A 144,179-nucleotide genomic window follows, 5' to 3' on the forward strand; every position below is an offset into this window, starting at 1 on the left:
CCCAGGGAATGAATCCACAGTCTAAAATAGATGGTGGAATTCAGCCCCACTCTGAATCTCCAAGTCCCAGCTTGGCAAGCTCCCCTTGGGGCCTTCTCAAACTGGGTGCCACCACTTCTAAGGGGCACTCAAGGAAGACTAGCAAAACTGAGGTGGGAATGGGGAGGAAGTTTTCTTTCTTATTTTTCCTTTGCACTTGCCAAAGCTGGGTCCAGGCTCTCAACATCCAGGACTACACACGAGATGGTACCAGAGACGAACATCACTCATATTCTGAGTGGTTGGGTGGTGACACTGATGCACAGAGAGATCGTGGTTGAGATTTGCAGACACAATTAGTGGTTTGGGATGTCCAACTGGAGCACCTTAAAGAATCCTGATTTGTCTGAAAGTACAGAACACTACTAGATGAAATTTTCTGTGAAATAGAACAAGTGCTTAATAGTAGGTATAAGACAACCTGAACCCAACTGTCCACTTGAAGAAAGAGTCAGAACAGCAATGCATGTTTCTTTAGACTCATTTTTTCAACATTTGCTATAGAGCTTGATGGTTACATCCTACCTCTTATAATAGGTATGCATTTCATTTAATTTTGCTCTGAAAGTTAATGGAATTTGGACAGCTGAGAGGTTTAAACTCAATCTCTGTTGTCTGAATTTAACTGTGGGAGATTTACCCACCTTGATCCTTCAAGATTCATTTTAGTTCTCAGGGGATTCTTTCTGAATTGAAATTTTGCCTGATATTGAATATCTACTACTTTCCAGCTTTTCTCAATTTCTTCTCTGCCTCTCAGCATCTGCATGAGTCAATTCCACATTAAAACCTTTCTCTTAGCATTTTCTTGGAATGGCTTTAAGCTGGTTATTATATATCTATTGATAGATGTGTCCTCAGACACCATAGTGATGGGTGGCACTGTAATACTGTAAGATAAGTAGATAGATAATTAACTAGAAAATAACATCAGAGAAGTAACTATTAGTCTGTATCTTCACAAAAACACTTGTCATCACCGATAGCCCCCAACCCAAACCCCTCCAGCACATCATTGACAATCTACAACCTATATTGGAACATGACGCTTCACTATCACAGGCCTTAAGTGACAGGCCTGTTCTTTCCTACAAACAACCACCCAACCACAGGCCATGCCACAGAAATACTAGTCATGGAACCTTTCCTTGCAACAAACCCCATTGCCAACTCTGTCCACATATTTACAGTAAAGACACCATCACTGGACCGAGCCAGGTCAGTCACATGATCAGGGGCTCATATTCATGCACTTCCACTAATGTGATCTATGCCATCATGTTCCAGCAATGCCCCTCTGCCATGGGCATTGGACAAACTGGACAATCACTTTGCCAGAGAATGAATGGGCGTAAATCCGACATTAGGCATCAGAATACTTATAAAGCAGTAAGTGAGCATTTCATCTTGGTAGGACACGCTATTGAAACTCCAAGGGAGTTTTGCCTGAGTCATGGCTCGGTAAAAACTGATGAAGCTCAGAATCTGGCCCTGTCTTAGTAAAGAGTCTCTTGCAAAGGGGCAAGGTTTGTGCTGAAACAGCATGTGTGAACCTGTGTTTGTGAGCTGAGGGAGCGAGCGAACATATGTGAATGAGTAGGCCGCCATCAGGCAGAAACGAGTGTGCAAAGGAACTGTGCTGATTAGCTGTGTGTGTGATGGAGGGAGTGCACAGAGCAAAAGAGAGAAAGAAGAGGGGGAGTTATTTGTGTGAGTGGGGGAGGGGTACTGAGTATGTTTGAGTCACTATATGGATGAGGGGAAGTGAGGGCTCCATCCCACACTTTGCCGTCAGTGGCATAGCTCCCAGATCAGGAGGGGTGGGTTTACGTCCTGAGCGAGGTTTGGAATATAAAGTTTTAATCATGTAAAATTCAAGACTTGTGCCTCAGACCCTAAGCGGAACCACTTGCTAGTCTTTTTTATTGTACTCAAATAAAACCAGTGTTATGGAATTTAACCACAATCTCTTGGCAATCATTCACTCCCATCAGCAGGGCACTTTAGCAATACATACATTTCTACAGCAGAGGAAGCTTTTAAGAAGGACATTGCTAAGAAAAACACTCAAGCATTGCTTTACAGCTCTATAAATGAACAGTGTGAATGGCAGGTTGGCTGAGCAACTGTACTAGAAATTTACACCTAAGGATTACCAGGAGTCATGGATTGCCATTCAGGATACAAACTATGCCTGGAGAGATTAAGAGCAGATCATCAGACCTGTATGTTTTGCCATTTTAATGTTTATTATTTGGGATTAAGTAGCAGAGGTTAGCTTGGAACTGATAACTCCTATACTAGCTTTGTTCTGAGGTCCCTAGACTAGACCCTGCCTGCTGTAATTATCACACCACGTGTTCAGGTACGGGCAATGTCACCTTTTCCAGGTGTAATGTTTCCCTCTATATAATTAGTTCCCTAAAATGACACAAGTCATTGTGTTATGATGTCACCTCCTCCTCTCCCTCAAGCCAGGCTTTAAATAATGGCGTGTTAATTAATGCTAAATTGACATGAATTAGAACATCCACTTCAGGACCCAATGAAAGTGCAGTGATTGATGCCATGGAAGCAAACAGCAAATGGATGAATAATCATTTCTTGCTTCTTCAGCAGTGTGATCAGACATCTGCCTCTGCCCCATTGGAGTCACTGTCACTTGACCAGTTGAGGTGCCACTTTCTGAATCTCAGAGGAGCATGTGTGTTGCTTACCCTGTGCTAAAGTGCCTGTGCTTTTAACAAGCCTTTTCTCTGTGAAGAACCTCAGCGGCTGGACTAGATAAAGCTGCATCTCTAAGAGGAACAAGTTCATCTGGGTACCAGCGGTTGCCATTTAATAGGTTTTCCTTGCATGAATGTGGGGATGTTTTACATGCTGTGTTGTTCCTTGACTTGCTGAGAGGCTCTTAAGCATTGATGTTCTACGAAGTGAAAAATTCCAAACTTGTTCTGGGTTCTAGTCAAAGTGCCACATTCTCTGATAAGTTAGTGTTGACAATTTTGATGCAAAGGAATGGAAACGTTCATTATGGGCTTTATCTCAAGGTGAGGCAGCACAAGCGGCACTTAACACAAAGGTATTACATTCGCTCTGTCTCCCTTTCATCCATCTCTGAACTGAAAAGGTCCAGTGCTTGAAGCATTGCAGATGGGCTGGCACATGCATATGGCACTGAGCTCTCAGAACACACATGCCCTCACACTCCCAGTTGGACCTTCATTTTTTCAGGTGCAAACCTGTGGGCTCCTGCATGTATTGTGGTGTCTTTTGCACAGATATGGTCTGTTTCCACAGATAGCTGAGTTTCCCTCGTTCTCTGTGAAAGCATCTCATAGTGACAAGTAAAGTACAGGAGACCAGCCCAAGGGCTCTCCAGCAGGACTTCAATTTTAGAGGGGGCTGGGATTCGGCTGCTGACTTTCTAATTGCACAAAACCAAAAAGCCTAGCCCCACCCCCTCCCAGAGGCTCCACCCTCCGCTCACTACCTACTCCTGTCTCGGTGGTTGTCTGGGCTGGGACGTGGGGTGGAAGTGCGGGAGGGGCGAGAGCTCAAACTGGCTGTGAAGGTTCTTGGGTAGAGCCAGAAATGGGGCTCAGGGTGCAGGAGGGGGCTCCAGGCTGGACTGAGGAATTTGAACTGTGGGAAGGGGCTGCTGGGTGCATGAAGGGGCTCTGGGTTAGAGGGTCTCAGGCCTGCAGCAGAGGGTTGGAGTGCAGGCGGGGGATGAGAGCTTCACGGGGGATACAGACTCCGGGGTGATACTGGGGGATGAAGGGCTTGGGGTGCAGGAGAGGGCTCTGGGACTGGGGGACCAGGGCTGGTGCAGCGGTTGGGCTGGGGGTTGTGCTTACTTTGAGCAGCTTCTGGTCATGGTACAGTGAGGCTAAAGCACTGGGCTGTGTCCTGGAAGCAGCCAGCAGGTGGGAAGGGGCAGGAGGTCCACAGGCACCACCGCGGCTTGGGGTGAGGGCAGTTGTGTGGAGCCCCAGGAGCCCTCCTCTCACCTAGGAGACAGGCCTGTTGGCTGCTTCTGGGCCCTTGTGCAGCACAAGGACAGGTGGGGACTGCCCTGCCTCAGCCCTGCAGCACCACCAGCCAGGCTTTTAGTGGACCTCTCAGCAGTGCTGGGGGGAGCCACTGGAGTCCCTTTTCAGCCAGCTGTGCTGGTCGAAAGCCAGACACTCTGTGCCCCTGGGCTGGGACTGGCTCACTCCCAGTTCCACATTTGCCTGGGTCACCCATTCCCTCTTCCCCAGGGATGTAACGGGGTGGCCATAATGCAGGATGAGGCTGTAGCTCCTCAGGTATCGAAAACTGTAGCGTGGTACAGATTAGAGATTCAGAGAGCAAGAGACCATGTCAGATCGTGTGTCCTTTCTCCCACAACGGTAGCACAGATTGTGTCCACGTAGGCATGTGTGCAATATGTCCCCATGGGGAGAGGTGTGCAGCGTGTCGCAGTGGGGCAATGTATCCCCAGGGTGAGCCCTGTGAAATGTGATGGCATGTGCAATACATCCCTGTGGGTGGGGGCAGGAGGCAGTCAATGTAAAGGAGTGGCAGGCACAGAAGTGTGCTGTGATGGAAGGCCAGGAGCGGTGGGCCTGCAAGCTACCCTTTCCTGCAGGAATGCCTACAAGAAGCTGAGGTCAGGCTGCATCTGTGGCTTGTGAAGATTAAGCAGTAACACGATTGAATAATGGTAAAGCTTTAAATAAAGGCATGAGGAAAGAGAAACCCCTCATCATCCTCACCAAGCTGCTGGGTTGAAACCCAGGTTATTCCTTGGAAGAGAATTATTTGAAATGTTTCATATTTCTTGCAAACTACTTTTCGAAACAAAGTACAGCGCAGTCTAATATCTCACTAGCAATTAGATATGACAGCATCTGTGCCCGCAAACACCACAATATTTTCTAAGCTCCTTACAAAAAAATAATGCCTCTGGTGATTCATGTTCACCTTTATCCTGCAGAAGTTCACCCCTGCTGTTGCTGTAGCCGTTATTGCCTCAGTAAAAAGTCTGCATGCTGCCAAGCTGTAGCTGTGATCTTCTTCTCTGTGTGTAATAAAATGGCAGCAGCAAGTAGAATGTCTGCTCTGTGACAAAGGAGAAAGAAGAAGAAGAATTGGCTTTAAATGAAAGGGATGTTGTGGACCTCCATGTGAAGGGGTCAGAGCTATTCCACTGGGGTTTGCTCATGATGTCTAAGTTTTTTGTTTTTCTCCATCTTTTTAGCTTGTTTTCATTTTCCATTAAATAGAATTGAGCTATAACACTCCCCCAGAAGCAAGCCACAACCAGCAGTCAGCAGTTTCAGCAGCCTTCAAAGTTGTTGTTGTTGTTTTTTTTTTTGAAACTTGTGCTTTTATAGATGAGAGTGACATTAGAGCAGAAATTGGGACAGCCAAGGACCTACCTGGGTTGAGCTGAGAGTTTCCAGGGCTCTCAGCATTGGTTCTTACAGCTGTGTAATTTTATCTGGAAAGCCTGGATGCTGGCAAAGCAGCTGAACCCCACGCCTGTCCGTAACACTATGTAAATAATCATTAGTAAACAGCACAGCTGTGGATGGTGCACCTGGACCTGCTGATTTTCTGCTACATCCCGGTGGCCAACCTGAGCATGAGAAGGGGCCAGAATTTACCAGTATACATTGCCAATGAGCCACAGTAATAGGTCAGCAGCCCCCATCAGCTCCCACCTCTTGCCAATCAGCACTTCTCTTTCCCACCCTGCGCCTCCTCCCCACAGTGATCAGCTGTTTCACAGCACGTAGGAGGCTCTAGAGAAGATGGGAGGAGAGGGGAGGTGTCAGGCTCAGAGGTGGGAGTATGAAGGGGCGGGACTTGGGGGATTACAGAATCACAGAACTGGAAGGAACCTGGAGATGTCGTCAAGTCCAGTTCCCTGCACTTATGACAAGGCCAAGCACCAGCCAGATCTGTGGTGTCCAGCCAGTTCTGAAGCAGTGATCACGATAGTGGCTAGCCACATTATTCTGAAAATATATTTATTGTTCAAGCCAGCTAGCCACCCCGCCAGCCAAACGGCCACATGTGACCAGTGTTTAGTGTGTTGGACTAGACCATAAGTGGGGGAGTGCGGGCAGGGCCTGGGTGAGAGCTGGTGGGAGAGCAGCAAGCACCACTAGCATTTTGGAAGGTTGGTGCCTGTAGCTCCAGCCCCCTATGGCACCTCGATGAGGAGCCACACATTAACTTCTCAGGAGCCACGTGCTGCTCTAGGGCCACAGCTTGGCCTCCCCTGAACTGGATGCAAACTCAGCACAGAAGGAACCGTCTCTGTCACATGTTTGTACAGTGCCTAGCCCAATGGGGTTTGCGTTATGACTAGGCACTACTACAATACAGATAATTACTCTATTCTCCCCTTGGCTTGGTACCCATAGGTTTTTACCTGGAGCTTGTTTGCACCAACAGATGTCCCCAAAGCCAGCAGGATGGCTATGTCAGCATCTCTCTCACTCTCTTGTCCCAGCACAAATAGCCTGACTAGTTTCTGTAGTCTGTGACTAATGTTCTTTCAGTGAGAGAGATGCTCAGGAAATGAGGCAGGGATCTTTAATAAGAATGAAGTGACCAGGAGGATGACGCAGCCACTGGAGTGGAGAGAGCATGGCTTTTCGAAGGCAAGAGACAGAGCACAGTTTCTGCTTCATTTCAACTGAAAGGGGAACTTCTTTGACTTCCTGTAGACAAAGTTGTAGGGGCTGAGTCTTCTCTCACTTGATTTGGTTTAAACCCATGTAACTCCATTGAATTGAGTGGAACTTCTCCTGATTTACACTGGTGAAGGGAAGAGGAAAACCAAGGCCCCTATGTATTTTAACCCTGCAGCCCTGCCACCACAGCTGAGTGTAGTGCTTATTTCTGAGAGTAACCTGACCGCTGTGCGAGTGCTCGCTGTGGTAAACACTACTTTTGGTGTTAAGTATTTGTGGGATTAAAGGCCGTACAGAGATTTGTGTTCTTACTGATCACATAGGCATTGAACAGAATCATCCCATGTGTAATGAGCAGCTGCAGGGAAACAATGATCAAAGAAGCTAACGTTTACAACAGAGCTTGTGGGACTGACATTACGGAAGAACAACTGCACTGCAGGTTGCTGGGCTGACTGGCCCATTCTCTGTGACGCAGCTCCTTTATTTGTGCACCAGCTACCGTGCCTCCCTTTCTTCTAGCCTGTTACTCTGCTCTTTGAAATTTTAAGAAGTTCTGACTTTTCTTGTTCCTCTTGTATTCTGTAAATATTCAGAGAGGTTCCATTCCTTCTGCAACTGTTACTGGGGCTTTTTCCCCACCACTCTTTTCTCCATCATTCGTTTCCTTGCAAGAACATTCAGAATTCCTCATGCCCTGTGCACTAGCTTGCAAAAGCAGCCACTACCTTAAAACCAGAGGGCCAGAGTTTGAACTCACTGACAACTGTGTAAATTTGGAGTAACTCCATTGACTTTAATGGATCTGCCCCACACACCAGGTCAGAATCAGGACCAGTTATTGCTAGCATCCATCTAAGCCTGAGTAACATATGGGCATATGTGGCTGCGGAAGGCCACTGTGGGAAAAAGCGACTACATGATAGACTTTGAGTATGTCTACAGAACAAGAGTGGTGTCTGGGTCAGCCTACCTGAGCTAGCTTTAATCCAGCTAGTGTGGGTGGTAACAGCAGCAATGACAAATATACCCAGTGCCTATGCCAGGCCGGTACTGCCTGCGCTGTGCTGTCTTTACTGCTGTTGTTCCCCAGGCTACCTGGATTCCAGCTAGTTCATATAGGCCAGCTTGTCCAGAGGCTCTCCTGTGCAGACATACCTTGGGCCGTTATATAGCAACTAACTTAAGCAAATTCATAACACGTAACATGTGAGCAGGCTCACTGAAGTCAGTGGATCTGTCCATAGGCTTCAGATTAGGCACATGCTCAAGTGAGTGCTGAACCAGGTCCACCGGCCATGGGCCCGCTCCAGGACTAGTTTTGAGCATGAGCTTTCGTGAGCACAGACTCACTTCATCAGATGCTGCAGCATCTGATGAAGTGAGTCTGTGCTCACGAAAGCTCATGCTCAAAACTTTTCTGTTAGTCTGTAAGGTGCCACAGGACCCTTCGTTGCTGTTACAGATCCAGACTAACACGGCTACCCCTCCAATCCAGGACTAGATGAATGAAAGAGACAGTGGGGTCATAGGAGTCTGTGAGCCTCTGAAACATAACTGTATTTAATGCAGTAACCTGCATATTTGCGTGGCTTGCGTTCAAACCTGGGCATGAGGCATGCTTGAGTTCTGATCCTTGCTCTGACATTGATTCCTTAGGGGCTTGTGACAAAACTTTACTGCCTCATTTTTCCCATCTGCAAAAGGGGGATAATATCCCTGAACCCCATTTTGCATGGGACTGAGAGGATTCCTTATTTAATGCTTGTATACCACCTTGCAGCTTAAAAGCGTTACACCGTTGTGGTGAGTATGCTGATCATATTGTTATTGGTAAGGTTGCATTCAAGAATGCATGTTACTTTGAAATGGTCAGTAGCTTTGAAAATCCCAATGGCCCCAGAGATACTAGTGTTCAAGATAGAACAGCTAGTCCTGCTGCAGGATTGGTTCCTAGCACAGTGTTTCTTACACTTTTTGAGACCACAGAACACCAAACAATAATATTTTTATGTGGAGCACCCATGAAAATTAAAAAAAAAAAAATTGTTGTCAGATTAAACAAAACCAAACAGCAACATATACAGCAAAAACAAAAAGAAGTAAGTTGATCGGGTAACATAGCAATGAAGAAGTAACATTGTGTCTGGTTTTAAAAACAGAAAACATAGTCTTATAGTAAAAATTTGAATTATTTTTCCAAATGCAGCACAGCTGCGAGTTGTTCACGGAACACCTGTGTTCTTCAGAACATAATTTAAGAAACACTGTCCTAGGACATATTTTATAACTGTTTTGTTCATAAATGTTACAAAGTCTTCTTTCTGCTAGCTCCTTTTATTAAAACCAGACCCCAAACTCTCACTTTTCCAAGGGTTTTTTGGATTTCTCTCCTGCTTTTAAATGCCAATGTGTTTATTTTTTCATGTTAAAAAAACTTGATTGTTTTACAGAAAACCTGGTTGGTTCATAAATTGATTAGACAGGTGATAAACATGTAAACGAGGCTGCAAATTCAAGAGCAAGGCAGAGGCTCCTGTCCGAAAAAGAACTCATTTTTCATTTGTGGCTACAGGGAAAACACAGGTTCCTCTTACAGTCTGCATCGATCAGTGTCTGCATCAAGGATGCCAATAAACTAAATCTGGCAACTTTACTTTCCAACGTCTTGATGAAAAAATGAATATTACCTGGTTCAGCTTTGGAGCAGCGACAGCAAATTTAATAGAATTTGTTGCAAAGAGTGTGTAATAGAATAACCTACTGAACCTCCCAGTATGGCTTGTATCACTCGGTTACTATTATTATTATGTATCATGCCCTAAAGGAGCTCCGTGCTGAACAAACACAGAGGAAAAAACTGTCCCTGCACCAAAGAGTTTTATCATCTGAAGGTTTGTCTCCACTGGAGCTGGGATGTAATGTGGAGTAGACGTACGTGTCCTAACTTTCCTTAAGCTGGCATGCTAAAAATAGCAGCGGAACTGCAGCTGGCAGGATGGACTCGCTGCCAGAGTACGCACTTAGAGGTCTTGGATGGGATTATACTTGTTGGCTGGTAACCTATAGTGCTGTCTGCGGTACGGTGACTTTGCTGATCTGTTTAATGCACTAGCTCACTGAAAGGTAGTCTGCATGTAGCCATTCCAGCTGGAAATAAAACCTCCAGCTCCGGGTTAGATGTACCCTAAAAGACAGCTGAAGCTGGGGAAGACAAGGTGGGGAAATGCTATTCTAAAGAGAGAAGTGAGTGTACTGGGAGTTCAGGAGGACACTGCATCATGAAGGTACTCCCTCCACAGATATGCAAGAGCCTAGAGAAGTGGCAGGTGAAGTGGATATTGGGAATAAACCAAGGCTGGGAACCATGTTCCCACTAATCTTTTTCATCCATGTTCAGACTAAATTTTCTATGTGCACTGAGGCACATGTGAATGTGCACCACCAGGAGAAACACAAACTCTTGCTGTAGGTGCTCTGCTCATTGGATGGGTAGCATTGAAGTCTCTACTGAGTGGCAGCACAAATGCTCAGCATATAGGGAACACTGGCTAGGAGTTAACGGGGCAGAGGAGCAAAGGAGTCAGGAACGGGGAGGGATTCAACATCAGAGTCAGGTGAAATGCAGTAGGTGGGTGGGGCATTAAGCCCCTGATTGAATAAGAGCTCAGGTGTTAGAATCATCCTTGGTTCTTAAGAGGAAGCAGTCAGATCATGCAATAGTGACAAGCCTAAACCCAGGTCACTGAGTGCTCAGGCAGTGCGCTAACCAGTGCACCATGCCGCTTCCATAACTAAGCCCTGCTTTCTTGTCATTTACCGTCCTCTACCCCAGGCCACAGGGCCGAGAGGAACTTCAGCATATTTTGCCAGCCATGTTGTGCAGTGAGACTCAGGTAAAAACCCATCAAGATGCTGTTGGATCATGCGGACAATTAATGGACCTGTAATTTTGAAAGGAAAACCTGTTTGCACTGGTCAGTCAAATCGATACTGCTCTCAGCTTGCTGGACCCTGAAGCACAGGAATTCTGTCTCTGTGTATGCTTGTGGCATTAGAGATAATCTCAGAGCTCTTGGGTTGATTGGTTTAATACAGGGGTCATGAGCCTTTTACTTCAACACCATGACTTTTGAGTGTTTTAATGCCTGTGTGAGTTTCCCTAAGCCCTCTAATTATGAACAGGGGATAAGCACACAGCGTACCAGCTTCTCCTTATGTGCCCTGACAACAGGTCTGGATTGGCTGGGTCCATGCCTGGGAGTAGAGAAGAGTGGAGTTTTCCAGGCAAATGCACTTTTTCTTTACCCCGTTGGCCTGCTGAGGGGGCAGCTGGGGGCTTGTGATGTCACCCGCTGAGAAACGAGCCAGGGTTCATTAAACACACACAACTTCCACCACGTGAGGCAGAGTGCAGAATGCCCACCCTGCGGGGCTGGTGTCACAACAGAAACCTTCTCTTCTTCTTGTCCTTTTGAGCCATTTCAGGCATGTGACAAGCATATGGTGTCTGAGGCCTACATGCCTTGTGTGTGTTACTGGTGGGTGCGTCCATCCTGGCCATGGGGACCAGAGAACATTGGGTGATTCTGCCATCTCCACAGTATGGTTTTTTAGCTTCTTGATGCAGCTGCATGGTGTGGGTGTGTGTGCGGACACACATGCGTGCATGCTCCCAGGCAGTTCCAGCAAAGACATGAAAGCTCCTTGAGGTCCCTGGTCAGAATTTGCCTTTTCCAACAGCCAGCTAAGGATACAAATCTAAGTAGCTTAGGGGATAAGAAATGATCCTGAGTGGGTGAAACTCAGTGTAGCTCCATAGGGAAAGCTCTGCTGATTTACACCAGCTACAATTCTGGCCCAGTGTCATTTTGTGCAACATTTCCAGTTGCATCTAAGGGATGCAGGAGCCTCAGGGCCCATTAGCTGCTTCTAAGAGATGAAAACTCATTTGAAGGCTTTACCCTTTAGCTCTAGTCACTTGTTACAGCCCAGTGGGGCTAGCGGAGGCTGATGCTTGTTACGCTTGACCCTTCCCTGGCCTGTGTGGAATGAGTTGCTTTGTCTAAGTCCAATTTCTAAAACAATGGACCAACATGAAAACCTCCTGCTGGTCCTTAGGGGTAAGCTAGAGGTACGTGGATAGGGGGTGGCAGGGAGAACCTTGCACTGCTGTCTGTGGTTAAACTCATACTGGGCAATAAAATCAGCAACTTCCCACTCACTATGGCTACGTCTACAGTAGCCTCAAACTTCGAAATGGCCACGCAAATGGCCATTTCAAAGTTTACTAATGAAGCGCTGAAATGCATATTCAGGTCTTCATTAGCATGCAGGCGGCCGCGGCACTTCGAAATTGACGCACCTCGCCGCCGCGCGGCTCATACCGACGGGGCTCCTTTTTGAAAGGACCCCGGCTACTTCGAAGTCCCCTTATTCCTATGAGCTGATGGGAATAAGGGGACTTCGAAGTAGGCAGCGTCCTTTCAAAAGGGAGCCCCGTCAGGACGAGACGCGCAGCGGCGAGGTGCATCAATTTCGAAGTGCCGCGGCCGCCCGCATGCTAATGAAGCGCTGAATATGCATTTCAGCGCTTCATTAGTAAACTTTGAAATGGCCATTTGCGTGGCCATTTTGAAGTTTGGGGCTAGTGTAGACACGGCCTATGAGTCACAGGCACACTGAAAACCAGAGCCAGGTAGGGTAATCCATGGCCCAGTCCATAGGGATACAAGGGCAGTGGAGTGCTGGGAGCTCCTGTTGAGCTCCTGCAGTTCTGTGCTCAGCAACTGTCAGGACTCGACTTGTGTTTTTGACATTGGTGGAAGACTTGTGCTTGAGGCCCAATCCTGGGAAGTGCTGAGCACCTCCTGAGGACCACATTGGGTTGAGGGAGCTCAGCAGCTACCTGGAGTTCCTTATCCTTCGCCAGGATTAACTCCTGTCAGTGACTTCAACTGAGGCACCAGGGCGTTATGCGGGGTTTGTGCCAGCATAACTCCACTGCCTTCAAGAGGGTTACAAAGCTATTGACCTAGAGTAACACTGAGGGGATTCATGTTCTATGTGTTATTTCTAATCACACGGACATGGTGTTTTCAGTTCTTTATAAATCTATTTCCTGGGCTTATTTAATAATAATAATAAGAATAGCAATAATAATAACAACAATAATAATAATATAAAAACCCAGCAATCCTGTGGTACGTAATTCCTCTATGGCTGCGTCTACACGTGCACGCTACTTCGAAGTAGCGGCAGTAACTTCGAAATAGCGCCCGTCACGTCTACACGTGTTGGGCTCTATTTCGAAGTTGAAATCGACGTTAGGCGGCGAGACGTCGAAGTCGCTAACCCCATGAGGGGATGGGAATAGTGCCCTACTTCGAAGTTCAACATCGAAGTAGGGACGTGTAGACGATCCGCGTCCCGCAACATCGAAATAGCGGGGTCCTCCATGGCGGCCATCAGCTGGAGGGGTTGAGAGATACTCTCTCTCCAGCCCTTGCGGGGCTCTGTGGTCACCGTGGGCAGCAGCCCTTAGCCCAGGGCTTCTGGCTGCTGCTGCTGCAACTGGGGGTCCGTGCTGCATATATAGGGTCTGCAACTAGTTGTTGGCTCTGTGTATCTTGCACTGTTTAATGAAAGTGTGTCTGGGAGGGGCCCTTTAAGGGAGTGACTTGCTGTTGAGTCCGCCCCGTGACCCTGTCTGCAGCTGTGCCTGGCTCCCTTATTTCGATGTGTGCTACTTTGCCGTGTAGACGTTCCCTCGCTGTGCCTATTTCGATGTTGGGCTGAGCAACGTCGAAGTTGAACATCGACGTTGCCAGCCCTGGAGGACGTGTAGACGTTATTCATCGAAATAGCCTATTTCGATATCGCAACATCGAAATAAACTATTTCGAAGTTGGGTGCACGTGTAGACGTAGCCTATGTGTGAATTTCCCTGCCTTTTCTTTGTTGCTCACTTTATTGGGATGGTTTTTAAACCATTCCAATTTGCTTTGTACTCTTTAAAAGCCAACAATTGCATAAAATGGTGAAAGCCCTGATGCCTGGCTTGCACAGTCACTCTTGGATTTTTGTTCTCCGGGGCACTTGCTGTTCAGTGCTCAGCAAAAAGGGATGAGATCTAGTCACGTTCCAACGGGAGCTCCTGTAAGGGCATCCACGTATGTATGCTGCATGTCTTGGGATTCTGCCTGGATTCAGTTAGACACTTGCTGATTAGGGGGTATAAAAGGAATACACAGTATATCCTTAGCTTACCCAATAACGTAAAGTGATAACTCATTAGAAACCTACAGATCATACTCATTTCTGAAGTTTAGTGATTGCTTTTCCAGGTACTGCACTGTGTATTGAATTGTGCCAGTTTTCCCTGTGTTGTGGATCCCTGCTTTACCTTCCAACATGTTGATATTTTGAATATATGTGTCTGTCATGCCAAGAGCCAGATACACGGCTACTCATTAGATACTTATATGTGCACCCAGCAAAGGTCTGGTGCTTGCAAATGAATACAATGGCTTTTGGTGGAGAGAGAAGCAGAAACCTGTGTTTGCCGTTGGTTTATTTTTGGAGTTTTGTAACTTGAAAAAATCTGAGAGCAGGAGCACAGTTTTTCTAGATGCTTTTGGGTGGGTTTGGAACTATTACCTAGACAAATTTCCAAGAATGTTCATTTTGAATTGCAGCCCTTTTTGCGATTCTCCCTGGGACCCTTTACTTGTTCATAATCATAAGGAGAAGAGTTAAATAAATCAAAGAGGCAGGTGCAGTTTTTGGTTTAAATGGCCATGTCACAAAAACCCCTTTGTCGAGGCTGGACAAATGCCGAGTGTTATTTCAGACAGTTGGATGAAATGCCCCACTGTCCCTCCTGAGCACACTAAATACATGCAGTGTTTGGAAAACGCCTTTGGAAGCCTGCATTTTCAGAAGCACTAACAGCATGCAAAATTGTTGCAGACTGCAACAGAGAGCAGTCAGAGGAAAGGAGCTGTCAGCGATTTCTTTAAATGGCCTCTGCCTTAAAGAGAAAGGGCATTCACCAGGGAAGGTCAGGTATGCTAAGCACAATGTACGCTAGAGGGCGCTGCTCTGAAGAGCAGAAAAGAAAACCTGTAACTCTGAGAACTCACGATTTATTTCTAGCTTGAATCACTGAGTATACAGCTTGGTTCTGGGGACTGTGGCTGTGAAATTCTGGGCCGCATCTGATGAAGTGGGTCTTTGCCCACAAAAAGTTATTCTCCAAAGAACAGTAACAGAGAGGAAGCCGTGCTAGTCTATACACTATCAAAAAAAAAAGCAGTCAAGTAGCACTTTAAAGACTAGCAAAATAGTTTATTAGGTGAGCTTTCGTGGGACAGACCCACTTCTTCAGACCATAGCCAGACCAGAACAGACTCAATATTTAAGGCACAGAGAACCAAAACCAGAAAGCAAGGAGGACAAATCAGAACAAGATAATCAAGGTGAGCAAATCAGAGAGTGGCGGGGTGGGGGGGGGAAGGTCAAGAATTAGATGGAGCCAAGTATGCAGACGAGCCCCTATAGTGACTCCAAAGAAAGTTAGTTTATAAGGTGCCAGAGCACTTGTTTTTTCTGGCCCTCATCTGTGCCGGTTTAAGCTTTTTATTTCCTCTTGTGTTTGCCAGATCATCACTAGAAAAAATGGTATTTTCCTGACCACATTACATGGGGTGAGGAAGACTCTCCATGCCCTCATGAACAGTTGTTTTCACCAGCACAAGGAGGTTTCCAGAATGCTGCCAGGCTAGAACAGGCAGACTGTTACACCCATTCTGCACCCACTTTGGCCTAGAGTCAATGGTTGTACTGCATGCTGGTGTAACCCACATACTGGCAGTGTGGTTCAGTGTCCCAGGAAGTGGCACTTACACAAAGAAAGACTGAGCCTCCTTGATAGCCAGCTGGCTCTTAGCTCAAACTTCTGAGACCTGTGCAATATGCTCCAGAGCCGCCCAGCTTCAGGTCTGCCTGTGGGGTTAAACTGGACCATGGACAGACTGGTCCATGCCATTGTATTCCCTGATGCCGAGATTTGGGGTAGGTTAAGAATAGAAAGAGTGGTCCATACTAACTTACTTACTCCTTTTAAAATCTGTTTTCTCCCCCACCTTGCTATTTCACCAGCCACTGCGCTTGTCCTCCAACCTACTTGCCAGACACAGCCATTTCCCTCATTTATACTTCTCATATTCTCTTAGCTGCTATTATCAGCCCAGTAACACTGTCCTGTATCTTCGGCATGGACCACTTCTGCACAATTTCCCTCCAAGTTTTCTTAATTTTTGGAGCAGCGTTTTAATTCTGGACAGATTCACTGGTGAGATGCGGCATCTTTCAATTAGACACAGGCTCCCTCTCTGCAGGTCAATGCTGGATCCTCTTTTGCAAGTGGAACCATATTTTTGCCCCCACCCCAACCCCACCCCACCAATAGTGTGAGTCTTTGAAAGCTTCAAGTTCATTACAGAGGCATGAGCCACAAGGGTTCAGGACCTGGCAGTGCACTGCATATGCTTCCTGCCGTGGAGAGGGTGTGGACAAGTGACGCAGGACGGATATTAGCCATACTGCGTAATGTGCTGCTGGAAGGCACACAGCTCCTATGGGGCTGAGTGCTGTGAAGGAGTCACTGCAGAACAGAATCTGAAATTTCCCCTGCCGTGAAAAGTTGGATGCCTGATCTGGAGTTCCACTCGAGTCCCATCTTCCTTTTTAAATTGCTCACTGAATTTCCAAGAAGAAAATCCAGCTCCTGCAACCTTTCCTTAGAACTCCTATTTTGTGGGCCCAGGTAGCAGCATTGTTAATTGCCTTCTTCTTCCCCCTTTACTTCAGTGTGAAGCTTGTCACATAGAAAAAAAGAGATGCTGATGTTCTCAGGCCTACAGCTTTCCCAGCACTGTGTGGTGATTCATGAAGGATGAAATTACAACCCAAAAGAATCTCCCTGGGCCCTAGAGTACACATCTGTGGCTTTTGGGTGGTGGGGCAGAGACTCCTTAGGTCAGAGTAACCAATGCACAACTGAATTTGGATTTTTAAGGAGGTGTCTGGGCTGAGATGTCATCCCTCAGAATCCAGGTATAGATTTTATTGGGGTCTTTCTTTGTTCCTCCTCCTTCTCTTTTACCCCATAGCCTGAAATAGTCCCATGAGAGCAGCGAATGCACCTGGAGATATGTTCCTGGCATTTTCTTTATGTTAGTTACTGCAAAGTGAAAATATTTTTTTCTTAAATGCTCTTAGTTTTAATTATCTGGTGCTACGTGAGCCCAGTGCCCATATATAGCTAATACTTGGCATATTATCAGTCTTTCTGCACTCCCTCCCATGCACGTCCACCCCAGATCAGTCCCCAGGAGGGCTGCAGTGGTGCCAGGTACAGAGCTCAGCAGAGAATCTCACCCTGTGTGCCAGTCTAGACTTATTTCCTTGTATCCTAGAGATGACTTTGTAAATAAAAAGGCTAGAGACAAAATTTTCACATCTGCATGCCTGAAGTTGGCACCTAAAGATCAATGTAAGTGCCTCTGTATTGGGTCTGAGATGCACCTGAACACCCAAAAATCCCATTGATACTAAATCCAATTAAGCAGCTGGCCCTTGGGATCTAAAGTCCCTCATGTGTGTCTGGATAGGCTTGTAGGATACTGAAAGGCAGAGCGGGGGAAAAGGTTCCTCATACCACTGGGAGGTCACAAATATTCCTCTGGCACAGAGGTGAACTTCGCCCTCACAGTATCCTTGTCTGGGATCCAAGCACTGGCAATGCAGGGTTTCTGATGTCTGCTGGCCTGGGTCCAACATTAGATGGACTATTCCTAAGGTTTGGAAATCTCCTCTCTCTTCAGCATTCGGCACAAACACAGGCTGTAAATCTCCTTTCCTAATGGTTTTGCACCAAGTCACTCCTCTGACTTCAGCGCTGTTACCCCTGATTTCCATCAGTGTGTGCCAGAGGAGTATCAGCCCTGTGCCCTTGGCCTGAAGGCACAGGGCATGTTGGACTGCTGTTGTGGGTGGAGTTAATCATGGTTTTGAACTAAGGGTTGAATTGGAATCATCTTCACTGGCCAAATTCATCCCTGGTGCAACAGTTCTGATGTAAAGGATTTACACTGAGGGATGGACTTGGTGTGCTGTGGTCTTAGTTATCATCACATCTTCTTTGAGTGGGTATGTGCTCAGGACATCAGCCAATCCTAGATACCACTGGGCATTACTTATGAGTAGGCTTGGAAAGATTAGATTATCAGCAAATGTCAATAAATGTTGATTCCACCACACACACACAAACTAATGAAAACCTAGGACAATGTATAGGTAGGCTCCCCGAGAATTTATTGGAGATGGATCTGAATCTATTTATGATGTACATTTTGGCATGGGATGTTGGATCATTTGGGTTTTAATGGTTAGAAAGCTTTACCTTTTTAGTCCCAATATCTGCTGTCATTAAATACTGTAATTGTTACCTGACCCCTGCCCTAATTTCTTGCAACTGTGAAAATACGATTAAATAAAAATGAAAAATAAAAGAAAAAAACAACTTAAAAAGAAACGTCAAGGAATTGCCCACATAAGTAGTCAAAGAACAAAATGCTGCCAGCCCTAATTATGTCCCTTCACTCTGATTTCTAGTCACATTTGAAAATAGGATGATTTATTTGCAGTTGGTTGAGCTGATGATTGTTGCAGAAAAATTGTATCACTGCATGGCTCCCCATCTGCTCCCCACCTCTCCTATCTGCACCTTCCCAACTCAGCGTGCATCTCCTGGAGATGTTTGGAGGGAATGCACACAGCTCTTAGCCTAGGGTTTCAGCAATGCCTGACAGAACTGGATGGCTCCAGCCCACTTAAATTCAGTGGCAGGTGGGTGTCCATCTCTCTTGGGCTCCTTTGCAAAGACCAAGCCTTCAAGAACTTAAGCAGGAACAACAGCAACCTGGAACATGAAGCATGATTATGTACAGGTGACCCAGAACCTCACTCACTGCACAGGCCATGCCGTACTCTTGCAAACATGCATGTGTTCTCAGAATGCAGTGCCGTTGGGAGATGTGGCTTTCACACAGTGGTGGCACTGGAGGACCAGGCTCCAATGGGCCTCCTATGCCCCACGGGGCAATGCAGAGAGACAGTGAATGCTGTTCTTGAAGCTCCAGGAAAGGCTGCTGGTGGAGGTCTGTGCCCCAAAGGGAACCCATGTGCGTGGGACCTATGAGTTCTATCTGTGGCAGCAGAACACGATTCACTGAGCTAGTGAATTCATTTAAATTAAACGGTTTGACTAAATGAACCTAATGGGAATGGTTATTTTCACTGATGACTCTGTTTGATTGAGCTAGGATTGTTCTCGTTTATTCAGTGAACTCTAGTCTGAATGCCCAAGTGCCCCTGGGAACAGAAGGGTTTGTTATGCCTACCCTAGAAGACACCCAACATTTCTCAAGTCCTTCAGGGCAGACTCTTGGGGATGTGGGGGGATCAGGACAGGGGGCTGTGGATGGGAGAGTGTGGAAGTCAGGGCTGGGGTGTGAGGAGGGCTCAGTTCAGGAGTCTGTGAGGAGGGGGCTCAGGGAAATGGGATGGGGGCGACTACCGGCTTCTCCCTAGGTTGGGGACAGGAGGCTGCAAACCTCATCTGCTGGCTTCTCCCCAGGGACAGATTGGGGTGCACACAGGCCTCTTGCTGGCACTCCCCTGGCCTGGCATGGGGACAGGGAGGGGTGCACAGGCTTGGGTGGTGGGGGCCATGCAGCCAGCCAATGGCTACTCACTGGGGTGCTTGCTGCCCCCCCATGGTTATTTGTGTTCCCCACGCTGTTGCTGTCTGTGGCCCATGTGTGACTATCTCTGTCTCTGCTCTCACACTGCTCTTTCTGTTTGATAGAAAATAGTCACATTCCAGGCACATCCATTACCCTGACACAACCAAACCCCAACCTGCCTTTAAGTTATGGCAAAAGGAAGCTGCCTACCAAATTAGGTGGTCCTGGCTTTTACCATTTCGGAGGAGTTATTGAGCAAACAGATGCACAGACAGACAGGCAGACAGAAGCACATTTCTAAAATGTATCAGAAGAGGATGCTGTTGAAATCCTGCTGGGTTCTGCATTAGGCCCTGGGAAGAGGGGCCCAGTTTAGGAAAAGGGGCTACATACCCAGCTCTCCTCTCATCCCCTTCTGCCCCCATGTGCTCCGAGACTCATCATCTTTCCTACCCACCACTTTGTTTGAAAGGAGACGCTGGCTGAACATTTGGTTACGTTCTGGCCTCTCTGGATGTGGCTGTCTCTCCTCTTATTCCTGCCAAAACTGGGACTGGGCATGCCAAACCACCCTAAGAAAAGCTGTTTTCATGGTGGTTTCACCCAGGACTGGCTTCACTTCTCATCTTGCCTGTCACCCTGGGATTTTCAGTCCCCCTTAGTGGGCTGCTGTGTTGCGTCTGTGGGAGGAAATCAGCACCCGTTTTCCAGCTGCAGTACGGTTGTACCAGCAGCTGTCTAATATGTAACCTTGCATATGCTGGTAGTAAAAAAACCCTCAGCCCTCTCTGCTGCAGTGTCTGGCAAGCAGCTACTTGTTTTCCTAGCATAGATTCCCTGAAGCAATTTGGCTAGTTTGAACCTGGCCTGATATTTCTGGTTTTCACCCCAAACGAGGTATTGGACATTGGAATTGTGTGATGAGTTTGCCACAAATCCAGAAGCCTTGTGAAATTCACTTAGTTACTGCTTTGGTTAAAACTCTGAAACTCCTGTGAAGGTTTGCGCTGGCCTACGAGACTTGCGAGGAAACCAGTAAGGAGATGAGGGCAGGTGATGGATGAATTTGCGTCCATTTTGGATCCCACTCGAGACTCCAGAACAGTGAAAATTATCCTGGGCCTGAAACCCTGGCAGTGCTATGGCTGAGTTGGCAGAGCGTACAGTACGCTTTGCTCAGCTGTTCTCATCACAGTCTTGGTCTTCCAAGGTGCTGAACCTTCCTGTGCAGTACTGAGAGCTCACAGCTTCCCACCTCCTCTAGGGAGAGGAGAGGGGCTCAGCGCTGGCCTGCTTTGTGCTCCAGATGAGCTGTCTGATGCACGGTCTTCCCAAACCCTCCATTCACATCTTCTCTTCTGGCAGGAGCTTGGGTTTGAGTGACTCCTCTTCTCCCCACCCTACGATGACCAAGTTCTACATCATCTATAAAAATTTCAGGAGAGGGACGCAATATTTTTGGTCTTTGAACGTCAAAGCAAAGCATCTGGAGTGCAGCTGGTTCACTGTCTGTCATTCTTCTCTCTATTAAATCCCTGTCCAAGCGTTGCCACGTTCATAGCTCCTGCGGAGAGAGAGAGAGAGAAATTAAGCATCTTTACCCATCTTTAAAGTCATTTTATTAAATGAAACTCGTATCAGGAGGCAATCCTGAAGCAGAGAGCTGTAATGTAAATGTGTTGATGTGATACATTCAATTTACCTGCATTCTACATTATCTCAGTTTGGGGACCCACACAGCTGATCTCATCTTTCAGCCATGTTTTCCAATAGCTACAAACATATTATAAAACCAGAGCTGACTGCCGATAACGTAAGGCCCTATGAATCAACCCCCTCGCCCTTGCCATGTTTAAAGTCGTTTTGGTTTGAGAGGATCTCTTGTGGGAGTTCAGCATTGCTCACAGGAGTCAGGGTTGTGGAATGAGCATCTCAGGAAAGACTGTTGACAGAGACAGAACAGGGTGCCCAACCCCTCCAGGCAGTCAGTGGGAAATGGGTGTGTTAAGTCACCTCCTTGCCTTCAGATAACGACACCACTGCCAACACTGAAGGTTGTACTTGGTTCCATCCTGCACGCCAGATCCTGAACTGGCATAAAAGGGTGTAGCCCAGTGAAAGCCAGCAGAGCTAGAAGGAGCTATCCCAGCTGAAGCTCTGGGCCTGTATTTCAGAAACAACTAGGGGGCCTGCAGAAGTGACCACCTTACAGAGAGAGTTTAGATACTGGCATCCTGCCAAGATACAGGCTGCTATTCCCACATCACTGGCAGTTACCTGGGGGTGAGGTATTGAGGCTGCGGTGTACAGAGACAGCCATAACCAGGTACAAGAAGGCCAAAGGAAATGAATGGCCAGTTTGCGTGGCTGCCCTGGTGAACATCTTTTGTGGATCCCTTGAAGTTTGGGGCTTTCTTTAAAATGCCCCCAAGTGGCTAGTGTGCTTCATGGTCTTCCGGGCCATCTTTCTGCAATACAGACTAAAGGGCTTATTAACCTTTAGTGGAATCAGATTAATCCAAAATGTGACAAGAACAGAGAAGAGGCAAATACTCAGAGTCCTCCCTGGCATTAGCCCCCACACATATGTTTGTCTGAACTCTCTATCAGCCAACAGACACATTAATGGACATTTCTGCTGAGCACGTGTGGATAGCTTTCAGTCTGCTTCCTCTGAGGCTCAATTTCCCTGAACTGTGTATCAAAGTAAATTCAGGCTCCATCCTTGGAGAGACATAAAAACAGACTTGGCCTGTGAGTAGACAATATAGGGCAGGGAGAGATTCTTTACTGGCTGAAGGGGTTTACTCACTCATCTCCCAAGGTCCCTGCCAGCCTTAGGGTTCTATGATATTATGATCTCCAGCTCCATCCCAGAATCTGCTCCCCCCAGCCAGTGCCCTCAGGCCCCATTCTGGGGCTCCTTCACATACCTCCATTGCATTTTCCAGTGTTACTTCCCAGGTTTGTTCTTTCTATTTGAACAAACTCTTCCTCTCTTCTTCCCTCCCAGCCCAGCTACCGACCCATTCACTCTTGTAGTGAAAACACACTGCCGGGTTGCCATGTTTTTTTGGCTCATAAAGCCAGGGCAGTGAATGTGCTTCGCAGTTTGGCACAAAGAGAAGTTGAGCAGAAGAAAGAGAAAAACTGCAGCACAAACACATCACTGCAGTAACAACAAAGGGAGAACACACAAATACAGGCCATGCGAACTGCTGTCAGCAGCGACATTCGCTTCTCCAGCCTCCCGATGGGAAATGCATCCTTTGAGATGCGGCATTTTTCTCACCAATAAGATAGTGAGTTCTTGTCAATCTTCTCATAATAAGCCATTTTCTGCAATTCACAGCAGGAAACAAAACTGTGCTAACAAAGATACCCATGTGTTCCTTTGAGTACACAGAAAGTATCTGCCCTATTAGAGTAAGACTGTGTGAGGAACCCCATTTTGCTGGAAGAGAAGCTAACCTCATTTTATAGCTGTCTTTACAGCAAGGGGTTGGCCTTCTGCCTTTTTATCTCAGTTTGGCTTAGTCTTTGCAGCTGTACAGTGCTCTGAGTTAATACATCATCAAATACAAGGACATAACCTTGATTCTTTGTGCACTATCAATACATTATTTGACACAGTCATGAAATGGAACAACCATTCCATTTGTGTAAGTCTGCATTAAAAATGAGCAGATCTCTGCATTTTAAATGCTGTCTGCAAAGTGTCTCCACCACCATGGTCATGAAGGGCCCCTTTTAAAATGGGAAATGTGTAGCCTATGGAAAGGATGCAAACGAGCAGTTCTGTGCTGCTGCCTGCCCTAGAGAGCCACACACGAGTGACACTTTTGAGAATGGGTTATTTGCAAGTGGCCTGCAAGCTGGTGGCAATTTGCGTGTTGCAATTTGTCTAAACCATTCTGTGTTCATGCTCCTAGTTAATTGCTTTGACAGATTACCAAAATCGGGGATTTTGAGTGAGACAGGCACACAGTGAGGTTTTTTTAATTTGTCAACTGATGGTGTTAAACACTTCCATGTCAGATAGGATACTGATTGCTCTCCTGGGATTGCTTCTTCATTTTGCTGAGCGCCTGTAGCCCGGGGTCAGCAACCTTTCCGAGGTGGAGTGCTGAAATATGACCTTTTGACCTCTATGTATAGTCCAAGTGCCAGTGATACCGGCTTGATGGTTGGGCACAACAGGGAGTGGCCAATGGCTCAATATCTGGATGGCGGTCAGTTTCAAGCGGAGTGCTGCAAGGCTCGGTTCTGGGGCCAGTGCTATTCCACATCTTTATTAATGACGTGGATGAGGGACTGGGTTGCACCCTCAGCAAGTTTGCAGATGGCACAAAACTAGTGGGAGAGGTAGATACGTTGGAGGGTAGAGAGAGAATTCAGAGGCACCTGGATAAATTGGAGGACTGGGCCAAAAGAAATCTGATGTGGTTCAATAAGGAGAAGTGCAGAGTCCTGCATTGTTATAGGCTGGGGACCAACTGGCTCAGCAGCAGTACGATGGAAAGGGACCTAGGGGTTATGGCGGATGAAAGGCTGGATATGAGTAAACAATGTGTCCTTGTAGCCAAGAAGGCTAACAGCATACCAGGGTGCATTAGGAGGAGCATTTCGAGCAGATCTAGAGAAGTAGTTGTTCCCCTCTATTCAGCACTGTTGAGGCCACATGTGGAATACTGTGTCCAGTTCTGGGCCCCCCAGTATAAAAAGGATGTGGATTTGCTGGAGCAGGTTCAGCGGAGGGCAACAAAAATGATTAAGGGTCTGGAACACAAGACCTATGAGGACAGGCTGAGGGATTTGGGCTTGTTTAGTTTACAGAAGAGAAGACCGAGGGGTGATTTAATATCAGTCTTCAACTTCCTGAAGGGGAGCTCTAAAGAGGAGGGTGAGAAACTGTTCTCAGTGGTGTCAGATGACAGAACAAGGAGTAATGGTCTGAAGTTGAAGAGGGAGAGGTGTAGGTTAGATATTAGGAAAAACTACTTCCCCAGGTGGGTGGTGAAGCACTGGAATGTATTGCCTAGAGAGGTGGTGGATTCTTCCTCCCTTGAGGTTTTTAAGTCCCGGCTGGACAAGGTCCTGGCTGGGATGACTTAGTGGGGGTTGATCCTGCCTGAAGCAGGGGGCTGGACTAGATGACCTCCTGAGGTCCCTTCCAGCCCTGTGATTCTGTGATTCTATGATAATAGTCTTTCTTACAACAACTTCATTAATAAATAAATCAAGATGCAGACCTTCACTGACTAGGTGGGGGTTGGTAGCATTGGCTGGCCTTTTGTTAATCCACAGGTGGTGTGGCTTTGCGCAAGCTCCCAGATCCAGTGGGGAGGAGGGACAGAACTGAGCTCCTTCCTGATGAAAATTGGCTCATGTGCCACTTTTGGCACCCATGCTGGGGCTTGCTGACCCCTGCTGTAGCCCTTTGTGAAGGAAGGATATTGGTCTGAGTGCCACCTCCCTTAAGGAAAAGAGCTTTCTTCTCTGGTTCTAGGCCTGCTATTGATCCCATGATCAATATAAAGCTGGCAGAAAATGATTCCTTCATTAATTTGTGTTTGTTAAATCCCTCCGGGGTAGTCAAAGTTTCAGAAGGCACATGGAGGGTCTATGTGTGCGTGACCTTCAAGACTCTAAGAACATTTAATCCAAAACCCAATACAACATACCTTTTTCCACACCCATTTCCCTTCAGCTGTTCATCATAAAAGTTGTCCCTATATTCAGTTTATTCCCTGTCCTGACTACAACCCTCCTGCTGAGTTTCTTGGCTGCGAGTGAATCTCAGAGCACTCTCTCATTCCTGCTCCTGTGTCACTTCTTCTCATCGATCCTATCAATCCTAAAAAATATCAAACCCCAAACCACCCATGTTCCATGTTAGATGTTTGTAGCAGCAGTAAGGTGCTGTGTGATGCAGCGCCAATGGGCACTGCTGGCCCAGGGGCAAGCTGAGAGGGAGACCCAGTTCTCCTTCCTGAAAGGGGTGTGGCCAAGAGCAGAGGGGTGGGGCTTGGGGCTGTCAGCATTGCCCAACCCGTGTTCCCCCTCATTCTCCCGCAGAGCAGTGCACAATGTCCACGGCATTTCAGAGGGGTCCGGAGCTTCTGCCACGGTGGAGCCAGCTCCGAGCCTCTTTGAAATGCCAGGCCTGGGGTAAGTGCCTCCTTTTCCCCCTCCTGTCAGCAGGCATGGCTTTGTGAGTGGAGATATAAACGACACATGGTGTGCTGACCCTACCTCCATTTATTTACTTTTCTGTGGTCCTAAACACCTTAGTATCAGTATTCCCTGTAAGCTGAGCACTTAGGTGGTCAACCAGGGACCCAGTTGATTGGCAAAATGTCTACAGCTGGCATTGTATGTTTCTACTAGTGGTACACATCCACATATGCCTCAGTGCACATAACAAAATTTATTCTGCATATGGATGTTAAAAAATAGAGGGGACATTACTTAGTATGTGAGCATTTTCACTTACTTTGAGAAGCTGTGCTGCCTTACACCAGGGTAGTGTTTGCCTCAGCATGACCACTAGGTCCATAGAATGCTACACAACACAGCAGCTGGAGATCTGATGTCAATTTTGCCTGATGGCTCTCCCTATCATGCGCTCTCAGTAGTTTCCAGCAGCGGGTTATTCAAAGATGTCTCAGTGACCTGGCTCGTATCTGACAACTCTCTGGCAGGACGGTTTGTAGTCACTCTGTCATGCCACCCCTGCTGAGCCTGAAAGCCTGTGTGAGAAATAGCTAGGCCAGCTCAACAGAGACTAGCTGTTCTCTGCACACGCTGCAATTGGAAGCTGCCCCAAGTGACACAGAAGTGGATATTTTCCAATACCATGTCACTATCCGCAAGAAGAGCTGAATTTTACCGAGCTAAAAATGTGGCACTCGGTGAATTAACAAACAGGCACATTCCCCAAACACTCGCTGGCCTGAAAGGGTCATTTTCTTACCCAGTCAGGGCATCTTCAAACAGTTTTGACCTCCTGCTCTTTGAGTCACAGCAGCACAAATAACTGTGATAAAGAACTGAGTTAGTACAACCTCACAGACTCAGTTGATGCTGTCCCTTCAGCCAGGGAGGGTTACCTGGGATGTGCTACATGTGCCCTCTACATCACATGGGCCTTGGAAGAGCAATGCTGGGCACTTGCTTCCCTGACCACTAAACACCTTGTCCCTGTTGAGGGAAAATGTGATTGTTTATAACTCTCAATTACTCGGGTCACAATGTGCCAAGTGAGATCAGGGCCCCGCTGACCCAATGTGGGACAGACACATAGCAGAAGACATGCCTGGCCTGGAGAGCACACAGTCTGAAAGGAGATGACAGGCAAAGGAAAGCAGCGTTACCTGCCTTTCACACAGGGGAAACCGAGGCCCAGAGAAGCTAAATGACTGGCCCAAGGTCACATGGGGATTCTGCTGCAGAGCACAGAAGTGAATCCGTATTCCTGAGTCCCAGTCCAGTGCCTCAACCACAGAACATCCTCCCTCAGTGCACTGGAAGAAAACACCTGTGGCTGTCAGTTCTCTTTGGAGGTGGAAGACGACTTCTGGATAAGAAATGGCCAGAGCCATCAGCCAAAATTCAGTGTGAACCCAGCCTGTTCTGCACTTTGCAAAGGTCGAGTCCATGTGCTGTGCTCTAGCTCATTACACTATCTATAGGTCCAAGTAGGGATGGTAATGTTTAACCAGAGAACTGATAGAGCCTGGAGCCAGGGGCAGGCAGTTGATCTGACCCCGTGGGGCCACTGCAGGCAGGGGTACTCCAGCTCAGCCACGGTAGTCCCTGTCTGTGGTGGCTGAAGTGGGCAGGTCAGCTGGACAGCCGGGAGTGGCTGGGGAGGGGACTGACCTCCCTGCTGTGCACAGGAGCTGCTCTGCACCAGCAGGATCAATAGCACATGTGAGACTGAACTCACAGAGAGTTTGGGCAGCTGTTCCGTATCCTGTCCATAAGTACTGCTTTCAGATCAATGTTATTCACAGTTTCATAGAACCATAGAAATGGAAGGAACCTCTAGAAGTCCAGTTCCCTGCACTTGTGGAAGGGCTAGGCACCATCTAGATCATCCCTGACAGATGTTTATCTAACCTGCTCTTAAACTTCCCCAGTGCTGGAGATTCCACACCCTCCCTAGGCAATTTATTCCAGTGCTTACCCGTCCTGTCAAGAATTTTTTCCTAATGTCCTATCTAAACCATCATAGCTGCCATTTGAGCCCATTGCTTCTTGTCCTATCCTCAGATATTGAAAACTATTTTTCTCTATTCTCCTCGTAACATCCTGTTAGATATTTGACAACTGCTATCATCTCCCCTCTCAGTCTTCTGTTTCCCAGACTAAAGAAACCCAGCTCTTGCAGTTTTCCCTCGTAGGTTTTCTAGACCTTTAATCACTTCTGTTGCTGTCCTCTGGACCTTCTCATCTCTGCCAGCCACTCAACTGGACTTCTCAGTGTGGACTATCATCAGAGAGCTGTTGTAGCCTCAAGGGGTCAGTCATTGCCACTAGAATATTGCCAGGATCATATCAAAAGGTGGCAAAGAACATTTGTAATGGGATCTGCCGAAAAAGAAGAAGAAGAAGAAGAAGAAATAATCCTCTCTTGGCTAATGCAAGACCAATGCTCCTTTTCAAAAGGAGGATTGAAGGGCAGGCTGAGCTACATGAATAAATATACCAAACCCATATGAATCCCACTGATCAAACTGTTAGATTGTTCCTCTTTGCCAAAGAGTTGCCACTGTTGTATATAAAGTAAACTCCCACTGCAGGTGCAGCAAGCTGAGGGGAAAGAGCTCCCCTGGGTACTTTGGCTTCTTCAGCTTGGCCCAGAGGAGCTACAGCATAGACTTGAAAAGGGTTGGTCCTTTTTGGAGCAGCACTCTGAAAGATTCGCTGCTTCTCCCACCCCCGACTCTGGATGAAGAGGAAGGAAACATGCGTTCTTGCCACTGAATGGATGGGGAATAAAAAGCTTTGCCAGCAGAAAAGACATGGAACTGCTATAGCAAAAGCACAGTTTTCAAAACTGTATTGTTGCAGCATGAGAGTGGAGTGGAGCTATTTGAAATGATTTGTTTCAAAATTTTCCAAATTTCTCAGTGTAGCTGCATCAGCAGCAGCCGGGGGCGCTGGGTGTGAGAGCCCTGCATTGGACTTCTTAAGATAAGCAAGAGCACAGTTTGCCAAGAGCCTGAAATGACAGTTTCCTAAGTGCCAGCTTTCTACTTCATCAAAGTAAATTACTCAGTTCGGAAGGATTTAAAGAGGGACTGTCATATTAGGGAGGACTTCCAAACATATCACTTAAAGCAAAAAGCCAGACACTTGGTTCTTCCTGAAAGGCTGTGCTCTCTGTTCTGAATGTAGGACACAATCATCTTTAACCAGAGGAACCCCCATCCCGTCTTAGAACCTGCAGGAAACTTATAAATTTGAAGTTGAGATGAAAAAAAATAGCAACAGACGAGTGTCACAAATGCACGAGTGAAGCTCCACCGCTCGATCAGGCAGAGAACAGGGGCATCAAGTCAGGTTCATTCCTTTCTCTCTCCTGCTCCCCCAGGTTCCGACTGCGAGATTTACTCCTGCTAGCCGGTGGCTATTGCTGACGCTGGAGTTGTACCAAGCCCTTCTCCCACATTTTTGTGTTCTGACACTAAATTAAACTCTGGCTGATGGTCTCGTTAAAGTGGGCTGGGGAGAGGTTTATTCTGGGTCTGCCAGCAAGGTGAGAGGAATGCCGCCCTGTGACCACACTACCGATGCGTGTGCACTCACTTCAGGCCTTGGAAGTGGCCAGGGAGACTGAGTGGGGGAGCACTTTGGGCTAGCCTGTGCCTTGGCTGAATGTAGGCATTTCACGTGTCGGAACTGGCACAGGAGGAGCCCCTGTGCATTGCTGCCCAGAGGACAAGGAGACCTGACTCTCTCTGGGTGCAGATCACCCTGGTGCAAAGGGTTCTGGTTCATACAAGGCCCATGCACCAATATTTTCTCAACAGGGTCACAGTCTAGCCCTAAGACTTCCCCTGCAGTATTCAGGCTGGACCCCAAGCCAGCAGAGCAGAGCGTGGTGCATGTTGTATCCATTATAGGCTGGTGTTCCTGGGCTGGACCTCTGGTGCACAGCTCCCTGCAGAGATGAGCAGTGGCATCGAGTGGTAATTCTAGCAGTAGCATGATCCTCCCTCAGCACTGAGCTGTTCCCCTCCCCCTTTGCACTGGTGTAGATGGCTGCACAAGCAGAAGGGCTAGGGGGCTCAGGGAGAGAAGATAGACAGGTTGAACCTCTCTAATCTGGAACTCTTTCATCTGGCAACACCGTAATTTGGCATGACTTTAGTTAGTTGGACAACCACTTTTCATGGGTGTGGCCAAATTTCCCATGGTCCCATAAAGTTTGTTTCCAGCCACCAGTCCTGTTTCTCAGTGTTCTGTGCTGTTGTTTAGCTCTAAGTTACCCCTAAACATCTTCTAAGAGCCCAGTAAGCAGTGGAAGCGTTGGTAATGTACTAGACAATATTGACCTCCCATGGTCTGGCAAATTGTCTTGTCTGGCACCAGTCAGGTCCCAAGGGTGCCGGACTAGAGAGGTTCAAACTGTAGCAGCTGCTCTGTCACTGCATGAGGAAGGGCAATTAGTGCTCTGCCTCATCCCCCTACTTTTGGATGTCCCTGCATCCTCTCAAGCTCATGTCCTATCAGGAGTTGGAGCTGGTCACAGATGGGCCTGAGAGAAAGAGAGAGGGGCCACAAAGCATTGGCAGCCCCTGAAATCTGCACCTGTAACCCCCTTCTTTCTCTATAGAGCCCCAAGTGCAGGAATCTCTGCTCAGCGCTTTTAGGAACCAGGAACTGAGCTGCAGGAATTTTGTTCACTGGCAAATTTATTCATGATTGTTAATTCCAGAAGTAAATCCCATGGCTCTGCCGTAGATTTGTTCGCAGCAAAATATGGATCCTGCCAGGAACTGAGGTCTAGAGCCCCACAGTTTAGTAAGGAAAGCACCCGCATCTCCATCCATATCTCAGGCCACGCCCTTCACTGTGGCCACTGTTGGCTGCTGGCCTCTGCCCAGCTCTCCTCCCGCCTTGTGATGGGGTCACTGGACCTCCAGCCCATGGTAGTGTGGCTTCCACAGCTGAGCCACCCATCCCAGTGCTGGGAGGACAGGCAGCCCAGTGCAGCCCTCAGCCTGCCTACTCCAGGCTCTGCCACCCACAAGAGCTGGCTGGGGGAGTCACAGTGCCCACAGTCTCATGCAGTGTCTGTTCCTAGTGTGGCATAGACACATCCTTTACAGGAACCTCTCAGGCCCAGACAGCCAGTACCGTAGGCAGGGGAAGGCACCGCGACTCTGACTGACCAGTGTGTGTGGCCGCTGTGGGGCTTGTCATGCCAATGGGCCCTTCTCTAGAGCATCCTTGTCTGTCAGCCACTGGAGGCCATTCTAGGGCCCGCTGAAGATGCTGCTGGTGCTTCTGTGGAGGGAGCAGAGAGATGCACTTCATAGGCCTCCAAATCAAAGGCATTGTGCCCACCGCTCTGTCTCTCACAGATGAAGTTGACCTAGAACACTTCAGGCAGATTCTCACCAACTCGATTGCCAAATGTGTGTCAGAAATGATTAGTGTGAGGGAAAGGAGAAGAACCTCCTTGGCTGACATTAGGGGACAGGTAAAGGAGAATGCGTCAAAAAACAGGGGCATGTCATTCATCCTTCTAGCCTGTGAGAGCAGTGAGGGGAGGTTCCCAGCAAAGCCACCCCCACTGTCTCTTCCTTGCCACATCTCACACATGCCACACATTCCCCTCTGCTCAGTTCTGTGGGGTTGGTGCTGTGTTTGCTTTGGTGAAGCTGTCAGAAGGCAGGGACTTTCCTGCAGTGCAAGGCTACTTCTAGTAAACAATGCACTTTTTGTGGCTAAAACCAGTGTAGCAAGAAAGGCACCGTCCCAAGGCCTCTGCTTCTCAAGCAAGAATGTCCCTATCAGACTGACTACCCCAGAGCAGAATCCATCCTGGGGCTCCAGCCACTTACTTCCGTGAGACCAGGATGGGCTTGGCCTCCAGCTCCGCTGCAGACAAAGTGGTTCCCATCAAGAAGCACATTCTCTGGGATCATTATGCTGGGGTGAATCAGAGAATCATAGAATGCTAGGGCTGGAAGGGGCCTCGGAGCTCATCGAGTCCATCCTCCTTCCCAAAGCAGGACCCGGCCTAACTAAATCACCCAGCCAGGGCTTTGTCAAATCAGAATTTAAAATATCTAGAGATGAAGATTCCACTACCTCGTTGGGTAACACATGCCAGTGCTTCATCACCCTCCTGGTCAAATAGTTTTCCTAATATCCAACCTAGACCTTCCCCACTGCAACTTGAGCCTCTCTCCTCATCCCCTGTAATATTAAAGAGACTTCCCACTAGGGAGGATAGCCAAGGGTACCCCATTCCTCCAGTGTCCCTGTTCTGAGCTAAAGCACTCCCTCACAGCTGAAAATTAATGGCTCCTTCAATGAAAGCTGCCCTGGTCATACTCCATCCCTTAGTGTCTGCAGTTAATTTAGTTTAGATATCAGAGCGGTAGCTATGGTAGTCTGTAGCCTCACAAATCACAAGCAGTCCTCTGGCACCTTGGAGACTAATACATTTATTAGGTCATGGGCTTTCATGGGTAAAACCCCTTCTTCAGATTTCGGTGTCCTAAATCTAAAGAAGTGGGTCTTGCCCATGAAAGCTCATGACCTAATGAATGTGTTAGTCTCAAAGGTGCTACAGGACTGCTTGTTATTAGTTTAGACATAAAATCCCATCTTTGATAGCCACAGTCACTGATATCCTCCCTGCTAGGCTCCCTCTCAGACCCAGAGGTTGCTGTCTCAAGCTCCTATTCTGGACCCTGCTGAGAAGTGCCAGGGGAACACTCCTCTCTGCAGGGAGATGCACTAGCCTCCGCAGAAAGGAGTCAGACCAAAGTGGAGTCTTGCTTCCCCTCATTGTCAGGGCAGTGACAGAGGCTGTTTCTGGCGTGGGTGCATGCACTCCATCCTCTCCCAGATGCTGAAATGGCGGCTGCCTTGTGTGCCTTTCAGGAGACTCAGGAGGAACCCTGCCTGTGATTTCCTTTGCAGACACTGCCATGCTATGGATTGATGGCAGCCAGACAATGGGCACTGTGTACCTTGCTTTGCCCTACAAATGTCATCATTATTGCAGTTGTTCCTGCTGCTGGCCCTTGTCTTCCTCTGATGTGGGCACTGCATTACTGCTCTTTTGTCATGATGTAGAGAGGGCAGCAATTTGCTTCACTATCCTCATCCTTTAGTTCCACTTCTGCAGCCTATGCTAAACAGTAATGCTGGAGCCCTCTCCTACGGTCTCACACCTCCACCTTCTGTCTGGCACCTTGTTCTGGATTCTGCCATAGCCATGCAGCTGTCCTGCCAGACCTGCCACCACCCCCTGGACTGGGCCAGGAACCCCACATTCTCCACTCATCCACTTTCTACCAGAGTCCTTCTCTTTCCCACCAACCATCCATCTCCCTTCTCTCTTACAATCAAGTTAAAAGAAAAAGAACCTAATTAAAATCTAAATAACAGACTTGTCCTTATCAGAGTGTTTCATCCTAGCCATTGTGCCTTTGACGCACTATCATTTAATATCACGTCTAATTATAAACTCACAAGAAAGCCAATCTATTTTTTGATAAGAAAGATGTATTGCAATAGATAATGTGCTTTGGAAACCTGTCGCTGCCAGCCTGATATATGCTATTCTTGGAATTAAACTTTTCCAGCTACAGGGTTTTTGGTGCCAGTGCCACTGAGACAATTACAGGTAACCTTTCATGTTAGCCACCGATCTGGAAGATACTTGTGCTTAAAGTTAAGCATGAATGTAAAGGTTTTCAGGAGTGGGCCTTGCGGTGGGAGAAAAAAAGATGGGTTTTTTTGCCTTGCGTTAGATACTGGTAGTGACCTGGGCTTATAACAGAAGGGACTGATCCCTAGAAAGATTTGGGGAATGATACAAAATGTCATGGACATTGATTCCCTTTTCTAAAAAAACTGAAATTCAAAAATGTGATGAATATTTTCTTGGAAACACATAGAGCTGGTTGAGCAATGGGGCACCTATATTGCATAAAAGTTCATTGTCTCCATTGTTTTCACTGAAAAAAAAGTTATTTGAAATATTTAACTTCTGCACACTCCAAGCAGCGGCTGCCCTAACACATGCCAGCTCTGCTACTGCACCTCATGCGTGGCTGTGGCACCTCTCCCTGCCACCTCTGAATTCATCTTCCTGGATGTGTGGCCACAACTCTGCCAGTGTGCCTGGTTCTTGGCATGTAGCACATCCCCTTAAATCCCAGCCTGCAGGTCTCCGCGTGTCACACTGCTTAGCCTAATTCAGAGCCTGAAGCTCAAATTTAGAGTCTCCAAGCCCATGTGCACCTCCACGCTGCTTACCCTCCTTTTGCATGGACTAAAAAGCCTCCCTTTGCTATATCTGACAATAAATTATTCTAACTGCTGAGAATGTTTTCATAGAATCATAGAATACTAGGACTGGAAGGGACCTCGAGAGGCCACACTCAAAGCAAGCAGACCTGTTGCACATTAAAGATGAACAATTTCATTTACTAGGTAAAGAGCTTTTGTGGGAAAGACCCACTTCTTCAGATCCTGGAGCAGAACGGAGTTCAGTGCTGTTTTGCAAAGACACAGGCTAAGACAGCCACCCCTCTGAGACTATATTCCTGGAATCTGTCCTTGCTCCAGTCCCCTTACCGGTAAAGAAAACACCACAGGGGTGAAAGTGAGAGCTGGCATTTAACATTATGCCAAGACCCTGGGCACAATAGGAGGGTGCTTTAGGTCCAGAGGAGATGAGTGCTAAGGAACCAGACCCCGCCAGGCAGCCCATTGTGGCTGCCACTGTATGTGGCCAGGAGACCTGGGCTGCAGCAGCTGCTGGGAGCTCCAGAGCTCCAGCAGTAACTTGAAGGGCCCAGGTCTTCCAGCTGCTGCTCTTGTAGCAGAATCAGGGAGACCCAAGTGCTTTTAAATTGCCATGCCCTGGGGCAGGTGTTCCTCTCGTGGGTTCCCCCCCTTCTCCCCGATGATGGCCCCACTCATAGGGTCTGGCTGCGCTTCCTCACCCTACCGGCTGAGAGGCCAGTCGGGGGTGGGAGCAAAAGGGACAGCAGTGCTTCAATGTTGGCCATGTACAGGCTGATAGCAACAGCTGCTTCTAACCAGTACGCTGAACTGGGCCCCCTTTCACCACTGGATGTAGATAGCACAACTAAAGATGGCGCAGTAGCTGTGTGACTGATCACGATGCACGTCCCAGCAGCCCTGAGACTCAGAATAGATGGACTAGTCTGGAGTTCATCCAACGGGTTATTTTTTGTCTGAAGGCCTGCACCCAGGGAATGCTCAAAGCATTGCCAAGATCTTTCACACACATTAGCATCCCTAGTAGCAAATAAACTGCTAAGCAATGGCCTAGCTGTAAAGGCAGAAGCCACCCCTGTGGTTCTGTTCTTCACGTTTTTGAGCACTGTCATCTGACAAAGGGGCTTCCTGGCCATGCTGGGAATTCACAACATGGATCCCGACCTGTGATTTTGAGGATGAGAAGAAGGAGAGCAGCTGATGTTGGCAGATGCATTAATCCTACTTTAACTTGATTCCTGGAGGAGGGGGAGAAGCGAGGCCTATGAATGGGAAGAAATTAATTCTGCTCCAGGTTCTACTTTTTCCTATGGTTCCTCTTGAAAGTTTGATGCAAATTGGTGTGAGAAATACCTGAAGTCAACAGAGATGCTTTCCAGTCCCAGAGTCAATGCATATTAATTTATGATAATTAATAAGTTCCACCTTATTCCCAAGGATGATTCTGTCTGAACTACCTATTGCTGTGCTATCCAACTAGGGAGGATCACTAAGCAATCTACAGCCACCAGGTAGCCAGTGAATATAGCCATCTCTGTCACAGAGAGCACAGGCACAGAACTGCACAATTTTCCCCACACTGCACAGAAGGTCAGGGCAGAACCTGGCATAGACCCAGGAGTTCTGGCTCTGAACACTACTGAGCATCACCTACAGCCCCCGGCTAAACCCCTTCCAGTGCATCATTGACAATCTAAACCCTGTCCTGGAAAATGATCCCTTGCTCACACAGACCTAGGGAGGCAGGCCAGTCCTCGCCTACGGGAAGCTCCCCAAGCTGAAGTAAATACCCACCAACAGCCCCATGCCATACCGCAGAAACACTAACCCAGGAACCTATCCCTCCCACCAACCCTGTTGCCGACTTTATCCACATATTTATACAAGAGACACCATCATGGGACCTAACCATGTCAGGGACACTGTCAGGGGCTTATACCCACCCACAGCCACTCACATAATATATGCCCTCCTGTGCCAGCAATGCCCCTCTGCCATGTGCACTGAATAGACTAGACAGTCTCTGCACCAAAGGATAAATGAACACAAATCAGACACCATGAATGGTAACACACACACACCTGTAGGGGGAACATTTTAATCTCCCTGGACATTGAATACTGGATTTAAAATTAGCTATTTTTCTACAAAAGAATTTTATCACCTGCTTACAGAGGGAGACATCTGAACTGGATTTCATTTACAAATGTAACACTATCAACTTAGGCTTGAATAAAGATCTCGACTGGTTATGCATTACAAGAGCAATTTCCCCACCTTTCATATTCAAATGCCTATCTCACATGCTATGAATGAGACACATCCAGCCTGGCTTAATTTGCGTCATTGACAAGTAACTTCTTTTGTGTTTTAATGTCCTATGTGCCCTGGATTCTGTAATTTACACTCCAGCTCATCTGATGAAGCAGTTTTACCCATAAACGCTCATGACCTCATAAGTTTGTTAGTCTCTACAGTGGTATAGGACTGTTTGTTCTTAACATGCCATGTGCCAACGGCTGAGGGAAGGGAGCACCTTTTAACCGCCATTGCCCCTGGATGCTCTGCACCGTGTGTCTGGCTTGTTCCTCAAGAATGGCTGCCACACACTCTCCCATTGGACAGCAGAGTCCCTTTTGCTAGTTCTGAACATCAGCGTGCTGTGTTGCCTAGACAACCAGAACACCTACACATGGCTATTTATTCTGAAAATTATTTACCATCTCTGCTGTTGTGAAACCTGAGGATGAGTGGGTGTCACATGAGATTCCCTCCTACAAGGTTATGGGACTTCAGGCTCCTGCCCCAAATGCCCCTTCCTGAGGGGAGACATTAGGCAATGGAGCAGTTTGCCTGGATGGCAAAATGTCATTTAAGGTACAGACTCCTGACCTGGCTGCACTCAATGTACTGTCAAATGCCCAGCTAACTGGGTTGGGGCCAGCCAGCCAGCCATTATTATCCCAGTCTTTGCATTCCAGCAGTGCATGGAGAAAGTTAGACACTGAGCACCTCCAGGAAGACCTGGCCTTTGCCCTTCTGACCTGTAATCTCCAGGGCAGGGTGGTGCCTGGGACAGATGCAAGGAATCTGTTTCTGGGATCCAAATGTTTATTTTTGTGCTCTTATGTTAATTTCTGCTAAACTCCTGGAAACAGCAAGCATGCATTTGCAATCCATCTCAGGGCTGCCTGCGTGCTCCTCCATCCACACTGGCACTGCTTTTGGCTGGTTTACCAGGAGCACCAGCGTGCTGGCTGTGCTGTTGTTCATACTAATACTAGCACGTCTTCCTCTCTGTTACTGTACTAATACTGGGATTTTGGCTGTGCTCAGACCTAGATAACAGCACTCTGCTGCATACGCTTTGGCAGTACAGCGGGTCAGCCAATGGCATGCTTGTGTGTAGTATGTAGACTAGTGACTATGAGCCTAGTGGTAGAATATTTTAAGATGCCTTGAAACAGAGCAGCAAGGAGCTGTGAGGCCAAATCTCAGCTAATGTAGCAAGATGGCTCTGTTGATGGCCACGGAGTTGTGCCGATTTATGTGAGCTGAAGATCTGGCCCAACAATTTCAGCTTGGCAGTGTTACCAATGAAGAAGGGGAACAGAGCCATTGAGTGTGTGGAATATTCCATATTCTTGTAGGCTGTGGATCCAAAGCCAGGGAGAGTTGGGATGGGTCATTGGGAAGCTGAAATGCAGCAGCTGAAGGGTGCCCACAATCAGATTGTGGCAGGAATGGGCTTTAATCACATTGTTCAGAGCTACTGACAAGATTGTTCCCATCCTGTTTTCCTCTTGTGAAACAGCCAGCGAGTGACTGTGGGTGTTTGTGTGCACATGCTATACTTTCTCCGATGGAAACCTTTTCAAGGAAGGCAGACTGTAACTCTCATTCCTTGCAAGGAGAAATTCCAAATCATATTAAAAAGTTAGACAAAGATCAAAACTGAGTCTGACATGCCATTAAAATGACAGCAGGGTGCTGAATATTCTTAAGGTGAAGCCGTGTTTAATGCTGTCATTGGAAAATTGAACTCCTTGCTTGTAATCAGCAGAGAGTGGGTGTTACCTTCTGAGCCACTGACATGTAGCATATGGGAAATGGTCCTTATGCTGGAATACAATTACTTTCACAGAACAGGTATGGTAAAAACCCAGGCTTTAAAAACCATGCTGCATGTTTCATGCCAGAGAACAAAGCCTGGCACAAATCCCATAAAAATTATCATGAGTAGAATAACAGATGTGAACTTTTCTAATAATAAAACAACTCTGGCTGATACCCCCCTTATGTGCCATGAGGTATATGCCATCTCAGGGGGGTTGCAGCTTAGTGCGGGGAACATGAGGAGCAGCCCTGTCCTGAAACCTCTACGTGTCTCAGGAATTATATTGCTTTATGGAAAACAAAGAGAAAAACTAACAAAACTGAACTGAGTGTTAGGGAAGGTTGCCACCCCTGGGGATGCTTAGAACAGGCATCTCCTCAGCATCAGGGAAACTCATAGGCATGAGACAAGAATTCTGTCTTCCCTGACCATTCCATCCTTGGCTTCTCTCCAGCAAAGGGGGCAGCTGGTGCCAGTTGTACAGTGGTTTTCATCTGATCTGGCCACATGTCTGCAAGGAGCTGGACAGAGCCGTTGAGCTTGCCTGACATACTCTGCCAAACTGCTTTGCTTGCTGCTGGATCAAAGTCAGCTCACACCAGTGACTCTGAGTGGGGGAGGCTGCATCCACCTTTTCGGAGTCTGCAGAATGGTTCAGTCACCCTGACACAGGCTGTGAAGGCCCATCGATGGTTTGGCAGCTATTGTTGTCTTTCCTTCTGTTGCACTGATACTTCAAAGGGCTGCTATAACCACACTGCTCCACCTGCTTTGGATCTCTGCTCTGTCTTCCCATTCTCCTCATGAGAGCCAAGCGTCTTGTCTCTCTTCCAAGCATTTTCATTATTCTGCCCATCCCTGTGATTGTAACGCCCCCTCTCTGTTTTCCCAGTGGTCTTAGAATCATAGAAATGTAAGGCTGAAGGGATCTTGAGAGGCCATCTAGTCCAGCTCCCTGCCCTGAGCCCAGGCCAAGTAAACCTAGATCCTCCCCGACAAGTATTTGTTCATCCTGTTCTTAAAAGCCACCAATGGCAGACCTCACAGCCTCCCTTCCAGGCCTGTTCCAGAGCTTAACTAGGCTTTTTGTTAGGATGGTGACAGCCTTAAATGCCCATAGAGAGCTCCATGTTGCATTTATACACGGCACACCCTCTTTGTGTCAATCTGCAAAGCCACAGGCCTGTCTTCTTTCACGCCTCTCCTCCTGCTATGACTCCAGCAAGAAATCTTTTGACCAGTGTTGGCTAGATGGGAGAGAGAGACATTATTTATCTTAGAGGACTATGAGCTAGTTTGAGCATTGGCCTGCTAAAATCAGGGTTGTGAGCTCAATCCTTGAGGGGGCCATTTAGTGATCTCGGGCAAATAGATTAAAAAAATATGAGAGGGATGGTGATAGGTCCTGCTGTGAGGGCAAGGGATGGGACTCAATGGCCTCTGAAGGACCCTTCCAATTCTGTAGGATAGGTATAGCTCCATGTATTATAATGCTAGGATGATTTGGCTTTTGCAATGGATAGTGGTAATTTTACAAAATAATTTTTGTTACCTATCACAGGCCCCATCTTTTATGTTTGTTACATTCATTGCAATTCTTCTGGAACTCAGCTGTAAGATTGCTAGAATAGGACCAGTGTTTTTCTACCTGATGACTGCATTGTCAAGGGAATCTCATTTCTTCATACATAGTGGCATGAGTGAGGTTCTTATTAGAGTCTCACAAAAATTTCCCCTTTAATTAGATTCCTAATTATTTGGACCATCAGGGGATGCTATTCTGTCAGCTACTGTTTTGTTTTCTAATGCAGGGGGAGGGTCTTTCTCAGATTTGCAGGTGCCTGAAAGGATAGCTAGTAAGTCTCCAAAAGGGGAGGCAACTAACCTCCATTTCTGGGGATGTAACAAAGCACAGAGGACACAACCATGTACTCAGAAGAGAATGTACTCAGATTTGTGCTTCTGTTTCAATTGTGGGGGCAAAGCATGAGGGTGGGGCAAAATTCATAACAATTTTTGGATGTGATTTTTCACGAAAAAAAATTAAAGCTGAACATTTTATGAAACCAAACCCTATTTCCTTGGGCTAAGTTAGGGAGAAAATGGAGCAAAGGTGTGTAAGGCAAAAGGCTGTGACATGAGTTGAAACCCAAAGAGAAGGGGAAATGAGGGGGAGGGGAGCATTCAGTTTTTCTGAAGAATAACTGGAAAATTTTCAAGAAGACAAAAGTTTTAAGTGAATTTTTGGGACCAGCTCTGGTTCCAAGCACAACGACTTCTCAGACGGAACTGGAAGAAGAGATTTAGAAAGTGTGGGCCTACGTGGAGTGCTCACTTTTAAACTGGTGGTGGAATGTGTCTCTGAGAGCCTGGGCCTGATTCTTCTCTTCCCTCATTCACTCAGGCAGCCTGGGGTGTAAAAGCGTTACCTGGATAATGGTAGAGATTTGCCTCTGCTTTGCACTGGCATAAATAACTGCGCAGGATGTCAGGCAGGAAAGGGTTAGTCCATCTATTCAGGAGTTTTAATGGTCAAAGTAATCAAGAAAGAGAAATGCTTACCAAGGGCTGTGTTACTGGTAATAGTAAATTCAAAGCTGGATATTTTTCTGAAAGCTCTTCTCTAGGAATTGTCCTGAGAAAGTTTGGGCCTTGTGTTAAATATAGATGAGGGCAGGCCAGATGATTACCTGGGTCCCTTTGAGCCTTAGAATCTCTGAACCAATGATTTGGCCCAATAGTTCTTAAGATTAAAGGATGTATGTGCGTGTGCATGTGTGTGTGTGTATTTCTCAGATATACTTCTGCTCTTGGCAAACTGTATGTTAGATTAGTGAAGAAAAACTGGAGGCAGGGAAAAGTTAAAACAGAAAACCTTGCCGCGTGGAATAACACTGGAGACAAAGCAGTGCTTAATATGGCAGAAAGTCTGAGGATTTTAAATCAGAACAAAATAAAAAAGTGACTTATGGTGACAGTTGAGTGCAATGCACAGCTATTCATTTTATGGACCAAGACTAATTAAAATTAAGTGCACCCCACTGCACTTTCTTTATTGGCTGTAACATAGCAGACTCTTTAATAAAAACAACCTAGATCACAAGGTATGCTGTAGGGATGTAAACTGTTAGTTAATGATTTGATATAAAGTGTATTGAATTGCTTAGCCAAGCAGGTCAGCCTGGTAAATGAACTCTGGAGATAGCTGCTCCATTTGAAGCACATGCAACCTGAATAATTACAATTGGACTGCACATGCAGAACAAGAGTACAGCCAGTCTTAGCCTGTTGTTGACAATAAATTTGCATTTCGTGCACTTTCTTCAGGAAAATAGAAAACTACTTAGAATATTGTCAGTTCCGTGGCCTGCTTTGCGTTAACTCTGTATACTTCTGTGATCATGCCAGATCAGACCACTCATTTTGTAGAGTCAGCAAGCTGTAGTTTCTCTGTTCTGCTGTCCTGTCTGGCTTTGTTTCATGTCAGAAAATTCAGCCCCATGGAGATGCAATGTACAAAGGAAACACAGACTCTTATTCCAGGCTCACATAATCCTGGAAACGATCAGAGAAGTGACCTTTCAGGGATATTTTCCTAGATGTTGTCGACAAGAGAAGTAGTGGGGCAAAAATGGTGATCCCATAAGGAAACTAAACTCATTGTTAATAGAATGGCGATTTGTTTTAAAGCTGTTCATTGGACCTGTACTTGTGTAAGTGGCCCACTGAAGCCTCATCATTTAGCTTAGTACTTTGGCTTGACTATCACTCGCATACCTGTTGGTATCCATATTTTGACTGAAGTCAGGTATGTAACCAACAGCTAGAATGTTGCTATGCTAGATTCAACACTGCGAATAGCACAGAGCCTAAAGAACAGCAACACTGGCTTTCTGCAGAAGAACAAGACTTAATTTCCTGTGGGCTAATTATGGATTTACTGGCCTGATTTGGGATTGGATTTAATTAGCACATAACGTCAAGTTTACTTTGGGAGCTTGTGAGAAGGCTTCAGGTAGGGAAACTGGATCCATCAATTTGCGTGGGTATTTATGAAAGAGAGCGAGAAAGAGAATTTTATCTTACGGATGCAACCTTGAAGTTTCAGAAAACTTAATTGGTTGTACATTGATGTATTTTCTGTCTCTGAGTTCAGAAAACTCTTGCTGCTAACATTCTAATTTAATTATCTCATCTTCTTACTCCCAGTGGGCAGGGGTTCCACATAAATAAATAGGAAGGAGACATAAGGAAAGGTTTCTTGTTTTAATTAGAAAAAAATGGATATGGAAAATCTGCTGTTGAGATGCAAAAATTAAAATATATGAGTTTATAGATAAACAACGTATTTAAAGGTAGGGAAGAGAATGAAAATGAATCCCATTATGGCTCTGTTAATGAAGGCTTCTGGTGCGAATGTGTACATTGCTCACTAATTATACAGAAAGCCGAGGGAGACATCTTACCAGCAAGAGGAATGTTTATTCTTCATAACAACAGAGGTTTCTCCAAATTTGCAATGTGTTTCAGGCAAGCAGCATGGATTACCCTTGAAGTTAGTATGGTTCTTCACAGGTCCAGGGGCTGTGCATACCATCCATTGCAGTATCTAGGCCTTAGGGGTAGATTTGTCTTTTGCCAGGATTAGTTTTTTATAGTTTAAAGTCATTAAACATGAGTCTCCTTCTCAACCTGGCCATGACAGGAGTTGCCTCTACTCCACTTGAGTTAACTTGACGTTTGTAAATAAAGGGATGGAAAGTTGGGAGCATGAATATCTGTTATGTACTGTTTGTATCTAGCCAAAAGGCAGTTCAGCTAAGAATGATCAGTTCAGAAATGCACAGACACTGAACATATTGCTAAAGTCTTCGCATGGTGGAAGGCGTTCTTAAGGCATTTGAAGCGTGAACATGGTATTGTTCCTACTTCATGCCCCTATTTAAAAAAAAATATTTAAGCCAAAATTTCAAACTAGACCTTGATTTTGGAGGCCTTGATTTACAATGTTACCCTTAATACAGCAAAAAGCAACTGGTATATTCCTGGGACACCAATAGAAGTCATATTTGTTATGTTTCTTCTGGTTGCCCTGTCAGATTTTTCTTCTAAATGTGCATAAACGTATCATGTTGCGCTAATAGAGACACAAACATTGCATTCTCATCTGTTACATAAATTATTTTCTTTCTCTTTTTCTAATACAGTCCGATGTCTGTCCACAGGTCAGGTTGCCCGATAGGAAGCCATGCTTGGATATTAATAGCCATGTTTCAACTAGCCATGGATTTCACCATCTGTGAATCTGTAGCCCAAGGCCAAGGGTTTAGGCTGTTGCAAAGGCCTTCTCACTGGCACAGAATGTCCCATAGTCCTTTGTGGAGTTTTAAAAATGGACAGCAACTGAGGATTCCTGGCCCTTTTTGGAACCATTTTTCCTCTCATCCTGAACGATCTCACGGGCAAATACAAACATATCATTCAAAAAGGCCACACAAAGCCACAGGCCAGTTAACGAGCCTTTTTTACAAAAGCTTGCAGTCCAAGCACTCTGCTACTGCAAAATCAGCCCCTTCTGTTGTAGATGGGAGCACCAGGAGTACAGCCCAGCAGACTCATTTGAAAAGGGGGAAAAGGTACCTCCGAGGAAGCAATTTGGATCACAGAGACAGCAGGCCCACCATGGTGCCTGAAGTAATTGTATGGGGCCCAACAGGGGAAGAGGAATCCATAGAAACCAGTACGTTCCCTGGGAATTATGATACCACCACTACTTCCACTTTACAAACCAGAATGACGACTGTGGAGGCAACCACCACCACCACCACCACTTCCACAACTGTACAGTCTAAGGGGTTCATGGCATCACCGGTCCCAGGGGTTAACACATACAAGAACAACCCTGGCAGGATTAGCACAACGGAACCCTACACCAGCCACAAGAGCAACGGGAAAGAAGCACGCCCACCTAAGATACCAGGAGAGACTTCAGGTATTTTCTGTCCGTTTATAGGGTTTTTTTTTTTAACTGTTGAACTGGGCTAAGTAAGAGGAAAGAGCCTATTGCAGGGGGCACAGCTGTGTCCTATATGATGAGCACCCGTGAGGAGTCTGTAGTGTGGGTGAATGCCACAATGTAAACAAGATGCAGTATGTAATGAAGGCTTCATACTGTGTTTGCTTTTGCAGATGGCAATCATCATTAAGAAAAGAACATTTGTAGTATAATGTCCAGGTTTCAAAACAATTATGCATTTTTCACTTAGGAAATGGCGGGGGTCGGGGTGGGGGGGGAACTCTTTTGCATAAAATGAAAACCAACCTGAATTCTGAATTCTGAAATGCAGATCAAACTTGTTTCGTGGGTTGCAAAACATTTATATCATCTTTCTTTTGTATTTCAATCTTCCTCTGCCTTCTTGGCTTTCCTGGGGACTGTGGCTATATTTCCTGGACAGCTCATAGGAAAAACTATCCCACAATATTTGTTGTCTGGCTTTGGAAACTGGGGTGTTTGTCCAACAAAATATGTTGCTGTTCATACATTTCTTTCTAGTCCTTTTCATACAATGAATCACTAATATACACACTGTGGCTGCTAGCTCTGAACTGCAAACAAATTCTATATGAAACATGCAAGTCTTAACAGTCTCTGAAAAATGAAATCTTAATCAATGTACTAATGAAGCAGTTTGACATATTGTTCAGTACAATATGCAAACAACATTGATTGTTATTGCTTCAACTTTGTTGACTGCAGAGAAAATAATAAGTTTGGTTTTCAGTATTTTTTCCCTAATTAAGGTACAGCTTTTCATTACACAGAAGCCTTGAGCAACAATTGCTGAAGTTAGTCTCATAATTGTTTTCTGCCTTACAATGGCATTTATTTCTCATGCAGACCATATTCAAAGGTTACATTAGTTCATTTTGATGGAGAATGCAGCTAAAGGAATTATAGACCTTTGTTTCAATGAGAGCTATCGATCCTGTCGTTTGTATTCTGGACTCTCCTCATTTGTCCTCTTCACATGTGTTGAGTGAGTTTGTGTTTGCAAAAATTTTCTCAGAGAGCTTGCTGTAAGTATCCATGTTGTGCAACATATGCATGGGTGTTGATGATAAATATGTCAGGGGCATCTCAGAACATCTTATTATTGTGATTCATTAACATGGAAGTCCGCAAATCTGCAGAATATCCATGACTATTTTTTTTACTAGAGTTATGGAATAAATCCTTCATTAAACTATTCATCGTGATGACATTGTCCAGTGTAAACTGGGCTCACCATCAGAATCTCCCATCTAATCTATGCAGGGGAGGGGAGAGCTTGTGAACTTGCACCATCTTACTGATAGAGTTGGTTTATGATCAGACTGCCATGTAAGTGTTAGATCTCAAGTTCTCCCTCTTCGCCTTAACAGCATGAACAGTATATAATACTGAAAATAAAAGCAACCCTTCAGAGCAGCACTTTGGATTACCTAGTGTCCCAAAGAAGCTAGTGAAGGGATCAGGCTTCAGGCGTAGTGTATTGATTAGTACTTAGCACTGGGACACAGCACCTAGCAAAAGGCAGTCGTGGTCCATGGCTTTAGTGCTAGCACAATACAGACAAAGGCCTTCTGTCAGGTCAGAATGTTGCAGAAAATTGAGAGGAATTTGGAGTTAAAAATGAACATTAGAGAAGGAAACGAGGTCTTTCATCCATCACCTTTGTGTGATGTATTTGCTAAGAGCATACAAAGAGCAGCAGGCCAACAGCCACCGTGGGCCCAGGGCAAAATGTGAGAGGGCCCAGCTTCATGCCCCCCAGAAGGGGCAGGTCCTTGGGCAGAAAGGATGGGACCAAGGACAGTCACCCTCACGCATCCCGCAGTGCAGCACTGGTCCCCCTTCCCCAGCCCTTGGAAGCCATGTGGAGCCACAGAGTGATGCTCCTGTGGCATTTCAAAGGGCCCGGAGCTCCCAGATGCCATCATTGCTACTGTGGCAGTGGTGGCGGCCATTCTGGGCCCCTTTGAAATGCCAAGCCCCTATGCACTGCCCTCTTCCCTCTTTCGTGGGTCTGACAAAGAGTTTGTTTATTTTCTGTATAAATCCACAAGCCACTCTCATAAACCAATTTAGTACAGCACTCGTTTACTGTCACGTTTGCCACCAACGCTAGCTGGTGCATGGTTATGAGTGGGGAAGCCATTTTCCATTTATTCCAAATGATATTTATTTATTACTAAAGTTAAACTGGGGGACAATATTATGTAGCTTGGCAAATTAATTCGCATCACATTGACGGTGAATGGTCCAACTAGTCAGACGCTTATCTGAGAAAAGATTATGTGATTTCATAATGCAGTCTCAGTCCTGATGAATTTCTCTAATAAACTTTCAGAAAAACGAGTCACTCCTTAACTTCAAGAAGTTATTCATGTCAGTGAAAGGAGCCCAGCCTACACAGCAGTTGAAATGTCAGCTTCAGCTGTCTTGGTTAGTGGCAGAATAGTAATCACATTCCCCAGCACAAGAAATCAAATCAGTTCACATGAAGACATTTGATGAAATGCTGAGGTTTACTTCCCAAACCCTGTGTTGTTTTCAAAGCTGATAGTCCCATCAACTCGTATTGTTATTAGCAGTGCTTACATCTGTAGCTAAATATGTTTGTACACACACTTCTAAAGTCAAAGGGAGTGCCTTCCACACATATTTGTTCTGAGCAAATTCCTATTTAGTGTTGTATATCAGATGGTATAACACTGTTCAAGTACTATGAAGGATTGTGCAGCTGCTGGGATATTAGAAGACTGAGTCAAAGGAGAGTCTTCCTCACCCTGGACAGATGACATAGGCTTTTTGTGCAAAATGTGACTCATCATTAATTATCCCAGTAATGTCAAGGTCCCTGCCAGCCAGTGGTACTGTATCTGGGACACAGCTTTGTGATCTGGGCACATTAGCTAGGTCAGTAACTCGTGCCTGAGTCATTACCTTTTCCACTAGTCTTTCCATCCGGTAGCTGACATTACAATGCTTCAGAATGATGGTTTTGCCCCAGGTTTACTGAATAGCTCTGAAGTTATATTGGCACTTGAGTAAGGATATCTGGCAGATATGTGTCAGTATTCGGGGATACATTGCAATGTGCTTCTACCTGAACTAGCAAGTGACCACTGATAATTGTCATTACACAAACTGTCTTCAGCAGGCTTCTTCCTGCCTGCCTCCTACACTGACACCAGCCTTCTGGCTTGATAGAAGCTCTGCCTCTTCCCTCACAGATGAGCTTCCTACTAATTAGCATCCTCTACACAGCATAAATCACCCCCATTTGCAGCTGAATTGGTTGTTTGGGCCCACCTGGCCTAATTCAACTTTCTCAAGACCAGTGTGGAGAGCACAGCCCATCGTAGGTGGACTCTGAGCCACAGGCTCAGAAAACTTAGCAGGTGATCAGCCCCAACTGGCAGTCAAGCTCCTGTTCCTTGCCCACACCTACCGAGGGTGACCATCCGTCCCGTACTGGGCGGGATGGTCCCAACCTATTTTCTAAAATTTTCTATTTTCTAAAAGGGATGAATTGTCCCTTATTTGGGCCTTCCCCTCCCCTGACCTTTTCCACCAGCAGCTGCACAGATGCAGCTGGTGGCAGAAGTCACTTCCCTGAGTCTTGGGAAGTGGAGGGAGCATGGGCAGATGTGGCTTCCCCAGGGGTCGGGGAGTGCTGGCAGCTGCTGCCTCCTTGCCAGCTCCCTGGGGCTTGACGGAGTCAGGAGGAGCCTCCCCTCCCGCCATCTCCCTGTCCCTTATTTGGGACAGGGAGATATGGTTGCTCTTTACCTACACCCACAAATGAACTCCTTTTGCTCCTCCTGCCTGTCACAGAACAGCTGCTCGGCAGAGTGCAGGAGGAGCTGGGAGTGTGGGAGAGGAACAGGGAGGAGGTGCATGTGGGAGGGGTGTGGGAAGAGGTGGCATGGGGATGGAACCAGAGCAGGAGGAGGTGGGGTAGGGCCTTGGGGGTAAGGATAGAGTAGGAGGGGATCTGTGGGGGGTTGAGCAACACCGAGGAAAATTAGAATCTGGCACCCTGGTCTGAGCACTAGCTTGAGGCATCTGAAATCAACAAAGGCTGGCCTGGAATTCTAACAGCTCTGCAGTCTGCATGGTGCCTGCCTCATTGCTGCACAGGACACCCTACAATAGGCTACACTTAAGGAGGAGGCAAGCCTAAGCACGTTCCAATGAAAGCAGACCCTTTGATCTTCATGGCTATTCATCACTTGTTCTCCAGCAAAGATCAATCAGATCTCAAGGACGAGCATGCATGGGCCTAGGCAGAACAATGCACTGTAATTTTTATTTTTCCCCTGGAATTTACTTACACCTTTTCAAGGCTACTCCTTCAGCTGTGTTGTCCTTGTCAAGGTGACACCTCGTACATCTCATATCATGTGCACATGCTGACAGTCACAATGCCTTGCTGTGGTCTGACTGAAGAGGGTCTTGCTGGGATTTTACCGTAGGTGGGCGTCTGAACAGCCTCCTAACCTCCGCGTCATGGTCCAGCTCAGCTGTGAGAGCTGACATGCTTCCAAAGGGAATCACAGGTGACGGGGCACTGCACAGACCTGCCAGCAGGAGAGCCAATGGGGCAGTTGCACAGGGGCCTGGCCTTTCAAAGGGGGATGGAGCTCAGTGGAGCTCCGGGCCCCGTTGAAGAACTGCTCTTCACGGCTGTGGGGATGTGGGGGTTGGGGGGGGGCAGGGGGCTGGATCCAGTGCCATGGTCCTGGCAGTGCTAAGGGCTGACTGCCCTGGTCACTGCCTCTTCCACCCTTGGCTATTCCATTTCAGCCCCCCTGGAACCGTGCATCTCCTGAACTGTATGATGGGGTTTAAATCTATGTTTGTCAGTCACTCAGGGCTGAGTCCCTGCCAAACTGAGTACCTCTGCCTCAGATGGCAAACCTGCTTGAGGCTACAGTCACCATGTTGTTCCTGGGCGATCCACAGGGGATGGCAATTCACAGTGGGCCTGCACAGCTCATCAGACTGTCACCTTGCCTGGCCTCCACATACTCTCTGCTGAGAGGATGGAAAGCCCAAGCCAGCCTCTCCCAGTGCTTCCATCCTGTCACAAGCCCTTGAAGGCCCACACTCAGTGAGTGCTTCAGAGACCTCTAGGAACCAGAACTCCAGAAAACTTTTAGCAGTAAACTCCCATTATGGAGTTTTTAGAATGTGCTGAGTTTTAATTAATTGGCCTCTTTTACTTAATAAATAAATGCAATAAAATACTTTCATCAACTAAAGGACCTTTGTGACCTTAGCATGTACACTCTAACTCAAATTAAACCTGAACTCTGAATGTCCCTTTGTTTTCTTTATCCATATCCAATATACCGGCTGCTGCAGAAGATTTTGAAGCGTTCCACTCACCCCTTTCTCACTTCCTTATAAACCCTAATAAGGGCTTGTGTAGCCCACTCACCTAGGAATGTGGGTCGCTGTCCCATGTAGACCAGTAAAAGAGAAAGAAGGCCTCTCCTCTACAGCCTTAGCTGAGAGCCAGCTGCCTTTTAGCTCAAAATAGAGGCTCATGTACAAAACTCCAGAGGTCCCAGGTCCCAATCTGCCTGTCAGTGGTTACACCTGCAGATTTTTTTTTTAAAGCAACACAAACAAACAGAATCAAATCTGTCTCAAGAGGGCTCATGGTTTAGGGGAGTAAGTGTTACCTCAGTATACTCGGGGGCACAAAAGGTTACAATTTTGACGGGGTGAGAGCAATACAAATGTTTGATGGGAATTTGTACATTGTGGGGAATGGATAAAATAACTAAGAGGGTATATGTATCCGCACACCGCTGGGGCCAGTTCTTCCTCCCAATTCCAGTGACGGCTGTGAGAAGGGGTGAATGGGGATGGCACATGTTTGGGGAAGGAAATATGGGCAAAATAAATATTATTCCATCATATAACCTTAACCCCCCTCCTATATGAGACAAATATCCTGTAGATACTTATTAATTCCACCTGCTGAGCTTCCCACTAGGACACCAAATTGTGTCCTAGGCACTGGCGGCTTGCTCTTCCTTCTTAAAATGTATGACAAATACCAACCATTGCTGTGCTGCAGCTGTGTTAAATCAGAAAAAACATTACAGTAGCTGTGGGGTCTGCCTGCATTCCCTGTCACTTGTGCCCAAAAAGGCAGCAACCAACTGTGTCTCTAAGCACTGACTAAAGTACCCTCTCTTTAATAGTGACATGCATATAAGGCCAGGCATTTTTCAAATTCCGCTGCTCTTAGCTATGCAAGGCTGGGGCAATGGAAGTATTCAGACTTTGCCTGGAAGTAGCATATGGTTAGATATTAAGACTATGTGACTTGTCTGTACTTTTTGTCTCTGGTTCAGTGAACATTGTACATCATTGTCTTGCAGTCTTGTTACATTAGTGTTACAATAAGCAGAATGGCTAAGTAAGGAGAATTCTGCTTTCATGGCTGGAACACTTTTGTTTTCTACAACAGACCAACAAAGTAAATGTTTCAATAGTTTTTACTTCCCAAAAAAGTGAACCGAAGAGAAAGTAGCTGTGGTAATGGAGGAGATGGGGGTAGAAGGCTGGGGATTGTACCATAGAACTGGAAACAAATAAACTTCACTGGACTGAATGCTATTTACCTCATGAAAATGTCCCTCTCCTCTGTTTCTCTTACACACTTGTGTGAACACAGACATGCAGACACAAACACACTCACAAGCACCCATAGATACTCAGACAGGTGAGTCCAGATCTAACCACAGTAACAGAGAAAGAAACAGCTCCTGTACTTTAAGGTAGTAGGGGATGAATGCTATGGAGAGATGTGACTCAACAAAGCTATTAAATATTAATACACTCTAGAAATCCTCTGAATGTAGTAGTTGTCACTACATCAGCCATTGAAGGTTCTGTACTGCTAGACTATGCCCTTCCTGCTCATATTAACAACAAAGGCTTTGGGAACCATCTTGATCTTTTCTTTGGGATTAAGAGTTGCTACATCCCAGGACATCAGATCCACCCATCCAGTCATTAATCCCCAGATGTGTTCTGCCCTCGCACTTAGATCTTTGTTAAAAGGTCTGTGTCCAATGTCACTGTCCATCATGAATTTATTATTGTATTGTTATTGTGTTTTAATATTTAAGGCAGCTCATGTGTTTGTTGAACATTAGCGGTAGCTCTGCCAGGGTATGTCTAAACTACAGCATTATTCTGGAGTTATTAGTTTAAAAGAATCTATTCTTCAATAACTCATCTACACAATAGGGAAGCCACCAAATAAGCTAAATTTATTCTGAAAGTGTGTCCACACATAATAAAGTCCAGGGGATTACAGCCCCTGGAAGCACTACTTCTAGGACTCTAATAAGAAATTCTGTATCTACACAGCAGCATTACTTCAAAATAAATTATTCTGGGATAACATTTTGATATAGTCCCTCTGCTCTGTCTACATGGCCAATATTTCAAAATATCTATTTTGAAGTAGGCACTATTCCTTTATGCAATGAGGTTTACCAAATTCAAAATAAGACATCTGCTATTTCATAATTATTTTGAAATAGCGATTGCCTTGTGTGGACAGTCACAAAGTTATTTTGAAATAGCTGCTGTTATTTTGAGATAAGTTTGCTGTGTAGACACACTGCCAGTGCACAAAATCTGCATATATAAGAGCATGGGGAACTGATTTTGGGTCCCATTTGGAAAATTTTTCATCATAAAGGTCTGAAAATCTCCTTAACAAAGCAACATAGTTTTGTCCTGGTGATAGCTGGTGGGACGTGGAGGGGGAAGTGGAGCTTGGTTTCCATAGTATTGACAGAGCCAGCTCTATAGCTTCTCCTTCTGTCCAGGTGTGTCTGAGCCCAGAGTGCAGATACATCTTAAGAACCCTGGCATGGAGGAAAGGCCCCTAAATCTGACATAGGGTAGATTAACTCAGCTGCAGCTCTAAATTACTAAATTAGCCCCCAGTAGCCATAGGTATCAAGGAAACAAACAAGAGGCATATAACCCCTCTAGCTCAGCTGACTGCCTTAGGTCCTGCGTGAATGGAGGAAGTCTCAGCCGGACCCAAGAACTGTGACTAATATATGAAATACAGCCACTAATGCACAGGTAACTGGTTCCCCTTTTGATCATTAAAAAGTCTTTCTATTCAATGAGTGCATTGCCAGAACAGAAAATGCATGGAGCCCTGACATGTACTCATGCTCCCTGATTTTCAGATTGTTAATTCTGATTAAATACCTAGCGTATTATTATTTCGGTGCACAGCGAAACCCAGAGGACTGTGTGGGAATTTACTTGAGTGCAGATATAGCAAGTAAAGAAAGAGTTATAGGGCATGTACCTATAACTGTTGGTTTGCAGACTTTCATACTTCGGAGGAAGAATTATGCTATGGAAACAATATTTCACTCTTTCTGTGTTAGGTGGACACCACTGATACATGCCTTGACACCAGCTCTGCAAACACTGACTTGCGCATTCAGTTATCACCCCATGGGCCATCCACATGTTGTTATGACTGATGCTTGTTCATAGTTTGGGAGTGCTGAGGGTCCAAGCCACCAACTCCTTTGAGGTTGGCACTACACAAACACAACAGAAAGATGGGCCCTGTCTTGCAGAGTTCTAAATCTGCGAGGGTCTGACTGTGACTATAGAATCTGCCTGGGTTTGTGAGTGCTGTGCACATTCCCTTCGTGCAATGCCTCTCAGGGTTGTCGAAACCAGGCTCCCTCTCACATCCTCTGCTTCAGTACCTTCGTCCTTTATCAGCAGTAAAGAAGTGCGCCTCTTGTCCTCTCAATCTCATTTGCACCATGTTCTGTTACTGTAGAGACCCTGCAGAATTGTGTGGGAAGGCTGAACTCCCAGAGACAAAACAGGTAAAATGCTGTGTTCAGTATATGGTTTGTTTTTCTTTAGAAACCAACCCTCTTAGGCAAAAATTCTCTCCCTCCAACACCTTACTGAATAAATAAATGCTGGAACTCAACAAGGTTTGTCTGTGAGCCACTAGCTGCAGAGCAAGCTCTTAAGGTAAACTTATGTAGAATAGAAAATATTCTCTTGGTAAGTAGGAAAAAGATTGAAAAAGCATATGTTTAATATACATAAAATATATAAATGAATAGCAAGATTAGTTGGCAATGGTGAATTTCGTTGTGCAAGGTTTTTTGTAGATTTGTTTTCCCACAGAGGGAAATAAAATCAGGTATGTTTATCTATGTGAAATCCCAATTTGTTCTGTACATGGAACTTTAGATATGTGTTGGCCCAGGCTTCGTTTGTGGCTCTGCTTTTCAAAACATACAGCACTGCTTTCTGGGAGCTGTTGTAATCATTTTACAGTGGTGCATGTAAAGAAAGAAAAGAATTAAAATTCCATAACGCTAACAGACACACAGGTTATGAGGGGGCTTTTAATGCAGGGCAGAATTGATGGTTTCTGCAAAACCTGGTGTCTTTTGAAAAATGCTGAATATCCTCTTTTCTTACTGGCTAGGCTAAGAGCAAAAGAAGTTTTTGTTTCTGAGTCTGGGCATGTCTGGCACTCACTGAGTTCTCTGAAGCTTTCATTTTATTATGATTAGAATAAAGTAATTAAACCTGTAAGTGCTTTCTAAGGCATAAAGCAGCATGTCTCTGTGTGCAGTCTGTGGCTCTGAATGGCCATATGAAATGCCATCAGTGTCTTAGGCCCGTTCCTAATGGGTGGGTGTCCACATCATGAAATCTGCAGCTGAGAGTGGGGAAAAACATCAAGCACTGACTGTCTGAACATCATCCTCCAGTTCTATCCAGTCTGTCAGGGCCCATGACTGAGGTTTATGGGCATCACCCCCTCCTCGGGGCTGTCTCCATCAGACATGACATGTAGCGGGGAGAACCTTGTTTGACATAAATATAAATGTGGAGCTACACATCTCATAGAGCTGGAAGGGACCTTGGGAGGTCATTGAATCCAGTCCCCTGCCCTCTTGGCAGGACCGAACACCATTCCCTTTTAATTAAAAAAAATAAAATCTATTTGCCGTAAATCACCCCCACAAGGATGGAGCTCACAACCTTGAACTTAGCAGGCTAATGCTCAAACTGTTGCACTATTCCCTCCTCTGGAGAGCTTTGGCTTCTATGTTTGTCAGCGGGAAGCCAGACCTCCACCCTGTCCCAACACTCAATTCACTAAGAATTTAAAATGCATACATAAGAACAAATACATATTCTGCTGCCCCGACAAGAAATGACCCCCATGTTCAAAAAGCCGGGTGCAAGATAGGGGGGTGCTTAATGAGCATTCGGGTGGCACATGCCCAAGGGTTCAAGGGAATTAATGAAAGCTAAAACATATTTAAAAGAAACCCCTGAGCCTTTGGAAGAGAACTGTGTCTTTGATCTGCCTTGCTAAGACATCGTGGTCTGCAGCAGACCTTGGAGCTCTGGCAGCAATACAGAGGAGAAATGAGGTTAGGCAAAATTTGCTGGGAGACAGTAAATTTACCTTATGAGGTGGCTGGTGTAAATTGTATTAACAGTGTAGGTGGCTTTTGCAACGATAATGAGTTACTGGTGTTTGCAGCTCTGTGCTCCTGGGATGCTGTGTGGGGCACCCAGCCTAATCACAGCCATGCTTACACAGACCAATGGGGGAATCATTTCGTTGTGCAAGGGGCTGGCAAGACTACTAGCTCCCCATCTGTTGTAATGCCCTGCAGTGAATTTCCCCCAGGAGTGTCTCTTTTGGGAGTGGTGCTATTTCCTCTACCTGCACTGTGCTGTAGCAATGCCTTGTCTCCCATCAGCTACACACAGTATGTTTGAAACCCAGCCCCTCCGGGTTGCAGTGATCCACACAAGCAGGCCCCTGAGATGTCAGTGAGGTCTGGGACTGTCAGCAAACCCCATCAGACTAATATTGTGGGCCCTTTTGATGTGGGACCCACCTTCCACCAATCTCCAGTACACAAAGCCACGGCAGATTGGAGTGAATGATTATTCTTCATCTTTTGAGGGGCAAGTTAACTCTTCCAAGCCCTTTCATGTCATGCATTAGATAACGGTGCGTGGCTTCTCTCAGATGCTAGATGCTACCAGTGGGGAAGGGAGACAGGAGCCAAAAAGTTTACAGGGATCTGGAATTATAAGAATCCCTGATCTTTAACAGTCCTTCTTTTGAAAGTTGTCATATATAAGAACACAAGCAGGCCTGAGGGATGGAGGTTTCCATTCCTGTAATACACCCAAGTTCCCACCCCTATGTTACAGGTATAAACACCAGATAGCCATATCAGCTCTGACAGCTTCACTTGAGCAGGGAACCTAGGGAACCAGGAAACAGGGCAATCTTGTCTTCAGCCTCATGAGAACGCAAAGAGTGGCATTGAGCCAGTGCGCACACACCCACTGAACAGCTAAGGGATAAAAGCACTGCAAGGACCCACACCTGGTGAGTCTCACCAGGGACTTCAGCCTCAGGGGTGCCGTGGATTCCCCCAGCTGGAGCCACATCCACTGTGGTCCTGGAGTGAGGCAACAGGGGTAGGACTCCCGGGCTACGTCTACACGTGAAGCCTACATCGAAGTAGCCTATTTCGATGTGGCAACATTGAAATAGGCTATTTCGATGAGTAACGTCTACACGTCCTCCAGGGCTGGCAACATCGATGTTCAACATCGACGTTGCGCAGCACCACATCGAAATAGGCGCTGCGAGGGAACGTCTACACGCCAAAGTAGCACATATCGAAATAAGGGTGCCAGGCACAGCTGCAGACAGGGTCACAGGGCAGACTCAACAGCAAGCCGCTCCCTTAAAGGGCCCCTCCCAGACACACTTGCACTAAACAGCACAAGATACACAGAGCCGACAACTGGTTGCAGACCCTGTGCATGCAGCATGGATCCCCAGCTGCGGCAGCAGCAGCCAGAAGCCCTGGGCTAAGGGCTGCTGCACACGGTGACCATGGAGCCCCGCAGGGGCTGGAGAGAGAGCGTCTCTCAGCCCCTCAGCTGATGGCCACCATGGCGGACCCCCGCTATTTTGAAGTTGCGGGACGCGCAACGACTACACGGTCCCTACTTCGACGTTGAACGTCGAAGTAGGGCGCTATTCCCATCCCCTCATGGGGTTAGCGGCTTTGACGTCTTGCCGCCTAACGTCGATGTTAACATCGAAATAGCTCCCGACACGTGTAGCTGTGACGGGCGCTATTTCGAAGTTAGTCCCTCTACTTTGAAGTAGCGTGCACATGTAGACACGGCTCTGGTGGCAGAAGGGTCGTAAGCATTCCAAGTGCCTTTTACTCCTCATATACATTGCTCTGTAATGCTTTTACTTGCTAAACTGTGGCAATTGCAGTAGCAGTGAAGTAGTAAGCTTAATAAAGTAAACTCTTCCCAATCAACTCTGTGTCAAAGCGAATCCATAATCCTGTCTGCCCATGGCCTTGCAAGCTGATGGAAGTGAACCTGGCACAGCAGAAGAGTCACAGACTGGCCACAGCTGCAGACCCAGTGGGGCTGGGACACTGCAGTGCAACAAGAACCTTGCCAAAGCAACTCAGTCCTGACCTGCAGAGGACACTAGCTGTTCTGTGGAAGACATCTGCAAAGGTGAAAAAGGTGGCTGGTCTGCCAAATGGGGAGTATATACAAACCTACTCTGGCCTCAGGGAAAATGCACAACACCTAATGGATCTTTTTCAGCCCTTGTTTCTGGGTCTCACACCTTCCCTTGGAGCAGGTCAAGTCTTTTGTTCTGGCCACCCTGAAGAAAAGTGTGATCACCTGTGTGGCAGGAACAGAGAGCCAAGGAAGACATTTAGAGTTGGGTTTTTAACTGGCTGCTAAAAGAGCTGGTTCATGCCCATGTTGCTGCTGGGCTGTATATTGACCTGTTTGCTGACTGGTTTTGTGACTGTAACTTTGCCAGGCTGTGATACACATCTCCTAGAGCTGGAAAGGACCTCAGGAGGTCATTGAGACCAGTCCCCTGACCTCTTGGCAGGAGCCAGCACCAATCCCCCCACTCTTTTTTTTTTTTTTTAAGTTTATTTGTTGCAGATCCCTAAATAGCCCCCTCAAGCCTGGAGCTCACAACACTGGGTCTAGTAGGCCACTGCTCAAACCACTGACCTATCCCTCCCCCATGAAGACAGCAGGGGCTGGCAGCCTGCCAGTGAGGTGATGTTTGTGGTGGAAGTTGACAGCTAATGGGAGGGGGACAGGTCATCACACCTGGTGGCAGAGGAGCAGAGTGAAGAGGTGGAATTTGACCCTGGAAGGCAAGTTGTGGTGGGAGGAGAGGGTGTGTGTGATTCTGTGATTCTGATTCTGTGCTTAGGGGTGTGGTGCTCAGCATTCAGCAGGGGGTGCCAGCAGACTGATACCTGGTAAAGGGGTAGCAGTCACAGCCCAAGTGGAGTCAATCTGTGTGGCTGTCATTTTTTAGGCTGTAGCCTGTGGGCCATTAAACCTTGAAGGCAAGTGCTCTGTTGCCATGCGGGCTTTAGGGGCCTGTAGGAGCACACAGGCAGGGCTGTCTGTACGGGGGTGTGGGGCTTTGGGCAACCCTCACTGCAGGCCCCAGTCTGCCCTGCCCGCTTCTACTCCATCACTTCCCCAACCCCCCCACTCTGCCCCTTCCCACCCTTGCTCTATCCCTGTGCCCAAAGACCCCTAAGTGACCCAAGCTGGGGATTTCCGGGGGAGGCAGGCATGGGGCAGCAGCAGGGGTTGGGCCCCCCTCCCACACTTACCACAGCAGCAGGAGCCAGAGCAGCCTGTTCTGTTCCATCCTGCTGCCCTCTCCCAGCCCGCTGCACCCTGCTTCTCTGGGAAACAGAACATCCTGGGCTGGGGCTGAGCTGCAGAGTGCAACAGGCTGAGAAGCGGGCAACTGAGCACTGCAGAGTAGGTGTTGGGTTATTCCAGATCCTATCACTGCAGTGAGTGGGCAGGGGGCACCCCCTGTTGCAGCCCTGCTCCAGGCCCCTGGTAATCAATTGGGTCTACCTGAGCCCCATTCATAGGATGACTGAGGCAGCTGCAGTGGGGCCCCCGTAGGGCAGGGCCTCGGATGGTCAAACCAAACCACCATGCTAGGGACAGGACGGCTCTGCACACAGGTCCTGTACTTCCCACGTCACTCACAGAAATGGTGTGTGTTCCTTCTCAAGGGAGACACGGTCTGGTCTCTGGGACCGACCCCCACACAAACAGCACTGACTGCTGCACCTGACCCAGCAGCTTCGCTCACCACTTTGGGGCTTAACAAGCTGGAGAATCTCTCCCCTTCATGCATCTGATGAAGCAGGTCTTTGCCCACAAAAGCTTATGCTCCAGAATATCTGTTAGTCTATAAGGTGCCTCTCTGATACCTTTCCCCTTCTGTTCTCCACTCAGGCCTGCCAAGCGGGATGGGGGGTGCAAAGAGGGCAGCTTCCCTTGGGCCCATTTGAATTGCTGCAGCAGTGTGGCTGTGAGGAGAGAGGGGGCCAGCACCCTCCCCCCTCATCTGCCCTTGATCCTGCCCTTTCTAGGGCATGGCGCTGGGGCCCCCTCCCAACTTGCCCCAGGGCCCATGGCAGTTGTCAATGCTGCTGTCCCCACTGCATGATGTAAATCAGCCCAGCTTTGTTCACTGCAGAAGAGTTATGCCAGTTAGCAGCTACTGGAGTCTGGCTCTTCAAGGTCCCAGTGTAGCTCAACAAGCAGCTGTGCCTGTCACTTTTAATTTCCCTACAGGCTTGTTACCCTGGCTTCTTGCATTTCCCTGTGAACAGCCCATCAGTGCTGTCCTGGGAAGTTCAACAGACAGGAGAAAAGAAGAGAAAGAAACTCTCAAGTGCTCACTGGGATGGCTGTTGATTTGCTGGTTTATAATGGCTGCATATTCTGCTGATTGAAACTTCTGTCCAAGGCTTGAAATAGCTTTTCACATGCTCAGGGTAACCCAAAATGAGCTGTGCTTTTATTAACTAGTCAGCCCGCTTGTTTCCCATGGCAGGGAATGCGTTGAAGGGCACTTTTGTTCCCCTGCCAAGTGTTTGCTTCCTAGTGTGGAGCATGGGGCTTGCCCCTCCAAACTGTGCTCGCAGGAGTGGTCCTATGACTAGCTTGCCTTGCTGGGTCTGAAGCCTGCACTTTTGACCTCAGATAGGCCAGAGCTGAGATTCTGTCCCATACTTTTGGCTACAGATGTTCACCCATTCTACTCCTTAGTGGAGATTTCAGCAGCTACCTTCCTCCCCACTGGGGACCCTCCCTCCTTTTCATCTTGCAGCTAAAAATGGTCAGCACTCCAGGCATTCTCAGCTGATCCTCTGCCTAGTCCCCTACTGAACTTTTGAAGTAAGACATGCAAAATAAATGGAAGTCAGTAAAGACAAGGGGAAAGAACTGAACTTAGGAGAAGTCAGCTACGTCGCTGGCGAGGCAGAGCAATACTGCCAGAAATGGTCTGGGGGTGAGTGTCTCACAAATGAAATGCGAGTCCACAATGTGATGCAGGTGCAAAAAGGACTAATTGTCTGGTGCCTGTAACAGGTGCCATGCAAGAGCCAGGAGGTAATTGGTCCACTCAACTCAGCACAGGTGAGGCCTGAGCTGGAATACTGCAGTCAGCTCCAGGTGCAACATTTTAAATTGGAGAGAGTCCAGAGCAGAGCTAGTAGAAAGCTTGACCTGCAAAGAGGGATACCAGAAAGCAGCATGCTCTGTTTTCAGAAAAGATTGAGGGAAAATCTGATGTTAGCCTTCAGATAGGTTATAAGCAACTAAAGGAGAATGGGGCTCAAGCTGTTTTCCCTGTGCACTGAAGACAGGCCAGGGAGTAATCCACTTTGTAGCAAGTGATATTTCAATTTGATATCAGGGAAAATTTGCTAACTCAAAAGGTACTTAAGCTATGAAATAGGCTTCCAAGTGTGGCCTGGAATCCTCATCATGGGAGGTTTTTAAGACTAGTTTAGACAAGCCCTTGCCTAGGAATGGTTCAGGTTTCCTGCCTCAGTGTGGAGGACTGGACTAGATGCCATGTGGAGGCCTGTAATGGTAAGGTTCTATGTTGCTAAGTACAACACATCGTAGCAGCCCAGGGGCATAGTTACACCCATCAAGAGAACTAGGCTTGGCATTTTTGCATTCCTGCGGCTGGTGGAGAGGGATGTTGCTTTTGGTTTTCTGTCCTAGGCTCTTTGGGCACTCTTTCCTCCCTCCAGCTACAGAGAGCTTGTGATAATTCACTCTAGCTATCAACAGTCAAGTGTGGACAAATGCCACCACCAAGCAACACTCCCGCTAACTCAGAGTGGTTTGAGTCACTCTTGCAAACCAGCTGTTGCATCCATGCTGCCCTCCGGCGCATCATTGTCAGTGGCCCTCAAATCTCAGGCCCCTTCCAGCTCCACATTAAGGCAGCATTTGACTCAAGGGAGACAGAAATTTGGGCCAGGGCGACAAGCTAACAATACTGTGAAGATGTGAAACAAAAAACTGCTGGGCAAACTGAGATCTACTCTGCTCCTCATTCTATTTGTGGTGTTCTTGAGCTCTGTCTTAGTGCTGCTTTGATGGCCTCTGGATGCCCAGTGCTGGCAATAAACTGCAAGAGACACGTAGTTCTAGGAAATGAAGCCAAGGAACCAGGTGATAATGTGAGATCTACGTCATGCTTCTGTCAAGCTGGTGATGAGGTGGTGGGCTGGATAGTCCTGTGTCATGTGCCCTTGTCCTCCCAAATCTCCACCACGGCAGCATGTTTCACCACTGGCCCACAGAACATCAGTTTCCAGCAGTGGGAGATTGAGTGGTAGGTGGTGGTGTGACATGAAGGGAGATAAGCTCAGATGTCGGGAGTCTCCGAGTAAGTAAATCTGTAGCAGGGGACCCTGCTTCAGATGCCATGACGCTGGGGCTTTTAGCATACTCCAGCAGAATCATAGTATGTCTACATTTCCTTGTGAGCCTGGGGTCAGTTCAAATCCAACCTCCCTCAGACTGCGTGTACACAAATACGCTTCTGTTCCATATCTTCTACAACATAGCTACTTACAAAGTTAGTGGATGATACCAAGCTGGGAGGGGTTGCAAGTGCTTTAGAGCATATGGTTATAATTCAAAATGATCTGGACAAATTGGTGGAATGGTCTGAAGTAAACAGGATGGAATTTAATAAGGACAAATCCATTTAGGAAGCAACAATCTGTTTCACACACACAAAATGAGAATGGCCACCCCAGAAGAAGTTGTGCAGAAAAGGATATAGGGATCATGGCAGAAGCTGACAGCTAGTGGGAGACGTCATAGCACCTAGTGTCAGAGGAGAAGAGTGAAGAGATGAAATTTTCTGGAATGTGGCAATTTAAACTTGAAGGCAGGTTGTGATGGGAGGGGGCTATGCTCAGGGGTGTGGGGCTCAGCTTCCAGCAGGTACCAATGGAACAAAACATAGTAAAGGAGTAGCCATCACACCAAAAAAACAAACATTATTCTGTGATGTGTTGTAAGCAAGACACGAAAGAATTCTTTTCTCTACTTTGGCTGGGCCTCAACTAGAGTATTCTGGAGAGAGAAAAAGAAAAAAGATGTGAGTCTAGAAAACATGACCTATGAGAAAAGACTGAAAGAACTGGGTTTGTTGAGTTAGGACAAGAGAAGACTGAGAGGAGTCATAAATACAGCTTACAGCTTTCAAGTACCTGAAAGAGTGCTACAAGGAGGAGGTGGAAAAGTTTTTCTCCTTAGCCTCTGATGTTAAGACAAGAAGCAATGGGCTTAAATTGCAACTTGGCAGATTTAGGTTGGACATTAGGAAAAACTTCCTAACTGTCAGGATGTTTAAGCACTGGAATAAATTGCCTAGGGAGGTTGTGGAATCTCCATCACTGGAGATATTTAAGAGCAGGTTAGACAGGCATCTTATTGGGGATGATCTAAATGGTTCTTGGCCCTGCCGTAAAGGCAGGGGACTGGATCTGATGTCCTCTTGAGGTCCCTACTGATGCTAGTATTCTGTGTAACCTGCCTGAGCCATGTAAGCAAGCACTCAGAGCAGGTGATGTAATCCTCCATCTGCAAACAGAATTACTAATTTCAGGAATCAAACCCAGGCAACTGCTTCTCCAGGGGTGAATTTTGTCCTGCACAGCAAAAATGAGATTTATGAAAGGTGCCCATTGCAGATACTTATAACAGCGTGTATATGTGCGCACACTCATGAATGCATACACACATGCACACAATACTATCATTCTGTATAATGCATATGCAATGTGTAGAACTGAAGAAATCTGAGCTGGGGGTGCTGCGGGAGGAGGTTGATTTTAGCTTGTTTATTGTACTGGAAAACAAGGACATGGTTAGTAAGTAAATGATAAAGAAACAATGTGCTGTTTACAGCAAAAGACCTCTGATGATTTTTCCTGCTTGGAGCAATTCTTTGGTGTCACTGGAGTTACTTTTGATTTGAATGAACATTGGTTAGAGGAGAATCAGACCTAGAAGCATTTTTTTAAAAATTAATGAAGGTGTTAGGTTGACAGCATTTAGTTACCCAAGTTGGAGTTTTGGCCATGACACTAGCACTAACTTTATGACCGTGGTTCTATTTGGCTGTGGGATTCCTCATTAGTTTCAATCCTAAATTACAGCTGCATAGTGTTAAACGGTTACTGCACTTCGCCATAAAAGCAGTTGCATTTCAGGGTTGGGGGAAGTGATTCCTGGCAGAAAAGCACTCTATACATGTTAAAATATTATTTGTTTTCTCAACCTGAGATACTGCTATACACTTGAATCTCATGTTCCAGCAAAAATGTGAACAATGTATGAGTTTTGGTTGTTGTCTGCCTTCGTCTTGGAATTCCTTCCAGTATTTTATGAGTAAGAAAGAGCCTATTAACAAAGTGAAAACTTGCATTCTGTGATTGCTAATGCTATGTGAAAGGTGCATATTCATCTCCCAAGAATCTGAGGAGACATGTAGCTGTGCAGCAAAGGGAAAGAATATATGCCAGGGTATGGGATATTGTGTAGTACGCTGCATACACCAATTGCTCCTGGAACACAATTTCACTTAAGAAGTTGTCAGCATTCCAGGCCGGGCTGCCTTATTACTTAAGTAGGAAAAACAGCCTCATTTTTGTTCACTTCTATACTCCTGTTACATTTTTCCTTCAATCACAGCCTTAAGTAGATCCTCTAGCTTGTAAGGCACAATTAGAAAAATAGGCACGTATTATTGATTAAGCAAGGGAACAGACCATTTATGTCCATGATAACTACAAATGCGTCATGAAACATTCATTGATGGAACATATCTCTGATAACAATACATTAATACACCTTTATTTCTAAGGTGAGGCCACTAAAGATCAAGTATGGGTTTGCATTCATCTTTAGAAAACCAATTTATTGGCATGTCTTTAGCATCATCATAGACACGGGAGATCTAAACCACCAACCATATAATTGTAATGCCTCCTCCTTATATAGCACTTTTCGCTGGTAGATCTCAAAGCACTTCAGAGCCTTTTACACATTTATCCCCACAATAGCGAATATGTCAGGGCAGCGCTATTGTCCCCATTGTATAGATGGAGAACAGAGGCACAGAGAGGCTAAGTTTCTAGTCCAAGGACACAAAGGAAGCTTGGAGCACAGCAGGGAATAGAATCAGTCTCCAACATCCAAGACTCTGTCCAGAGGAGCATCCTTCACTTCCAAAGGAAGTGGAGAGGGCTGTGGAAGTCCAAGAATAACTCTCTATATGGGCATGTTGAGGCTGACAGACAGCTGAACAAGCTTAGCACAGCTCCTAAGGCCTCCACCAAGGAGAGGTTCCTTTGGCACTATTTGCTGCTAGAAGTACTCAGAACATTTTCTTCTCTCTGTCTCTGTATGGTTGAAAGTTGGTAGGAAATGGAATTGTCATCTGCTGACCTCCTGGAGAGACATGATACACATTCCATCAAGTGGTGTGCAAGACACAGTGAAATGGATTTGATCATGGGCTGCTAATTTACCTAAATCTGCACCAAGGTCCAGCCCATGTTCTATACCCACATGTTACCAAGCAGATTAAAAACTGCATCCTTTGAATTAATATATATTCTGGTAACTCTTGGTCTCATTGCTCTTTTTTGGTGTCTCTTTCCCTTCCCAGCTAGAGACTTGGAGTCAGATTTTCCACCGGGGTAAGTCACAGTTACTCTGCATCTTCACAAAACAAAAAAGCAGTCCCATAGCACTCTGAAGACTAACAAAATGATTTTTGAGGTCATGAGCTTTCGTGGGACAGACCCACTTCTTCAGAGCTGGAAATTCTGAAAAATGAAAACTGAGATGAAGAGAATGTAACAGAAAGGTAGAAAAAAATGAAATGAAAACAGACTAATCAGTCTGTCCCATGTAGCTTGTTCATCAGTTTTTATTTTATTTTTTTTCTTCAGAGCTGGACACTTCAGATAAATTCTCTTCATCTCAGTTTTCACTTCACAGAAATGTAGAAGTGGGTCTGTCCCACAAAAGCTCATCACCTCATAAATCAGTTTGTTAGTGTTTAAAGTGCTAAAGGACTGCTCTTTTTGCTAGGGTAAGTTATCATAACTCCTTTGATGCCTTCATTTACACCAGCAGAACTTCTGGTCCCTGGCTTGCAACTGGATTTTTGGGTGTACTTTTCTGCAGGGCTGCTGCCTCTCTGGCTGGATATTTCTTTCCTTAGTGCAGACACAAACAGGTTTAAATGCCCAGAGACAGCACATAGACAGCAGAGACAACTTGTACACGTCACTTTGGTGAAGACTAAAGTGCCCGTGGTTAAGAAATACTTCGGCTAACTCTCTCCCTCACTTTCCTGGCACATTGTCCCTTAAATGATTCATTGAACAGCTCTGAGCTCCACAGTGAGGGTAACTCTGAGGGAATAGGTATAAGCAAGTGGGGGCTTAGGAGGGTTGGGACATAGTTCCAAGGTGTAAGATGGTTGGACTGCAGGGTCCCATGTTCAAGGAGGGTGTCAGGCATGGGGTTGACACCTGGGAGTGGGAGTGTGTCTGAGTGACCTAGAACTAGGAGCTGTATAATCTGAAGAGGTGGGTCTTACCTACAAAAGCTCCTGACTTAATACTTCCTGTTAGTCTGTAAGGTGCTACAGGACTGCTTGTTATTTAGGAGCTACCTCTCACTGTCAGTCCTAGAGCTAGGAGCTACCTGTCACTACCCAGATTCAGGGGGGATTAGAAGCATATAGGATCCAGCAGCTGGGTTTATTCATTACAGACTAGAGTCTGTCCAAAGAGGGGCACTGGCCCAAGATGTGATGCTACTTACTTACCTCCTGGAGTTTTAAGAGGATAAGTCAGATAATATCTTTAAGACTGATTGATTTTAAGGCTATTATATCTAAGCTCCTGCAAAACCACAGGCCTGAGAACCTGACTCAGTAAACTCATCTAACAGTAATTTTGGAGAGAGCTGTAGCACATCTATTGGGAAGACATCCAGTTTCTGTTGACATATTCTGAATTATGGAGAATCCACCACTCCCCTTGACAAGATGTGCCAAAGATCAGTTACCATGACTATTAAAAAAATTGTACCTTATTTCTATGCTGAATTTGTCTGGCTTCAACTTCAAGCTGTTGGATCTTGTGCTGCTTCCTTCTGCTACCTAAATGAGTCATCCGATATCAGAAATATCTCCGCCATGGTACCTATAGAGTATGATCACATCCCTTCTTACCCATATCTTTTTTAAGCTAATCAGGTTGATCTTAAGACTTTCAGCATAAGGCACAAGCAGCTCAACATATTTAGCTTATGTGAGAGAAAGGAAAGAGGTGATTAAGAGGTAAAATTAAAAACACAGAAGGCTTGATTTTTCCCTAGCCTGCTGACAGTGTTATAAAATCATAGAATTCTAGGGCTGGAAGGGGACCTCAGGGAAGTCATCTAGCCCAGCCTCCTGCCTAAAGCAGGATCGACCCTAATTAAATCACCCCAGCCAGGCCTTTGTCAAGCCAGGACTTAAAAACCTCTAGGGATGGAGATTCCACCACCTCTCTAGGTAACACATTCCAGTGCTTCACCACCCGTCTGGTGAAATAGTTTTTCCTAATATCCAACCTAGACCTCTCCCTCTAACTTCAGACCATTCCTCCTTGTTTTGCCATCCATCGCCACTGAGAACAGCCTCTCTCCGTCCTTTTTAGAGCCCCCTTCAGGAAGTTGAAGGCTGCTGTCACATCACCCGTCTCTTTTCTGCAAACTAAATAACCCCAAATCCCTCAGCCTCTCCTAAAAGATCATGTGCTCCAGCCCCCTAATAATTTTGATTGCCCTCTGCCGAACCTGCTCCAATGCATCCACATCCTTTTTGTACTGGGGATGGCGGGGGACAGGGTGGGCAGAACCAGATGCAATAGTTCAGTGTTTCAGATGAGGCCTCACCAGTGCTGAACAGAGGGAAATAATAACTTCTGTAGATCTGCTGGAAATGCTCCTAATCCACCCCAATATGCCGTTAGCCTCTTTGGCAACAAGAACATACTCATATCTAGCCTGTCTTCCACAGTAATCCCCAGGTCCTTTTCAGCTGCACTGCTACTTGGCCAGTAGGTCCCCAACCTTGTAACAGTGCTTGGGGTTTTTCTGTCCCAAGTGCAGGACTCTGCACTTCTCCTTGTTGAACCTCATCAGATTTCTTTTGGCCCAATCCTCCAACTTTTCTAGGTCACTCTGGATCCTATCCCTACCCTCCGACATATCTACTTGTCCCCCAAGCTTAGCTTCATCTGCAAATTTGCTGAGGGTGCAATCCATCCCCTCATCCAGGTCTGTAATAAAGATGTTGAACAACACTGGCCCTAGTACCCATCCTTGGGCCACTCCACTTGAAACCGAACACCAACCAGACATTGAGCCATTGATCATTAGCCATTTGGCCCGACCATCTAGCCAGCTTTCTATCCATCTTACAGTCTATGTATCGAATCTATAATTCTTTAACTTCTGGGCAAGAATGTTGTGAGTGACTGTATCAACAGCTTTGCTAAAGTCAGGATTTATCATATCCATTAACTTCCCCATGTTCCTCGTATCAAGTGATTATCATCATTCTGCACGAGGGAGTAGCTTTTCATAGTCTCTTTGCACTCATTTTGCACAGTTGCAAATAGCCACACAAGGTGCAAGAGCTGGAGAAGCACACCTGGGATCTTGCTTTACTCCTGCACTAGATTCAATAGCCTCTGCACCAGCCAATGATAGCCCAGGGCTGATGCCTTAGAGACCCTGAGGCTTTATGACATGCCAGCCCATTAAAAATCCCATGCCAGCTGTGTTCCAAGATGGCCTGCCCATCTGGTTCTACATGTTGTTATGAAGGTGACAGCATCTATGTCAAGAGGAACAGCCCCATACTCTTGTAGTTTCACACAAACAAAGCAAATGGATGCATACATCTCCCTCACACTGTTTTTAGTTTCTATCTCTGCTTCCTCAGTAGACAAACACATAATTACTGTCCCCAATTTTGCTTTTCCCCAGTCAGTTGAACAAAACAGAAATGAGAAATGAGTGCCACAGGGTGGATTTCCTACCCGCAGCTCAGGCAGGGTCAGCTACCTCCAGGCAAGAGAACCTCCCAACATACCTATTAAAATTGATCTTGAAATAATTGGCCTTCCAGCTTCAAGAAAACTGCCTGGTGCTTCTGATTCGATGACATAATGGAAATAAGATTAGCCAGAACTTCTGCTTTTGTATCCAGTACTACAAAGAGAACTCTAGGGACATCCTTTTTAACATGGTGCAGTAAGCAGAACTTGTTATGTTTTCTTACAATTAATTCTCCAGGAGGAGAGAGAGAGAAATGGGAGAAAATAGCAGAGGATGTTACATATATCGGGAGTAGGAGGGGAGAGTATCTGCAGAGAGGGTTTGGGGGATGGGTCATAGGGATGGAAGTGGAAGGATGTATGTGATGGGTTTGGCTTGTAGCTTTGGGAAAGAGCAGGTGGTGGGGGCTGATGTGCATCTGTGGGTGTCAGAAGATTCAGCATAGGTTGGAGGAGATAGTGAGGTGTGGGGGAGGTACAGAAGGATGGATGAAGGACATTAGTGAAAGATTTCAGATGGGTTGTGTGTTAGGGCACGGTAGATGGTGTATGGTGGAAGCTGTCAAGCACAGTACATGGATGGTGTGGAACTGTTAAGGTGTGCAAAATGGCAAGTGAGGATTGGAATGATATGTAGAAATCTTGTGTAGGTGGCGGATAGGAGGGTAAACCAAGGGATTGGGCTGTGAAACTTGGTAGGTGTATTAAGAAGTTATCTTCTCATGTGGTACCCTAAATAGGTAGCTTAGAACCTATGACAAAACAGCCGCAGTCAGGTCTGTGAAAGCACCAGTGTTCCCTCTAATCTTTTCCATCCATGTGTGGAATGAATTTTTTGTGTACCGAGGCATGTGCAGATGTGTACCACCAGTCAAATTATGAATCTAGTTGTGGGAGTTCTGCTAATAAGCTGGGTAGCATTTCACAGAATCATAGAATACCAGGACTGGAAGGGACCTTGAGAGGCCATTGAGTCAAGCTCCCTGCCCTCATGGCAGGACCAAATACTGATCTGAATCTTTCCTAAGTGGCTGCACAAGCGCCTAGCTTACCCAGAACATTGGATAACCACCCAGTGCTAGCAAATCAGCACCCCAGCTCCCTGGCACATGCGGAGTACTAACAAACTTCGTTTTTGGAATCTAACCTGTTTTTCCTTTTTGTTTTTTAATTAACCACAAAAAGGCCTGAAACTACTCAAAGTGTTATTAAAAAGAACATTCCTAAACCTGTCTGGGGGAAAAACGGAACTCCAGGAGTGATTCCAACAAATGCGTTGGAAATGGAGAGAACTTAGCTGTTTAGTGTGAAGAAAGCTCCTTGCTGACAAGCAGCAGGTAGTCAAATAATCTATTACTTTTCAGCAATTTACATTAAATAAAGTGCTGCAGCCTCGAACATAAAGCCAGTTGATGCTTCTTTTTGGAAGTTCACGCACTTTGCAAGCATCAGTGAAAGTCTGTAAAGATGTGCAGATCATAGCTGCTTCAATTAAGAAAATGCAAAATAGGGTTTTCCTAACCAACGCTTTTGAAAGAAGGCCTAGAGGTCCCCTTTGTTTTTAATTAGGGGTGTCTGCTTCTTACTCACTGCCACCGCACATGCTTCCTCTTATGGTCAAAGTGCTGCAGAATGTTCGTCCCAAATAAGTTTTCTCATGAAATGAGCTGTAAAAGTACTGAGCTATCTGGCCATTAGTCCCTAGGACTGTACACTGCACTGAGCTGAAAGGCGCAAATTGACCTATTGGGTGGAAGGAATTGGTAGATGTGACGTATCTTGATTTTAGCAGGGCTTTGAACACAGCTCTGCATAATATTATCATAAGTAAATGAAGGAAATATGGTCTAGAGGAAATTACTGTGAGGCAGGTGAACAAATGGTTGGAAAATCATACTCAAAGAGTAGTTATTTATGGTTCTCTGTCAAACTGGGAAGGCATAATTAGTGGGGTTCCCAGGGGTCATTCCTAGGTCTGATACTACTCAATATGTTCAAGAATGGAGGGGAGATAATGGAGTCAAGACTATGCTTGTAACATGTGCAGGTGACAAGAAGTTAGAAGGCATTGCAATCATTCGGATGACAGGATAATTCAAAATGATTGTGAGAAATTAGAGAATAGGTCTGAAATCAGTGTGATTCAGTAAAGACAGATGCAAAGTTCTCCTCCGAGGAAAGAAAAATCAGATGCATAAATGCAAAATGGAGAATACCTGGCTAGGTGCTAGAACTACTAAAAAGGATCTGGAGGCCATAGTGGATCACAAGTTGAATATTAGTCAAAAACTTGATGCAGTTGGGAAAAAGGCTAACGTAATTCACAGAAAGTAATTGTCCCATCCTACTCAGCACTCTGGAGGCTATCCCTGGACATGATACGCAGTTCTGTGCACCACGCTTTGAGAAAGATGTGGACAACTTGGGGGGAACCCAGATGAGAGCAACACACAAGATAAATGATTTACCAAATCTGACACATAAGGGAAGGCTTAAAATGCTGAGCAGGGTGGGTCTTGGGAAAAGAAGACTGAGGGGGATCCGACCACCCTCATGTTAAGTCATGACTGAGAACAGTCATGTTAAGGGGTCTTATAAAGAGGACAGTGATCAGTTGTTCTCCCTGTGCACAGGAGGTAAGGCAGGAAGTAATGGGCTTAGTGTGCCTGAAGGGAGATGTATGGTAGCTGCAAGGAAAGACTTTCTAATTCTATGGGGAGTACAGCTCTGGAGCAGGCAGCTAAGGGAGGATCTGGAACCCCTGGCCTCACTGGAGGTTTTTAAGACTAGCATGGACAAATATCTGTCTCAGATGGTCAGGATTCACTAGGGCCTGGCTCAGCACAGTGGGTTGGACTGGATGGTTCCTTCCAGTCCTATATTTTGTTCTGTCTGTGATTTTAACTCTCCACAGTCTTTAAAAAAACAAAAACACTTTTTTTTTTTTGCTTCTAGTGCAGGGGTGAGCAAACTTTTTGGCCAGAGGGCCACAGGAGGGTTCAGAAATTGTATGGAGGGCCTGGTAGGGAAGTTAGGGGAGCCTGTGTCTTTCTAAACAGGTAGGAGTGGCCCAGGCCCTGCCCTTATCCAAGCCTCCTTGCTCCTGACCAACCCCATGTAACGTCTCTGCTTCCCACCTCCTGACGGTGCTGCCTGGTGCATTGGGGATGGCGGTGCTCGAGACCCACCAGCCAGCTGGAGCTCACACCTGCACTGCCCAGGCACTGGTGGAAGCTGAGGCTACATGGAAGTGGACACAAAAAGGGAGGAGATGGGGGGTAGTCTCCCCAGGCAGGAGTTGGGGTCTAGACAGAAGGGTCCAGCAGGCCAGATGTGGCCTGTGGGCCATAGTCCCCCTTCTCCTGTTCTAGTGCCTAAAATGCATTTTGTCTTGTGTAAGGGGGATGGTGTAGGGAACTGTGTGTACGTTTGCATCTCCATGTGCATGAATGCATGTCAGAGTGGAACTATGTGCAATGGTATTCGTGCGAATGGATACTGAGCCTTCTTTCTACCTGTCCATGCGTTTTATAGTTTTCTAAAGTCCAGCAAAAAGAAATTAAAATCCCTGCTGAAATCAGAGTGCCTAATGCAGCTAGCATCAATTCTAAGCCCAAATAAGCAGATCACAGCCTGAGCTGCTCCTAACCAGGTGGGAAGCTAGCCAAGAGTGGTGTTTGCTGGACACCTCAAAAGAGGAATGCCTGTCATTTCCTAGTCCTCACCTCACAGTTGGTGGTAATTGTTTTCACTGTGGCAGTGTGAAACAAGTGACTTAGGTTTGTACATGACCTGTTATCTTAGGCCTTGTCTACATTGGTAGAGGTGACACCTCTGAATCAAGGCAGCAGTTCCATGGGTGGTTGCTACTCTGGTGAAGTACACATCACATTTTGTCCTTGCAACTTGAGGACAGGGCTTTCCATTGCCCAGAGGGGAGTGCACCAGAAAGGGAGCTGACTTAACTAAGGTTCTGCAAGGGGCTTCATCACTCTCTTTCAAGTGCAAAACCTTTACAAGATAAAAGCTGGAGGAAAAGCAGATCCTCATCCTCTCATTTGGAGAATCAAGGGCCGAGGTTGTGGCACAAACCATTATCAGTCTCATTACTCACCAGATGAATGCTTGAGCAGTATTTAAGGCTCTCTAGAAAGCACATTTCATTCTGCCCATTTATAAGCAATGTGTCTAAAAAAACAAAGATGGTAATGGATGTCCCTTTCCCATAAAGACATTGTGCACTAGCCAGTGTGATCAGAAAGCATCTTACCTTGTTCTCAGCACACAGCTTGAGTTACACATCAGCTCCACAGGGATACCATTGCTGGTTCCAGATAAAACCTGTACAGGGCCAAGGTGAGAGTGGTAACCTCCAGCACAGCCTGAGGAGCTTCTGAGTGGTAGGACTCAAAAAGCAGCTCACATCCCCTCTAGGCTTGTTCATACTTTGAAACCTTCTTCCTCCAACAGGAGTACAAATTATTTGGCTGCACTTTAAATTCCATTACACACCTTTTCACACAATTACTTTTGAGTTACATGGTCACTGAGTCAGTTTTACTGGTAAACACCCTGAAGCGGTAAAGGATTTGCAGTCCCACTGTGATTATTAGGTAATTACACTTTGTACAGCTCAAGGTATTTCCTGTGAGGCCTCTGTTGCTGTATCAGAGAAAGAAATATCCCCGCATTTATCCAGTAATAATATGGTTAATGCTATGTAATTATCAGAACTCATTTACTACATAGTAATTAACATGTAATTAAGGGAATCACCTGTTTCTATAGTTGTTAAAAAAGACACAGGTGATACTAGAGTGTTACAGTTTAATGTGTTACCAATTTTTTACTTAAATGATAGAGACTTTCAGAGTTACCCTGATTTAAACCCAGCTCTCCTTAAAAGCCTCATTATAAGGTTCTGGGTAAACGTTCAGTGCCAAATCATAGTGAGTTTTAGGGTATGCTTGGTCCAGCACTAGTGAGCAAACCCTACAGTGGTAGAGATGCTTCTGCACAATGCACCATTCACAAGCAAACCTATAATAACAAACCAGACCTCAGGAGGAATCCTGTAACAAGAACCTAATCTCATGTACAAGCATTCAACCCATAATGACCCCAGGTGTGCCTATATCTCAGCAAGTATCAGGACCCTACAATAATTAAGAATTTTATTTAATTTCAAGTCTAGACAGGATTATTGTAAACAGTGATTAAAAATCTTGTTTAAAATAGGATGGATACAATACCTTACACATTGTCTTTCTGTCACCCAATAAATGATTCATTATAAAAATAATTATACCAGCCCTACTTCCACTTCTCTCTCTCTCTCTCTCTCTAGCACCTGACCCAGTTCACCATTGTTAGCCTCTCTCATTTTGTTACCTTTGTCCTGCAAAGAGAAGAAACTAGATCAGGGAAATTTATTTACTGTGTTTCCACAGCGGGAGTTATCATTTCCTCATACAGTAACTGCAGTAGTCTTGGTGGTGACACTTCCCTTCTGCATTTCTTTTCTTGATGACACTTATCTGATGTGTTCTTGCACATGTGACAGGGAAAGGAACACAAATGTCTGAGCAGCTTTTAAATAATGGAGAATTCAGCACAATATGTTCAAATGCTGTAGACACATAATCTGAAATGCTTGCTGCAAATAGTCTCAAAAAGAGATGTGTGGCTTTCTTTCCTCCGAGCTTGCCACCTGCATGCTTGCAATTACAAATCCAAACAAAGATCCTTCCAGGGCTTTGCATGTCACTCTTTTTAAGATGATTATAACAGTGTTCGTTAAACCTTAAGCTGCTTTGCAGAGAGAAAGTAGTGGAAAGAACTAGAGAAATGACAACCCTTCTGTTCGTGTGCAACAGTCAGCTGCCTTCAAAGAAAATAGGGTTTATGAAGTTGGAATTAAGTTAAATTTGGAATGCATCTTTTGAACTTGTTTGTTTCCCAGCAAAACCACCACAAAGAAATAAATAACACCTGGTTAGCAGAGCTGGCTCAGAAATGGTGAGGCTGGGGGAAGAGCAGAAGGAAGAGGGAGGTTGTGAGCATTTTTGACTGAAATAGAAAACAGTTAATTTCCCTTGTAATTTTTGGGTGGTGTCATTGAAAAACCCAAATACCTGACAGAAAATTTTTTAAATTAAAACTCAATACATGCCAAGGAAAATGAACATTTTCAAAACAAACAGTTGTTTCTATGAAATGCCATTTCTCATTGTTTAAGAAAAAAACTATAAGTGAAAGTTTCAGCTGGCACTCGTGATTAATTAAAATAGCCCTGTTCTCTACCGTCCTCCCTCAGGGAAATGCTTTTCATAAAGGCTTGATTTTCCAAGTGAAGGCCTGTCTATATTGTGAGTTTTTAAATCCCTTTATTCTAAAACAAAACAAAACAAAACACAACCCAAAGCATTCACACAACCAAGCAAGCTAATTTGAGGTAAAAGGGCTTATTCCTCAAAATAAGTACTCCAGCTCTGCGAACAACTTTTGCTGACCTCCCCTTCCCCCTTTCAGGGTGGAAAAGGAATGTGTGTGAACAAAGCTGTGAGCCGATGCCCAGGTGCCAGCTAAAGGTCTGGTGGGGCAAAGGGGGTGATGCCACACCAGCAGCTACGCTAAGCAGCCAGGGCAGGCTGGGTTCTTTGGTTTGTGTTTAGTTCAGGTACAGCAGCAAGAGGAAAATTACACTTAGAGAGGCTTTAACAATTACCTTTTATTTATACAAAGGTAGAAACAATTTAACTAAGACAAATGATTAAAGTACAAGTTAGTACTCGTGGTTTTTAAAGGGGAAATAACACAGTTTAACTTAAGAAAAGTATTAGACAAACTAGCTAGCTTAAACTAATACAATTAATGTGTACACAAGAAAGGCAAGTTGCAGGTGTGATTTTCACCCCTGCCTCTTAGACCCGGTGGAACCAGAGTCTTTCCCTCAATTCCTATAGGAAAGAAGTGTAGTACAGGTGTAATTCTTACCCCTGCCTCCTAGATCCGGTGTGATCCAGAATCTTTCTCTCAATCCCTCGGGAAGAAGTAGATACGAACCAGGCATCCCCAGTTTCGGGAGTTAATTCCAGACCTGGCCAGCAGGTGTAGGTGATTGAAACTCAAAGGGGGGTGGGCTGCCAAACCCCTTTTATACCCCTTTGGTCACGTAGGCTTCTTCCTGGTCTCAAGTGGCCAATCAGGAGGAATGTGTTTGAACCCAGGTTTCCCAGGGAAGGTGCAAGGCTCAGTTTGCACCTGTGAATTGTGGACAATTGGGCACGTTTGGAGGTGATGGGTGGAGATTCCCCGTTCTTCCTGGGGCAGTGATCAGGTGTGTCAATCATCGAGATCAGCCAGAAGGGCGGCCATTAGCTAGCCCATTCACTGTCTGGTTTTTGTGTATAGTAGAGAGGCTGGGCGAGACAGCACACCTGCGCTCCCAGGACATCAAAGGCTGCCTGTCTCCCCTGCTTGTTTCTCTCTCTGTCTCTCCCAGTGGCGGGGGGGAGAAGAAGAAAAGGCCAAATGGGGGGTTCATGTCTGGCTACAACAGCACAGCTGTTATCGGCTCATGTGAAGATTTCTTTTGCAATGCTGTGACAGGGAGCTATGGCTGTACATGACGATGCTCCATTCTCAGTGCTGTGGCTGTGTGAATGTGGTTTTCCAACTCTACTTATTTTGAAATTCTAATATAGACTAACACAGCTATCTCTCTGTTACTAATGTCTAATTAAGTAACGTTGAAAAAAACCCTGCATATTACCATAGACACCCTGACATCCAGAGGGTACAAAGTATCGTTAGGTCCCCTTGAAGTCAATAGATGAACGCACTTAGCGCCTCACAGCAGTGAATCCATAATAGTAGGCCAACCATAGATTCAGGGTTAAATCTTTGCCATACCTCTTGAATCTGCAAAAGTGGGTAGGGAATCTCACAAGAATAGGCTTGGTTATGCTGTATGGACACTTCCATTTGATATCAGCAACACCTTAGGTATGCAAAACCCCTTGCTTCTCTGTGAGAGTCATTTTGGGTTTGGGTTCTCCAGCAGATGAAAGATTGCAAGCAGCGGGTAGGGAGGCTTGGAACGATAATGACTTAATTTTTATGGCACCTAAAATCATGCTAGTGCTTCATGATAAAAATTTAAAAAAAACAAGGTCCACACTCAAGCTGTAATCAGTTTATAAAGTGAAACATAAGGACAAATGACCCTTGTATTATTTCATAGCCAGAGTTATTGCAGATATTTTATTTTTCATATACAATTCCAAAATAGTGTGTTTAATTTTTCCAGGCTATTTGTCTCAGTAATGTCATGTGGTAGAGAATACAATCAGTCTACTTTGAGACATCGTATGGTCTACTGGCTAGAGTACTGGACAGGTACTTGAGATCTGGGTTATATTCATAGTTCTGCTACTGAAACCTAGGCAACTTTCAAAAGTCACTCTACTGCTGTGTGCCTTGGTTTTCCCATTTTTAAAATGGGGGAAATTGTTAAGCACTTTAAGATCCACAGATAAAAACACTATATTAGAGCTAAATATTCTTTATTATCATTTCCAGAAAGATATTGCCTTTCATATGGTTACTGTATACATAGAAGTCCTTGACTGTCCACTTGGTCAATTCTTTTATATGCCTCCTGTATCTCATCTGACCTTGTTTCCTTACTGAACTAATGTCTTGCTTCAAAGCCTATCCAAATCAATGGGAAGTCTCCTACCAACTTCCCTGGGCTTTGGGTCATGCTTGAAGCATTTGGAACAGTTTGCATAATCAAAGTTGATCTGACATTTATTGTTTGAAATTTAGGAAGGTGTCAGCATTAAGATGTATTCTATTTTGATTGTTAATTTACAGGGCAATGTATGGCATTTGTATGCTGGAACGAGTAGAAAAATGTGCTGCAGCAGCTGGGAAAAACATCCTAATTTTGCTATATTTGCAGAACAGAAAAAGCATTTGACAGTTTCAGAATGTTTTTGTCATTTACAACAAAAAATGGGAATTACTTTTGACAGGCTCAAATCTATCCTTCAGTGGGAAAACAAACCTTGCTTATGTACTTAGTTAATGGCAAATCTGCTTTTCAGGCAAACTCATGCAAACATGCATTTTACTCCCTGGTGGAATCCATTTTTCCATACTCTGTACAACTGTGTTCACCAAGGGAAATTCCCAAAGATTGAACTTGACCAAGTGGGCAAAACTCACAAAAAAGCAAAAAACAAAATAACGTTCAGTTTCCACATGCAAAAAATTGTGTCATTAATATTGATGGTGTCACATGGCTAAAACCCTGCAAATCTGTGGATATCCACTTTATATTGAAAGAACTAATTGGTTGGTTTGTAGTTTGGAAAAGAGAAGACTGAGACATAATAGCTTTCAAGTATCTAAAAGGTTGTTACAAGAATGAGGGAGCAAAAATATTCTGCTTAATCTCTGAGACTAGGACTAGGAGCAAAGGGTTGAAATTATTTTTTTATAATTGTTGGGCAAAAGTCAGCATGGTTTCTGCAGAGGGAAGTCGTGTCTAACTAATCTATTAGAATTCTTTGAAGGGGTTAATAAACATGCGGACAAGGGGCACCCAGTGGACATAATATACCTAGATTTCCAGAAAGCCTTTGACACGGTCCCACACCAAAGGCTTTTATGTAAATTAGGTGGTCATGGGATAGGAGGAAAGATCCTTTCATGGATCGGGAATTGGTTAAAAGACAGAAAACAAAGGGTGGGAATAAATGGTAAATTTTCACAATGGAGGAGGGTAACTAGTGGTGTTCCCCAGGGGTCAGTCCTGGGACCGATCCTGTTCAACTTGTTCATCAATGATCTAGAAAATGAGGTAAGCAGTGAGGTGGCAAAGTTTGCAGATGACACCAAGTTGTTCAGGACAGTCAAAACCAAAACAGATTGTGAAGAACTACAAAAAGATCTCAGCAAACTGAGTGATTGGGCAGCAAAATGGCAAATGAAGTTTAATGTGGGTAAGTGTAAGGTAATGCATGTTGGAAAAAATAACCCAAATTACACGTACTACATGATGGGGTCAAATTTAGCTACGACAGATCGGGAAAGGGATCTTGGAGTTATAGTGGATAGTTCTCTGAAGACATCCACGCAGTGTGCAGCGGCAGTTAGTAAGGCGAATAGGATGTTAGGAATTATTAAAAAAGGGATCGATAATAAGACAAAAGATATCATACTTCCCCTATATAAAACTATGGTACGCCCACATCTTGAGTACTGCGTGCAGATGTGGTCTCCTCACCTCAAAAAAGATATATTGGCATTAGAAAAGGTTCAGAAAAGGGCGACTAAGATGATTAGGGGCTTGGAATGGGTCCCATATGGGGAGAGGCTAGAGAGACTGGGACTTTTCAGTTTGGAAAAGAGGTAATTGAGGGGCGATATGATAGAGGTATATAAAATCATGAATGGTGTGGAGAAAGTGAATATAGAAAAATTATTTACCTTTTCCCATAATACAAGACCTAGGGGACACCAAATGAAATTGATGGGTAGTAGGTTCAAAACTAATAAAAGGAAAATTTTCTTCACACAGCACACAGTCAACCTGTGGAACTCCTTGCTGGAGGAGGCTGTGAAGGCCAGGACTCTATTAGGGTCTAAAAAAGAGCTTGATAAACTTTTGCAGGTTAGGTCCATAAATGGCTATTAGCCAGGGATAAAGTATGGTGCCCTAGCCTTCAGAACAAGGGCAGGAGATGGATGGCAGGAGATAAATCACTTGATCATTGTCTTCTGTTCTCCTTCTCTGGGGCACCTGGCATTGGCCACCGTCAGCAGATGGGATGCTGGGCTGGATGGACCTTTGGTCTGACCCAGTATGGCCGTTCTTATGTTCTTATGTACTGCATGGGTGGTTTAGGTCGGACCTTAGGAAATATTTCCTACCTGACAGGGTTGTTAAAGGTTGGAATAAATTGCCTAGGGAGGTTGTAGAATCACCATCATTGGTGGTATTTAAAAGTCAGTTAGACAAACGTCTGTCAGGGATGTTCTGGATCGGGGTCAGAAACCTTTCCAAGGCAGAGTGCCAAAATTTGACATTTTCACCTCTATATACGGCCCATGTGCCGGTGATACTTTTGTACTTTATGTTGGCTTCAAGCTCTAAGAAGAGCCATGTTTAGAGCCCTGCAGAGATACAAAATGGCTGTCCATATCCGCATCTATATCCACAAAGATGAACCACAGATATTCGAGTCTACATCTGAGGGTGTGGATACCCATGGACACGAATCATAGAATAATAGAACCGGCAGGGACCTTGAGAGATCATCAAGTCCAGTTCCCTGAACTTACAGCAGGACCAAGCACCATCTAGATCAGAGGTTAGTATCCACACCCACAGACGTAGACTCGGATATCTGTGGTTCATCTTTGTGGATATGGATGCTGATATGGACACTCATTTTGTGCCTGTGCAGGGCTTTAAACATGATTCTTCTTAGAGCTCAAAGCCAACATAAAACTTTTTTGTAGAGTGAAACAGTTTAATCCTGTCTCAAGTACCTTGCTGCAAATATCTGAGCTGCTTATGCACTAATGCTCTCTGATGGCTCAAGGTTTAGTGCAGAGTTGGCTGGAGGCTACAGGATGATGTACAGAGTTGTCGTTTCCAACTGTGCTCTTGGGGCTTTGTCCACAGGGAATCTAAGTGACATTCTTTGCTAAAAGAATAGGTAAATGAAGGGACCTGATTGAAGATAATATCCCTATACAGGAGTGCCTCGGAGAAGGAAGTTTCCACCTTTTAACTGTGCAAGGCTAGAGTGGCACATTAAATGATGTTCTGTTATTACTGTTTCTGATAAGGTTAGAAATATACCGATAACCACAGGAGATATGACTAAACAGCTCCAGAAGGGAATGATTGTCTCATTGTTAAGGCTGTGCATTGGAAATCAAGAGAGCTGTGTTCAGTTTTAACTGCTAGCTTCTTTTAGGCAAGTTATTGAGTATTCACACTCCTTGTCTCTGTCTTGTCTATTTAGCCATTGAGCAGCATATAAGAGTGGCCATACTGGGTCAGACCAAAGGTCCATCTAGCCCAGTGTCTTGTCTTATAACAGTGGCCAATGCCAGGTGCCCCAGAAGGAGTAAACAGAACAGGGAATCATGAATAGATCCCTCCCCTAGTATCCATTTCTAGCCTCTGACAAGTAGAGACTGGGGACACCATTCCTACCCACCCTGGCCAATAGCCATTAATATTACATCTTCCTGAAGGGGACCTCTAAAAAGGAGGGTGAGAAACTGTTCTCAGTGGTGTCAGATGGCAGAACAAGGAGTAATGGTCTGAAGTTGAGGGGGGAAAGGTGTAGGTTAGATATTAGAAAAAACTACTTCACCACGCAGGTGGTGAAGCATTGGAATGCGTTACCTAGAGAGGTGGTGGATTCTCCATCCCTTGAGGTTTTTAAGTCCTGGCTGGACAAGGTCCTGGCTGGCATGACTTAGTGGGGGTTGGTCCTGCTTGAAGCAGGGGGCTGGACTAGATGACGACCTGAGGTTCCTTCCAGCCCTGTGATCCTGTGATTCTGTGATCTTGATTGTACTCAAGTACCCTGAAGTGAAAGCAGCTGCACATTTTATCAAGTCACTTTTTGGGTATGTACTTTTTCCACTGCTGCAAATAAATAACTTTTGCTCATTCACTTTTTCCAAACCTATCATGATTTTATAGGTTCTAAGATGAAAAGTCCTAGTCTCTTTAATCTTTCTTCATATGGCACTCATTCCAAGCCCCTACTCATTTTTGTTGTCCTTTTCTGAATCTTGTCCCATGCCAATATATCTCTTTTGAGATGATGTGACCACATCTGTGTGCAGTAGTCAGGATGTGGGTGTACTATGGATTTATATGTCAGAGAGGTAGCCGAGTTAGTCTGTATCTTCAAAAACAGGAAGAAGTCTGGTGGCACCTTATGGACTAACAGATATTTTGGAGCATTCTGTCTTATTCTTTATCCCTTTTTTTAATGACTCTTATCTTTCTGTTTGCTTTTTTTGAGTAATGCTGCACATTGATTGGATGTCAGAGCAAGGAGATCTCTTATTACATAGAGATACAGCACCCAGCACAATGGGACCCTGATCTGGGCTGATGTCTCTAGGTGCTCCTGAGAAACAAGCAGTAATGACAATAACCACTATAACAAATGTCTTCTGAAGAGCACCTTGAGTCAAAATTCTTACTGCTAATCACACAGACCTGCAAAAGGCTGATGTATTGAGATGTCTGTTGGGGAACCCAATTCTCTCTGTTTGATTTTTTTTCATTTGTCATCCAAATGGAAAATGGATTTCCTGGTCTCCTTAGTTACAATCCAGCGAAAAACTATCTAGCTCAGTCTCTGCTCAGCTAAGCTCATATCAACTAAAGTGGCATTTGGAAAATGAAAGTTTTATGTAGAAGAAAACATACTGCATGAAATCCTGGCAAAAATCTCATTGACTTGAGCTGGGTCAGGAATTCTCTCCTGTGATTTTGTCTGTTTGTTCATGGCCCCATTTGGGATTGTGTTCCTTAATTTTAAAGCAAATTCTTGTAAGGCAGCTGTACTAAATGTAGGAATTTCCAGATTTTGTTTTATTTCATTAGTTTGATTGATACTCTGTATTTCAAGCTGCCTCTTCACTCAGAGTGGCAAGGGGTGGGAAAATAATGAAAACTCTATGCAACTGTTATAGACTTCAACTTCTGCCCTAAAACACACAGTACTGATGATCCCCTAATGGTTTAGTTAAAGGTGCATTATGGGTATTTATTAAGCCCATCAATTTTATCCTGATGCTGATGGATGGTCAACAAGGTTATTCAGCACTAGAAAAAATTGTTTCTTACCACTTCCTATTGAGTAACAGAATACTAATTTACTCTAATGCCTGAAAACATTTCCCAGCAGCCTCCATCACAGGAACTTTGCCAATTTATATGTTGATATATGGCCTTAAAAAATCAGGGCTGTCCATCATGAAAAGTTACTATGGTTTGATTGGGTTAGTCATGGTAGTCTCTTTCAACAAAAACAAGGAGTCTGGTGGCACTTTTGAAGACCCACAATGTTGTTATGCCTCCAATGCATCTGACAATGGGGGTTTTAACTATGAAAGCTTATGCCTGGATAAATCTGTTTATCTTGAAGTTTCACAGGACTTCTTGTTGTCTTTGCAGATATATACTAACATAGCTACCCCTCTGAGAATTTTATTAGGGTATAAGCTTTCGCAAGTTGCAACTTACTCCATCAGATGTGTGAAAGGGAAGAAACAGATAGTAGGAATACAGAGATGGGAGTCTTACTTCAGAGTTATTCAGTCAGGATGGAAGTGGATATGAAAGTAAGAATACTTAAAGTAGAACAACACTTATGAGTAAGCCATTCCCAATCCCTGTTTAGACCCATTCTGATGGTGTCAAATTTGCATATGAATTCTAGCTCATCAGTTTCACATTGCAGCCTGGTTTTGAAGTTTTTTTTGCTTTAGCATGGCAACTTTCAGGTCTCTGTGTGTCCAGAGAGGTTAAAATGTTCTCCCACTGGTTTTTGTATGTTACCATTTTGATGTCTGATTTGTGTCCATTTATTCTGTTGCAGAGAGGTAGTCTGGTTATATATGTCCAATAAATGTGGCAATGGGTCATTGCTCTGATGAAGCACTCCCATCTCTCTATCCTTACTGTTTCTTTTTTTTTCCCCTTCATGCATCCTGATGACATGAGTTACAACTCACAAGTTTGAGCTATGTTAAAATTGTTAGTCTTTACAGTGCCACAGGACTCCTAATGCAGAATTGGATTTCTGTTTGCAATCATTGTAGCTGATTCCCTTAACAGTGCATTATATTTAAATTTTTCCTTTGATAACAAATCCAACAACACTTAGCAGGCATATAACACTTTTTGTTCATGGATTTGAAAGTGCTTTAGAAATTTTATCTTATTAATCCTCACAGCAATTTTGTCAGACAAATATAATTATACATATACCCTTTTTTGGAGGTGAGTAAAACAAGCCACCACACTTAAATCACCGGTGTGGTCAGCAGCAGAGTTGGGAATAAAATCCAGGAATTTGGACGTTCCATTCTTGTTCTAATCATGAGATCACGCTCCCTCCAAGAACCAAAACTATAACTCCTGAGTCTTGACTTGAAGTCTTGCTACCCAATCAGGAAAACAAACTCTCTCCCTGAGCCGGGGATGTCCTCTACATGTCCTCTATTTTTTTCCATGCATGGGCAGAATAAATTTTGTTATGTGCTCTGAGGCCAGTGTCGATGTGCACCACCCATAGAAACACAGGCTGCTGACTGTGGACAATCTTCTAATCAGCTGACGAGCATATGACTCTCTTCCAGGTGACCACCCAAGTGCTCATCTAACAGGGAATTCTGGATGTAATCCAGGAATCCCGATTCTCAGTTGTTGTTCCTATACCCCACTGGTCTAACTGCTGGGTCCCATTTTCCTCACTTCCTTCACATCACTCATTGGCATTTGAGTTGTCAGGAGGGAATTAAAATAATTTTGCCTTCACTCAAGACTCATTACTTTATGTAGGTTAGTGAGCGCATCTGATGCTGAGTGACGTCAGAGTGACCCCTTGGCACAAGAACTAATTGATCAGCCAGAGGCGCCTGTGGTGCAGGGTGCAGCAAATTAACAAGAGTCTCTCTTTGGACTGAGTGTGAGGTGTGCTGCTCTGGACTGCCATGTGTGACAGCTGCCAGCTCTTAAGAAGATTAACTAATACACATGGCCCACAGTAATCCCCCTTTTCAAGTCTTTTCCCTCTTTTGCTACAGATGTTTACTCTTTAGGGCACTCAGTTTTCTTATTTATTTTAAATTACAGACTCCCAGCTACAATCATAAAGAATGAAACATATTACTTCTTTCACGGAGGAGAGAAGGGTTGATTTATTTTATTAGTTATTGATTTTACATGCCATATTCCTTTCCTGCACACAGATCCTAATAGCTAGATTAAACAATGAAAAACAAAACCAAAAAAAACCCAGAAAAAACATGTATTTTGCCCTCATTTGCCTTTTCTCTCACACGCACCACATCCATTACAGTTGTGTAGAAATGCTCCCTAAGCTCTTTTGTCAGGTTTGTATGTTGCATTTCCTTTCCTTCACGTGGTACCATGCCCTGCTTTGGGAACCACTGGGGAAGGATGCTGCATTCAGCAGACAAGAGCAAGTATACCTTCCCCATTAGTCCTACCTCTTTCCGGAAGAAAAGTTTGTCAGGCAGCTCTGGCACATGTTTAATTCATGGTGGGGTTTTTGACACTGGGTGCACATTAGTTGTGTAATTATAAGTTGGTACCTATCTGACAGGTCCACTGCACCATTGAGCTGTGGTAGGTAGCCTGCAGTAATTCCGTACATATGGTAACACAGCAGCCTTTTGTTGTCAGGATGCAGGACAGGGAGAGGATAGCTAGACTCGCCGACAGGGGAAGGAGGGGAGGCACTTGCCCCATTGCATTTTAAAGGACCCAGAGCTCTGGCCATAGACACTGCTACTTTTGCAGTGGCAGCAACCATTGCTCTGTGCCCCTTTTAAGTGCTGTGGAAGTGCTGCTGCACCTCTCTGTATGGCTCTGAGGGAAGCAGGGAGGGCCTAGCACCATGATTCAAGCAGAGGTATGGGCTGACTTCCCTAGGCCCTGCCCGTTCCTCTACTGGCCCCACCCCTTCTGGGCGTGTGAAGTTGGACTCCCCTCCCACTTTACCCTGGGGCCCATGGGGGCTGTTGACTACACTGAGAATAGCTCAGAAGGCAAATGGGAAAGGAGAAGATCCTCTTGGACAGTTAAATTTATCAGATTCCAAACTCTACAGCTGGGTCTACGCTACAGAGTTCTGCCGACAGAAGAGGCCTCAGTCAGCAAAACTAAGGAGAGGCCACACTACAAACGAGTTCGGTCAAACATCTGCCGACAGAACGCAGCAGTTTTCCCGGCAGAGTTCTGTCTTGACTGTATGAGGCATAGTGCCTCTGTCGACAGATTCTGTTGACAAAATAATAGTGTAGATGCTTTGGGGGGGGGGGGCTGTGTCGACAGAAGGGGCTTCCGGTTCACCTAGATGCCTAGTTTGCAGAGCCTCCAGTTGGCTGTTCTGTCCCCAGAGCTCTGGGCAGTCTGACTGCTCTCTATTGACAGAGGGCATTGGTGGGGAGAGCCTGTATTAGCTGTGGGCATGTTCGGTAGACAAAGATCTGTCAGGAAATGTCTGTTGACAGTGACATCTGTCGACAGAACTCTGTAGCGTAGACACAGCTCAGGTGATAATTGCTTCCCTCCCCTGAGACTGAAACTGCAGCATTTCCACAGTCCGGTAGTAGTGGCCTTGCTGTCTCACCAGGATTCCAGGTGAAGTACTTTTCCTGCCTTTTGAAGTTTATTTAGCCATCTAGGCAGACCTGTACACGAGGAGGGAAAGAATCCTTCCTGGCCATGGTGGTGAACATCTTGTACCCTGAAACATAAGATCTGATTTCTCTTTGTCCTAGCTAGGGCAGAGTGAATACCAGTTTTCTGTCTGACTAACAGGTCTGAAAAATCAGGAAAAGATATTGTTTCAGGTTGAACCAAAGTATTTTTCTCCAAAATTTATAGCAAATCTAAAAAGTGAAAAAAACCAAACAAACAAAACTAAAACAAACCCTTTTGTGTTAGACAAAGGCTACGTCTACAATTAGAGAAAACTTTGAAATAGCCATGCTAATGGATGTTTCGAAGAATACTAAAGAGGTGCTGAAATGCATATTCAGCACCTCATTAGCATGCCGCTGCACTTCAAAATTGCTGATTTTTGCTCCCTCCTCTCTCGTTTAGATGGGGTTCTTTGAGAAAGTTGGCGGGGTCCTTTCAAAAGGGACCCCCATCTGGATGAGCTGAATGGGAGCGAAAAGCGGCAATTTTGAAGTGCCGCAGCTGGCGGCATGCTAATGAGGCACTGAATATGCATTTCAGTGCCTCAGTAGTATTCTTTGATTTGGCCGTTAGCATGGCCATTTCAAAGTTTTCTCTAAGTGTAGACATGGCCAAAATGTTTTACTTTATGACCATCTTAAATGTGTTCATACATTTAATAAAATTAACTGAAATTATTGACTTCAAAATTCAAAAGTTTTTAGATTTTTTTCCCCAGACTCCTCTTCTGGTACTGATCTACAATTTACCCAGCCCGTCTTCAAATCTCTTCTCTCTATGCCTTCTCCTCAACGGCTGCAGCTCCCTCTCTTCCCTCCTTCCCAACCTTGCAGCAGGGCCTACTACAGAACCTCCAGGAGTTTAAAGGGATCCAGCACTAACTTGTCCTAGTATATTTTTAGAACTCGTTCCTTTTTTTGCAGCAGTGTCCCACTGGGAGTAGGTCCAAGTTTTTTGTGCGATGTAGTTAGATTGATCGCACTTTAGTGCTGCTAAGATTTGTATTGCTTCTGACTTTGGGACGTGTGTGGCATTTGTGCTCCAGCATGAACATTTAATGAGGCTTCTTTCATTGTGTCTCTTTGGTGTGGGGACCCAGTCCGTTCAGTTATCCGATCTGCAATCCCACATTCTCTCTTGTGAGTGTACTCCAGGCAGGGTTAGTATAGGCCAATGATTCTCAAAGTTCTTCACCCATGGCTCACCCTGTTCAACACAAACCTTTTTGTGGACCACCAGCCATCCACCCCATGATGACAAAATGCACTACTTATCTCTAAATATCTTAAATACTAAATAATTCATATTAGTCTACTGGTGCATAAAAATGTAGATATGCAGCTGTAATATAAGGGGGAGTGCAGGGCTAGAGAGACAGGGAGGCTCCCTGCTGGTGTGTGTATGTATGTGGCACAAGTCCAGAATCTGTGGCCCACGAAGATGGTTACAGACCACTAGTGGCCCACAGGCCACACTTGGGAAACCACTGGTATAGGTGAGGCTTTGCACCTGCCAGTCTTTCTCATTGGATCTCATTTTCACCAAACTGTAACGTGGTATTTATGAGTCAAGGTTGCTATGACACCCCCTATCCCCACCCCAAGGACCTGATCCAAACACACTTGAGTGAAAAGGATATAAAATCACTTCAGAGGGTTTTGGTTCTGACTGGAGTGATCAGTGCTGCTGGTCTCAAGAGGACATTCAAGTACTGCCAGACCTTCTGGCACTCCCTTGTCCTGTGGAAAAGATTGAAGAGTGAAAGGCCCATCACCTCTTCTCCACCACCTACATCACAATGGCAAGATTAGAGTTAGAGCAATGCTTGACCAGTTGTCAGGCCCTGGCTCAAATGTATCTCCATGCAGCCAATAATCTCGCCAGTCAGGGGATGCTGTGGAGACAAGGACAGTATCCACCAACAACAGACCAAATGTCTCCCTAATAGATTCCACCAGCCAAGAGAGACCTGCCTCCAGATGGTAGTTCCAACTTGAGAACTGCCCAACTGCGTCCATTAGCTCTCTGGGCAACACTGCCCCTAACTCCGTGGAGGGAGCTATTGAATTTCATTCCTACAGACACGAAGACCCAGTGCTCTGACACACCTGAGATCTTGAGACCCTTCTGCTGATATTGAAGGCGAGGTCCTCTCCCTGCAGCTCCTCCGCCTGTGCTGAGCCAATGCCTCTGGAATCCCTCTGCCTGCTGGATGAACTGCCATAGTCCATGCCACGAGACAGAACCAGCACCGTGACATCTGTCTAGAGAGCATCCCATCTCTCTCCGTCCCACTTCTGCTTTTTGCAGCTCGAAAAGGCTGGCTAAATAATGAGGGTTCCCCATATGAATTCCACCTGCAGCTGCTGATCAAATGTGCAGCCCAGACATCAGCTGTCTGGTTGATAGGCCTTTATTTGATGTGTCCCTTTATCTTGCACTGTTGTTAATTGAATGGAAGTTGGTGGCGTAAACACGGTGGCTGCTATTTCATTTAATGGTATTGCCCACCAGGAAACCTTTCAGAAATTCCTGCAGAAGCCTGTGGGAAGGTGATTGCTATTTTGCTTCTGCACTTCCTTCGTTCCCTCCCCATCCCCTTTTCAAAGTAACATAGCAAATTTGCCAAACATTCCCAGCTCTGTAGAGGTTTTAATGAAACAGTGAGGTAGCCATCTTCCTCCTGCTGCCTGGCTGCATTACAGCCCCTCATCTCTGGGAAAAGACAGCTAGACCGGGCACACTCTCGTTTGGAAGCATGTAACCAGCCACAGGTGAGGTTTTGCTGTTTCTTCTTCATTTCCCACTCCCATTCTCAATTTGAGTAAATTAGAGTTGATGGTTTGATATTGCTGCTACCTCAGTCATTCGCCTGAGCTAGTGGTTGGTTAAAGCAAGGCTTGAGCAGAAGAGTTATTGGCTTTCTAACAAAGCAAAAGGAGCCAGCCACTGCCATGACCTAGAGGTAACGAGGTGTCTCATGTAGTGTGTGGAATGGGGATCTTGCTTTGGTGGCTCCTGACCGGTTGTGTTCTCTTGGGCATATCAGCTATAACTTCATTGCATAGCTGCCAAGTCCCTCAAGATCCCATTGAATTCAACAGGAGTCAGTGGTGGAAACATAGCATGGGAGAGCTCCATGAAGGAAAGCAATGACAGTAGGAGCCAACCAAGTATGTGAAGCATAAGATTAAGAGCAAGAATAACATAGAAACTGACCCTACGACTTAGACACTCTAACACAGCTACTCCTCTGAATTTATGAATAGTCTGGAGCTTCATGAACAACAAACAGTCGTGTGACTAACAAATTCATTTTTGAGGTAATGAGCTTTTGTGAGTAAGACCCACGAAAGCTCATTACCTCATAAATACATTTTCTTAGTCTCTAAGGTGCTACAGGGCTGCTTGTTATTAATAAGCATGTGCATTAATTAAAACCACTGATGGTTCATGTTGTTCCAGGCTACATGGCCTTTCTGTAAAGCTTGAGTGCTCTTTGACTGGTTGGTAATGCCAAGATGCCCCTTATGCTGTGAAATTCTTATTTCCTTCACTACAACCCATGATAGTTTGAGGGAGACCATGAGTGTGTCACCATTGGGAGCTACTTAACCTCTTGCTGGCCATGCTGGGAAGCTGTTCTCTATGAGCAGAACCTGGGTATAATTTGCTTGAAATTCTGAAGTGTAACTGGGAGTAAATAAAGGAAATGGGTCATCTGTAGAATTGGTGCTTGAGCTTGGGGAGGAAAAATGCCTTTGCCTCATCTGTGTGCATTCAATTTCTCAGCACAGAGATATTGCTGGCACAGTGGCCGACAGCCCCCTGCTATTCAGGGGGCAGGAGGGAGATGAGGCAATTCACATGTGATTGAGAAGGGAGGGCAAAAACTCTTGGAAATCTGAAATGTGCATAATCTTGAGCACTTCTCTGCCCAGAGGAAGGTGTTGCTCACAGAAAGCCAAACTCTCCCATTTGCCCATAGGACATGCAAAGAATACTGTGAAGAGATGCCCAAAATGCTCTTTGGGGCTTGATTGTCTAAGAGCAAAGAAGTGAGGTAATAAGGGGAGGAAGTCTTGTCTAGTGGGACTGGGAGGAGAGACACATTGGCTCGCTTTCCAACTCTGAGACTGGCTGACTTCGTGACCACAAGGAATGCATTTCACCATACTCTGCCTCTGTGACACATACTGCCTATCTCACTAGTGAAGGCTTTCTCACCAGTGACATCTGCCCAGTTCCTTCCTTTCTCATCCCATTCCCCTATTCTCCTGTCCCTTTTTAAGACATTCTGAAATTCCACTCCTGCTTCAGGTTCCCCTCCTCACTCTTTCACTCCCACACTGTTACGCTGCTGGTAAATGTCGAGTGTGTGTTTCTTTCTGTGTACCAACCCCCTCTTTATTTTCATTGTTTTTAATGTGGCAGTTCCCAGCTGGTGGCTGAAATCCTGACATCTGATATTTCTGCAAATGGCAAGACTGGGGCAATGTGGAAAGCAAGCTGCTAATCCCTGAGTGCTTTCAAAATGTCAGCACCACGGTCGGTTTCTGCCTCCCCCAGTTCTCAACTCCTGCTGAGTGTCTCACAGCATTAGCGTTGAATAGATTGAGCTGTTTCTGGCAGTGTGCTGGTAGAGAAGAAATTTTACCTGCATATGCCCTGATGGCAGTAAAAGAAGAAATCAGAGCCCTGACCCCATCCATTTTGCTGATCGGGTGGCCTGTCAGTTGAACACTTCTGCTGCACAGTGGGAGCTGCAGTGGGTCATTGGTGCAGGGCGACTGCTTTGGATTACAAATCCACAAGTCAGGTCCCACACCTAAACACTCTGGGGATTGCTCTTGAAGGGATGTCCACCTTCTCTGTAGCTAAATGGATCAGGGCTGGCACCAAAACACAGCCAAAAACACAAAACAGGTGTAAGCACAAAGATGACTCAAATCTCCAGGAGTTTCTAGGAAGGAGTACTGCAGAAAGGGATCTAGCAGTGTTCATAGTGGGCCACAAGCTATGGTGTGATATTGTTGGAATAAAAAGCAAACTTCATTCTGGGATGTACTATCTAGAGTGTCGTAAGCAAGACATTAGAAGTTGTTCTTCCACTCTAGTCTGCACTGATTAGGTGTGAACTGGGATATTGTGTCCATTTCTGGGCATCATGTTTCAGGAAACATGGACACATTGGAGACAGTCCAGAGAAGAGCAACAAGAATGATTAAAGGTCTAGAGAACATGACCTACGAGAGAAGACTGAAAGAATTTGGGTTTGTTGAGTCTGGAAAAAGGAAGACTGAGTGGGAATGTGAGTGGAGATGTGTTGCAAGGAGGAGGAAGAAAATTCATTCTTCAAAACCTCTTATGATAGGACAAGAAACATTGAGTTCAAATTGCTGCCAGGGAGGTTTTGGGTGGACACTAGCAAAATCTTTCCAACTGTCAGGGTGGAATAAAACACCTAGTGAGGCTGTGGAATCTCTGTCATTGGAGATTTTAAAGGGCAGGTTGGGCAAATACTTGTCAGGGATGGTCTAGATGGTGCTTGGTCCTGCTGTGAGTGAAGGGGAATGAAGCTGATAACCTCACAATGTTCCTTCCAGTTCTATGACTCTGTGATTCTCACATGCTGAAAGGAGAAGTAAAAGGTCCCCTCTTGCAGAGACAGTGTCCTGATTAGCAGGGAGTTGTTCATAACACAAGCAGGTGTCGAGGGCTGGGAATAGAGGACAGTGAGGCATGGGGAGGTGTTTTCTGTAGAAGCAGCATTGGGGCCAAGGGGAAATGTGAGATACCAGGGTCTTTGACAGCAAGCCTGAGCAAGCTTGGAAAAATTTTCCACCCTAAATGGCTAAGAGGCAGCTGGGTCATTTCAAGTTCTTGGAGGGCCCCAGTGGTGTGAGATGAGGTGTGGGTATAAATGTGCATTGGGGGCAGCACCATTCAGCCAATCCCATGCTGAGAGAAATTGCTCCTGGTGCCTGTTATCAGGCAGCCTTTGACCCACTCCATCTTGTAAGCATGGCAGCTGTGTGCAGCTAGCCTGCACCCACTAGCTGCAGCTGCAGGAAAAGCAGAGGAGGAAATGGGCTTGGTGTGGGCTTGCTTTGGGGATGTTGGTAGAGGCTGAGTGATATGATTTCTTAGTGCCTCTGCTGATTCATTTTGCTCATCCTCATTACCAGAACTGGGCAAACTCTGTGGAGCTGGCACATCTGTGAACCCCATGGAATATTTTTTGTGTTCACAAAATGTCTCTGTTAAAGCTGACTGCATCCCCTCCTCCCCACTGTCCCAAGGGGAAGTTATTAAAAATTACTGACTCCAGAGCTAAGTTGAACTCTTCCCTGCTTGCTTCAGGGAGACCTAGATGTGGATACAGGCACATATGTCTCCCTACAGCAAGATATAGATATATAGACATTAGCATAATTTTAATTTAAAATGTGTTTTCTGTCCATTACACTATTACATTGTATTGTGCACTGTTAAAATAACAATGGCTGGAAGGAGTGGGCCTATCTGACGTTATACATATGTCTGCCGGGCTTGATTTCATTACAAACCACGACACTATACCCATCAAGGGTTGGGGGAGAATCCTAAGGCTTGGTTCTGGGGCCGGTGGGTTTATCATGTTATACATACTTCAGCTGGGCTTGATTTCATTACAAATCACAACCCTATTCCCATCAAAGGTGGGGGGAGAATCCTATTGATTGATTTTACAACTTGCTGATCCAGCTGTCCCCAGCCATTATTGCATGTACGATTTTTCATTATATGCATGACAGATGACCCTCAGACACACTAAGACACAATGTGCAATCGCAGAGGAGTACAAAGAATGCTACATGTGTTGGAATAGTAATACCTGGCAGTAAAGGTTTGACGGAAACCAGGGGTGGCAGTACAGGCCCTGGGACAGTCCTGGCACCTTAAAAATCTGGAACTTGGATTTCAGTGTTCGTTACACTCTAAAATACGAGAGCAATATCTGTCTGTCTGTGCATCTCTATGTCCATTTGTTCAAAGGAGGGGAAGCATTAACCTGCTGTCTCTCATGCTGGGTTATTGATGAGGACTGGTATCCTCAAAACAAAGAGGCTTTGACAAGAGTTGCTTACAGAATAGAAAACCACCAATGACCCTCTGTATCACAGCGCCATTCTGGATTCCTCATCCTAGCAGGGTACTCACCAGAGCCAGTCAGCTGCATCCTGTGGTTCTGAATGGTATTTCTGTTCCCTGTCATATCTGACAAACCAACTTTGAGTTCAGCAGAGTATCCTGTGCTTTGCAAGTTAGCTGTGCTGAAGCACTGGACAGTGAAAGTGTTTGTGGGTTGGGCTTACTAAAGGAGACCTTGGCTTTATTATAGGAAAGTGGCTTAGTTCACCTTTCTGGGTGTTGGAGTTATACTTGGCATGCATGTTGGCAGAAAAGACTGCACCACTTCTTAAAAGAAATGTCACTTTTTACTGATGTTTTCTCTATGCTACGAAGAGCTTAGATATTTTATTCCTTTGCTGCAAAGGTGAGGAAAGGTCCATCACCCCAGGAAGCTGCCAGATGGCCAGTGAGGCTGCTACAGTATGAACTTGAGTAATGAAAAATAAATAACCCTAGTGAGTAGTGTACATGGGGCATTGGTGCTCAGATCCACACAGCATCAACATGAGGCAGATATGTTGATAGATAGAGCCTTGAGGGCCAGATCCTCAGCAGTTGTCAGTCAGCTTCTGTCCATTCACTTTGCCTGTTTTCACCAGTGGAAGATCTGTTTCTGGGTCGGTAGTACATAAGGGTAATCACTAGCCTAAAACAGTGTAAAAGGGAACCATGTATCTATCAGAGGGTCCTTGAAAATGGGCTGTCTACAGTTGGGAAGTAAGTGAGTAAATCCTTTGACCCCTTGACTTTGAAGAAATTACAGTAAATACTTTTCTGTCCATCATTCTATTACCTGGAACTCTCAAATAACTGTCATTTTAGCCATAAGTAAATTTGAGTTATGTTTTCCACAAGTACAGTATAGTGAAGGTAAAAACAAATAAATACAGCAAATACAGTGTAAATTTAAGTTTACAGTGTATAATATTACTGTGGTTGGTAAATAAAGTACCTTGTGTAGATTTCTGTTTTGTTTCTTAATATCTAATCTTGTTTTTCTGTAGTGTTATGTGTTGCTAGGTATACCACTCTATTATCCAGAATATTTGAATATCCAGCAAACTCCTGGTCCCGGGGTTGCCAGATCTAAAAGAGTTTACTGTAGTGTGAACCAAAAAGGTTTGCAGACTGGATGAGAAGAAGGTACATAATGGCAGCTCTCTGTTGTGAGAGCTCATCCTGAGTGACGTGTGAAGGGCGTTTTCCCTCACTGCTGGGAAGCTAACAGATGTCACAATAGACTTCAGCTGTCAAGTGGTCTTCCATTTCTGCTGTCAGGCAATGTCTTTCACTCTTCTTCTGATCAGAAACATATTTCAGTGACATTTCTAGAAAATTAGTAGTGCTTTGAATACGTGTGGGCAAGAACTCTGAGGTAAGATGAAAGCCAGCAACACATGGTAACATCACCAGATAGTTGAATCCCTAAGGGTCTACCTTCTCTAGGGGTGATATTAGTGCCATCATCTGGGATGGTCTCAGCCTGTCAGTTATCTTCTAGAGCCTGGGTACATCTCCAGGCAATGCATGCTGGGTCTGTCTCTTCCCGACTGAGCCATCAGCCCCTGACTGTGGAACATCACCGTGATAGTAATGAAAGTCATAAATCCTGATGAGACACATGAATAAACAGGAAAATGTGTGTGTCTGGGGGCAGGGGTTGAATCTAAAGGGGAACTGAAGGCTCTGTATGTGATGAAAGAATAAAGAAGCACATATAGGGCTAGGCAGTGGCTTGGAATACACCAAACAGGAGGGAATGAGAACCTCTTTTACATGTCTGCAAGGCCTACCTAGACTTTAGTCCCAGGCATGCAGAAATAAACAAGATCATGTTGCTTTCCTAGAGCAGGCAAGTAAAGAATGGTTGGAGAGGGGCAAGAAACAGGTGGAGCTGTGGCTGCCGGGCTGTCCCATGGCAGTGTTAGAGTGTGTAGCCACATAGGGAATCTCTACATTTGGGGTACTGCTTTGCCCTCTATGCTTGGCCTGTGTATGCCTGGGCAGCTGAAGGTCAGTGCTGCCTCATGCAGCCCAATCCCCTGGCCTTTGCTCCACCTCCTGGCTGTGGCCACCCAATTCCCTAGCCCGCTGGACCATTGCTCCACCTCCTGGCCCTGCAGCCCAGTCCCCAACCACCTCTCCTCTTCCTGCTCTGCCCAATCCCCCAGTCCCACAACTCTTCTGCTTATTATCACCTCCCAGCCCCAGTGGCTAAATTCATCAGCCCCCCCACACCCTATGTTCAGTGGTTTGAGCATTTGCCTGCTAAACCCAGGGTTGTGAGCTCAGTCCCTGAGGGGGCCATTTAGGGATCTGGCCCAAATAGATTAAAAAAAAAACAAATCAGTCAGGGATGGTGATATGTCCCTGCTGTGAATGCAGGGGACAGGACTTGATGACCTCTCAAGGACCCTTCCAGTTCTAAGAGATAGATATATTCTGGTGGCCTTGGCCCCGTGCTCTACCTCCCACCCCACAGCTCTTGTAGGCTGCACTGTGTCCCCTTCCACCTGTTCCCTCACCAGCCTCCCTGTCCTGCTCCTGCCCCCACAGCCCTGAGCACCGGCCACCACCCAGTGGGAGGGAGGGTGCAGGTGCTCAGGCTTCCTGGGGCACATGAACTCATAAGGACAGCCTTGCTTGGCTGCGTTTCACACATGATCAGCCTGGGTCTGGGGAGAAAGTGATGATCGCCTTATGAGCAGTCACTTGATTCTGGGTTAATTACTATGCCTTACACAAGGGGCGAGTTTGGCATGCCTGTTTTACCATAACCCCAACAATCAGTTTCCACGTGTAGACAAGCCCTTGCTAACTAGTCAGCCTCCCTGCCTGTTTCACTGCATGATGAGAAACTTAAGCGACAGGATATTTAGTTTCAAAGCACCTGATTTGTCAAACAGAGGATGCTTCTAGCTTGATCCACAACTGGGGGAAGTTGTCAAATTAATCCGTTGATTTCAGTGGAAGCTGTGACAATTTACATAGGCTCAGGATCTGTCTGTCACATGAAATCTTCTGTCTCCATGTGGTACTCACCCCTCAAGAGCAGGTTGGGAATCCAATGAAATGAAATCCAATGAGACGAGGAAACAATAAAACCTGTGCATTAAACACACACACATTGTTTTCTGTGCCACACTGACATTTATTTATTTATTATAGGCAACATGCACCAGCAAAGTAGTCACTGGAGCTCTAATATCTGTTTGTGGAAGATAGCCTCTGTGGGCTGCAGCCAGCAAAATCATTTCATTACAAAATTGCAACTGTAACACACACTGAGCCGCAAACCTAGTGTATACCAAAACACTTCTGTTTTCCAATTTCTCATTAGGAATCATGCACGAGTCAAAATTATAGCCTGTGTAAGGTGAATTAGAATTAAATAAGCCCATCTGACCTTCTAAGTGACAGCACTTAGTGCTGTAATTGCTATCTATGGTTAAACCCACTCTTGCTACAAAGCTGTACTGAAGTTTCCTTCTTTCCTCCAGAGGGTATACGTCTTTGTTTCTTCAGTTCTTCATGCCTAATTCAGGCTGACAAGGAACACAGTTGAGGGGATAGAAGCTGAGTTTAAAGATTTTTTTTATATACTGCAAGACAGAAAATTAAATTGCTGCTGTCTGATGGCTGCTTGCTGGCCATGAGTGAAATGATTTGGGAGGGTGAGTGAATCTTGCCCTCGTTTTTAGCGGTTAGTTCCAGTGTTCCTTGTAATGGAAGCACCTGGGCGGGTGCCCAGGAAAGATTCAAGTGCCGCTCAGCTGATTAGCAGAGCACCCACAGCTGGTAGTATGTGGTTCTATTGGTGGTGCACATCCCAATATGTGTTGGTGCACATAACTAAATTTATTCTGCCCATGGGTGGAAAAAATTACAGGGAACCCTGGGCAGGTCCCAGGAGCCAACACCTCAGTGGGCTTTCAGAGATAGATGGTTAGGAGCAGATTGACATGTGACTGGGAATGGATCTGTTTTCTCGCTCTGTCTAACTTAGCTAAGGCTGAGGTTTGTTGTGTGGGGAGGTTTGCTTAGCCCCTGCCCTTGTACTAGCAGTTGTTGGGGTAGGCTTTGATGCCCAAAGTGTCCAGCACTTTTCAGCTAAACCAACCTCTCTCTGAGACGTAATTAAAAATCATTATTTAAACATGAGAAGAGGAACTGGTGGGAGTAGGTGGAGAATTAATATTACTTATTATGCCTCTCAGGTTTGATTCTGACGGCAAATGCTGTGAAAGGGTGACCTCATAGGACAAAGTAGGGTTTACTGGGAGAGGGTTATTTCTCATCATCACCAGTGGGTTATTCGGGGGTTAGGTTTTGGTTTCTATGGAGGGGTAGTTGTGTTAGTCTGTAGCTTCCCCCCCCCCAAAAAAAAGTTCTCTAACAATTTTATTTCTTCAGTAATGAGCTTTTGTGAGGAAAACCCACTTCATCAGACTCTGTGTTTTGAGGAAGGCAGCAGCGATTGGTGGTGCCTGTAAATTCCATTCATATTCCCTGACTAACCAAATTATATATGATCATACTCCCATGCTGGTGTCAGGAACAACCCCTGTGGCCTCCTTGTGATGTGGTGATACCAGAGCATGATCCAGGACCTCTTTGAAGCTCAGCCAGTCAGTTTCAGTCAAACAAACACATCCATTCCCCAAGAATTATAGAATCCCACTTGTCTCTGAATGAGGTGCCCAGCCCAGGGCTCAGGCTGCTTTCATGGACTGCAGCAGGGATTGGGCAGGTGGTGGCACTTGGGAGGGATGAAGGGGACAGGAGCCTGGCGGGGTTCCAAGCTTCCTGAGTTGCAGAGAGGGTGCACGAATGAGTGAGTCACGATGGCTCGAGTTGGTAGATGCAGGGTGAGAGAGGAAAGATCCAGGAGAAGCAAGAGTAAGATGTATGAAAGCCTGTGTGGAGGAAAGGGAAGCAGAGGCCATGGGAGCCTGTGAGTAAAGGTAGAGAGGCAGCGGCACCGTGCGCCCTTGGTGTCTAAAGGGCAGATAAGGAAGCAGCATCTGGAGGCTGGCAGGGAAGATGACTGATGGAAGGAGCAATGGGAACCTGCTGTACTTGGCGGCCAGTGCAGTGGTAGGTCCAAGTACAGAGGGATGCTGAACAAGTTCTAGAGCCACATGGCCATGGCAGGGTCTCCAGCCTGTACACCTTTCTTTGCTTTGCTCATCCCCACAAAACCTGAGTGGAATCATAGCCTTGTTGCTCACTCTGCATCTGCTTCATGGGGGTGGGGAGGTCTTGACTTGAGTAGAGCTTAAAGTTTGTCCAAGTACTTCAGCTGCAGCTTGGGTCTTTGCTCATTATCTTGGGTTCCGTTTGTTTCCTCTCTCCACACTCTTGGTTTTTTTTCTTCGCAGGTCTGGCAGTCCATCAGATAATCACAATCACAGTGTCGCTCATCATGGTCATAGCTGCTCTGATAACAACTCTTGTCTTGAAAAATTGGTAAGGACTAAGGTGACTCTGTCTGGCCTGAGTGTTGCTGCTGATGCTGATGTGTGTGTGTGAGGGTGGGTGGGGGGATAGACTGGGCCTGGGTGGAGGGACAGGAACAATAATTCTTTTGAATTGCAAAGAATGAATAAAATATATATGTTGGGAATGAGATCTGGCGAATTACAGAGATGTTAAAAATAGGGTTGGTTTAGGCTGAGATTTTCAGAGATGGGCTCTCAGCTCTCTTGGAAGCCTCAGTCTTTTTATTTACAATTTGGTATCATGCCCAGCCTTGCACTGTCCAGCTGTATTTGCAAGAATGGAAAACCAAACACCAATGGCCATCACCACAGCACAAGAAAAACCACCCCACCATTCATGTCTGAGCTAAGAAATATTGTGGTGAGAATGCACTTACACCCAATCCAGTCTCTTCCCATGAGATGCAGTTGTGTAAGCTGCGTTTTGATATAAGGTCATCAAGTCTGTGATTTTGCATATTGCCAGAGCTCAGGGATTCAGCTTCACTTCCTCAGAACCTTTGGACTTCCCACTGGAAGAACATCATATTGCACCTTTTATACCAGGTCTACACTAGCCCTTCAAGTCAATTGTAGATATGCAATGCCAGCAAGGCCAGTTGTGTCGCTGGCATTGACTTATCTATGATTGACTTATCTGGCCATCTTCACTGAGGGAGGTTGATAGGAGAAACTGTCCTGTCAACCTCCCTTACTCCTTGTGAGATTGAGAAGTATGGGCTCAACTGTTGAGCCCTGATAGTTCAATTTGGTGCGTCCCCACTAGGTGCACAAAATCGAACCCTGGAAGATCGACCAGTCAGTGTCAGTATTCCATGTGGTGAAGATGTACCCTTAATCTTTCTAGATGCTACAAAACATCTCAATGGTGGCATCTTTTGGTGAGGTCAGAATGATGTACTCTACTGCTCTGGGTTTTCCTACAAGGAAATGTGCCCTGCCTTGAATAGAATGACTTTATTGCTGACTTGTGTGCTGAATTTCTGTCTGAACCTCAGATATTCCTTCACAGACAAAGACTGGTTCAGCATATAATAATTATATTTTCTGGCCTTTTCTACCACTCTAGGGATTGGATGCATCTTCTGAGCCTCTTGAACGCATCCAGTTTTACTTTTACCACATCTCCTAGAGTGCTCATGTGCTCCTGTTGCCTAATGTGCTCTAATTTATTCTTCAACATCAGCTATGCGTGTAGTAAAATAGGTTAGTTCTTAGCTCCAGGCATTCCTGCATTTGCCTATTTTCCATGAGAAATTGTCCTACTTTGAGTCAGTTTGGCTGGTGTAATAATGCTATTGCACCTGTGGGTAATTAGAAAAAATTGCAATGTTGATCTTCTCTCTTACACATTTCTGAGGCCTCTTATCTACAAACTCCCCCCCACCCCCCCTCACATCCCAGCAACTCTGTTCTCTAATAGTTTCACAGCTTAGGTGTCATACAGTATAATTTCCCCCACGGGATCCCAATATTCTCCTCAGATGACTGGACAAATTGACACTAGAAATATACTGAAAAGGCCGATCGTCAGGAATCCGCCTTATTAAACAGGATTGAGAAGGCCCGGCTTACGTCCTGGGTAGTAAGAATGTACATACCTTTTGCACTGAGGTGTTTATGAACACAAATTGCAATTGGGTATTGTTCAAGGCTCAGAAAAGTGGCGCAACACGAAAATGAAGTGGTTGAAAGTGAGTGTAACATTCTTGGAGGAAATGTTTTTGTCAGCCCAGTAGCAGAGATATATACTTCACTATGCCTTTAAAATATGTATCATGAGGCAAGAATTTCTGGTGTCACTAATGATTGTGGATAATTCTGTTTCTAGGCTCCCAACTTTTTGAAGGGGGACAATTTTTCCCAAAATGCTGAATACTCGCACTACCAAAGTCAGGATATGCTTAATTTTAAGTGTCTCTGTGATCCTATCCCTATTCAGCAAAGCAGTTAAGCATTTAATTAAGTCCCAATGATTTATCTGGATGCTTAAAGTCAAAAATGCATTTATTGTCTTTGCTGAATGTGGGCTGCATTGAGATGTGGGAGCACCAGATCCTGGAGATGATAAGGGAGGTGAGAGTAAAGGAGAGAAGGCTGGATTTTAGTTAGACTAACAAAATACTTCAAGTCAGTAGATCAAAAAACAGCCACAGTCATCATGAATGATCCCAACACATCCAGGTTATAAGAGCAGTTTCAGAAATGTGTTAGATCTGGATGAGATCAAATAACTACCTATGTGTATGCAAACTTCTTGGAACTGTGGAACTGGGCAGAAAGAGGTTCTTTTGGGAGAATTCCCTTTGGCCAGTCAGTCAGGAATTCCGTAGGAACAGAACGCCTTTTGGCATGTTAATTCTGACACATCTAGGGGCTCTTCTAGAGTCTATTCACACAGGTGGAAGTCTTCTAATTGACTTCTGTGAGTTTTGGAGTAGGACCCCTATTTCTGCCCATCTTTGGGGTTTAGCTGATGTGTTGATGGTGGTCCAGGAGAGCCAATTCGTCCATCTCTGTCTGGCTCACTGCTGGCCGGTTTGGAAGATGTTACATACAAACAATAAAAGGATATCAGCATCAAGTGTGTTTCCCACATTGTAACAGTGTTGAGTCACCAGAGGAAATGTTCTTAATATCTACCAGGCATCTTCAGAATGAGGTGGCCTTTTGTACATCAGTCTTAATGAGTGTACAAGATCCTGAATAATTACTATATGTCTTCTTCACTGGCCATTTGATTTATGGGGAGCACACACTTGCTGAATGGAACTGATGTTTCTTAGAGCTGGACAAATACTGAAAAACAGTGTTGGAGAATATTTACTCAGATTTATAAATGAGTTTGCTTTGAACAAGCTCTTCTGTCTGCTTTCTGCAATTCAGTTTTCCTGGTATAGAGACTTCCAGAAATTGTATGTCGGCATTTCATGGTCAAACCTTTGGAGGAAACAAATTTGAAATTTACAACAGAAGTCCTTATAACAGCTGGCCATCTTCTTTGACTTCTAAATAGAGAAGAAAAAAAAACTATCAAAATTTCATATTTTGATGAAAATCTGGGAAAAAGGAGGAGAATCCATGAAAACTTTGCTCTCTCCCTCTTTTACCAATTTAGCTTTAGTTTAATTTGAAATATCAATGAGTTTTTGTGTATTTTAATGAAAAAAAACAGAAAAATATTCAAATATTGTTTGCTATTTCCACTCTCTCTTTTCTGACAAGCTAGAGTGTTAGACACGTCACAGTGCAGAAAATTGACACAATGCTACCTGATTTATGTCACCAATTTCAACTAATTAGCTCAGGCCAAACAGCAAGACTTGGAGTGACCTGCTCATGGTCACTCCAGTGTGGGGGAAAAATCTTCCAAACAAAAAATAGATTAATTCCAAATAATAAGGTGTCAGAAAATCTCACTTACAGTTATTGTGCAACAGAAAAAAAGGCCAAAAATCCCTATGGCATTGTGATCTATTTATGTAGCGCTAACCTTTGTTAAATTGTATTTTGAGTCCTTGCATATACCGTGGAACCAGGACAGGTAATATGATGAAGTAATAAGAGTGGTAGATAATGGGATAAGATGTGTTCCTTGCATACCCCTCCATGCCAGAAACTGACTATGTGACTTTGAGTTAGTCATATAACCACTCTGTGAATCAGTTTTCACTTCTAGCGAATGAGGTTTACCTGCTTCATAAACACTTTGAGAAGAATGTTTGTTCCGCACAGTGCAAAGTTTATATTGTCTGTGCAGATTCCCACTGTGGGGAAATTGGATATCTTTAGCAGATATCTATTTCAGTTTGAGAAATCAATGTAAATTGTACAGATCACCATTATGGGCATGATGGATGGACATCTTGATGTACACAAGTGGCCAAGCCCATCACTGGTATAAGTGGTTAAAACTTTATTAACATTGGTCCAATTGCTTTTGCTTATGCCAGCTGCAAATCTGGTTTACAGCATTATTGGATGGAATTTTCAAAAGCTGCTAACACAAAGAGGTGTCTAACTCCACTTGATTTTCAGTGAGGCTTAATTGTCTAATTTCCTCAGGCATTTTGAAATTCTCACTTAATACTTATGACCAGCTTTTTTGCATCTACTTGGGAAGTCAGGCTCCTAAATAAATCTATATTTTAATAAATAAAAGTTGCCTGATTTACCACAGTCCCAAGACATCCATGTGCCACCGAAGTCAATGCTCAATGATTTTGCACATTACATCATTTCTATTCACGAGTGAGGCAACTAACTTTTAGCATCCAAGTTTGAAATTTTTATGTTATTTAGAATGACATAAGAACAACCAGGTGGCATCAGACCACCAATCTGTATAGTCTTGTATTCCGTCCCCATCAGTGGCTAGTAGCAGATGCTTTGGATGAATGCCCATAACGAACAATTATGGAACAATATGTTCTCAATGAAAAGTTTCTCCTTCACCTGCATCATCAGCTAGTTGTATTCTTATGATTTGTAACAGAAAGGTTTATAACATTTCTGCAAGAAAAACAATATCATATCAAGTGTGTTAGTGGACATTCCCATTATCTATATGAATGCCTACACTCGTATCTGTACAAATGCATACACCTCTCTGAGATTACTCATTTTCTCATTTGGTGTAAGTCCACAGAAACAGAATTACACCAGCAAAGAATTTAGCCCCTAGTATTTTTCTGAATTCCACTAAGTTCTTAGCCTCAATTATGTCTTTTGACAATGATATTTAAGCTTTGGAAAGCCATGGTGGTTGCTATGCCAGGCGTGGTTCATCACGAGTCTACAAATGACACCCCGTCCTTTCTAAACTTCAGAACTGTTTCTAACTATCCTGCGCTCTTTTGGAATGGAAGTACTAGAAATGCCAATATTCTTGGCCATGCGAGGGCAGGGGGCAATCAAGGATGAAATCCTAATCCAAAACCAGCCAGTTTGAGCTTCACCTTGTATCTCTTTGGGCCAGGATTTCACTCCAGGAAGGAAAATAATGGAGTATTTCAACTACATCAGGTACGATAGTTAAAAAGATGTGGTGAGAGAAAGTCCTGCCAATAATTTTGCCTATGAAAAACGTATTTAAACTAGCACGAGGGAGACTAATTTTTCATTATTTCTAACTCAGCTGAAACCAAAGGCTGCAAATCTGACAAGAAATCTTTCTCTTAGGGGATAGGGTGAGCAAAGAAGTTGAGATAAGCACCCCAATGTTTATCCAAAATCTTTAATTCTAGAGGTTAGCCTACCCCTAGAGCCAAGTATTCCTTATCAATCTTATCAATGGCTGAACCATTCCCAATGTACCTGTAAGTGTTGTGTTGGTCCCAGTCCTTCTCTCACAAACCAATGTCCTGACATTATTTGTCTCAGTGGCATCAAGGGCACACAAGGATTATGTTGATTGTTCTCATTTAAAATCTTTGTGCGAAGAAAGCGTGAACTTCTGCAAATATGGTTGCACCACTTATCTCAGTAATTTTTCTGAGACTAGGCTCACATTTACAATTTAAATTTAAGCATAAAAATAAAATAAATGAAGGGAATGTATTGCTTGATTATGGCTGATCTTTCCAAAGTACTTGTGAATTATAATCTAATATTAAATGATGTATAATTAGTGGCTGGTAATATAAATTCCTCTCTTAGTTGTGTTTTGGGTCCTTTTTTTTTCTTTCTTTCTTTGGTTTTGTTTTGTTTTTAATTAACACCCAGTTGTGTGCAAAGTGGAAATACCCGGCGGAACAGCCACCAACGCAAAATCAATCAGCAGGAAGAAAGTTGCCAGAACTTGACAGACTTCACTCCAGCCCGTGTGCCAAGTAACCTGGACATATTCACCGCCTACAATGAAACACTCCAGTGCTCCCATGAGTGTGTCAGAACACCAATGCCAGTGTATACAGAGGAGATGTTACATTCACCCGGTGATTATAAAACAACGTTCAATGGAAACAGGTAAGACAAGCATTGAGCCATCACTTACCCTACAGTCTCTTATGCACATTTACATCTAGGTAAATCAGATTTATATGGGATTAAAAATCTCCTTACCTCTATTACACTCAAATTATTAATTTGATATCTAACAGAAATGCCAATTAATAGTAGATATTGACAAAATCTTCTAGTGGAGGAAATAGACGCTACAGGTTGAATTTCTCTTGTCTGGTACCCTGGAGACCTGACTGATGCTGGATGAGACAATTTGCCAGACCAAGGGAGGTCAATATTGTCTAGCATACTAGTAACACTGCCACTGCTTACCAGGCTCTTAGAAGATATTTAGAGGTAAATTACAGCACAAAACACTGAGAACCAGGAGTGGAGGCTGTAAACAAACTTATGGGACCAAGACAAACATGGCTACACCCATGATAAGTGGTTGTCCAGCTAACTAAAATCATGCTGGATGATGCATGTTGCCAGGCCAGAGAGTTACAGATTAGAGAGGTTCAATCTGTGCCTGATTTCAAAGTTTTTTTAAAGACATATTATGAATATTCCTTCCTAGAGTTAACTAGTCAGGTAGATAAATTTCCTGGCTATGAGTCTGGTTTGGGTAGTTCCATCTAATATTTAGACCTGGAAATACTAAACTTCTCAGTCTGCAAAATAAGGGGAAATAATTACTCATGGCCTATATGACTCAGAGCCATAGGACACTGCTTATTTCAAATACCTTAATAGGCTAATTTTAAGTACTGCTTTTGTCCTTGTAAGGGCAGCTAGACTCATCTGGAACACACCTTGTTCAGCTATTGTGTAGTACCACACATTTTTTAATTCCCCTCTCCCACTTTAAGCAAGGAAATTTACCTCCAAAGTGTCTTCCAGAATTTCTAGGTTGTTTTTTAAGTAGCATCTGGCAAACTATTCAGCTTTAAGTGACAATGTGATTAACACAAGACTAGGCTGCATGAATCCATTTTGTCTGGAATAAAAACACATTAATAACGGGGAGTTGATGAAATGTGGAATTAAAGACTTGAGCCATCCCTCTGTATGTCTGTTGTCTGTGTGGATAATGAGGCTGAACAGAGAACTTGGTAAGTTACCTTTACCCATAGTGGAATACCAAAAATGATAGTGTTTCAGGAAAGGGTTCATTGCATGGGGTGCTGGGTTTGTTGCCAGTTTTGTGTGTGCTTTTTTAGGAGGAAGATTTTCACTGTTGATTGGTGCAGAGATTTTCCAGAATTGCTCCGCACAGTAAATGTATGTTTGCTGTCAAACCTAGAAAACAATGTATTGAAAGTGAAAAAATAAAAATAGCCTCCCGCGAAAAACTTCAAATATATCAACGTGTTGGACTCAAAGGGATCCTCGAAGGGAAGGCTTATAAAGTCCTTTTCCTTAAGTGCATGAAGAGCAGAAATCTAAAAAAGCAAACAGTCATAATAAACGTATTTTTGAATATCGCTGTGTGTATGTGTGTGGAATTTTGCTAGCTGTCATATTCTGGGATTTCCTCCGATCTTGGGAGGCAGCAAATTGGCAAGGATTTTCAAACCATTTCATCGAGTGTATGAATATGTTAATTCTCACATGAACCTCAGCCACCAATGCTGGGGCACAAGGGGGAGATTTTTGTTCTGTTTTCCTGTCCTGTCCTTGCATGGTGCTGATCACTGTCTGTGTCTATTGTTTTTGCTGCTATTTAAGCTGTCCGTTGGTATATGGGCATTGGTTGGAAAGGGTTCATTGCTTTTTTGTCTTAAGGTAATGCTTTGCTGGAATATATTGGCCTCCATGCTTTTCTCTGAAGCCTGGTTCAGTCTGAGCAGTCACATTATGAGTAACTAAGACTGGTAAAGTCCCCTGTTCTCCCATCAATAAACCAGCTTGTCCCCATTATATTCTGCATCTTTTCAGGTGCTCAGTTTGAGTGTCACTGCAAAGGTGGGACAATAATCATGAACTGCAGCTGGGAAAAAACAGGAAATTAGTTCAAGAGAAAAGGAGAGAGAAAAAGAAACTCTTTAAAAACACAGAGATTCTGTGACTCGTCTTTGGACTGAGACCCCCGCCTCCCCGCATCCTTAATTTGCTTGAGTTACCTTTTTTCAATATTTTCCATTTTCTATGGCATTAAATTTCATCTAGTTTGGACAACTTTCAACTGCAAAGGCCAATAAGCCCATTCAAAGCATTATTTTAAAGAATTTTTTCCTCTTTAAAAAGAAAGGCTAATTATGGCAGCAGGCCTGACTAGGCTTGCTTGTTGTGTGTTACGTACCAGCCTGCACAAGCCCATTTTTCTGCTCGCTGCAGACCCTCTTCTACCGATCGGCATCTAATTCCTGTGGCCTTTGTGTCTGAGAAATGGTTTGAAATCTCCTGCTGACTGGCCGAAGTCTGTTTTACTTCCTGGGGGCAGGGCAGACGGCATGTGTCTATTTTCTGGTACGTACCACTCTTACACATATTTTTTTTCCCAGCCGCTCCACCTCACATAACTATGAACATTTCTGTGCATAGCAGGGTCTCCTTCACCACTGTATTCCCTGTGTGATGCTTAGCAGCCAGTTAATTCTTTTCTTAAACATTTGACTTGGCCTTAGTGCCCCATGCTAGTGGTGGGAAATGTTTGCTAAAATAAGAAGGGGACTTGGTACCAAAACGTTTTTTCCATTTGGTGAATTAGCCGTGATTGTGAGCTGATACTCAAAACCAATTCACTCCTGGATTTCAGGGAGTGATGGCCTCTCACTCTTTGAGGACTAAACTAGATCACCTAAAGGAAAGCACACTTGAGGAAGTTCACCTCTGAATCCAGGCTTTGAGTCGCCGGTGGGAACGTCTCTAGAACTGGTTTGCTTCCAACAAATGTGACCATCAGTGCTATTAAATGGTCTCCTTTCATCGATGACTTTTTGTTGCATGATGGAAATCCAGAGATTGCACGTATTCTGTGCACAGTGCCTTGATAACCTAGAGCTCAAATAGCTGGGATTTTGGAATGAGCAACCTTTCATGCTTACACTGCAACAGTAGCAAAAAACACACATTTTTTTTCCACCACAGAAACCGTACTGGCCATCACTTTGTGGAATCTTTGTTCACAGCTTGGAGGCTGATGCATCCAAGCTAGTATAAAAACTTTTATTTTATTTTATTTTATTTTATTTTACTTTATGCAAATCTCTCCCTCTCTCTCTCTTTTAAACCTGGTGCCATTTCCTCCTCCTTTTCTTTCCTTTGAAGGTGGCGTTGCAGATAGCAGTGGGAGGAAAAGCAATTAGGATTAACTATGTGGCATTTTACTGCAGGGCAGCAATGCCAGTTTGAGCCATGTGCTCAGGCAAATTAATTGGTCAGTTCCAAATCCCTGCTGTAATGAATCACATAGTCACTCTAAATGAAATTTCCAACCTCCCCTAACTGCAACTTGCTTGAAATAACCTCTTTAACATGATGCTCAGTTTTTTGAACACAGAAATGTAATTAGATTAGAATGGAAAGAGAATAAGAATGTAGTACTCTCTGCTGTGGCTTGGTATGGTTTTCTCTGGGCAGGCAATGTGACGTGCACCTGTCTGGCTAAGTGCATCGATCAGTACAGAATATACCAGACAGCAAATATTTTATCAAGATTTGCATCACAGTCTTTCTTCTTTGTCTGCAATGCTACAGTTATTATGCTGATTAAAGCTGCAACTGACCCTCCTTTTGTAGTCAAAAATTAACATAGCGACCAAGAACCTCTATTGTGGCTGGAGGAGTTTCACTTTTGTTGTGGTAAAATCTCTGTACCAATCAGACCCAGATGGATGCAGGTTTTTCCTTTATGTTAGAAAGACCATATGATCAACATGCTGTACATGGTAAGCTGTCATGCATGCCATGACATGATGGGTCTTAGGTCAATAGTGGAAAAAAGTTATTTCCCCACGTGCAGAAATTGCTTTCCAGAGATGTGCAGGAAATAAACATGAACAGGACAAACTCTGCTTCACTAATGAGGGGAATGTGAGCAGAATTATAGATCATCGAATCCCCAGATGCACTGACGCTCCAAGCACCTTATTTTCCATAGCAGGTGTTGGCTTATGTTACTGAGTATCTACAGAGATGCACAGAGACAGAACTGGGGTCTGCAGTTGGATTAACCTGGATGGGTTTGTCTCCTAGACCAATTTTGCTGTTTTATATGCAAAGCAAGTGTGGTTTAGTTCCATGTTCCTTTTTATCCAACCCTCCAAATTCAGTGGGGATAGCAAGAATTTACAGTTCTGGACTCTGTGTTTTTTTAAACATCCCAATAGTGTTGTGAGGATTTAATCCCAAAACACATGTTGGCTAGAGACCCTGCCGGATGTGTAGCCCTACAAGGCTCTATGGAGCTGCTCACAGACATAAGGGTCTGCAAGACTGGGACATCCCCTGGACCAAACTACATGCTTTGAGATTCACACATCACTATCTTGGACAAAGTGTTTGTAGAACAAGTTGTTTCATTGGCTGGATTGAGATGTTTACCCTGGAAATTGTTACTTGACATTCCACTGTGCTGTGACTGGACAGACCTGCAGAGTACAGTGAGAAACAGTGAGTTTGTACCATGTCTTTCCTTCCGGTTCTGGGACTGGTTGTGGAAAAACTTGTATTTAGATGTTCTCCTGACATCAGTCTGCAGCCCTCTCCTGCAGGTGTGAAAGTCTTTGTTCAGTTAGAGACTACCAGCACAGTAGCCTGAAGCTGACTTTAACCAGGTGCCTATCAGGAGACATGGAAAGACTTGCTAGAGAGAACAATGCCACATCCATACAGGAGAGGGATTCTGGATGCCTTTTCCCTGATCACTGAAACCTCTTACACCGAGTGTTTGGGGTGTGTAAGAAATGCAGGTTTGGACTAAATGTGGCATGATCCAGGCCACCCACAGGACATTGTTTAACATCCAGTAGGGGAAAGCTGCCCTAAATCAGAGTTCTGTTTATGGAATAATATAAGTTATATCAGAGAGAACATTTGTATCACCTTTCCACAGCAGACCTCAAAGCCTTTCATCAGGGTTAATTAATTATACCTCATACCAGTCTTGATTGGTAGGTGGTTATCATTAGGCCAATACACAGATTTGGAAGCTGAGGCACAAAGAGGGTATGTGGCTAGAAAGGGAGATGGCAGCAGAATACCTGGATGGGTTTGCATGGAGCTTTTGCAAATTTATTTTCTGTACATGCATCTGATGAAGCGGGTCTTTGCCCACAAAAGCTTATGCTCCAAAAAATCTGTTATTCTATAAGGTGCCGCAGGAAAGAGCTAGTTCTGAGTGAAAGTTGAAAGCAGATATTGAACAGGCCAAGGACCATGAGGAGTGAAAAAACTGTGAGCAGTCAGAGGCTTCAGTAGGTTCTCCCAAAACATTAGCTGAATGCGAGCAAGTTGGAACATTGACTACTAACTGTGATCAGCTCACAGGGGATTTGCAAACCAAAAAGTGTGAAATTTGATGAATAGTTCATTCAGTTCCAGTTACAATCCTGGAATGCAGGCCAAGTCTGTAACTCTCTGAGGTTTAGCTAAGTTAGGAGGAACTTCTGGGCACCCTGGAAAAGACTATGGTTTCCAGTGGATACCTTGAAAATGACAGGGAATTTACATGGGCCTGATCTGAAACCAGAGAAAATGTGGCTGACTTGGTTAAATTTCATTTTAATTCTCGACCTGTGTTCAAAACTGAAATTCAGAGATAGAAAAAGAATGGTTCAACACAAAAACTGTGAATCAAAATTTGATGTTTCACGTGCCTCCTGTCCTGAATTCTGGCCTCCTGTGATGTTCAACTAAACAGCGGGGGATGAGATCATATGCAAGTTAATTGCTGACCTACTTTGCACACAGAGCCCCTTCAGAATGCAATACAAATATTACATACAGATTACAGTGCATTAATTAAATAGCTTTTGAACACAGTTATGTAAGTGTTAAGCATTATTGTTATATAAATGACTGCGATGCTAAAGTGTTAGCAGTAACATGGAGCTGATACTGTCCCAGACTTTGCAGAGTAGGTAGAAATCACAGCACTTTACGGTAATTCTCTGCTTTGAAAACTGCAGCTTGAGGCTGTGATGCCCTCATTCTGCCTAACAGCAGCAATTTTTTGTATTAATATTAGGAGATAATGAGTCATCATAAAATATCCAGGTTTGTCTTATGCAAAATAATAACATTGCATATACAGAACTGCTATGACAGAATAAGTATTCTAAAGAATCCAGTTAATTAAGACTTCAGCAAGACAATTGAACAGATTGCTTAAAAAAAAATCAAACAAATTACAGGCTACCTGTTTTTCCTGGTTACGGACTGAAAACGAGGGGAGGGGGCAAAGGATACATTAAGATCCCATTCCACTAGGAACAAGTTCTTGATCATTTTTGTCTCTCTCTTTTTAGGAGACATTTTGTACTTGGGCAACCAGGGCACAGAGAAAATTTTTCAAAACAAGTGTTCTGTGCCAGCAACGTGCCATTTGGCTGCAATGCTATAAACAGGAGTTGAATACTCAGGCTAAGTTAGACACAGCAGCACTGTGCACATGCTTAAAGTTTAAACATATTCTTAAATGCTTTGCTGGATCATGACCAGCTGTTCCACACCTTGCAGGCAGAAGGCCTTAGTGACCAAGGAAATTTATCGTCACTCATGGTCTTGAATTTAAGAATGAGCATGCTTAAATTAGAAGCATTTAAGAAGAAAGCAACTAGGGAATCATCTTATGAGTAACAGCACTTTCAGAGTCCCAGTGCAAGACCACTGAGAAACCATCAGGATGTCTTTTCCACTGAATGACAAATCTGTTCCTAGCAACCTGGCTAGGTCTACACTAGGACATGCAATTGATTTTAGATACTCATGTCCAGCTCTGAGGATTGCGTAGCTGGAGATGATGCATCTAAAACTGATTTTTGCTGCCATCCACACAGTGGGAGGACAGCAGGAAAAACTCTTCTTTTGACTTCCCTCACTCTTTGTGACTGCCAGGAGGAGCAGGGTCAATGGTGGTGCCATGACAGTTTGGTTTAGCACGTCCCCACTAAGTTGAACCCTGGAAGATCAACTGCCAGGAGGTTGATCTTCCTCCAGTACAGATCTAGGCCAGTTCTATACCAGAAACATTCATCAATACAGCACTGTCAATAATTTTTAATGACATTTTGATACCAGCTATAGCCCTAGTATAAACACAGTTATACCAGTATACCATAGGTTTTGATGGTATTGCTTACTTTACTCAGGGAATGATAGCAGAAGCAGCCAGAGTCAGAACTGAAGTTCACCTGGCCCAGAAATCTGTCTTCTGGCAGTGGCTGTCTCCAGATACAACAGAGGGAATGAACAAAATAAGGAAAGTCACGTAGTGAGCCAGCCCTGTCATCCAGCTTCTGGCATTTCAAGGTTTCGGAACAACTAGAACAGGGGGCTGTGTCCTGTGTTCCCACTAAGCTGAGCTCTTGGGCAGCCACCCAGGAGAGATTCAAATGCTGCCCAGCTGATTAGCAGCATGCCCACAGCCAGCAGCCTGTTTCTATGTGGGGTGTGCACCTCTACATGGCTTGGTGCACATAACAAAATTTATTCTTCACATGGATGAAAAAAGCTGGGGAGCATTGGTTCTGTTTGACGGTTTTGGCTAGTTACCTTTGATGGACCTATCCTGCCTCAATTCACTCAGTTCTTATTTGAGCCAGTTACACTTTTGGCTTTCACAAAGCCCCTAGCGTCATATTCCATAGGTTGACTGTGCATTGTGTGAAGACATACTTCCTTATCTTAGTTTTAAAGCTATTCCCTATTGATTTCTTTGGGTGACCTCTGTTTCTTTTGTTATTTGAAGTGGTAAAGAGCACTTCTGTTTTCACTTTTTCCGTATCGTTCATCATTTTGTAGACCTCTACCATAGACCCTAATTGTCTCTCTTCTAAACTGAAGTCTTCGTCTTTTTAATCTCTCCTTACATGGACATTGTTCCCTGCTCCTAATCATTTTTTTCTGTATTTTTTCCATTTCTAATACTTTTTTGATAGGGGGTGACCAGTAGGGCATGCAGGATTTAAGGTGTGGATGTACCATGAGTTTAAATTGTGGCATTATGATGGTTACTGTTTTATCTATCCCTTTCCTAATGGTTCAAATGTCAAGTTCGCTTTTTTGACTGCTGCTTCATTTTAAGCAGATGTTTTCAGACTACTATCAAGGATGACACCAAGATTTCTTCTTGAGGGGTAATAGGTTATTTAGACTCCCACCATTTTCTATGGATAGCTGGGGTTATGGTTTCCAGTCTGCTTTATTTGCATTTATCAACATTGAATTTCAGCTACCATTTTGTTGCCCAGTCACCCAGTTTTGTGAGCTCCCTTTCTATTTTCAGACAGCTTTGGCCTTTGCTATCTTCAATCATTTTGTATCATCTGCAATCTTTGTCACCGTTTACTTATTTTTCCAGATCATTCATAAATAAGTTGAACAACAATTGTCCCAAGTCTCAGAGGGACAGCCATGTTAGTTTGTATCTGTCAAAATAACGGGGAGTCCTGTAGCACTTTAGAGACTAATGGATTTATTAGTGCATCAGCTTTCATGGATAAAACCCACTTCTTCAGCTGAAATGGAGTGGAAAAAAAACACAAAAAAACAAAGGCAGGTATATTTGCAAGAAACATACTGCAAAAGAAGAGAGTTACTGTCCATTGAAAATGTTCCAGTACAGACCCTTGGGGAACCTTGCTGTTTATCTTTTTCCACTGTGCTATAAAAGTGCTTTGTCAGGTATAGCTTATTTTGCTAAAGGAACCAGTGTAAGCTATTTTGGCAAAAACCTTGTTTTGCTTATCTAAGCTACTTCTGTGCTAGGAGTGCTTGCTGCTATAGCTTATAATAGTATAGCTACACATTAGATCTTTCCTAATATGGACAAGGCCCTGCCATGGAAAACTGAGATGTAGCAACTCAATCCAAAGTTTGTTGACGTCAGCAGGAGTATTTTCATAAAATTCAGGCATCCTTGGATCTTGATGGATGTACATGTAGCTACAAAATTTGGAAAGAACTGCAGGTATCTCTGTTAGTGTTCAGGTGCAGGAAGCAGATGCTTCCCTGACATGGTTGCTGGAGCAATGCTGAGTCTACAGAGGTGACACTCAACAAAAAAGCAACCCACAGAGGCTGTTTTTCTTTGCTACACTTGCATAAGGTTTTTGTTGCATTTGAATGATGTCAGTATGACATAAGTAGTAGAGGAAATTAGTGAATATTATCCCTCTCCTTCCTTTGATAGAAACAGAGAAAAAATGGGACGCAGACAAGTATCTTCATTGTAAAAAATCACATTTTTGCCCTTGGTTATAACTGGAATGGGCTTGCCTAGTTGTAAGAAGTGGCAACAGTTGTACTGTAATGTATGTTTAGTATGGGATGCCTATTTCATAATGGCTGTGTCAAAGACTGGTTTTGTAGTGGAGCTACTAGACTGGCCTTCTAGAAACCTGGGTTCAAGTCCCAACCCTATCACAGGTGCCTAGTGTGATCTTACAGAAGTCTCTCTTTGCCTCTGACCCCTCGTATTAAATGGTGATGATGATACATCCTTTGTCTGTCTTCTCTATTTAGGATATAGAATCCAAGGGGGCAGGAATTATTTCTTAAAATGCATTTGTTCAGTATCCAGCACAATGCAGACTTCTACATGCTACAATAACTTAGTAGTAAGCAAGTATCGGAGGGGGAGCTGTGTTAGTCTGGATCTGTAACAGCAGCCAAGGGTCCTGTGGCACCTTATAGACTAACAGAAAAGTTTTGAGCATGAGCTTTCGTGAGCACAGACTCACTTCATCAGATGCTGGTCTTGGAAATCTGCAGGGCCAGGTATAAATAAGCCAGAGCAAGGGTGGGGATAACAAGGTTAGCTCAGTCAGCAAGGGTGAGGCTTACTACCAGCAGTTGATCTTGAGGTGTGACACCAAGGGAGGGGAAGCTGCTTCTGTATTTAGCCAGCCATTCGCAGTCTTCGTTTAAGCCTGAGCTGAGGGCATCGAATTTGCAGATAAATTGTAGCTCAGAAATTTCTCTTTGGAGTCTGGTCCTGAAATTTCTTTGCTGTAGGATAGCTACTTTTAAGTCTGCTACTGTGTGGCCTGGGAGATTGAAGTGCTCTCCTACGGGTTTTTGTATATTGCCATTTCTGATATCTGATTTGTGTGCGTTTATTCTTTTACATAGAGACTGTCCAGTTTGTCCGATGTATATAGCAGAGGGGCATTGCTGGCACATGATGGCATAAATTATATTGGTAGCTGTGCAGCTGAATGAACCCACGATGGTGTGGCTGATCTGGTTAGGTCCTGTAATGGTGTTGCTGGTGTAGATATGTGGGCAGAGCTGGCAACGAGGTTTGCTGCATGGATGGGTCCCTGTGTTAGAGTGACTGTGGTGCGGTGTATAGTTGTTGGTTAGGATTTGCTTCAGGTTGGCAGGTTGTCTGTGGGCAAGGCCTGGTCTGCCTCCCAAGGCCTGTGAAAGTGGGGGATCATTGTCCAGGATGGGTTGTAAATCCCTGATGATGCGCTGTAGAGGTTTTAGCTGAGGACTGTAGGTGATGGCTAGTGGTGTTCTGTTGGTTTCTCTCTTGGGCTTGTCCTGTAGTAAGAGGCTTCGTGGCACACGTCTTGCTCTGTTGATCTGTTTTTTCACTTCCTCAGGTGGGTATTGCAGTTTCAAGAATGCTTGGTAGAGATCCTGTAGGTGTTTGTCTCCCTGTACTGTAAACCCACTGACTGCTACGCCTACCTTCATGCCTCCAGCTTCCATCCCAGACACACCACATGATCCATTGTCTACAGCCAAGCACTAAGATATAACCGCATTTGCTCCAACCCCTCCGACAGAGACAAGGGGGTGGGGAGGAGTCGAGAATTAGATTAAGCCAAGTATGCAAAAGAGCCACTATAATGACCTAGAAAATTCACATCCCGGTTCAAACCACATGTTAATGTGTCAAATTTGAATATAAGAGAGAGTTCAGTAGCCTCTCTTTCCAAACTGTTGTGAAAATTCCTCTTCACTAAGACGCAAACCTTCTGGTCGTTAACAGAATGGCCCGCTCCATTAAAGTGCTGACTGTCCGGTTTGTGAATCATGAGTGTTTCTATGTCGCGTTTTTGTGCCCATTAATTCTTTGTCTAAGAGAGTTTGAAGTCTGTCCAATATGCAAAGCATCTGGGCATTTTTGGCACATGAAGGCATATATGATTTTAGCTGAGGAACATGAGAATGTGCCTGTGATTCTGTGAATAACCTGGTTAGGTTCCCCCCTCCCACTTCTGCCCCTCTACTCTCTGATTTGCTCACCTTGATAATATTTTTCTGATTTGTCAACCTTGATTACTATTTTTGGTTCTCTGTGCCCTAAATATTGAGTCTGTTCTGGTCTGGCTATGGTCTGAAGAAGTGGGTCTGTCCCATGAAAGCTCATCACCTAATAAATGATTTTGTTAGTGTTTTAAGTGCTACTGGACTGCTTTTTAGTTTTGACTCTATAAATATATTTTAATTATGATGTAGTATTAAACTTAAAATTTTGTCTTCTTAAATCTAAATTAAATGCATATTTGAAGCATATAATATTATGAAAATTTCACATGTGAACTCACTAAATGTCATGTTTGCATACATATGTGCCTTCAGTTATGTGCAAAAATTACATATGTACTGCCTCACAGACCATATGAAGAGGAGTGCATAGTCCATGTCTACACATATGTGATCACCTTGCGCATGGAAGATCCATCACAGTGCATAAATCATATGTTCACACATTGACATAAATTACACAAATATATACCAGCACATATATGGGCACATACACAAAACCATGCATGCATATTGTATGTGTGGGGCACATCCATGCACATCAACACAGTAAAATTTGTTCATTATTAGAACCCACAGTTTCCATATAGATGATTTAAATAAGATTATATTGTGATTAAGCTTTAAAAAGAGGACAAATAAACAGCTAAAAGAAATTTCTGTAGGATCTCTATTTTTAATGGTTATCCAGGTTTCTATGGATCCCTTTAGGACATTTAAACTTTAGAAAAGCATGTTAATGCTAACATTCTTCTTCACATTTGCTAAGGCTAATAAACACCAAACCACTCAATATCCTACTTAGTCTGAGTGTGAAAAGTTTAGAATTCAAGGATGATCAGAATTAAATTATGTTTCAGAAAACATATTTAGGAGATAAAAGTGTAAAATAAGGAGCAGCTAGAAGCACCTCTAGCTGCCCAGTTTCTGAAAAGCTGCACCCTAATGCCGAACAGTTTCTCTGAAAACATGCTCATGTTTTTAGATGAGGCATGCAAATCTGAAGCCTTTCAAGAGATGTTTAAGTAGCTGAGCCAATCTGAAATGCTTACTAAAAAAACATCATAGTGCTGTATCTGTCTCAGAACAGAAATAGGCAAGATGACTGCTAGTGACCATTCACAAGGTTTGAGGATTCAGGTATACACTAGGTAAAATAGTCTGGGTGCATGCTGAACCACAAAGGACCTCGTTACAGATCCCTGGCTCTAGATTCAGATGGCCTCTGTACACAGTACCCCTGTGACTCCTGTGGGGTTGTTCATCAATGGAGAAGAGTCAGTGCAGCAGCCTTTGGTCTTCATTCCCTTCCACTGGGCTCCTTCTGACAGGTTAGAAGAGTTAAGTGGGGGTAGGCACTGGATAACAAGGGGATTCAATTTCTTTGCGGCTCCTCCATGCAAAAGGGCCAACTTGCAGTTAAGAAATTGTCCCCGAAGTCTGAGTATTTTAAGAACTTTATCCAAAATATCTAAATTTTTTGGTTTTGTAAAGTTGGTCTGGAAAGCCCATGGCAATATGCTTCCCTACCAAGACCTCCTGGTGTTTACTGCCTCTAGTGTGACTAGTAAAACCATCCAAATCGTTGTTCTTAAGGTATTTTAATAGTCAGGGGTTAGCTGATACATAGTAGCTGTCTGTCCAGCATCAGGGCTTCAGGTCAATTATTTTGGTTAGGATCTCAGCAAAGCTGCAGAATCTGCCAGCCATAGTCTGACAGATTTGGCTTGTCCATGTACATCAGGCTGACTGTGTGGTTGTGTATTCACAATGTATCTTTCTGCTCAGCAAGTTTAACTGAATGAGTGTCTGGAGATCTTCCTCCGGTTACCCTGCAACCCTTCCTCCTACTGGAGGGCTTTCGTAGCTTGCCAGCCAGCCGGCAAGTATTAACAGACTGTTTATTCATACAGTAATGAGTCTAGCAGCCAGGTAACTTTGTCCTTCACGGGAGGAGTCGTATGTGAAAGAAACTGGAAAGTGAATTAATTCTCTGCAGCGTATGTAGTGAAAAGCTACAGCTGGCAAATAAATGAAGGGGCATGTGTTTTCAATGCAACAGCATTAACGGAGCAGAAGCCAGCATGTCATTTCTGTGTGATGCTGAGTGATGCATTTTTACAGTAAAAATAAATATCCCAAGTTGGGCAGTAGAATTCATCACTAATACAATGCTCTGACTATGAACTGTTACCACTGTGCAAATTGCCATTTTCATTTACATCCATAAGTCTTATTGTTGGGTACAAGTTTCATGAAAGATGGAAGCATCTGGCATTTTAAGGTTATAAATATAAATAATTATTCTTTTAATGTAGGGAAAACAGAATAGTAAAGTATTCATGAACATATGCATGACTGAGACATTACCAAAAATACCCCCAAATTTATTCCAGCTAAATTTACCCGTTATAATTTAATCTTTATTTTTCTTTTCATTCTTAACAGGATTCCATTGGTGAACCTGTAAAAAATGGGTTACCTATACCAACCATTTCTGTTTACCAGTAGGAGACTCAAAGAGCAGCACTCTATGGGCCAAATATATTTTTATAAAAAATGAACACACCTGTAGGAAATTGCATTTTCAGAGAGTGCATTTATGGGAGAAGAAAAAAATGTGCAAGCAAAGCAGCCTATGAAGAAAGAGGAAGTTAAGAAGAAATAAAGAAAAAGGCCTGAACATCTGGAGTTTGGGATATGGACTGTGATTCTGAACCTGTGCCAATAATACCATTATGTGCCATGTACTGATCTGAAAGACTTCACTAGAAGCTGAAGCTAAGTGAATTACGTGTACAAATATTACAGAAAACTAGGGTGGGGGAATCTCTTCTGATAGAGTCAGTATTTCTGGTTAATATACATATATACATATAGATATAAATATATATATATATATATATATATATATACAAACACACACACACAAACACTTTTTGTACTGTAGCAATTTTTGAAAAATCTTAAATGTTCATTTTTAAAAAAAAATGTGTCATGGGTTACAACTCTGATTTCCTTAACATTCTTAGTATAAACTAAATAAACTGATGTTTTCTACTTAGGCAGCTTGCCTTTAAAGCATACAGACCCCCCTTCCCACACACACACACAAATATGCATCTTAAATAAATTTTCACTAGCGAACCTATTATTTGCAAGGCCAATAAACCATTGATTACTGAGGATTCCCTGAGATGTTACCAAAATCTGTTAAAATGACAATTTCTCTCATCCTGTAGAAGAAGTTAGGAGTTAGAAGAAGGGATTATGTTAGACCTAACACAAAAATGTCTGGCAATGTTCATTTATATGATCAGTTCTCAAAAGAAAGAGAACAGTTAATAATAGTTGGGGCTGTTTTGAAACAAAAGCAGAACTGAGGTGTGTTTTGAGTACAAGTATGCATGCCCATGGGTGAAAGTCACAAATTACCTTCCAATTATTCTGAAATTTAAAAAACAAACAAACAAAAAAAAAACCACTCATCCCCCCCAAATTAAACTCCACAGGAGACAAATCAGCAGAAGGGCCCATAAGCATGGCGCTTTGGGTACTTTCAGATCTTAGCCCAGAATTCGAATAACAGCACTGCAATGAAATCACAACAAGCTAGAAAACCATTCTGTGTTTGGAGCGTAAATTTAAAAGCAGACTTCAGTCCAAATGGCACAAGTTGATGCTAATTATGAGGCCTGGCTTCTGCTCCTTGTAAATCTTTGTGCCCTGGCCCAAGTTGTAAAAGAAAATCTCGTGCTGTTTTGTTTGTGGTAAAATCAACAAACTGCCGACTTCCATTTCGCAACTCCAGTCGCTCGAAATTGCATCTGTAAAGATATCAAAGTGATCAACTCTCCATAGCATTTTCTAGTTTATGGTAAGACATATGAGGCTGAGAAGCTACAGTGGTCTGGACTGCTGAAAATCTAAAAGCAGAGTTTGCTTGTTGCTCAGTACTTTTATCCATGCAGCAGACAATAAATACAGAAGAAGCTTCACAGATATGAACAGTGGAAACCAGCATTAAGTCTTCTTGTCACGTTAAACTAGGTGCAGGTGCTATAGTGGTTGCCCAGAGACACTGAGTAGAGAACTTCTTTACCTTTTGAATTAAGGTCTCAAGAAGGAATATAGAAGGAAACCCTGAAAACAACTCCAAGTTCCCTCTGTTGTGTAGTGCCCTGAATGCTGTTTGCACACGTATGGAACTAAAGCTAGGGGCTGGCCAGGGCAACATTACTCATTTTAAACATTATTCGGTTTGTGGAAAAATGTAGGACAAGGTTCCCCTGTTGACACTGTATTTTAGTTCACTCACTTCAGTTTCATATTGTCATGGCAAATTATGAATTATCATATTCCACAAAGCCACTGTATTGATGATGTGTGAAATAGTGGATTTCAGTGCTTTCCTTGCTCCCATGTGGAGCTTCATAGGACTTCTGAAAACACTTCTGCAAATATTCATTCTGATTCCAAAATGCATTCCCTGGGGTGGAGGCTATGGATATGCCTCTTTGGTGCATGTTTCCTGTGAACTTGTCCTTTTATTGACACACTTTCTAAGTCAGAGATGAGTGTGCTGGTGACAGAAAAACCTGCACTCTCATTCTGTCAGAGAAGAAAAAAACAATTCTGGATCACTCCTTTGCCCAGTAACAACAACCAAGACTGGCTCTGATCCAAAGCCCGCTCAAGTCAGTGGATTCCTTCAGGTGACTTCCTTGGACTTAGATCATGTCTGTAGCATAAATAGGAAACATTAATAAAGAACTATACAGCTAGCAAAAAACACCTCAAATTATTTTGTATAATGAATAAAACTGACTGGATGTGTTGGTCTGCTCACAGAGATTCCAACAGCAGAAAAGGTGAAAGCAAATTTCTTGGGATAAATTATGCTTTTGTTTACTCAGCTCCAGTCTCTTACTTTCCAATAACCCATCACATGATCCTTTCAGTGTCTGTTTTTGAGGTGTTCTGTTTTGCTAAGCTAATAAACTATTTTGAACATGTTGACCTATGCATAAAATTTGCGGTTTGAACAGTTGCAGTGGGATTAGGTGTGTTACAATTGGCAGTAGTGTAGCTGATGGTGACGCATTAGATAGCTAGAACAAACCCAAAATTCAGCATGGCTGTCATCTTTAAATGCAAGGTGTGGGAAGAGCTCTACTTCACTTACAGCTGACGACATCTATCCAGGGACTGCTTCTACAACAGAAAGGTGTCCGACTGCATGCACACTTTGACAAATAAGCAAGTGACTCTTTGAGATTCAAAGCTGTTTGCTAAAGGCTGAGGCTCCTCCTATGTCTGAAATCTGCCCTCCCCCCATTCCTGGAAAGAGGGCATTCCCCATTTTACAAAGGACCTAAACTCCCAAAATCTTGTAGCTAATTTTTTTAGGCAGTGGCATCTAAATAATTTTAAATAAAGTGTCCACCACAAGTATTTTATATGACCTGATATGTCCAAAATAACAAACTCTGCTCTAGCAATTCTGATATAAACCTGGAGTAATGGAGGAAATCAATGTCAATGGAGTTACTTTACATCAGTTTAACTGACAGCAGGTTTTTTAACCCAAAGCCCCAAATAGCCATTATAAACTGCTCTCTCTGTGTTGGGGTTATTCAGAGCTCCATCTATATTTATACCTTAGGTACTAGGCTCAGTTTCTGTATTAATACAACAATTAATTATTATAGAAAACAATGAAAGTATGCTTTGTTGTACCTAGGCAACTGTGCACATTGCACCTGTGAGGCATTGTAACTCTTGCAATTGCTCATGTTTCTAAATTATGTTCTATCCATTTGTAATGCACCTGTGTTTTTTGAATCAGCTGATGAGCTCTGGGAGCTTCCTGATCCTTTCCCACCACACCATTTATGGACCTGATGCAAAGCCATTTGAAGACATTGGAAAGACTTCCAGTGATGGTGATGGGCTTTGATTCATGTCCTAAATTCATCTCCTCAGATGACCCAGCTAGTGTAGAGGCTGGTAATCTATATAAGTATAATAGAATTTTGTCAGTGTGCACTATGCTATATTTTTCCACATTAAATTTGTATCTGCTGTTCTGTTGCTCAATATTCAATGTGTCCATTCCCACTGTCATTAACAGATTTTATAAAACAATTAATCCACTAATGTCATCAACTTGGCATCCATTTTCCCTACAAATATTAAACCCCAAAGTGACCTGTTTTCAATCTTCCTCTACTGTATGCTGCAGCTGTACACTAGCATTACATTTCATATTGCACCAAATCAGTTTTTATTCCATGACAAAACTTTTCTCCTCATTTATTGAATGAGGGACAGAGTCTGATCCTTTTAAGTTGAATAAATACCCCTTGACTTCAGTGAGACTTCTTGCAGAGTCAGGGACACTTCAGTATGAGTTTGGGGATCAGAAATCTTTCTATTAATAATATTGTATATGTGACTTTTGCAAAATCTTTTGGAAAATACAAGTAAATTGTGTTCCTGTGTGACATTATCGGCTTCTTACTACTTCAAACAACTCTAAGTCTAGATGGACATGTTAGATTACAGATACTTCCCCAAGCATTCTGTGTTGGTGATCAGTTAGACTCTTCTGTTGTAGCAGGGAAAAGTTTGACAATCTGTAATTTTAGGATCTCCCAGGGCTACTTTTTAAAGATGGAAACATAGTGTGTGGAGGGGAGGGGAAGCAATGTACATAGGAAATGAATCACATCAGAAATGAGCTTCACTGGTGAGGAAACTGAAGTCCCATATATGGCCTATTGAGCAGGATTTAAGTGGCACACACTCCTTGTTTCCTGTTTTCTATGCAGGGGAGATTTTCAGATCAAAGGACTGAAGCTCCTTCAACAGACTTCTTGCAAACGTATGTGTATTTAGTGTTTTGCCTCCACCTCCCCAGAGCATTGCTTCCGCTGGGGCAGATACTGTCAGGCCTTTCTCCGGTCATCAGTGGAGTACTAACATGGCCACTTCTACCTCCGAAATTCAATTTCACTGTGGTGCTATGCTCATCCATTGTGACTTCCTGGACTTAATGATGTAAGCACTACGTTCACGGAAGGGAGGCTGTGAACATACACTAGATTGCTTTAGTAGTGCAGACAGATTAATTAATAAACATAACTGACTACTCTGTTTTGATTAATAATTCTACTAATTCTACTAATCAGTATTATTATTTCTCTCTCTCTCTCTCTCTCTCTCTCTCTCTCTCTGTGTGTATATATATATATATATATATATATATATATATATATATATATATATATATAATACAGGCCTCATTCTCCTCTCACACACACTGGTGTAGCACAGGACTAGCTCCATTGGTATCAGTGATGTCACCCCAGTAAATTACCTTCAAGTGACATGAGACTGAGAATCCCTCCCTCACCAAGCACACATGCCTCAGAATCCCATTCCAGTCTGGCAACCACATCACAACTTTCATACAATGAGGTATAAGCAGTTCCCAGCACCACCTACTGCACTCTACATACTGTAGAGGCACTGATCACAGTTATTGACATACCTAATAAGCAGCACCTTTTTTAAAGCAAACATTTAAACCAAAACTTGCATGGTTAATGTGATTTGGGGGTGATCACTTTGGTGCAAACTATTGATATAGTATCTGGGGGCTTTTGTAGTTTACCAAGGTAAACCATACAGCCCTCGAAAGTTATCAAAACTTTCCAGCACAGAGATATGAATGTTCCTGCTTTGTTTTACTTATATGGCGTTAAACTCTTCCAGCTATGAAGACTGTTTTGTACCTTTGCCCATTGATCTTCTATTTATTTGTATTTGTTGGCTGCACAGAGTAGTACTTGTGGGTATTCCAATGTAATCCTAATGGCGGTTTGACATCATAAAATATATCTCAAATCCCTTATTCCAAATATTTGAAGCATTGTTATGTATCTTTTTGCATATGTGGTGTTAGAGTCTGAACTAGGCAGCAGGAATGTTCCTTAATAGGGAATGGTGTGAACTTTGTATCCATGTGAGGAAAGCAGGAAGAGCCCAAACTCCCAAGGGCTAAACATCCTGTAGGAAATCCACAGGTGAGAATACTTCAGATTGCAGGTGACTCAAATACAATTTCAAATGGCAACTTCACAAGCCTTCCCTACCCTCAGTAAAGGAACAGATTTGGTCATTGAGAAACCAGACAGTGGCAAAACAGAAAACTAAACTACATGCTCAAGCTTCCCTTGTTTGTAAGGACCAACTGCACTTGCACTTTACCAAAAGAATATTTGCATCCCTATGCACACTAAGCAAACCACTAGAGAGATTAGCCTGGAGAACCGCTGTCAGGTGATGTAGAACTCAGTACTGCAAAGACAGTGATTTACTGGGCCGAATTCGAATAGTCTGCTCTTTTACATGAGCAACTGAAAACAAACAACAAATCAAGTCTAATTCATTCCTTGTATCTAAAGGAAACAGCAAAGTAAATCTCTAGGGTTGCACGGAATAGGTGCTTATCGATTCTTTTTCGTTATTATAGAGGGAGAACAGATTCCTCTTCACTCTGTAGCTGATGATAACAGTGAGCACATTTTGCCATGCAAATCTTTCAGTAGCAGCATGCCCTTGTCGTGCAGTGCATACCCTTTCCGGGGGAACGTGTAGGCCACAGCTGGGGCTGGTGGTAAATGGCATAATTCCATTGACTCTAACTGACACCTGTGAGATATCTGGCCCAGAATTCTTGAGCCAAAAACTTATGCATACAGTTATTTTCTTCATGCAGGAGTTCCACTGAGTTTAATGGGACTTAATTTTGCGAGACAGCTTACTCAGGTGGATGTTTGTTGGGACAGGCCTAAGTAAATATTTGTATTGCAGTCCGAACGAAAGTCCCCTTTCTAGCCAAACTTTGCTCCAGAGGGTGGTGTGATATCCTGAGCATCAAAACAGGATGAAGGCCCTGGACAGTTTAGTTTTATTAACATTTATTTGTGAGAAACAGATTTTTTTCCACTCATAGGCACCAGCACAGTGTCAGAACAAGTATTCTGTAACTATTCCTTATATTTCAAGGGAGGTATGCTTTGTAACCTCACACTGTGGAGTATGGGGTATATATTTACTGTGAATAAACAATAAATGTCAATAAACAAGCATATATGTATATATACTAAGACTAGTTCCATCAAAGAAGTGACATGGAAAACAGCCAGAAGAGGCTGCTTTTCAGCAGAACTCCAGGGAAAAGTTCTATTGCTGTGAGGTGGGTTATACATGCAAACTTCAGAATGTTTCTTTGTGGAATTGTTTTCCGTTTGCATTCCATGGCACTGATTTTGCTGGGTTCTAAGCACTTAATGGACCCACTTCAGAAACTCCTCTCTCGTGTGAACAGAGCTGATTTCGGTGGGAATTGAGAGACCACCATACCTGGTGGGAGCAGAGCTCATGTTCCCAGAAAGTCATAATGCAATACCACCAGTGTAGTGTCAAAATGGGATTTGTCAATAGATAAAAGACTTTGAGAAGGAGCATTACTTAGCTAAAGTTGGGTGACAAAATTTTAGCTGTTCTGCACACTGTTATGTGAGACAATTCACTTAAACATTCTCTGCTTCTTTAAGCCTGCAATATAGGGATAACAACTCTTCCCAAATCTACCTGGCAGGGATGTTGTGAGCATAAATTAGCCTCTGTCTATATCCTGTTTTGAGAATGTTGAGCCCCACATAAGTATTACTAAGTTCAATCAGTAGAACAGCACCAGGGAATGCCATGTAGTCTGCCGGTCTGCAGGAATTCTCAGAGATGACACCCCTGGATTAAAATGGCATTTCCAATATGTGTATGACTCGAGACCTCAATGTCTCTCATTATATCATATACCCTGAGTGTGCTATTTCCTTAAAGGTATACATTTGCTTTTTCACCTTAATGGTCTGCAGATAGTATACTTCAAATAAAGAATGTTGGTGTTTGTTATGTCAGACAGTTTTAGTTCTCCTCTTTCAGTTTCCATTCAGTTAATTTTATTTGGCAAAGAACAAAACCACATACACTGCAACAATGAAATAGAATTTCAAAACTTGAGCAATCAGCTCTCTCCCTAATGCATGTGACTTCCCAGTAAAATAATATGTGGAGTCCAATGGTTAAATTCACCTGGAAGTTGCCAGTTCCATAGCCCTGAAGCTAAATCTGCAACACGAACTTATTCTGAGGTTCAGAACTGTTTAATTTCTTTTGTGCCAAAACCCTATCTGGGCAACATCGTTTCAATAGCAACGTATGTGAGCTGGGATGGGTTGCATTAGGGGACATTGACAGGACCAGAGCTTTCCCTTTCACTTGCTCAGAAAGTGCTGCCATTGACTTTAGTGGGGATTTTTCCCGAGTAAGAACTAAGCAAAAATCAAGGGAGAACATCAGGACGTGGAGCCTGTTCTGAAGTTCTCTGACATCCATGCAAGTCTTTAGATGGGGATTTTGGATTGGGTTCAAGGCCCTCTTATAAATTGGTGTTAGCTGGAAACAGAAGGCAACCCATGCTTGGACTTATTTCCATGCCAGACTGATTTGTACAAGCACCCAGCCTTTTGTCTGCTTTTCCAGAACAATGCCAATCCATTTATTTACTGCAAAACAGGATATTTTCAAAAGGCAGCAATTGGTGTTAGCACCAGTGGAAAATGTGCATCTTTCAGTAATGGCAACATTTTGGGCATATGATGATGCGGTTTTATTGTCCTTCAGCTAATGTGAAAAATAATTGTCTTCGTTGAGCAGCACCTACAAATATCCACATATGTCCTTGCAGCTTAAAATGAGTCTGTTTCTCCCACCACATCTGCTCAACTGGCAAAATGGCTTAACCAATTGGAAATATTATTTTACAGATTCATTTCTGTGTACGTCTTCTCCACTGGCAGTTTGTTCTGAAGGAGTTCAAAGGAGCTAAAAGATTAGCCAAATAGTAAACATTCACAACATTATATATATAATGCATCTATGCCCTTCAAATATAATGTAGTTGGAAATTTCATGAAACTAGGTTTGAAATATGTAAGAGATTTGCAAACCAGTAAAAAATGCCTCCCTACTTTAAAAGCCCAACTGGGTCCAGTTTATACTGCAGAAGTCACATGATGCTTCCTGCATTCTTTTTAGTCTTATTCACAAGATGTGTAGACACATTTTAACAGTGATATGCATAAAGATAATAGTTCCTTTGAGAAAAAAATATATCTTGCACAAAACACACTCTAAGGGCACAGTTTTTTGTTGAAAATTATTTTAGGTTCTGTGGGGTTTATTTTTTATTTTTATTTATTGTTATTATTATTATTGTTTTGCTGGACCATAAACAACGAAGTTCACAGTTTAGTTTAATTTTTGGTATTTTTGCAAGGAATATTTTACTTGGTAACACAGTTTTACATATGGAGTTATTGTTATTTTTCTGCAAATTTTTTTCTTGTTATTTTTCTGAAAATATATTTATCATTTGTGGATATATAGCCACTCACCTGCACACACACAAATATTATCTACATGCACATACACATATACAGTACGTGAGTTTATCAGTCTTAACGGGTTTAACCCATTGTGTCAGTTTAATGTTGTACTATCCTTTTCTGGGCACATCATGGCCATATTACTACTAGTTAATAATACTGGGTTTTCAGAGGGAGTTGAGTGGCTGTGATTCCATACAGGTGAACTATTTTATCCAAGAGTGTTTTTTAATTTGTTTCTGTATTTCAAGCTATGTACTTGGAAAGCACTGTATATGCCAATTTCCCTGTGTATATTTAGTACTATGATGTTGCTATTAAAAAAAAGATGAGAAAAACAAGCAGTTTTGATTTCAGGTTCCTCTGTTTGCAGTTCTTTAAATATTCAAGCAAAAACACTCTTCAAAGATTTGGAAATAATTTGAGAGTCTACAGAAATGAATGATGAAGTAGCTGCTACAGTTTGCATTGTTTTACTTGTGGTGGTAATTTTGTTCCTTCCATCTCAAAAGTTAATATATGAGAAAAGTTGCAAACCATTTTTAAGGACAGGAAAACACATTTTATTCAGGGAAGCAAAGTCAGAAAAGTTTTAGTAGGGAGCAAAGCCTGATCCACAGCCAATGGGAACACTCCCACTTTTCTCAATGCATTTTGCACCCCATAATGTTCTGTATGTTTCAAAATATCATCAGTCCTTTATTCAGGGATTAAGAAAAAATCAAGGGGAGAAGCATAGAGGATGCTCCAAACACCTACAGGAATCACAGAGGTTAGCGAGGCAGAAGACAGACCCAGATTCCTTTGTTTCATCCTTGGATTCTGCTCTGATTCCTGAAACACTCTTTTCTGGGCAATTATTTGTAATTTGAATAGAAGGAAAAAAAACCTGTCCCAATTTCTGCAGTTTTGCCCATGATGATGAGCTGGGCATTCACTCTGGATAAATATCAAGAGTCTGGAATGTTTTCCTAGCAAGAGGCTTTCTGAGTTTGCTCTGCATATTGCATCTCCATTATGGTATGTTTCTGACTGCTAATAGTGCACCATTTGCTTTTTTGAGCAACAAGCCACTGACTGTCATGAGTGCTGCCAAAAAGCTGATGCACTAACTTGGGTTTTTAACTCTATGCGGAAGACAGGCCTGACACCAACCCTCACATCCTCAGACAGCAAGCTTTGTTAAATGTGCTCCAGGGTCTACTTCTACAGAGGACTGGTGTTTACCATCTTCATCCTGCTCCTGAGACACCTCACCTGGCCTTACTTCATCATAAGCTGAGGTTGTTAACTAAGTGCATCCAGCTCAGTCAGTCCTATTGCTGTTAACCACGTTACGACCTCACCCTTGGTAATATCCGTACCAGGGTTCAATAGGAATAGACACAGAGCTTCTCTCTGGCCACTCTGAGTGAATACGGAGTCTACAGGCAGAGTGGTATGGCTGGAGCTATAATGGCCTCTCCCCAGGAGGCCTCCATGGAGAAGGTCAGTATAGGACCTCAGCCTGCCAACCTGTGAATATGGCACGTCTGAGGTGAAACTTGGCCCTGCGCCTAGGACAGCTAAGAGCCATGTCTGTAAGAAGCATGGCTGGCCAGTGGAGCCAACAGCTGCTGCAGGCCCTGGGGCAAGTGGAAGGGGAGCCTGGCACCCTGCCATGGAAGGGGCAGAGCCAAGAGCAGAAGGGGTGAGGCCAAAGGCAGTCAGCCCTCAGAGCTGCCCAGACTGTGGTGCTGGCTCCCCCTCCGCACTGCCTCACAGCCATGCGCAGCCAGAGCAGTGCTACCACCAAGCTTCAAAGTGGCTGCCAAAGCTGTGGCAGCTGGAGCTCTGGGCCCCTTTGAAATGCTGGGCTTTGGTGCAGCTGTCCCTTCCCCCCCCATTGCCAGGCCTGTGGCTGGCTGGTGTGAGAGGCTGATGGATGGCGTGCTCCACCTCTCTGGAAGAGGTGAACACATCTGTGTGGTGGCAATGCACACCTGACTTGGGTCTGGCTCACAGCCCTCTCCATGGTCTGAGGCATCAGCAACCTTCTCACACAAAATGCTAGGACCTGTGCTCCCAGCCATACTGGTGTGCAGTAGTACCTTCCGCTGCATGGAGTCCAGAGCCACTGGCTGGACAGGGAGGTATCCCTCGGCATCAGTCTTCTTAGCATATGCTCAGTGTGCCTCAAGAGGCATGTGACCAGGATTCATCACCAAATTTGGTCCACTGGTTGGATCCTTAGCTTCCCTGGCCCAGACTGGGTACTGACAGGGAATGTGAACACTGATCCATGCTCCCCTCGGCATCAGTAGGGGAGGCAGAATCAGGCACTTCAAATATGGAGCACGTATGATTGTGTTTGTGAGTATTTACTGTGTAGCCCACAGAAGGGGCCTGTCAGGATTAGGGCCTGTTCCTGATGGCTCTGTGCAAACAGAGCGACATAGCCACTGCCTTGAAGAGCTTGCAGTCTAAGGAGGAGATGAGGGCTGTGCACAAGCCTTGCAGCTGTGTTGCCTGAGGCATAGCCTAGGAAAGGAGTCTTCCCTTGGAGAACACAGTTCTCTCCTTGTTCCTGTGGGATAATATTTTGCTGCTGGCCTACACCAAGTTAACACAGTCCCTGCTCTGCCAGCTTATGTTGGTGTGAAAATGCCAGCTGATCCCTTCTGCTCATCAACCCAGCTTCTTACAGAAGCAAGCAGAGGAGGCCTTATTAAGTGTGGGGCTCCCTTCTGTAAGGGCCAGTGTGGGTGACGGCTTGATGTGTTTTTGAGAGGCAAGAAATAGAGTAACTTGGCATCCTTGGCAGAGCACAGGGGACAGGGAAACGTGGTCAGAAACAAGAACAGAGGCCTAGGGTGGGGAAGGAACTCAGACTGGAAGCTCTGCATTTATTACATTCTGTATTTATGGATTAAAGCTCCTTCTGACCAGAGCAGAAGCTAAAAGCAATGAAAGTAGAAAAAAAATGCATCCTCTCATGGATCATCCCTTCCCAAACATGACCGAATTCCATGGGCCTGAATTGCCACAGGAGACTGACAGGCAGACTGGCAGAGAACTGTCAATCCAATTTTTTTGCTGACAAAAATGTGGTTTCATTTTAAAAAGTTTTTCTGCAGGCAATAGTCATTTTTGAATATTTTCTCTATCTTTTCATGGGGAAATGAAGTAAAAGAATTGGTTTTCATTCTGTTTCATGTCCAGCTGAAACTTTTGTTTCATTTTGGTTTTCACAAACTGAAAAATGTTACCAATTTCCAAAGGATTAGATGGAAGTTCAGGGAACAATGTAAATGGAAAGGAAGGGAAGGAAAAAAACAAACCCTACAATGCATCTATTGCAACCAATGGTGAAAAAGGAGAGGAAACAAACACAGTGACATTTATTTTTTTGTTGTGCTATTTTAAAGAAAGAAAGAAAAAAGAGAATTCCAATTAGAAACAACATGAACAAACATTGCCTTTAGTTTCACTTTTTTCCTGAGAAAATTTAAAATTTTGAATAAAATTGTTTCTTTCAAAACTTACAAGGAGGGGAGAAAAGAAGTGTTTTGACCAACTCTATTAACTTGCCTCTGTAGTGAACTCACACCCACTGTTCCCTCTTATTTTTCCATTCATGGGCACAATAAATTTTGTTGTGTGCACCAAACATGTGCAGGTGTGCACCACCAATAGAAACACATGCTGCTGGCTGTGGGCGGTCTTGGGTGCTCCAGTAAGCAGCTGGACAGCAGCTAAATCTCTCCTGGGTGGCTGCTTAGGTTTTCAGCTTACAGGGAACACTGCTCACACCCCATATTTGCACATGCAAAGGGGCCCTTCTGTGGTTTGATAAGTGTTTACCAATGTCAGAGGCACAAGGATTTGTATGTCAAAACCTGCTTGCGCACATGCCTGCATTCAGCACACAAAACAATTGGACCGGTGAGCCCAGCAAGCTGCGTACACACATTTTGTGCATGCATTTGAAGAGCTGTCCCACGCACCACAAAAGGCCAAACCGTTCATGATACATCCTCTTGCTTTGTGATTGTCTTTCTTTCGGCAGCAACCCAAAGTGCAGAATGGGCAGTCCCAGGCTTGGCAAAGGTAAGGCTTAAGTTACTTTCTGCAGCAGAATTATTAATAGCGTCATCAATTACAACCACACATTGCATCCTGCAGCCACCTGAGAGCTGTAGTAATTTATGCATCACCCCTTGTGAATGGTTTCTTTCTGCTCATGCTGAATATCTGTAGTTTACACAATGCCATACAAATTGTCTTTCCTTGTTTTCCTGGCAGTTTTTGCTTTCTTTCAGAGTTGTGCATTCCTTGGATGAATGACTGAGAAATAACCTCCTATTCAAAAAGGAAAAAAAAGAGCCTCATTAATCCCCAAAAGGCATAATGACCTCAGACAGAGTGATGAATGAGGCTCATCAGTGTCTCCGATGAGCAAAAACAATATGACCATTTTGGTTAGTTTAACCATTTTTTTTTTTAAAAAAGGGTAACAGAAAACCCTGGACACAATAAAATAAACTTATTTGCTAACAAGCATGAGCTGAAGATGGTCTTTTTACAGTGTACGTTAGGGAAATGGTCCAATTCTTATAGTCATGTCAAACCCCACAAAGTCTGGAATGTGCTGACATTTCCTGAAAGAGACCTCTAAAATTGCTACAGTCAGAGGCAGAAAAGATCAATCATGGCATTTATCCTTTTCCTGCCTGGCTAATCCAGGACTGTCCCTACAAAACTCACTCTTGCACTCTTTTCCCTGATCTCCAGTGAGCCCAGTTACGGCTTTAGGAAAGACACATAGAAATAATTCAACTGGACAAGTCCAGCTGTGGGAACTTAACCGTCCAAACAGTTGGGCATCACCATAGAAAAATGCTCACGGCCTGCTGAGTGCACAGGATCATGGACAGGTTAAAGGAGATATTAAGAATAAAGATGTAAGGAGAAGTCCCATTACATGCTTGGAGTTGGGAGGGCAGGGTGACCCCTCTGCTAAGAACTTGGGGTTCAAATAACTTCAGGGGTCAGCCCTGTTTGCAGAAAAACACCCATCTACCCACCCTTCAGCATATATGGTTCAGTTAACAGATCGATGTTTTGATCATGTCAGCCTTTCCCTGTAATTTCCAAGTCCTGGTTCCTATTATCTTCCTGTAGCTGCAAAAGGAGCATTGCCAGGGAGTCAAAAGCAGCTCCATGCTCGTGTGGATCCAAAGGATCTTTTTAAGTCTCTTTCCAATTGTGATGATGGAACTGTATGTGCTCCCTTGGCTGCACACTAACTAAACATGTTGCAGAAATAAATTATTTCCTTTAATGGCAGGAGATCATTTTTACTTTGTAACTGATCTAGGCTAATATTTGAACGGGGGGGATCTTGCATCCAAAGGTTGGGCATGGTTGCTTTAGTCCAAGGCCAGGCCTCTGCTCTCAGGCTATAGTATTTTTACCTTCTGAAAGTACATCACATCATCCTGTGCTGCTTCACCATATGCAAGTTCTTGTGGTGTTATAAGATCTCGCTGCTTGAGAAATGCACCTGTAGTGCCTCAGAAGCCCTCTGTCAACAGGACCCTGAATTAAGCACATCACAGCAACAATATAGCTCTCCTGCCCTGATGGGATGGCATGACAAGCATCATTGCAATCCAAGCACATTGACATGAGTTACACGGGGGTTGTTTTTCAGCACATGTGCTCTTCAAACACAGCTTCCACTGTTAAGGATGAGCCTGTGCAATCCATCAGGTCCCCTTCCCCTTGTATATGATGGGACTTCATTACTCCACAGATCCCTTTTGGGAGGGGTACCTGAGATAGGGAAATCATGTAAATTCCACAGGACAATTATCAAGTTAACTGAACATCATTAAAGATATCTTAAATAAAGAGCTGTGTAATAAGATAAGCATCTATTGTATAACTACATAACCTAGACACATATTAGACATGAAACTTGGATATTTATTGCATGTTGATGTATATTTTTCTGTCAAAGTGATATTTCTTATATGCAAATTGAGGCAGAAATGGATAATAGCTCAGATTTGTGGGTTTTGAGTCTTGCCTTTACACTCAACCTATTTTGACCTTTTGCAGGTGCATGGTGATGCTTGTGCAATTTTTATTTGCCCAGATCATTAAAACTAGAGCACACCAAGGGTCACAACAGAATTCCTCTGCTCCATTGTGTTCCTGCCGCCTATGCTATCACCACCAATAACATTTGGGAGACACCCGAGGAGATGCTGGTCATTTGAACATCCAGATGAGAAAGAATAAAAGTAGCTGGTGTGGTGGCAGACGCTAGGGATGCTTCAGTGAACAACTCTGAGTTTCTCCCACTCTGTCCCATTGCTAAAATGCTGAGAGAATTCTTCTGAGCTCCATGTTTTCTGGATTTATCCTTACATCTAGGTGAAGAACAAAGTTCCTTTTTCAGTTGCAATGTCTGCACACACACAGATACCTTGGTGGGATTAGAAAGGAGCTGCTCAAAATCAGTGTGCATTGCAAGGACAAACTGTAATCTCACATGTAAGCCCAGTATGTCTGGAGAGTGGAGCCCAGCCAGAAAACAGAACTGTGTATGTGCAGAGAGCCGGTTTCCTAAACACGTACTTGTGTGTAAGCTGTGTGGGGTGCTGATTGTGAATTCTCCTGTTCAGTAATAGAATCATAGGGTTGGAAGGGACCTCAGGATGTCATCAAGCCTGGATGTCAAAATAGGACCAATCCCCCCTAAATCAACCCAGCCAGGGCTTTGACAAGATGGGATTTAAAAACCTCTAGGGATGGAGATTCTACCATCTCCCTAGATAACCCTATTCCAGGGCTTCACCTTTTTCCTGGTGAAATAGTTTTTCCTAACATTGAACCTATCCCTCTGCAACTTGAGATCATTGCTCCTCATTCTGTCATCTGTCTCCACTGAAAACAGCCTCTTTTCATCCTCTTTGTAATCCCCCTTCAGGTAGTTGAAGGCTGCTATCAAATCCCCCATCACTTTTCTCTTCTCTAGATCAAATAAGCCTAAGCCCCTTAGCCTATCCTCAGAAGTCATGTGCTTCAGCTCCCTAATAATTTTTGTTGCCCTCCACTGGACTCTCTCCAATGCATCCTTTCTGTAATGGAGGCCTCAGAATTGGACACAATATTCCAGATGTGGCCTCAACAGTGCTGAATAAAAAGGAAAAATCCCTTTCCTCTATCTGCTGGCAATGCTCCTACTAATGCAGCCCAATAATGCAGCATCCTGGAAGGCAATTCTAAAGACAGACAGATAAATGAAAACATCATGTGATACTTAGGATTATTGTTCTCAGAGTGTAGAGTTGCAGGTCAGTTTCTATAGTTCTAATCAGAAGTTAAGATCAGTTGCTTTGAAGATTGTTTCTGAACATCATTCTAGACTTTCTTTTTCATCAGCAGTTTAATTTTTTCCCTAGGAAGGCACTGCTTATAGCTCACATGAAAGATAAATGAGGACTGCTCCATCCAGTTTTGGAGTCTGAGGATGACCTAATTGAAGAATTAGAGCCTCTAAGAGCTTGTATGTCAGCTAAATATCTTACATTTCTGTGACTGCCTCAGGCCAGTTCACATACACAGTGGAACTGAAGAAACACTCAGGTCCCCCCCAAAAATTCAATTTTAACATTGAAGAGACTTAAGAACATGCTTTAGTGCTTTGGCAGAAGAAGGCTAAAGCTGGTACATAAGCAGGTACTGACCTGGGCTACTTTTGGTACTTACCTACCCATTGACCCTGGAATATAAGTATTGGTGCATTTCCATCTATTGTTGCACTAACAAAATATCCTCCCAGACACTTTTTGCACAAGAAAAACAGCACTGCATATTCCCAATGAAATTTTTCCTCATTATTTGTCCATGTTCACTCATGACCCAAGCCCTGATAAAAATGCTTCTTTGCAGCACCAGCAGCGGCTGTTTGGAGCTTGGCAGTTTGCCCAAAGCAAACTGTGGTTCTTTTGGATAAAACTTCTATTTTTAATGCCCACCTGCACACACTGTTTGGAATGGTTATCCTTTTTATGCCTGTATTTGCCTCTCAACTTTCCATGCTCCATATCTGCCTTCTGCATGCTGCAGCCTGTGGCAACAGTCGAAAGCTCCTGTGTGCTTCGCTGCAAGAAGAGCTATGCTAATCCTAGCCAATGATACAGATGCATTTGTTGACTGAACGCTACAATCCCACTAATTCCTTCCATCTGGTTTTCCTCCTCCTGCTCTGGGGGTTCGCCCTGTGAGAAGTGACCCAATTGCCTGCTGTGTTGCAATCTATAAACTCACCCACCATAAAGAACTGTGATAAATGCTGTCATGGAAAAGCAGCATGATTTAGCAGCATGGATGCAGTGAGGAGATGATATTACAATAATTGCTGCACTTCGTTGACCTGTGGCTGCAGCCAAGCTGCCCTACCAGAGCACAGCAGGAATCCATGCTGTGACTCCCAGAGGCTCCAGTCATGTTAATTAGGCTGCGTTCCGGCTTCATTAACGATACAAAGATGTGTTGGAAGCCGACTACCTCATTCACTGCAGCTCCGTAGTACGATAGTTCCCATTCTGCCCAGAGCACCACAAAGTCTTGGCAAAGTAAATCTTCCTGTGCTCTCTGCCATATCATCAGACTTCCAGCACGCTGAAAGCCTTTTTCCCCTTTAATTTTACATATCTAATAAACTGTGAGCCAGCTCTCAGTTGGAGAAAATCAATCAGCAGAGACACACTCGTTTCACTGGCGTTACAATGATTTACACCAACTGAGGATTTATTTTGAGAGCCCTTTACTGACCATTGGTAGGCACTTTACTGTCGAAAAGAGCTGGCTCGGCATCTTGAAGAGTGTGGCTAGGAGAATACAACTGGGCTAAGTGAAATGGGCTGATGATACCATTCATTTCAAGAGCGACAAAGGCTGGAATTACAAAATGAGATAGTACAGCTGGAACCTTTTGCTGGTACTTTCAGCCAGTGATCAACAGGCCTATGGAGGTAGGACTACTGATATAAAAGAGATGCTTTTTTAATTCTCATAGATCAGGGATCAGCAATCTTTCTGAGGCAGCATGCCGAAGTTTGTCTTTTTGACTTCTATATACTGCCAAAGTGCCGGTGATACTTTTTAAAGTCACTAATAGTCCTACTTACAACAGCTTCATTATAAATGAATTCAGATGCAGAGCTTTACCGTGTAGGGGGTGGTTGGTAGGTTAAGCTGGCCTTTTGTTAATCCACAAGTGGCATGACTTTGAGCAAGCTCCCAGCTGCATGGGGGAGGAGGGGTGGGGCTGGGCTCTTTCCTGGGATACCAATGCAAATTGGCTCGCATGCCACTCATGGCATCCATGCCAGGGATTGCTGACCCCTGTCCTAGGCATTAAAGCTGACTCTTTCTTTACCATCTGAAAGCCAACAAGGAAGTATTGGAATGATTTGCTAGGCAGAGATAGCAAAGGAAAGAAAGGAAGAAAGAAAAAGGAAGCTGGAAAAAAATCACTCCTAGAACAATGAATCTCTAGCCTCACCTGTGCTAAACAGGAAACCCAATGGCACATAGGAAGTGGAACTGCCTATTGTGGCTATTACACATTCTGATTTGTCTGAATGCCTCTGACAACATCCTGTTAGATGGGGAAGAAGTGTGGGGCAAAACGAGATGCTCATTTGGGACCAAACTGCCAGCTGTGACCACCATGAACATGTGTGCAGGCTGTCAGAAGAAGCATGAAGCTGTATATTTCAATCAGGGGAATGCGGTGCATTGATATGCAAGTGAGATTTCAGGGAATGAAATACCACATTGGAATTTTATTCCATTCTTTGCTATTTATCATGCCAGGAGAAGCATTTAACAGCTTCAGTTGTTGTGAGTGTCATTTCTGTAAAAGCAAATGAAAAATATTATTCTGAGGTTTGTGATACAGGAGATCAGATATTATGGAATCTGATACTGGAGATGAAAGGCTGGAGCAATATTGTGTTCTGTGCTCTCCCATATTTGAATGTGTTTCCTACAGAATATACAGCATCTCTAATGGGCTTAGACAATCAATAATGCTTCAAGAGAAAAGCAGCAGACTTGTCACCATTTTATTATCAAGAGTTTTATTTCTGCCTTCATATTTACTCCCAAAAAAAGATCATCATCCTCAAGACACCACAGTTGCTGTAGAACTAGACATGCCCAAGTTACTGGCCTAAGAATCCCTTGCAGGACTGGTGCCTTCCTGCTCCATTCCTGAACAGGTAAAGTACCCTCTGTGATGCTCTTCTGTGATGTTCATGACTGCAGCACCTGAGCACTGCATTGTCTTTAATGTCTAAGGCTTCCCAGCCCAGCTGTGAGACAGAGCAGTGCTGTTAAACCCATTGTACAAAGGGGAAATGAAAAATGCAGGACCTTGCTGTGCAAACAATTAGGCTGCAGTAAGCATTTGATCCTTGCGAGCTTGCTGTGATGCACCCTGTGTGTCCTGTGGAAAGTTCATTAAGGTGAGCTGAGCAGGGTGCTGTGCTCAAACTGCAGTAGGCAAGCAGGGTTGGGCAGGGAAGGAGACTTGTGATGAGACACCTCTGCCAGGGACCCTGGACTCATGGCACACACCATCCCAGAGCACCCGGTGCTGGCATAGTCTACAGACAGGAAGCAGGACCACAGAGGGGAAAGGTTCTTTCTCCTGTTTCTATCCCCATCCACCAGCAAGTCTGCCTCCTCTTGCAGGTTTTAATATCTAGGGGCCGCATGCCCCTAGAAACCACTTATGGGCCATACGCTCTGTCTCATTGCTTGGCAGAATGCTCGGCATATGTGGTTGTGCCTGTGGGCAGCACATCAAAGCAGCAACTTTTGTCTTGACAAGTTGGTGTCTTGTGGTTCCGACGGATGCAGGGAGAGAGGAGCCGGAAAGCAGAGGGACAGAATGCTTCTGCAGCCACTCTTCATGGGCGCAGGGAGCAGGGCATGCTGCACAGTGCTCAGAGAACACTCTGGTCATGGCCGATGTGCAGGCCCCTCACAGGGTCTACGATACTTGGCCTCAGCAATAACGTGAGGGGAGAAGGGAGCCCTGGAGGAATGACTGTAACCCAGGTGACTGGCCCCAGGCGGAGCTTCAGGGCTGGTTTTATAGTGTCTGTGCTGCTGGCTGAGGAAACATTTCTGTGCTGGAAGCAGCCCAGGGGTGCACCTCACCTGGCCAGGACTGAGGCAAGCGCAGGGGTGGGAAAGACCTATACCTGCTGCATCAAGCCCAAAAGCACAAATGAGCAGCAGTCTCCTTTCATGGCAGGCAGGAAGGCAACGCTCACCAACCCCTGCAAACTGCAAGCCGGCCCACCACCATGTCACAGGGTGTGGCAGGAAATGGCAGAACACGGGCCCAGCATTCAGGCCCCTGCCACTGTTCCATGCAGGGCAGAGGATTTTCAGGCCTCTTACAACTGATGCCAGCACTGAATTGGGACCTAAAGGGTTTGCCTTGGAGAAAGTGAAGCAGGACATCCTAGTGCACCTTCTCCTGCACCTAAGAAAGGGAGGAGAGAGAGAGGCACACCGAGCAGTCAGGTATCACAGGCGATGGCACCCTTACCTCAGGTGACAGGCACGGGGCTGCTGGGCTGGGAAGGATGAAGTACCAGGTCTGCCAAGTGGTAGTGGAGATGTTAGGCCTTGGCTCCTCTTGTCAGAGAAATCAGGGTGCAAGAGCTGGGAGCACACCAGGCCTGGAAGGGAGGTGTTTACCATCACACAAGCACTCCCTTCACCTGTGGCCTTTATTTGCTCAGAGCTGGGTGGTTTACTGCCTTTTGTTGTCCTAAACAAAGCTTTATGGAGCGTATTGCTCCTGTATTGGTGCATTATTCTTCTAACCATCAGCACTAGCCAGTATGCATGCTCAATAATTGTCAGAATGCTGCAGAGAAGTAATTGCCACAGGTGTTTTGAGCATCAGTCAATATAATATTTTGAAAAAGAAGTTTCTGATTTTTCCAAGAACAAGTATCAACCACCCATCTGTAATAATACACACACGAACTATACCTAGTTTGGCCTCTTTGTCTTTAGTGAAGATGAAAAGCTTTTTATCCGGAGCATGGCTGGGTTGCCTGTATTATATGCAGTCATGCATCCCATTATCCTCTAATGTTAAGCAAGAAGGAAGTATGTCAGCAGTGGAATTGTTGCAGCTGCAAATGCCACCACACCATCTCACTGCCATATGCAAGCTGTCATCTGGTGCTCATCTGTGCTGAATTTTGACCCAGCCACTATGGAGTCTGGCAGCAGCAGGAGCTATTAACTAGCACAGAGACAGGGCATAAAAAGATGGTACCCAAAGCCTCTTGCATGCCAAGGCCATTAGGTGAGCTGATTTATGTGGCAGTCTTCCTCACTCATGGGCATCAAGGTTTGTTTAGAACAACAAAAGACAGTAAATCACTCAACTCTGAGCAAATAAACACCCGTGAAAGACATGTGAGAGATCAATAAGACAGTGTGTAAAATTGATTCAAATTTGGCTTGTGCTTTTCTTTCCTGAAAAGTGACTTTATTTTCTCTTGCAGTTACCAAGCTAATGGCCTGTATGTCTCTACATCATGTCTTTCCACTCCTGTTTAGCTGCATTTAAATTAGAATACAATATTTCCTTGACACGTAATGCAAAGGTTATACAAGTGAGAGACAATTAATGTTCGGTCACCACCTAATGATGTATGAATTAAACTACATTTGAAACAAGGGTTTAAGTGCTGTTAATAAAGTTGGTTGTTCAAAACTTAGGCATGGAAATAATCACATGATCTAGAAATGTAGAGCTTGGTTCACTACCACTAGCCTGGACTGAAATCAGGCTGGCAGATTAGCAAGTTAGAACTAGAAGATTGTTTTCCATTTAACAATGTGCTGAACCATCTGACTCCCCAGTATTGCCAGTCTCCAGGGTTCAAAACTAACAAGTCAAGCTGCCCAAATCAAACAATAAGCTTCAAAATCCTTAGTCTAAAAAATAACAAAAAATGAAGCTGTTTCTATGGAGATCCTGGTTACTGAAATTTCAGTGTGCGTCTGTGTCATGGTTTCAAGTGTTTTTCCTGCAAATGTGAGGCTATAAGGAAAAAAAACCCACCAAACATCCTGATACTGGGGATAAAATCGCATGAGAAAGCCACAGAGAGTACACCTGGCTTTCCATATTTTTCTGTGCCTTTCATAATGTCTTTGTGGAAGCTTAGCTGGGTACAAGGTGTTTTAATGATGTAAAAATCATTTAAGCTTGTTATTAAGGTTTCTATGGCTCTCTGTCTGGATGTTACAAATTGCATCATTTTCTAGGTGGATCATAGTTAAGAAAGGCATCAGGGATCAGAACTGAAGCAACAGAAGGTGCTTCTGTTCAACAGATGCTGGAAATGTGCTACATTGTGTGGTATTTCCTACTAAAGTTTTTATACATCATCTGAGCTGATGGGTCTTAGTTCCAGGATCTCTAGGTGTTTGACACTTTTCAAATATCATTACTTGTGCAGTAAGCATGCAGTCGCTTGAAGACACCAAATTAAGTGATAGACACTCTGTCAGCCTTGTTCCCACTTAAATAACATCAGGGAAGATGACTGGAGTGCTGAGTCCCAAAACCAAATGGGAAGAAGGGGCTTTTGAAATAGGGGTCATTTCAAAAGGCCTCGGCTACACAGGTGGCATGCATTTCAAAACCAGCACTTTAGAAGCACGCGCGGCTGCCATTGTAGAATCATAGAATCCTAGGGCTGGAAGGGACCTCCGGAGGTCATCTAGTCCAGCCCCCTGCCCAGAGCAGGATCAACCCCCACTAAGTCATCCCAGCCAGTACGTTGTCAAGCTGGGACTTAAAATCCTCGAGGGATGGAGAATCCACCACCTCTCTAGGCAATGCTTTCCAGTGCTTCACCACCCTCCTACACCTCTCCCTCTTCAACTTCAGACCATTTATTCCTTGTTGTGTATTATGCTAATGAGGTGCTGCATATTCATTAGCATCTGCCAAAGTGGCTCATTACCATGCCCCCTCTGAAAGGAGGGGGTAGTGTGGCCACAGCCCAGATATGTCAGTCATTTCATGGGGAAACTTCTACGTGGTGAGCCTCTTGGTGAAAGCTCTGCTCTAGGAAAAGAAAGTTCTTCTCCATTTGCATAGTGCCATGTTCCTGGATGTACCCATGAATGAGGGGATATGATGTATGCCCTGCTAAGAAGAATAAAACTGGATACTCTAACATTAATAGGATTAGCACTTCTGTCTGACATAAACCACAAAAGCACCAGTACGGGAGTTGCATGTGCAATTTCATTTCCTTTGCTAATGTAAATGTGATTTTTGTGCTCTCTCTCCCATGCCTTCACCTTGAAAATTGACATTACACCGATGGAGACTGAGGGATGGCTCTGCAGCAGGTATACTTGGGCCCAGGTCCAATGGAGTTAATGGAATGGTGCATATTTACACCTGATGCGAGCGAATACATACACAGGTCGAGAATGTTCCTCAGAATTAAGTTCCTGTAATAGTTCACATCTGAGGCACCCACAGTAGCTTGTGCGAGCATTTGGCTCAAGAGGCAAAGATCCTTTCTTCTACCTATGCTATTCCTGTGAAGGAAGGTGCACTCCCAGGAAATGCCCAATGTTGTGAAAGCACTTTATGACTTCAAAGCAATTGCTGGTGATAAGCAGTTTCAAGCTGTAAAGGCTCTACACAAAGAGTTGAATTATGGAAGAAATTAATTTAGAAAAAGGAATTCGGAAAGAGCAACAACTGAAGACATTTATGGGAGGGGAACAATAATAACTATTATTATAATGAAAAGCCACCTGTGGCCTCTGCAGTTGAGTTCCTTATCATCCTCAGTGGCTAAATACAAAATTCATCTGTCCTGAGCTACGTCTACACGTGAAGCCTACTTCGAAGCATCCTATTTCGATGAATAACATCTACACGTCTTCCAGGGCTGGCAACGTCGACGTTCAACATCGACGTTGCGCAGCACCACATCGAAATAGGCGCTGCGAGGGAACATCTACACGCCAAAGTAGCACACATCGACATAAGGGTGCCAGGCACAGCTGCAGACAGGGTCACAGGGCGGACTCAACAGCAAGCCACTCCCTTAAAGGGCCCCTCCCAGACACAGTTGCACTAAACAACACAAGGAGATCCATAGAGCCGACAACTGGTTGCAGACCCTGTGCATGCAGCATGGATCCCCAGCTGCAGCAGCAGCAGCCAGAAGCCCTGGGCTAAGGGCTGCTGCCCACGGTGACCATAGAGCCCCGCCGGGGCTGGAGGGAGAGCGTCTCTCAACCCCTCAGCTGATGGCCACCACGGCGGACCCTGCTATTTCGATGTTGCGGGACGCGGATCGTCTACACGTGCCCTACTTCGACGTTCAACTTCAAAGTAGGGCGCTATTCCCATCCCCTCATGGGGTTAGCGGCTTCGACGTCTCGCCGCCTAACGTCAATGTTAACGTCGAAATAGCGCCCAACACGTGTACCCATGACGGGCACTATTTCGAAGTTAGTGCCGCTACTTCAACGTAGCGTGCACGTGTAGACACGGCTCTGGTCTGTCTAGCTGGGGTATTTGACTGTATGGTACTTCATTGGCTCCAGTCCCAGGCTATTCCAGAAACTCCAACAGATAACCCCCTTCCAAATTTTTGAACCTCCTGCAAAAAATTAGCTGGGTTGTTTAAGCTTGTTACTTACCCTGAGAGGATGTTCTGGGCCCTCAGCCCTCACATGGTTAAAAACATCTACTTTCCAGCCTGCACTTATTCCTGGGCTGTGAATTCCATTTGTTCTTATGGCCACATTGGCCTTTAGCTTAAATAGCTCTGCTCCCTCCTTGGAGTTTACTCCCCTGATGTACTTATACAGAACAATTTATAGAGTTTGCAGCGGGCCAACCACCATACCACTGCATCTGGGCAATGACATATTAATTTCCCTGTCTGATCTGCAGGTCTGTGTGACATTGTTCTCTTTGAATACCAAATGAGAATCATCGAGGCAATACAAACCGAGAGATTTTCAGGTGCAGGATGTGGCAACAACAGAGCTGTCATGAATAGCCCAGAGAATAATTTGGCCTTAAATTAGCTGTGTTATCCACAATCAAACCTTTGTCAAAGGACATTAGAGCTTATCTTGCATGCAAACGACTGTGGAGCTGATGATTTATCTGTGGAAGTCCTAGTGGATGTGAAAGCAGGCACAGATTGGTGAGCTGCGACCAAGGCAAACATGTCACAAGGTATTTGCCCAATGATAACATACATGAGAGCACGAATCTCAAAAGGAGTAGGGGACAAATACCATTCCTATATGGCAACATAGTGAGCTTCCAAAACAGGACAGATACTACTCACAGGAGCGGATTTCTCCCTAGCTTTCTTCTCCCCAAATAAATTCCCATTCAGTGCTTCTAATGCTCATACTGCACTTGTGAACAAAGCTTGTACCTATATATGAAGATTTATACATGCATTCCCTCCAGAGACTGGAACTCCTGCTTCGACTGTCCTTGCCAGCAAGAGCTGAGCTAAGGCTTTGCCACTTCTTGAAGTTGAAAAGTTTTCTAACCTCCAAGAAAAAAAGAAAGCCAGGCTTGCATGAGGGGTGGACTGCTTCCTTACACGGGCAGGGAGAGGTGTAGTGCAGAAGTCAAGTGCTTTAGCAATGCTGGAGACCAGGGGCTCAGCTCTGGAAAATGGAGCTGTAGTGAGTGCTGCACTGACAGAGTTCTGCAGGGAGCTGAGAACTAGGAAGGCCAGGATGGAATAGGCCAGCACTGAAGGGCATTAAGAGACAAGCGTGGAGCCCTGCATTTGACTGACAGTTTGCTGAACGTCAGAGCCCTGTCACATACAAGTGGTGGGTGGGTGGAGCACATAGTCCTGGTAACTCCATCCAAGCAGCACTCACACTGTATTTACTTGAAAAACAAGTACAGTGTTAGAAACGTTTCCTGCTTTGTGGGTAAAAGTTTCTTGGTAGGTGCAATATTTATTGATCTGTGAAAGGGCTTTAACGTGGTTGACTACTGTCTCCTCCTCCAGCCATTGATTTCAGTCCGTTGGAATTAGTGAGCAGCTGATTACTTTGTCTAGTACTTTTTCTCCAAAGGGTAAGTGTCAGTGAGGATATCGTT

General features: G+C 44.4%; 1 protein-coding gene across 1 annotated transcript; it reads left to right on the top strand.

The window, feature by feature from the left end:
- The first annotated feature begins 43,379 nt into the window (after positions 1 to 43,379).
- On the top strand, positions 43,380 to 117,894 carry AJAP1 (adherens junctions associated protein 1). Its single transcript, XM_074975889.1, has 5 exons — positions 43,380 to 44,160; positions 97,923 to 98,010; positions 103,767 to 104,009; positions 106,326 to 106,457; positions 117,882 to 117,894. Exons 1-4 carry the CDS (start codon positions 43,380 to 43,382, stop codon positions 106,396 to 106,398), a joined length of 1,185 nt encoding a protein of 394 aa, XP_074831990.1. The 3' UTR covers positions 106,399 to 106,457; positions 117,882 to 117,894.
- Positions 117,895 to 144,179: the final 26,285 nt, after the last annotated feature.

This window comes from Carettochelys insculpta, chromosome 23 (genome assembly GCF_033958435.1).
Source record: "Carettochelys insculpta isolate YL-2023 chromosome 23, ASM3395843v1, whole genome shotgun sequence".
NCBI lineage: Eukaryota > Metazoa > Chordata > Testudines > Carettochelyidae > Carettochelys > Carettochelys insculpta.

Excerpts from the sequence above, each read along its gene's own strand:
- AJAP1 (XM_074975889.1), top strand. The coding sequence starts at position 43,380 with ATGTCTGTCCACAGGTCAGGTTGCCCGATAGGAAGCCATGCTTGGATA. Across the intron at positions 98,011-103,766 it reads ACTCTTGTCTTGAAAAATTG|TTGTGTGCAAAGTGGAAATA; the intron begins GTAAGGACTAAG and ends ATTAACACCCAG. Across the intron at positions 104,010-106,325 it reads ACAACGTTCAATGGAAACAG|ACCCTCTTCTACCGATCGGC; the intron begins GTAAGACAAGCA and ends TGCTCGCTGCAG.